The 121,896-nt window shown below is 46.4% G+C and overlaps 5 protein-coding genes and 1 long non-coding RNA gene across 6 annotated transcripts; 1 reads left to right on the top strand and 5 right to left on the bottom strand.

The window, feature by feature from the left end:
• The first annotated feature begins 438 nt into the window (after positions 1-438).
• Positions 439-100,940, top strand: LOC309804115. Its single transcript, XR_014294080.1, has 16 exons — positions 439-1,200; positions 9,550-9,847; positions 13,331-13,427; positions 21,860-22,157; positions 25,641-25,737; positions 37,935-38,031; positions 46,448-46,745; positions 50,229-50,325; positions 62,526-62,622; positions 71,046-71,343; positions 74,827-74,923; positions 83,275-83,572; positions 87,058-87,154; positions 95,503-95,800; positions 99,281-99,377; positions 100,829-100,940. It is a non-coding gene; the product is annotated as an uncharacterized lncRNA (long non-coding RNA).
• LOC309804112 (protein FAM170A-like) lies at positions 15,085-17,086 on the bottom strand. The gene has a single exon (XM_082621221.1). The coding sequence runs from the start codon at positions 16,889-16,891 to the stop codon at positions 16,199-16,201; it is 693 nt and encodes a 230-aa protein (XP_082477347.1). The 5' UTR covers positions 16,892-17,086; the 3' UTR covers positions 15,085-16,198.
• On the bottom strand, positions 27,874-29,909 carry LOC309804110 (protein FAM170A-like). Its single transcript, XM_082621219.1, has 2 exons — positions 28,518-29,909; positions 27,874-27,917 (listed from the first exon to the last, which is right to left on the bottom strand). Exons 1-2 carry the CDS (start codon positions 29,204-29,206, stop codon positions 27,893-27,895), a joined length of 714 nt encoding a protein of 237 aa, XP_082477345.1. The 5' UTR covers positions 29,207-29,909; the 3' UTR covers positions 27,874-27,892.
• Positions 39,689-42,397, bottom strand: LOC309804111 (protein FAM170A-like). The gene has a single exon (XM_082621220.1). The coding sequence runs from the start codon at positions 41,493-41,495 to the stop codon at positions 40,803-40,805; it is 693 nt and encodes a 230-aa protein (XP_082477346.1). The 5' UTR covers positions 41,496-42,397; the 3' UTR covers positions 39,689-40,802.
• LOC309804108 (protein FAM170A-like) lies at positions 52,344-54,698 on the bottom strand. The gene is made up of 2 exons (XM_082621217.1): positions 53,106-54,698; positions 52,344-52,505 (listed from the first exon to the last, which is right to left on the bottom strand). Exons 1-2 carry the CDS (start codon positions 53,792-53,794, stop codon positions 52,481-52,483), a joined length of 714 nt encoding a protein of 237 aa, XP_082477343.1. The 5' UTR covers positions 53,795-54,698; the 3' UTR covers positions 52,344-52,480.
• LOC309804109 (protein FAM170A-like) lies at positions 64,641-66,995 on the bottom strand. The gene is made up of 2 exons (XM_082621218.1): positions 65,403-66,995; positions 64,641-64,802 (listed from the first exon to the last, which is right to left on the bottom strand). Exons 1-2 carry the CDS (start codon positions 66,089-66,091, stop codon positions 64,778-64,780), a joined length of 714 nt encoding a protein of 237 aa, XP_082477344.1. The 5' UTR covers positions 66,092-66,995; the 3' UTR covers positions 64,641-64,777.
• Positions 100,941-121,896: the final 20,956 nt, after the last annotated feature.

The raw sequence follows: 121,896 nt of genomic DNA, 5'->3' as shown, positions 1-121,896 counted from the left end.
TCACAGCTTACCCTTCCCCCTCCCCATATCCTCATGTCCATTCTCTAGTAGGTCTGTGTCTTTATTCCTGTCTTACCCCTATGTTCTTCATGACATTTTGTTCCTTAAATTCCATATATATGTTAACCTGACTACTTTTGAAAACCCTTATGCACCTGGATGAAAGTAAGCCAGGGACTGCAAGCTCTAGATTTAAGGTTTCCTACCAACTTTTAAAAATAGCTTCTTGAATGCAATTGATGTAATGTCAAGTCTAGGATGTAGTCCAGATAGTAACAGAAAAAATGGAGATATGTAGAAAAATACTTAAAGTTGACAAGTATTGGTAGTGTAGTATTTTTGGGGCCAGCGTGTAGACCACAGGAAAACTTGCTGTTTCCATCCCAAAGGGAAGAGCTCTGTATTGCAACTGCCAAGGTCCCTGGGGCAGCAAGTGTGCTCACTGCCTAGTAAAGAAGCATCCTCAGTTTGATAGAATCATATGGGAGCCTTACATTTGGTTAGCAGGTTCTACCTTCTTGATGTAATGATATTTTCAGGGTGTGGGAGGGTATCAAGCTCTGAAAATACCCTTGGAGAGGTTTGCTTATTAAGTTTGGCTTTTTCAATCTCCCTACTACATCTTTACTAAACACCAGGCGGTTTCCTTCACTTTTCAGAACCATGTTGTTTTTCCCTTGTCTAATGAGCTTTGAACTACTTTTGGATGAGCTATTAAGTTTGGGAAAAAATAAACATCTCTTTAAAACAAGGAAGATAATAACAATGACACGTAGAAAAAGCTCTAAAACAGAGAATATCCTCCATTCTGGCCAGTGACTGGGGGTGGAAGGTTCGTGCTCGCTGTCCAGGACGTAGAAATAAAAGCTGAGGAGGCGCTGAGGCGTCTCCTGGATCTCTATAAGCCTCCATCATTTCTGCTGAGTAGGGTTGACAGATAAAATATAGGCTGTTTAGTTAAATATGAATGTCAGAAAAACAACGAGTACATTTTGAAGATAAGTATGCCCCAAATAGTACATAGGATCTACTTATACTAAAAGTGATGACTTATTATTCATGTGAAGTTCAAGTTTAACTGGGTATCCTGTATTTTTATTTAGTAAATCTGACAGCCCTACTGATGATCCACAATGGAGGCAGTTGAGGAGCGGTACATGCTGGCTCTCGGACAGTCAGGAATTGCTTCAGCAGATCCAGGTACAGTATGAAATTCTTTCTGGATGTAGCTCAGAAGCCATGGCCAGCCCTTGACTGCAAGTACTGCCTCGGGTTTCCCTGAGGTGGGGTAAACCTTCCTCTTAATGGCCTTTTGGTAAGTCTGGAAGACCATATCCAAGGGGAGCCCCAAAGTCAGTTTCATCCTCACAACCATGTTTCCAATTCCTGGAATTGGCTGCATGTGACTCACAAGAGATGAGGAGGTTTGTGAAAATTGGGAGTGTCATAGCGTGAACCCTTTGTAGGTAAAGTTTTGGTGTTCTGAGAGTTTTAACAGGAGCAATGTGAAAGACTCCAGGTCCCCGGGTAGATAGAAATAATCCTGTTCTACTTCTGTGTATGTGACAAGTCTCTAATAGTTCAGAGAGCAAGTATCTGGTCTTAGAAAGAGTGATCCAAGCTTGGATGTTTCTGGTGACAAGGCAAGGTCGTGAGTTTCAAGGTCACCTTTTATGGTTGAGGAGACAATAAGGTTGTCAGAAGGGCAATCATGGAGGAGACCTTGGCTTCATCCATTGTGCAGGCTTGTATATGTGGTTCTATGTAGATTGTGTTTCAGAGGTGGAGCTTGTTTACAACTATGAACATTCTCCGATGTGCTTTTTGGACCTTCATTCCCAGAGCGAGAGCAGTGCCTAGGCTCTAGAAATGCCATGGATATTCTGAGCTGTCAGTGGCATTTCCCAGGTACTGTTCCCTTGGTGCCGCTCCTTGAAAGGTCCAAAGGGATTATCATCTGTCTTGTGGCGGGTCCTAGCATTGTGAAAGGAAGCTGCTGCACCGGGCTCAGAGGATTTCGGCTGTGGTGGGAGTAGTAGTAGTAGTACGACTATAAATGGTATCACAGCATATCTATTCCAGCTGGAGAGTGGTGTTGGGGGGTAATGAAGGGGGGCTTTTATTGTACTTTTATACATTGTACCCTTGAAACTAATTCAATATTTAAAAATTAATTAATTTATTTGGGGCTGCATTGGGTCTTTGTTGCTGCTAGCGGGCGTTCTCTAGTTGCAGTGAGCAGGGGCTCCTCTTGGCTGTGGTGCACGGGCTTCTCATTGCAGTGGCTTCTCTTGTTGCGGAGCACGGGCTCTAGGCATGCAGGCTTCCGTAGTTGTGGCACGTGGGCTCGGTAGATGTGGCACACGGGCTCTAGAGCGCAGGCTCGGTAGTTGTGGCGCGCGGCCTTAGTTACTCCGTGGCACGTGGGATCTTCCCAGACCAGGGCTCGAACCCATGTCCCCTGCATTCGCAGGCATATTCTTAACCACTGCTCCACCAGGGAAGCCCAATAATTCAGTTTTTTATACAGAGAGTTTTCCTAATATTATTCCAAAATTTTAAAAATATGTAGTTGGATAACACTATGAAAAATTAACTGATATATTCTTTTATTATTTCTCTTTGCTCGCTGGATTTTTTTCCCCCTCCAGTCAGCTAGGCACTCTGAGTTCACTGCATTAGGAAGGTAAAGACTCAGCAGAAATGAGGGAGAAAAAAAGAAAATTCTCAGCTTTGGAATGTTCACAACGGAGGCCACAGTAGAACAGGTGAGAATTGTGTGAACGAAAAATAAATGTCGTCTCAAATGCAAAAAAGTATTCTCTGCACTGGGAGGCAGGAGAGGGAGGGAGGGAAGGACTGAAGGAGAGAGATCAGTGTGGCCAGGGACATGGAGACTGTGCTTGAGGACGATAGGCCCAGGAAGAGAATCAGAATCTGGAGAAGATTCAGCCTGCACGTGATCATTGCCTCCAGCCAGCACCCTCATCTCAGACCTTGGGAAATTCAGAGAGAGAGTGGGAGTAAGTCAGGAGGGCCACGGGCATAGTCTGTGTGGCAGGGGTTGTGGCCATTCCCTATTTGTGAGGAGTCGCCAGCAATTTGCAGGCCTCTTCTGGAAAATGCTGGCGGACGTCTCTAGTGCTTATGTGAAAGCTTGTTCACAAACCTTGAAAGATACAGATGTAGATGACAGATAGATGCATAGATAGAAAAATGTAATTAAATAAAACCTCCAGGAAAGGTTTGGAAAATGCCCTTTATTGCATAGGACGTTTCTATTGTCATATGATGTTAGACTGAGTGCCGGTCCCTTCATCCTCCTTCAGAGCACGGCATTCTGTCTGCTAGTATCCCGAGGGTCCTTTCTTCTCCCTGGAAGGGATAAAACAAATGAGGTAGAACAGGAAGAGACAAGCAGCACTCCAAGCTCTGCTGGTCAGGGTTACCCTCCAGCGTTGCCTTAATGCTCAGAGCCACACACACCACAGTGAGCTTGGCTCCAGATCAACTACCACGCAACGAAGGTTCTGGAACATTTCCATATCTCGGGGGACCTCATTTCCACGTGACTCTCTTTCATATTCCCCTTTGTCACAGAAGGCTAGGTACAGTGGTCCGGGTGAGATCTCAGCTCAGGCCCAAGGCTCTCAGACCTCAAAGTTCCGGTCCTGCAAGGGCCCCTGTCCTCTCTTCAGACCACTCCTGGCTCTCTCTGCCGAGAAGGAGCTGCTGGCAGTACGTCCTCTAAGAGTTGAGGCCCATCGTGCAGACCCTGAGAAAACTCCTAGGAAAAGGCTCCACATTCTTGTTGAAGTCAACAGAGCTCAATTCCTTTGGAAGTGCTGGGTGTGTCCCAAGTTGATGCACCTGCAGAGCCATTAGGTAAACCAGCACATGTGTGCGGCCCCTTCCCTTAGACTCCTCTGGGCCCTCGTGACATAGGCTCAGAAGAGTGCCAGCCTCAAGCCTTACCTCTTCCAAGGCCACACCGTCTCCAGGATCTTCTGTCCCATGAATCTCAGTTGCTGTGTGGAACTCAAAAGAGAGAAAAGACCCTGCCTGCGGGGTCTCTTCGGGCTGGGGCCTTCTAGCTTCTCTTCCTCGTCCTCCTCGTCCTCCTCGTCCTCAGAGGTGGTCTCGGGTTCCACACTGCCCTCCTCCTCAGGGGTGCTCTCGAATTCCACATTGGCCATCCACTGGGCGATGTTGAGATGAAAGAAACAGCAGCCGAAGCCCTCCAGGACGCCGCCCTTCACGTGCTGCTGGAGGATCTCCAAGGTGTGGAAGACCCGGCAGCAGGCCATGCACCTGAAGCCGGTCTCCATGGTCACCATCCAGGCCGGTGTCTTGGCCCTGGGTGTCTCCTGGAGTGCAGGTGACCCTGATGGGCTGCCTGGCTCTGCCCTTTCCTCATACTCTTTCTCCTCCCCAGTGGGCTCACTGTCAGACAGGAGGCTTTCGGTGAACACATCAGAGGGGTAAGTGCCTACTGTGCACGCATCCTCAGGAAGGGTCACTTCTTCTATCGTCAGCTGGTTTTCAGGCAACTCCAAGGGTTTCTTTGTCTTCCAGGAGACAGCTACACCCTTGTTCACTTGTACCTGCATGTAGTATATTTTCATGCCCCTTTCCTCTTTGTCTGGGTGCAGATAGTGCTTACAGGGTGAAGAGGGTGAGGAGGAGACACAGTGTGATGGGGGAGCAGTCTCCCCTTTTTCCTGAACCTGGGCTAGGGGTGCTGTAGGCTGGGCAGTGTCTCGATGTGATCTCCGGATTCCTGAAAAAGGAAATTAAAAACATAATAACATGCATGGGCCGTGCCAGAAGCTGAGGGAGCAGGTGTGGTAGACGAGAGAGGGACATTTGCATGACGTAGCTATGTCGTGAGCTTGGTGTCTGTTGGCCGTAGGACGGAGCGGTGTATCTGGTGTCATCTGTGGGCTTTTCATGTGCGTGTGGGGGGATACTGGAGCGGTGTCTGTGTGCAGGGGTGTGGAGTATGGTGGTGAGGGCTGTGGTATGTGAGCGACGCGGGTGGATGCGTGTACGACGAGGAGTGTGATTTTGGGAATATCGGTGGTGCATTACTTGTGGAATGGGGCTGTGGTGCTTGGGGTTTCTGTGTGCACTGAGAAGGGCTGTGCCTGGAGGGCGGATGTATGTGTGAGCTGTGTGGACCTGAGCTGGATGGTCCTGCTCTCAGGCTGGAGATCTATGATGTAGAACTCTGTCCTTCTCTGGAAGCAAAGGCAAAGACAAACCCTACATTTTCCTCTGAAGATGCTTAATCTGGTCCCTCTTCCCTCCACCTCAAGCCCAGACCTTTCCGGCCCCTGCTCCTTGACTTCGCCACCATGGTAGTACCAGGATTCACACACCCCCGCCCCAGACTCAGCTGGGACCCACGCCCTCGTAACAGCTCAGCCATCCTGCCCAGTCTCCTCCAGAGAGCCCTCATCACCTCTGATGACCCTGGGTTTCCTCTCAGCCTCCTTGGGATCTGTGTGCCTCCTGCCTCACAGCCAAGCACCCCCTCACCTGAGGAGCCCCGCGCCCTTACCAGCGTAGATGAGCTTGCGCAGAGAAGAAGCACAGGAGAAGTATGTAGAGGCAGAGGAGACCTCCCCTGCCCCTGGGCTGCAGCCTTTGGCCACCACAGTGGATCCAAGCTGAGGGGGATCCTCTTGTGACTTCGAGATTCCTGAGGGAGGAATGAAAGGCTCAGGGTGGGTTCATCAGTCCTCTGTCCACAAATACTTACCGAGTGTCTGGCACGTGTCAGGTGCAGTGAATACACACAGTTGAGAGTGTGGTTCCCAGTGGATACTCCAGTATTTAATTCAAATCAGTACTTACTCTGTCACTGTCTTGTTGGTAATGTAGGCCTGGGTGGTGACTGTGAGTATGTGGGAAGAGTGAGTGATGTGTATCAGTTAAGTCTGTGGTAAGTGTGGGGTTGGCATGGGGAGCACGGTGGAGATGTGTCTTATCTGTGTCTGTGGCCTTTGTGTGCATGGTTTCTGTTCACAAGTCAGGAATTCTGGGACATGTAACTTTTCCTCATTACATGGTGTGGCTTGTATTTATGGTGTGTGTTCATTCATTCATTCACCAAGATTCAGTAAGCAGCTACTCCTGTGTATCCGGCACTCTTGCATTGTTGTAGTCCCTGGTAACGCTGCACATTCTAGTAGGGGAAGACACACACTAAACAAAAATACAATAAATATATAATACCTGAGCTGGTGGTAAGTATATAAGGGTTGCCAGACTAAGCGAAGAAAAATACAGGGCACCCAGTTAAATTTCAGTTTCAGATAAACCCAGAATAATTTTTTAGTGTAAGTATTCCCATGCAGTATTTGGTCTTACTTATTTTTAGTGTAAGTATGGCCCATACAATATTTCGGACATACTGATACTGAAAACTTACTTGTTTATCTGGAATTCAAATTGAACTGGATAGCCCCTATTTTATCTGGCAACCCTGACATGGGTTAGTGAGACTGTGGTTTACTGTGCTTTGTACAAAGCGGGTCTGGCATTACTCAAGAATGTGTTACAAGTGTGGTGTGTATGACACGTGACTGGTTCTTATAGAGGTATTTAGTGATGGCTGAAGTTAGCTGTGTTTGTGCGAGAGTTGAGGAGATACATATATATATATAGTGTGTGTGTGTGTGTGTGTCCTATATATATAGTGTGTGTGTCTATATACATATCTCATCTCCAGCGTTTGGTGTTGGAGGAGAGGATTGTGATACAGGTGGGTTGTATGAGAACGTAGTACAGGAGGGATGCGTGTATATACCTCCGTGTGCTGTGTGTGGTTTAATACGGAAGTTCTATGTGGGGTGTGTGATATTTTTGCTGTATCAGAGTGTACATGGGTGTATGAGTTACTGTCTCATAAAACACCCCTAACAAGAGTTCTGTATACACTCTTACATACACCGAGTGTCACCCAGGTCCAGGCAGGGTGACAAGAACTATACCACGCAGAGTTTATATCTGATAAGCACTCTACCCCCATTCATCCTGCTCTTCTCGGCACTACCCCCTCCGCCACCCCCCCCACCACACACACACAGGAACATAGAGAAAAATATTCTGAATGGTCAGGGGCAGTCATTGCCTTCCCCAGCCTGTCCCAGCCACTGCCTGAAAATCTGCCTGCTGTCTAGACCTCCATTCCCAGGGCCCATCCTACAGTCTCCAGGGCCCTGGGCCTGGTAGGAGCTACTGGGCTCTAATCTGGGGCAGAGACCTCTAGCTGGATCTCTGTGGTGACCACCCCCTCCCAGGGCAAGCTACTCGCCTACATTTAATGCACGCAGGCACCACGTGGCCCGTGGCTCTCAGAGCTCCCCGCAGGACCCTGAGGACATTTCTCACCCTTGCCCACGCGGTCTCAGTCTCTGGAAAGCCCTTCCCTTCCCTTGGTCTCCTTTGGGAAATTGTTCCTGTTGAAGGCATAAAACCTCCTTGCTTTCAATATGACACCATCCCTAGGCAAACAATCGTCTTTCGAAGTGCATTCCACTTGTCAAGATATTTTTCAACAGGGTCTTCAACTCATGGGGCTTCTCTTTCCACTTTGGTAAAAGAGGCCAAGCAACTCATGGGTCTCTCTCAGCATCCTTGCATCCTTCACATCCCCCACCTCATGACCCCAGGGAAAGATCCAAGAGAATAAGAGAGAAATCGGGGACTGAGAAAAGCTGCACCTCTAGGTCTGTGCAAGCAGGATGCAGCCTGCTGTGAGTCCGACAAAGCTCCAGGCCCGGCTGCCCCAGGAGAGAGTCCTCAGAGCAGCGGAGCTGACCTCCCATCTCCCAGGGGGCATCTGGCCGTTCTGTGCCGTCTCACACCACAGGAATGCTCCGGATGGATACGGCAGCATCAGTGAGACAAGGTCTCTCGCTCCCTGCTTCACAGGTGACACGTTCTCAGTCCCCCTCTTCCTAGAGAAGGTTCAGTTTGGCAGAAACCCATGTGCCCCAGCCAAGTTGCCCCCCACATACCTCCTCCCTTCTCGGCAGTTTCCTGGGACTCTTCATTTTCCAGATGTTTCCTCTTTTGTCGCCGTTTCATCGTACCAACTAGAAGTCTCCCTTAGAAGATGCCTCAAGAGATGTCCAACTCCTCCTCTTCCCTACAGGTTGGCCCTTGTTGGCTCTTGGGCAATCCGTTGAAATGATTCAATACAAATAAAAATAGTCAAGTCTCCTAAATGGCTGAAAAACTTGTACCACTTAGTGAACCAGCAGTGCTGCCTAGTGCTCACCAGGGCTGTTAAGTTTCCAAGGTTGCCAGGCGCACAGCAGGATTCTGTGACCTCAATGATGACATGGGAGCATTCTGTTGACCTAGGTACAGCACAGTGTCTGCAATAGCACAGGCCCCGTTTTCAAGAACAATTCCTGTTTCCCAGCCGAACCTTTCCCATGAAAGGGAAAGGTTCATACCACATCTATTATAAATTGTATCATACCATATCTATTATAAAATGAACATTTTGATTGGAGATCTTTTAATGTCTTATATAGAGATTTAATATGAATATTTTAAATGGTCTCCAGTTTCCCTGTGGATTATTGACATTTTAAACTCTGCGCTTCAATTTTCCCTCAATACCTGTAATTTTGTCACGGCTATTTCTGTACTTAAAGATGAGGAACTATATCATTGATTTCTTCATTTTTTCCCATCTCTTTCCAAGGTACTGAATTTGATTGTATCTTACGAATGAGTGAAAAATGCTAGTCCTTGAGTCAGGACATTGGGCCCTTTACCAAGGAACTCAACCTGTCTGGGCTTCAGCTTCTGTCTGTGCGATCGAGAGGCTTGGCCTAGCTGACTTTTCAAATGCTGTGTTTCTTTGATTCACTCTCACTTACTGATCTGCTACTTAAGAAGAGGGCCTGTTCTCATAAAGTAAGAACAGGCGTTTTTTAATCCTTGGGTTGGGCGGAGTTTAAGTGGTCGTACTCAGTTTGTTAGTTATATTTACTTTTACGTATGCTTAGCTCTAAATAATTTATATGGCTCTTGTGACTCTTTTTAGATCTTCTTTTTTTCTTATTTTCTTTTACAGTTTCTAATTTATTATCGCCAGTGTAGAGGAGCCTGATTGATTTTTAAAATTTATTGATCTTGTATGTGTGTGCCTTGTTGAACCGTCTTATTAGTTCCTGCTAGTTTATCTGTGGGTTCTTTTGGGTCTCCTAGATAAATGAACATATTAAATGTAAATAATGTGTTCTTTGGATAAAGTTTATTTTCTTGCATCTCTATATATAGAAGCAATATGTTGAATTGATTTAAATATTTAAATACTTACATACCTGTTATCACAATCTAACGTTCTTGATCTTATTTTCTTTCAATCAATATTATGTTTTCGGGATTTATCCACGTGAATCCATATAGATCTAGGTCTTTGTTTTTTGACTGTTTGATATTATTTCATCACATGCGTATAGCATCATTTATTTTCCATTCAAGCATTATTGGACAATTGGATTGTTTCCCTCCCTTCTCTAGAACAAACAACGTTTCCTAGAATATCCCTGAAGGTGTCTGACAGTCGAGAAGGGCCAGGCTGCCCGAAGATTCCTACTTGCTTTTAGCCAGCTTCCAACAGGCCATCTCCAGCCAGCAATTTGAAGCACAGATGAAATGAAACCTCCCCCAAGTGTGGAGATCTTAGGAGCTTCCTAGAAGGTGGGAGGTTCATGATAGGCATCCTGCTGGGATCCCAGGGGAGTCTGAGCTGGCCTGAACCTCATCTTCCTCCCCCACCTCTCAAGAGAAATGTGGAGGAAAGAAGACTTCAAAAACTGTGAGTAGGCAGAGGGAGAGAGATTGGGGGCCGAAGCTGCAACTGAGGTCTTGGAGTGGGCTGTGAGGACGCAGAGCCTCTAGAGAGCCAGGCTCTGCCTTCTGAGCACTTCTCCCCTAAGGCTGCTCATCATTCAGGTGATAGCAGGCATATACAGCCGACTCGGCCCACACTGTCACAGAAAGCCTTATCAGAATCTCTTCTTCTTCATACACTCTTGTGTCTGTTACTTGGTTATTGCCTTTGGGACTCCACTGATGTGAACCACAGTTGCTAGGGGATGGAGGACACTAGTGACCCATCTTGCTCTGTGGCCTCAGTCCACAGCTTGAGGGTAAGGCAAGAGGCCAAATGAAGGTCAAGAAGGAAAGATGGCGTTTGAAGAGAAGACCTGAGTTAAGGGTGTCTTCTCAAGTCTTGATGAATGAAATGGTAGCTCCAGTACCTGAAGTCCTGCTTGTTCTCAAGGCTGACCACGGGGCTGGGTGCACTCAGTGAAGGAACCGTATACACTTAGTATTTCCTTGCTTGCTCACACTTGCCCTCCTCTGATACACACTCTGCAAGACTGATCTTCCCCTGAAACAACTTTCCACCTGCCACTGTCATCTCATGAACATTTGCTTCCCCTTCCTAGTGTCCCCCTAGAATGCCATTGCAGCCAATTCATAATTTGATAATCATGCTTCTTACCATAGTCTCAGCAACTTCTGATAAATTTTATTCACTTTATTCCATAGTCTTCACACATCAATAATCTTCCTTAACTTCCTAGCTGCAGGTTAACCCATTCGGAATCATTTCTTTTTCTTTCTCTTCTTTGGCAAATCCTTTCTATCTTGTAAGGTCTTTTTCTTGTCTCTCTACCATCCTGCCTTCCCGAACTTCTTTTTTTTCCGTTTAAGTAACCTTTCAATCTCCTTCCCCAACTTCCTCATAAACATTGAGAGTTTATTCCTCACACGTTAGACAGCCGTTTATGAATGGCCAGGCATAATGGACTCAGAATGAGTTGGCACCCCCGAGGTACCTGTCTTGCTGGGGAGCCACAGGTGAAGGGCTGGCTGCTGGACACATGTTTGCATGGAGTCAGGCTAAGTGGCCTCGGGGTGTTTGCTCTGCACTTGTGTGTGTTTCTCCCTAGTTGGTTTCCTTGTCCAGCCACCTGTGACCTCGCTCCATCCAGCCCAGGGAATCCTTCTCATCACAGGGGTAGGATGTTTGTCTCGTTTTCATCACATCCTTTCCCCAAAGTTTGGTTGTGAGTTGTTCCCATTCCAAAGACGTTTCCTCTTTGAAGAGAAAAGAGAAAATCTTTTCTCTCCTTTTCTCTCACTTCACTTCTGCTCTATTATCTCCTCCGTCCAGAATGGCCCCCTGACTCAAATGGGTGTAGATCCGAAGATGGCAAGAAATGCCAGCAATTCTGAAATAATAATACGGATGTATCAGGAACACTTGAAAACCTTTATCCCGCCACATTCAAAAAAATTGCACTTCCAGCGTATTCAGAGTCTCAGTGTAGAAACACAAATGATGTAGAAATTGAATGACACTCAAGGTTTTCTTTCCTCCTTTCCTGATTTATTCTAATCCTCCAAGTTAACATGATGAACTATTTGTTATGTAACCTTTCAGACATTTTCTACACATGCACACTTTTCTTTTTCTGACACAAGAGTGTGAACTAGGTCACTTTCAACATGCTGTGATTCTGTGATTCACTGTCTCCCACCGAGTCATCCACTGATAAAGTAATCTGTTTCATGGAGAAATATGTCCAATAGCTAATAGCCAATGTCTGTGGAGTGCTTACTCTGTGTCGGTTTCTTGTAACTGCTTTACAGATCTTTTGTACAACGTACCCATGGACCAGGTACAATTATAACCCCCAAGTGACAGATAAGTGCAGATAAGTACAAATAAATACAGAGGCCAAGTGACTTGCCCAAGACACTGGAGCAAATCAAAATCCATGCTTCTGTAATCATTTTGCTCTATTGCCTCTGTCTGGGAGGCTCGATGATTTGGCAACTAAAACCTTAAATATCATGTTCCATTTTTATATCTGTGACACAAGCGTGGGGCTGTGATACGGGGTAACTAACCTGACTGCTTTTTTTTTTTTTTAATCATTTATTTTTTATTTTTTATTTTTTTATTTTTTACTTTTTGCTTTATAACAAATTTAATCAGTTATACATATACATATGTTCCCATATCCCCTCCCTTTTGCGTCTCCCTCCCACCCTCCCTATCCCACCCCTCCAGGCGGTCACAAAGCACCGAGCTGATCTCCCTGTGCTATGCGGCTGCTTCCCACTAGCTATCTACCTTACGTTTGGTAGTGTATATATGTCCATGCCGCTCTTTCACTTTGTCACAGCTTACCCTTCCCCCTCCCCATATCCTCATGTCCATTCTCTAGTAGGTCTGTGTCTTTATTCCTGTCTTACCCCTATGTTCTTCATGACATTTTTTTTCTTAAATTCCATATATATGTTAACCTGACTACTTTTGAAAACCCTGATGCACCTGGATGAAAGTAAGCCAGGGACTGCAAGCTCTAGATTTAAGGTTTCCTACCAACTTTTAAAAATAGCTTCTTGAATGCAATTGATGTAATGTCAAGTCTAGGATGTAGTCCAGATAGTAACAGAAAAAATGGAGATATGTAGAAAAATACTTAAAGTTGACAAGTATTGGGAGTGTAGTATTTTTGGGGCCAGCGTGTAGACCACAGGAAAACTTGCTGTTTCCATCCCAAAGGGAAGAGCTCTGTATTGCAACTGCCAAGGTCCCTGGGGCAGCAAGTGTGCTCACTGCCTAGTAAAGAAGCATCCTCAGTTTGATAGAATCATATGGGAGCCTTACATTTGGTTAGCAGGTTCTACCTTCTTGATGTAATGATATTTTCAGGGTGTGGGAGGGTATCAAGCTCTGAAAATACCCTTGGAGAGGTTTGCTTATTAAGTTTGGCTTTTTCAATCTCCCTACTACATCTTTACTAAACACCAGGCGGTTTCCTTCACTTTTCAGAACCATGTTGTTTTTCCCTTGTCTAATGAGCTTTGAACTACTTTTGGATGAGCTATTAAGTTTGGGAAAAAATAAACATCTCTTTAAAACAAGGAAGATAATAACAATGACACGTAGAAAAAGCTCTAAAACAGAGAATATCCTCCATTCTGGCCAGTGACTGGGGGTGGAAGGTTCGTGCTCGCTGTCCAGGACGTAGAAATAAAAGCTGAGGAGGCGCTGAGGCGTCTCCTGGATCTCTATAAGCCTCCATCATTTCTGCTGAGTAGGGTTGACAGATAAAATATAGGCTGTTTAGTTAAATATGAATGTCAGAAAAACAACGAGTACATTTTGAAGATAAGTATGCCCCAAATAGTACATAGGATCTACTTATACTAAAAGTGATGACTTATTATTCATGTGAAGTTCAAGTTTAACTGGGTATCCTGTATTTTTATTTAGTAAATCTGACAGCCCTACTGATGATCCACAATGGAGGCAGTTGAGGAGCGGTACATGCTGGCTCTCGGACAGTCAGGAATTGCTTCAGCAGATCCAGGTACAGTATGAAATTCTTTCTGGATGTAGCTCAGAAGCCATGGCCAGCCCTTGACTGCAAGTACTGCCTCGGGTTTCCCTGAGGTGGGGTAAACCTTCCTCTTAATGGCCTTTTGGTAAGTCTGGAAGACCATATCCAAGGGGAGCCCCAAAGTCAGTTTCATCCTCACAACCATGTTTCCAATTCCTGGAATTGGCTGCATGTGACTCACAAGAGATGAGGAGGTTTGTGAAAATTGGGAGTGTCATAGCGTGAACCCTTTGTAGGTAAAGTTTTGGTGTTCTGAGAGTTTTAACAGGAGCAATGTGAAAGACTCCAGGTCCCCGGGTAGATAGAAATAATCCTGTTCTACTTCTGTGTATGTGACAAGTCTCTAATAGTTCAGAGAGCAAGTATCTGGTCTTAGAAAGAGTGATCCAAGCTTGGATGTTTCTGGTGACAAGGCAAGGTCGTGAGTTTCAAGGTCACCTTTTATGGTTGAGGAGACAATAAGGTTGTCAGAAGGGCAATCATGGAGGAGACCTTGGCTTCATCCATTGTGCAGGCTTGTATATGTGGTTCTATGTAGATTGTGTTTCAGAGGTGGAGCTTGTTTACAACTATGAACATTCTCCGATGTGCTTTTTGGACCTTCATTCCCAGAGCGAGAGCAGTGCCTAGGCTCTAGAAATGCCATGGATATTCTGAGCTGTCAGTGGCATTTCCCAGGTACTGTTCCCTTGGTGCCGCTCCTTGAAAGGTCCAAAGGGATTATCATCTGTCTTGTGGCGGGTCCTAGCATTGTGAAAGGAAGCTGCTGCACCGGGCTCAGAGGATTTCGGCTGTGGTGGGAGTAGTAGTAGTAGTACGACTATAAATGGTATCACAGCATATCTATTCCAGCTGGAGAGTGGTGTTGGGGGGTAATGAAGGGGGGCTTTTATTGTACTTTTATACATTGTACCCTTGAAACTAATTCAATTTTTTAAAATTAATTAATTTCTTTGGGGCTGCATTGGGTCTTTGTTGCTGCTAGCGGGCGTTCTCTAGTTGCAGTGAGCAGGGGCTACTCTTGGCTGTGGTGCACGGGCTTCTCATTGCAGTGGCTTCTCTTGTTGCGGAGCACGGGCTCTAGGCATGCAGGCTTCCGTAGTTGTGGCACGTGGGCTCGGTAGATGTGGCACACGGGCTCTAGAGCGCAGGCTCGGTAGTTGTGGCGCGCGGCCTTAGTTACTCCGTGGCACGTGGGATCTTCCCAGACCAGGGCTCGAACCCATGTCCCCTGCATTCGCAGGCATATTCTTAACCACTGCTCCACCAGGGAAGCCCAATAATTCAGTTTTTTATACAGAGAGTTTTCCTAATATTATTCCAAAATTTTAAAAATATGTAGTTGGATAACACTATGAAAAATTAACTGATATATTCTTTTATTATTTCTCTTTGCTCGCTGGATTTTTTTCCCCCTCCAGTCAGCTAGGCACTCTGAGTTCACTGCATTAGGAAGGTAAAGACTCAGCAGAAATGAGGGAGAAAAAAAGAAAATTCTCAGCTTTGGAATGTTCACAACGGAGGCCACAGTAGAACAGGTGAGAATTGTGTGAACGAAAAATAAATGTCGTCTCAAATGCAAAAAAGTATTCTCTGCACTGGGAGGCAGGAGAGGGAGGGAGGGAAGGACTGAAGGAGAGAGATCAGTGTGGCCAGGGACATGGAGACTGTGCTTGAGGACGATAGGCCCAGGAAGAGAATCAGAATCTGGAGAAGATTCAGCCTGCACGTGATCATTGCCTCCAGCCAGCACCCTCATCTCAGACCTTGGGAAATTCAGAGAGAGAGTGGGAGTAAGTCAGGAGGGCCACGGGCATAGTCTGTGTGGCAGGGGTTGTGGCCATTCCCTATTTGTGAGGAGTCGCCAGCAATTTGCAGGCCTCTTCTGGAAAATGCTGGCGGACGTCTCTAGTGCTTATGTGAAAGCTTGTTCACAAACCTTGAAAGATACAGATGTAGATGACAGATAGATGCATAGATAGAAAAATGTAATTAAATAAAACCTCCAGGAAAGGTTTGGAAAATGCCCTTTATTGCATAGGACGTTTCTATTGTCATATGATGTTAGACTGAGTGCCGGTCCCTTCATCCTCCTTCAGAGCACGGCATTCTGTCTGCTAGTATCCCGAGGGTCCTTTCTTCTCCCTGGAAGGGATAAAACAAATGAGGTAGAACAGGAAGAGACAAGCAGCACTCCAAGCTCTGCTGGTCAGGGTTACCCTCCAGCGTTGCCTTAATGCTCAGAGCCACACACACCACAGTGAGCTTGGCTCCAGATCAACTACCACGCAACGAAGGTTCTGGAACATTTCCATATCTCGGGGGACCTCATTTCCACGTGACTCTCTTTCATATTCCCCTTTGTCACAGAAGGCTAGGTACAGTGGTCCGGGTGAGATCTCAGCTCAGGCCCAAGGCTCTCAGACCTCAAAGTTCCGGTCCTGCAAGGGCCCCTGTCCTCTCTTCAGACCACTCCTGGCTCTCTCTGCCGAGAAGGAGCTGCTGGCAGTACGTCCTCTAAGAGTTGAGGCCCATCGTGCAGACCCTGAGAAAACTCCTAGGAAAAGGCTCCACATTCTTGTTGAAGTCAACAGAGCTCAATTCCTTTGGAAGTGCTGGGTGTGTCCCAAGTTGATGCACCTGCAGAGCCATTAGGTAAACCAGCACATGTGTGCGGCCCCTTCCCTTAGACTCCTCTGGGCCCTCGTGACATAGGCTCAGAAGAGTGCCAGCCTCAAGCCTTACCTCTTCCAAGGCCACACCGTCTCCAGGATCTTCTGTCCCATGAATCTCAGTTGCTGTGTGGAACTCAAAAGAGAGAAAAGACCCTGCCTGCGGGGTCTCTTCGGGCTGGGGCCTTCTAGCTTCTCTTCCTCGTCCTCCCCGTCCTCCTTGTCCTCCTCGTCCTCCTCGTCCTCCTCGTCCTCCTCGTCCTCAGAGGTGGTCTTGGGTTCCACACTGCCCTCCTCCTCAGGGGTGCTCTCAGATTCCACATTGCCCATCCACTGGGCCATGTTGAGATGAAAGACACGGCAGCTGAAGCCCTCCAGGACGCCGCCCTTCACGTGCTGCTGGAGGATCTCCAAGGTGTGGAAGACCCGGCAGCAGGCCATGCACCTGAAGCTGGTCTCCATGGTCACCATCCAGTCCGGTGTCTTGGCCCTGGGTCTCTCCTCGACTGCAGGTGACCCTGATGGGCTGCCTGGCTCTGCCCTTTCCTCATACTCTTTCTCCTCCCCAGTGGGCTCACTGTCAGACAGGAGGCTTTCGGTGGACACATCAGAAGAGGGGTCAGTGGCTACTGTGCACACGTCCTCAGGAAGGATCACTTCTTCTATCGACAGCTGCTTTTCAGGCAACTCCAAGGGTTTCTTTGTCTTCCAGGAGACAGCTACACCCTTGTTCACTTGTACCTGCATGTAGTGTATTTTCATGCCCCTTTCCTCTTTGTCTGGGTGCAGATTGTTCTTACAGGGTGAAGAGGGTGAGGAGGAGACACAGTGTGATGGGGGAGCGGTCTCTCCTTCTTCCTGATCCTGGGCTAGGGGTGCTGTAGGCTGGGCAGTGTCTCGATGTGATCTCCGGATTCCTGAAAAAGGAAATTAAAAACATAATAACATGCATGGGCCGTGCCAGAAGCTGAGGGAGCAGGTGTGGTAGACGAGAGAGGGACATTTGCATGAGGTAGCTATGTCGTGAGCTTGGTGTCTGTTGGCCGTAGGATGGAGCGGTGTATCTGGTGTCATCTGTGGGCTTTTCATGTGCGTGTGGGGGGATACTGGAGCGGTGTCTGTATACAGGGGTGTGGAGTATGGTGGTGAGGGCTGTGGTATGTGAGGGATGCGGCTGGATGTGTGTACGACGAGGAGTGTGATTTGGGGAATATCGGTGGTGCATTACTTGTGGAATGGGGCTGTGGTGCTTGGGGTTTCTGTGTGCTCTGAGAAGGGCTGTGCCTGGAGGGCGGATGTATGTGTGAGCTGTGTGGACCTGAGCTGGATGGTGCTGCTCTCAGGCTGGAGGTCTATGATGCAGAACTCTGTCCTTCTCTGGAAGCAAAGGCAAGATAAACCCTACATTTTCCTCTGAAGATGCTTAATCTGGTCCCTCTTCCCTCCACCTCAAGCCCAGACCTTTCCGGCCCCTGCTCCTTGACTTCGCCACCATGGTAGTACCAGGATTCACACACCCCCACCCCAGACTCAGCTGGGATCCACGCCCTCGTAACAGCTCAGCCATCCTGCCCTGGCTCCTCCACAGAGCCCTCATCACCTCTGATGACCCTGGGTTTCCTCTCAGCCTCCCTGGGATCTGTGTGCCTCCTGCCTCACAGCCAAGCACCCCCTCACCTGAGGAGCCCCGCGCCCTTACCAGTGTAGATGAGATTGCTTGGAGAAGAAGCACAGGAGAAGTATGTAGAGGCAGAGGAGACCTCCCCTGCCCCTGGGCTGCAGCCTTTGGCCACCACAGTGGATCCAAGCTGAGGGGGATCCTCTTGTGACTTCGAGATTCCTGAGGGAGGAATGAAAGGCTCAGGGTGGGTTCATCAGTCCTCTGTCCACAAATACTTACCGAGTGTCTGGCACATGTCAGGTGCAGTGAATACACACAGTTGAGAGTGTGGTTCCCAGTGGATACTCCAGTATTTAATTCAAATCAGTACTTACTCTGTCACTGTCTTGTTGGTAATGTAGGCCTGGGTGGTGACTGTGAGTATGTGGGAAGAGTGAGTGATGTGTATCAGTTAAGTCTGTGGTAAGTGTGGGGTTGGCATGGGGAGCACGGTGGAGATGTGTCTTATCTGTGTCTGTGGCCTTTGTGTGCATGGTTTCTGTTCACAAGTCAGGAATTCTGGGACATGTAACTTTTCCTCATTACATGGTGTGGCTTGTATTTATGGTGTGTGTTCATTCATTCATTCACCAAGATTCAGTAAGCAGCTACTCTTGTGTATCCGGCACTCTTGCATTGTTGTAGTCTCTGGTAACGCTGCACATTCTAGTAGGGGAAGACACACACTAAACAAAAATACAATAAATATATAATACCTGAGCTGGTGGTAAGTATATAAGGGTTGCCAGACTAAGCGAAGAAAAATACAGGGCACCCAGTTAAATTTCAGTTTCAGATAAACCCAGAATAATTTTTTAGTGTAAGTATTCCCATGCAGTATTTGGTCTTACTTATTTTTAGTGTAAGTATGGCCCATACAATATTTCGGACATACTGATACTGAAAACTTACTTGTTGTTTATCTGGAATTCAAATTGAACTGGATAGCCCATATTTTATCTGGCAACCCTGACATGGGTTAGTGAGACTGTGGTTTACTGTGGTTTGTACAAAGCGGGTCTGGCATTACTCAAGAATGTGTTACAAGTGTGGTGTGTATGACACGTGACTGGTTCTTTTAGAGGTATTTAGAGATGGCTGAAGTTAGCTGTGTGTGTGCGAGAGTTGAGGAGATACATATATATATAGTGTGTGTGTGTGTCCTATATATATAGTGTGTGTGTCTATATACATATCTCATCTCCAGCGTTTGGTGTTGGAGGAGAGGATTGTGATACAGGTGGGTTGTATGAGAACGTAGTACAGGAGGGATGCGTGTATATACCTCCGTGTGCTGTGTGTGGTTTAATACGGAAGTTCTATGTGGGGTGTGTGATATTTTTGCTGTATCAGAGTGTACATGGGTGTATGAGTTACTGTCTCATAAAACACCCCTAACAAGAGTTCTGTATACACTCTTACATACACCGAGTGTCACCCAGGTCCAGGGTGACAAGAACTTTACCACGCAGACTTATATCTGATAAGCACTCTACCCCCATTCATCCTGCTCTTCTCTGCACTACAACACACACACACACACACACACACACACACTCAGACACACACACACAGGAACATAGAGAAAAATATTCTGAATGGTCAGGGGCAGTCATTGCCTTCCCCTGTCTGTCATTGCCTTCCCCTGTCTGTCATTGCCTTCCCCAGCCTCTCCCAGCCACTGCCTGAAAATCTGCCTGCTGTCTAGAGCTCCATTCCCAGGGCCCATCCTACAGTCTCCTGGGCCCTGGGTCTGGTAGGAGCTACTGGGCTCTAATCTGGGGCAGAGGCCTCTAGCTGGAGCTTTGGGGTGACCACCCCTCTCCCAGGGCAAGCTACTCGCCTACATTTAATGCACGCAGGCATCACGTGGCCCGTGGCTGTCAGAGCTCCCCGCAGGACCCTGAGGACATTTCTCACCCTTGCCCACGCGGTCTCAGTCTCTGGAAAGCCCTTCCCTTCCCTTGGTCTCCTTTGGGAAATTGTTCCTGTTGAAGGAATAAAACCTCCTTGCTTTCAATATGACACCATCCCTAGACAAACAATCTTCTTTTGAACTGTATTCCACTTGTCAACATATTTTTCAACAGGGCCTTCAACTCATGGGGCTTCTCTTTCCACTTTGGTAAAAGAGGTCAAGCAACTCATGGGTCTCTCTCAGCATCCTTGCATCCTTCACATCCCCCACCTCATGACCCCAGGGAAAGATCCAAGAGAATAAGAGAGAAATCGGGGACTGAGAAAAGCTGCACCTCTAGGTCTGTGCAAGCAGGATGCAGCCTGCTGTGAGTCTGACAAAACTCCAGGCCCGGCAGCCCCAGGAGAGAGTCCTCAGAGCAGCGGAGCTGACCTCCCATCTCCCAGGGGCATCTGGCCGTTCTGTGCCGTCTCACACCACAGGGAGCCTCCGGATGGATACGGCAGCATCAGTGAGACAAGGTCTCTCGCTCCCTGCTTCACAGGTGACACGTTCTCAGTCCCCCACTTCCTAGAGAAGGTTCAGTTTGGCAGAAACCCATATGCCCCAGACAAGTTGCCCCCCACATACCTCCTCCCTTCTCGGCAGTTTCCTGGGACTCTTCATTTTCCAGATGTTTCCTCTTTTGTCGCCGTTTCATCGTACCAACTAGAAGTCTCCCTTAGAAGATGCCTCAAGAGATGTCCAACTCCTCCTCTTCCCTACAGGTTGGCCCTTGTTGGCTCTTGGGCAATCCGTTGAAATGATTCAATACAAATAAAAATAGTCAAGTCTCCTAAATGGCTGAAAAACTTGTACCACTTAGTGAACCAGCAGTGCTGCCTAGTGCTCACCAGGGCTGTTAAGTTTCCAAGGTTGCCAGGCGCACAGCAGGATTCTGTGACCTCAGTGATGACATCAGAGCATTCTGTAGACCTAGGTTGAGCACAGTGTCTGCAATAGCACAGGCCCCGTTTTCAAGAACAATTCCTTTTTCCCAGCCGAACCTTTCCCGTGAAAGGGAAAGGTTCATACCACATCTATTATAAATTGTATCATACCATATCTATTATAAAATGAACATTTTGATTGGAGATCTTTTAATGTCTTATATAGAGATTTAATATGAATATTTTAAATGGTCTCCAGTTTCCCTGTGGATTATTGACATTTTAAACTCTGCGCTTCAATTTTCCCTCAATACCTGTAATTTTGTCACGGCTATTTCTGTACTTAAAGATGAGGAACTATATCATTGATTTCTTCATTTTTTCCCATCTCTTTCCAAGGTACTGAATTTGATTGTATCTTACGAATGAGTGAAAAATGCTAGTCCTTGAGTCAGGACATTGGGCCCTTTACCAAGGAACTCAACCTGTCTGGGCTTCAGCTTCTGTCTGTGCGATCGAGAGGCTTGGCCTAGCTGACTTTTCAAATGCTGTGTTTCTTTGATTCACTCTCACTTACTGATCTGCTACTTACGAAGAGGGCCTGTTCTCATAAAGTAAGAACAGGCGTTTTTTAATCCTTGGGTTGGGCGGAGTTTAAGTGGTCGTACTCAGTTTGTTAGTTATATTTACTTTTACGTATGCTTAGCTCTAAATAATTTATATGGCTCTTGTGACTCTTTTTAGATCTTCTTTTTTTCTTATTTTCTTTTACAGTTTCTAATTTATTATCGCCAGTGTAGAGGAGCCTGATTGATTTTTAAAATTTATTGATCTTGTATGTGTGTGCCTTGTTGAACCGTCTTATTAGTTCCTGCTAGTTTATCTGTGGGTTCTTTTGGGTCTCCTAGATAAATGAACATATTAAATGTAAATAATGTGTTCTTTGGATAAAGTTTATTTTCTTGCATCTCTATATATAGAAGCAATATGTTGAATTGATTTAAATATTTAAATACTTACATACCTGTTATCACAATCTAACGTTCTTGATCTTATTTTCTTTCAATCAATATTATGTTTTCAGGATTTATCCACGTGAATCCATATAGATCTAGGTCTTTGATTTTTGACTGTTTGATATTATTTCATCACATGCGTATAGCATCATTTATTTTCCATTCAAGCATTATTGGACAATTGGATTGTTTCCCTCCCTTCTCTAGAACAAACAACGTTTCCTAGAATATCCCTGAAGGTGTCTGACAGTCGAGAAGGGCCAGGCTGCCCGAAGATTCCTACTTGCTTTTAGCCAGCTTCCAACAGGCCATCTCCAGCCAGCAATTTGAAGCACAGATGAAATGAAACCTCCCCCAAGTGTGGAGATCTTAGGAGCTTCCTAGAAGGTGGGAGGTTCATGATAGGCATCCTGCTGGGATCCCAGGGGAGTCTGAGCTGGCCTGAACCTCATCTTCCTCCCCCACCTCTCAAGAGAAATGTGGAGGAAAGAAGACTTCAAAAACTGTGAGTAGGCAGAGGGAGAGAGATTGGGGGCCGAAGCTGCAACTGAGGTCTTGGAGTGGGCTGTGAGGACGCAGAGCCTCTAGAGAGCCAGGCTCTGCCTTCTGAGCACTTCTCCCCTAAGGCTGCTCATCATTCAGGTGATAGCAGGCATATACAGCCGACTCGGCCCACACTGTCACAGAAAGCCTTATCAGAATCTCTTCTTCTTCATACACTCTTGTGTCTGTTACTTGGTTATTGCCTTTGGGACTCCACTGATGTGAACCACAGTTGCTAGGGGATGGAGGACACTAGTGACCCATCTTGCTCTGTGGCCTCAGTCCACAGCTTGAGGCTAAGGCAAGAGGCCAAATGAAGGTCAAGAAGGAAAGATGGCGTTTGAAGAGAAGACCTGAGTTAAGGGTGTCTTCTCAAGTCTTGATGAATGAAATGGTAGCTCCAGTACCTGAAGTCCTGCTTGTTCTCAAGGCTGACCACGGGGCTGGGTGCACTCAGTGAAGGAACCGTATACACTTAGTATTTCCTTGCTTGCTCACACTTGCCCTCCTCTGATACACACACTGCAAGACTGATCTTCCCCTGAAACAACTCTCCACCTGCCACTGTCATCTCATGAACATTTGCTTCCCCTTCCTAGTGTCCCCCTAGAATGCCATTGCAGCCAATTCATAATTTGATAATCATGCTTCTTACCATAGTCTCAGCAACTTCTGATAAATTTTATTCACTTTATTCCATAGTCTTCACACATCAATAATCTTCCTTAACTTCCTAGCTGCAGGTTAACCCATTCGGAATCATTTCTTTTTCTTTCTCTTCTTTGGCAAATCCTTTCTATCTTGTAAGGTCTTTTTCTTGTCTCTCTACCATCCTGCCTTCCCGAACTTCTTTTTTTTCCGTTTAAGTAACCTTTCAATCTCCTTCCCCAACTTCCTCATAAACATTGAGAGTTTATTCCTCACACGTTAGACAGCCGTTTATGAATGGCCAGGCATAATGGACTCAGAATGAGTTGGCACCCCCGAGGTACCTGTCTTGCTGGGGAGCCACAGGTGAAGGGCTGGCTGCTGGACACATGTTTGCATGGAGTCAGGCTGAGTGGCCTCGGGATGTTTGCTCTGCACTTGTGTGTGTTTCTCCCTAGTTGGTTTCCTTGTCCAGCCACCTGTGACCTCGCTCCATCCAGCCCAGGGAATCCTTCTCATCACAGGGGTAGGATGTTTGTCTCGTTTTCATCACATCCTTTCCCCAGAGTTTGGTTGTGAGTTGTTCCCATTCCAAAGACCTTTCCTCTTTGAAGAGAAAAGAGAAAATCTTTTCTCTCCTTTTCTCTCACTTCACTTCTGCTCTATTATCTCCTCCGTCCAGAATGGCCCCCTGACTCAAATGGGTGTAGATCCGAAGATGGCAAGAAATGCCAGCAATTCTGAAATAATAATACGGATGTATCAGGAACACTTGAAAACCTTTTTCCCGCCACATTCAAAAAAATTGCACTTCCAGTGTATTCAGAGTCTCAGTGTAGAAACACAAATGATGTAGAAATTGAATGACACTCAAGGTTTTCTTTCCTCCTTTCCTGATTTATTCTAATCCTCCAAGTTAACATGATGAACTATTTGTTATGTAACCTTTCAGACATTTTCTACACATGCACACTTTTCTTTTTCTGACACAAGAGTGTGAACTAGGTCACTTTCAACATGCTGTGATTCTGTGATTCACTGTCTCCCACCGAGTCATCCACTGATAAAGTAATCTGTTTCATGGAGAAATATGTCCAATAGCTAATAGCCAATGTCTGTGGAGTGCTTACTCTGTGTCGGTTTCTTGTAACTGCTTTACAGATCTTTTGTACAAGGTACCCATGGACCAGGTACAATTATAACCCCCAAGTGACAGATAAGTGCAGATAAGTACAAATAAATACAGAGGCCAAGTGACTTGCCCAAGACACTGGAGCAAATCAAAATCCATGCCTCTGTAATCATTTTGCTCTATTGCCTCTGTCTGGGAGGCTCGATGATTTGGCAACTAAAACCTTAAATATCATGTTCCATTTTTATATCTGTGACACAAGCGTGGGGCTGTGATACGGGGTAACTAACCTGACTACTTTTTTTTTTTTTTAATCATTTATTTTTTATTTTTTATTTTTTTATTTTTTACTTTTTGCTTTATAACAAATTTAATCAGTTATACATATACATATGTTCCCATATCCCCTCCCTTTTGCGTCTCCCTCCCACCCTCCCTATCCCACCCCTCCAGGCGGTCACAAAGCACCGAGCTGATCTCCCTGTGCTATGCGGCTGCTTCCCACTAGCTATCTACCTTACGTTTGGTAGTGTATATATGTCCATGCCGCTCTTTCACTTTGTCACAGCTTATCCTTCCCCCTCCCCATATCCTCATGTCCATTCTCTAGTAGGTCTGTGTCTTTATTCCTGTCTTACCCCTATGTTCTTCATGACATTTTTTTCCTTAAATTCCACATATATGTTAACCTGACTACTTTTGAAAACCCTTATGCACCTGGATGAAAGTAAGCCAGGGACTGCAAGCTCTAGATTTAAGGTTTCCTACCAACTTTTAAAAATAGCTTCTTGAATGCAATTGATGTAATGTCAAGTCTAGGATGTAGTCCAGATAGTAACAGAAAAAATGGAGATATGTAGAAAAATACTTAAAGTTGACAAGTATTGGGAGTGTAGTATTTTTGGGGCCAGCGTGTAGACCACAGGAAAACTTGCTGTTTCCATCCCAAAGGGAAGAGCTCTGTATTGCAACTGCCAAGGTCCCTGGGGCAGCAAGTGTGCTCACTGCTTAGTAAAGAAGCATCCTCAGTTTGATAGAATCATATGGGAGCCTTACATTTGGTTAGCAGGTTCTACCTTCTTGATGTAATGATATTTTCAGGGTGTGGGAGGGTATCAAGCTCTGAAAATACCCTTGGAGAGGTTTGCTTATTAAGTTTGGCTTTTTCAATCTCCCTACTACATCTTTACTAAACACCAGGCGGTTTCCTTCACTTTTCAGAACCATGTTGTTTTTCCCTTGTCTAATGAGCTTTGAACTACTTTTGGATGAGCTATTAAGTTTGGGAAAAAATAAACATCTCTTTAAAACAAGGAAGATAATAACAATGACACGTAGAAAAAGCTCTAAAACAGAGAATATCCTCCATTCTGGCCAGTGACTGGGGGTGGAAGGTTCGTGCTCACTGTCCAGGACGTAGAAATAAAAGCTGAGGAGGCGCTGAGGCGTCTCCTGGATCTCTATAAGCCTCCATCATTTCTGCTGAGTAGGGTTGACAGATAAAATATAGGCTGTTTAGTTAAATATGAATGTCAGAAAAACAACGAGTACATTTTGAAGATAAGTATGCCCCAAATAGTACATAGGATCTACTTATACTAAAAGTGATGACTTATTATTCATGTGAAGTTCAAGTTTAACTGGGTATCCTGTATTTTTATTTAGTAAATCTGACAGCCCTACTGATGATCCACAATGGAGGCAGTTGAGGAGCGGTACATGCTGGCTCTCGGACAGTCAGGAATTGCTTCAGCAGATCCAGGTACAGTATGAAATTCTTTCTGGATGTAGCTCAGAAGCCATGGCCAGCCCTTGACTGCAAGTACTGCCTCGGGTTTCCCTGAGGTGGGGTAAACCTTCCTCTTAATGGCCTTTTGGTAAGTCTGGAAGACCATATCCAAGGGGAGCCCCAAAGTCAGTTTCATCCTCACAACCATGTTTCCAATTCCTGGAATTGGCTGCATGTGACTCACAAGAGATGAGAAGGTTTGTGAAAACTGGGAGTGTCATAGCGTGAACCCTTTGTAGGTAAAGTTTTGGTGTTCTGAGAGTTTTAACAGGAGCAATGTGAAAGACTCCAGGTCCCCGGGTAGATAGAAATAATCCTGTTCTACTTCTGTGTATGTGACAAGTCTCTAATAGTTCAGAGAGCAAGTATCTGGTCTTAGAAAGAGTGATCCAAGCTTGGATGTTTCTGGTGACAAGGCAAGGTCGTGAGTTTCAAGGTCACCTTTTATGGTTGAGGAGACAATAAGGTTGTCAGAAGGGCAATCATGGAGGAGACCTTGGCTTCATCCATTGTGCAGGCTTGTATATGTGGTTCTATGTAGATTGTGTTTCAGAGGTGGAGCTTGTTTACAACTATGAACATTCTCCGATGTGCTTTTTGGACCTTCATTCCCAGAGCGAGAGCAGTGCCTAGGCTCTAGAAATGCCATGGATATTCTGAGCTGTCAGTGGCATTTCCCAGGTACTGTTCCCTTGGTGCCGCTCCTTGAAAGGTCCAAAGGGATTATCATCTGTCTTGTGGCGGGTCCTAGCATTGTGAAAGGAAGCTGCTGCACCGGGCTCAGAGGATTTCGGCTGTGGTGGGAGTAGTAGTAGTAGTACGACTATAAATGGTATCACAGCATATCTATTCCAGCTGGAGAGTGGTGTTGGGGGGTAATGAAGGGGGGCTTTTATTGTACTTTTATACATTGTACCCTTGAAACTAATTCAATTTTTTAAAATTAATTAATTTCTTTGGGGCTGCATTGGGTCTTTGTTGCTGCTAGCGGGCGTTCTCTAGTTGCAGTGAGCGGGGGCTACTCTTGGCTGTGGTGCACGGGCTTCTCATTGCAGTGGCTTCTCTTGTTGCGGAGCACGGGCTCTAGGCACGCAGGCTTCCGTAGTTGTGGCACGTGGGCTCGGTAGATGTGGCACACGGGCTCTAGAGCGCAGGCTCGGTAGTTGTGGCGCGCGGCCTTAGTTACTCCGTGGCACGTGGGATCTTCCCAGACCAGGGCTCGAACCCATGTCCCCTGCATTCGCAGGCATATTCTTAACCACTGCTCCACCAGGGAAGCCCAATAATTCAGTTTTTTATACAGAGAGTATTCCTAATATTATTCCAAAATTTTAAAAATATGTAGTTGGATAACACTATGAAAAATTAACTGATATATTCTTTTATTATTTCTCTTTGCTCGCTGGATTTTTTTCCCCCTCCAGTCAGCTAGGCACTCTGAGTTCACTGCATTAGGAAGGTAAAGACTCAGCAGAAATGAGGGAGAAAAAAAGAAAATTCTCAGCTTTGGAATGTTCACAACGGAGGCCACAGTAGAACAGGTGAGAATTCTGTACACAAAAAATAAATGTCGTCTCAAATGCAAAAAAGTATTCTCTGTACTGGGAGGCAGGAGAGGGAGGGAGGGAAGGACTGAAGGAGAGAGATCAGTGTGGCCAGGGACATGGAGACTGTGCTTGAGGACGATAGGCCCAGGAAGAGAATCAGAATCTGGAGAAGATTCAGCCTGCACGCGATCATTGCCTCCAGCCAGCACCCTCATCTCAGACCTTGGGAAATTCAGAGAGAGAGTGGGAGTAAGTCAGGAGGGCCACGCGCATAGTCTGTGTGGCAGGGGTTGTGGCCATTCCCTATTTGTGAGAAGTCCCCAGCAATTTGCAGGCCTCCTTCTGGAAAATGCTGGCGGACGTTTCTAGCGCTTATGTGAAAGCTTGTTCACAAACCTTGAAAGATACAGATGTAGACGACTGATAGATAGATGCATAGATAGAAAAATGTAATTAACTCAAACATCCAGGAAAGGTTTGGAAAATGCCCTTTATTGCATATGATGTTCCTATTGTCATATGATGTTAGACTGAGTGCCGGTCCCTTCATCCTCCTTCAGAGCATGGCATTCTGTCTGCTACTATCCCGAGGGTCCTTTCTTCTCCCTGGAAGGGATAAAACAAATGAGGTAGAACAGGAAGAGACAAGCAGCACTCCAAGCTCTGCTGGTCAGGGTTACCCTCCAGCGTTGCCTTAATGCTCAGAGCCACACACACCACAGTGAGCTTGGCTCCAGATCAACTACCACGCAACGAAGGTTCTGGAACATTTCCATATCTCGGGGGACCTCATTTCCACGTGACTCTCTTTCATATTCCCCTTTGTCACAGAAGGCTAGGTACAGTGGTCCGGGTGAGATTTCAGCTCAGGCCAAAGGCTCTCACACCTCAAAGTTCCGGTCCTGCAAGGGCCCCTGTCCTCTCTTCAGACCACTCCTGGCTCTCTCTCCCGAGAAGGAGCTGCTGGCAGTACGTCCTCTAAGAGTTGAGGTCCATCGTGCAGACCCTGAGAAAACTCCTAGGAAAAGGCTCCACATTCTTGTTGAAGCCAACAGAGCTCAATTCCTTTGGAAGTGCTGGGTGTGTCCCAAGTTGATGCACCTGCAGAGCCATTAGGTAAACCAGCACATGTGTGCGGCCCCTTCCCTTAGACTCCTCTGGGCCCTCGTGACATAGGCTCAGAAGAGTGCCAGCCTCAAGCCTTACCTCTTCCAAGGCCACACCGTCTCCAGGATCTTCTGTCCCATGAATCTCAGTTGCTGTGTGGAACTCAAAAGAGAGAAAAGACCCTGCCTGCGGGGTCTCTTCGGGCTGGGGCCTTCTAGCTTCTCTTCCTCGTCCTCCCCGTCCTCCTTGTCCTCCTCGTCCTCCTCGTCCTCCTCGTCCTCCTCGTCCTCAGAGGTGGTCTTGGGTTCCACACTGCCCTCCTCCTCAGGGGTGCTCTCAGATTCCACATTGCCCATCCACTGGGCCATGTTGAGATGAAAGACACGGCAGCTGAAGCCCTCCAGGATGCCGCCCTTCACGTGCTGCTGGAGGATCTCCAAGGTGTGGAAGACCCGGCAGCAGGCCATGCACCTGAAGCCGGTCTCCATGGTCACCATCCAGTCCGGTGTCTTGGCCCTGGGTCTCTCCTCGACTGCAGGTGACCCTGATGGGCTGCCTGGCTCTGCCCTTTCCTCATACTCTTTCTCCTCCCCAGTGGGCTCACTGTCAGACAGGAGGCTTTCGGTGGACACATCAGAAGAGGGGTCAGTGGCTACTGTGCACACGTCCTCAGGAAGGATCACTTCTTCTATCGACAGCTGCTTTTCAGGCAACTCCAAGGGTTTCTTTGTCTTCCAGGAGACAGCTACACCCTTGTTCACTTGTACCTGCATGTAGTGTATTTTCATGCCCCTTTCCTCTTTGTCTGGGTGCAGATTGTTCTTACAGGGTGAAGAGGGTGAGGAGGAGACACAGTGTGATGGGGGAGCGGTCTCTCCTTCTTCCTGATCCTGGGCTAGGGGTGCTGTAGGCTGGGCAGTGTCTCGATGTGATCTCCGGATTCCTGAAAAAGGAAATTAAAAACATAATAACATGCATGGGCCGTGCCAGAAGCTGAGGGAGCAGGTGTGGTAGACGAGAGAGGGACATTTGCATGACGTAGCTATGTCGTGAGCTTGGTGTCTGTTGGCCGTAGGATGGAGCGGTGTATCTGGTGTCATCTGTGGGCTTTTCATGTGCGTGTGGGGGGATACTGGAGCGGTGTCTGTATACAGGGGTGTGGAGTATGGTGGTGAGGGCTGTGGTATGTGAGGGATGCGGCTGGATGTGTGTACGACGAGGAGTGTGATTTTGGGAATATCGGTGGTGCATTACTTGTGGAATGGGGCTGTGGTGCTTGGGGTTTCTGTGTGCTCTGAGAAGGGCTGTGCCTGGAGAGCGGATGTATGTGTGAGCTGTGTGGACCTGAGCTGGATGGTGCTGCTCTCAGGCTGGAGGTCTATGATGCAGAACTCTGTCCTTCTCTGGAAGCAAAGGCAAGATAAACCCTACATTTTCCTCTGAAGATGCTTAATCTGGTCCCTCTTCCCTCCACCTCAAGCCCAGACCTTTCCGGCCCCTGCTCCTTGACTTCGCCACCATGGTAGTACCAGGATTCACACCCCCCCGCCCCAGACTCAGCTGGGATCCACGCCCTCGTAACAGCTCAGCCATCCTGCCCTGGCTCCTCCACAGAGCCCTCATCACCTCTGATGACCCTGGGTTTCCTCTCAGCCTCCCTGGGATCTGTGTGCCTCCTGCCTCACAGCCAAGCACCCCCTCACCTGAGGAGCCCCGCGCCCTTACCAGTGTAGATGAGATTGCTTGGAGAAGAAGCACAGGAGAAGTATGTAGAGGCAGAGGAGACCTCCCCTGCCCCTGGGCTGCAGCCTTTGGCCACCACAGTGGATCCAAGCTGAGGGGGATCCTCTTGTGACTTCGAGATTCCTGAGGGAGGAATGAAAGGCTCAGGGTGGGTTCATCAGTCCTCTGTCCACAAATACTTACCGAGTGTCTGGCACGTGTCAGGTGCAGTGAATACACACAGTTGAGAGTGTGGTTCCCAGTGGATACTCCAGTATTTAATTCAAATCAGTACTTACTCTGTCACTGTCTTGTTGGTAATGTAGGCCTGGGTGGTGACTGTGAGTATGTGGGAAGAGTGAGTGATGTGTATCAGTTAAGTCTGTGGTAAGTGTGGGGTTGGCATGGGGAGCACGGTGGAGATGTGTCTTATCTGTGTCTGTGGCCTTTGTGTGCATGGTTTCTGTTCACAAGTCAGGAATTCTGGGACATGTAACTTTTCCTCATTACATGGTGTGGCTTGTATTTATGGTGTGTGTTCATTCATTCATTCACCAAGATTCAGTAAGCAGCTACTCCTGTGTATCCGGCACTCTTGCATTGTTGTAGTCTCTGGTAACGCTGCACATTCTAGTAGGGGAAGATACACACTAAACAAAAATACAATAAATATATAATACCTGAGCTGGTGGTAAGTATATAAGGGTTGCCAGACTAAGCGAAGAAAAATACAGGGCACCCAGTTAAATTTCAGTTTCAGATAAACCCAGAATAATTTTTTAGTGTAAGTATTCCCATGCAGTATTTGGTCTTACTTATTTTTAGTGTAAGTATGGCCCATACAATATTTCGGACATACTGATACTGAAAACTTACTTGTTGTTTATCTGGAATTCAAATTGAACTGGATAGCCCATATTTTATCTGGCAACCCTGACATGGGTTAGTGAGACTGTGGTTTACTGTGGTTTGTACAAAGCGGGTCTGGCATTACTCAAGAATGTGTTACAAGTGTGGTGTGTATGACACGTGACTGGTTCTTTTAGAGGTATTTAGAGATGGCTGAAGTTAGGTGTGTGTGTGCGAGAGTTGAGGAGATACATATATATATAGTGTGTGTGTGTGTGTCCTATATATATAGTGTGTGTGTCTATATACATATCTCATCTCCAGCGTTTGGTGTTGGAGGAGAGGATTGTGATACAGGTGGGTTGTATGAGAACGTAGTACAGGAGGGATGCGTGTATATACCTCCGTGTGCTGTGTGTGGTTTAATACGGAAGTTCTATGTGGGGTGTGTGATATTTTTGCTGTATCAGAGTGTACATGGGTGTATGAGTTACTGTCTCATAAAACACCCCTAACAAGAGTTCTGTATACACTCTTACATACACCGAGTGTCACCCAGGTCCAGGGTGACAAGAACTTTACCACGCAGACTTATATCTGATAAGCACTCTACCCCCATTCATCCTGCTCTTCTCTGCACTACAACACACACACACACACACACACACACACACACACTCAGACACACACACACAGGAACATAGAGAAAAATATTCTGAATGGTCAGGGGCAGTCATTGCCTTCCCCTGTCTGTCATTGCCTTCCCCAGCCTCTCCCAGCCACTGCCTGAAAATCTGCCTGCTGTCTAGAGCTCCATTCCCAGGGCCCATCCTACAGTCTCCTGGGCCCTGGGTCTGGTAGGAGCTACTGGGCTCTAATCTGGGGCAGAGGCCTCTAGCTGGAGCTTTGGGGTGACCACCCCTCTCCCAGGGCAAGCTACTCGCCTACATTTAATGCACGCAGGCATCACGTGGCCCGTGGCTGTCAGAGCTCCCCGCAGGACCCTGAGGACATTTCTCACCCTTGCCCACGCGGTCTCAGTCTCTGGAAAGCCCTTCCCTTCCCTTGGTCTCCTTTGGGAAATTGTTCCTGTTGAAGGAATAAAACCTCCTTGCTTTCAATATGACACCATCCCTAGACAAACAATCTTCTTTTGAACTGTATTCCACTTGTCAACATATTTTTCAACAGGGCCTTCAACTCATGGGGCTTCTCTTTCCACTTTGGTAAAAGAGGTCAAGCAACTCATGGGTCTCTCTCAGCATCCTTGCATCCTTCACATCCCCCACCTCATGACCCCAGGGAAAGATCCAAGAGAATAAGAGAGAAATCGGGGACTGAGAAAAGCTGCACCTCTAGGTCTGTGCAAGCAGGATGCAGCCTGCTGTGAGTCTGACAAAACTCCAGGCCCGGCAGCCCCAGGAGAGAGTCCTCAGAGCAGCGGAGCTGACCTCCCATCTCCCAGGGGCATCTGGCCGTTCTGTGCCGTCTCACACCACAGGGAGCCTCCGGATGGATACGGCAGCATCAGTGAGACAAGGTCTCTCGCTCCCTGCTTCACAGGTGACACGTTCTCAGTCCCCCACTTCCTAGAGAAGGTTCAGTTTGGCAGAAACCCATATGCCCCAGACAAGTTGCCCCCCACATACCTCCTCCCTTCTCGGCAGTTTCCTGGGACTCTTCATTTTCCAGATGTTTCCTCTTTTGTCGCCGTTTCATCGTACCAACTAGAAGTCTCCCTTAGAAGATGCCTCAAGAGATGTCCAACTCCTCCTCTTCCCTACAGGTTGGCCCTTGTTGGCTCTTGGGCAATCCGTTGAAATGATTCAATACAAATAAAAATAGTCAAGTCTCCTAAATGGCTGAAAAACTTGTACCACTTAGTGAACCAGCAGTGCTGCCTAGTGCTCACCAGGGCTGTTAAGTTTCCAAGGTTGCCAGGCGCACAGCAGGATTCTGTGACCTCAGTGATGACATCAGAGCATTCTGTAGACCTAGGTTGAGCACAGTGTCTGCAATAGCACAGGCCCCGTTTTCAAGAACAATTCCTTTTTCCCAGCCGAACCTTTCCCGTGAAAGGGAAAGGTTCATACCACATCTATTATAAATTGTATCATACCATATCTATTATAAAATGAACATTTTGATTGGAGATCTTTTAATGTCTTATATAGAGATTTAATATGAATATTTTAAATGGTCTCCAGTTTCCCTGTGGATTATTGACATTTTAAACTCTGCGCTTCAATTTTCCCTCAATACCTGTAATTTTGTCACGGCTATTTCTGTACTTAAAGATGAGGAACTATATCATTGATTTCTTCATTTTTTCCCATCTCTTTCCAAGGTACTGAATTTGATTGTATCTTACGAATGAGTGAAAAATGCTAGTCCTTGAGTCAGGACATTGGGCCCTTTACCAAGGAACTCAACCTGTCTGGGCTTCAGCTTCTGTCTGTGCGATCGAGAGGCTTGGCCTAGCTGACTTTTCAAATGCTGTGTTTCTTTGATTCACTCTCACTTACTGATCTGCTACTTACGAAGAGGGCCTGTTCTCATAAAGTAAGAACAGGCGTTTTTTAATCCTTGGGTTGGGCGGAGTTTAAGTGGTCGTACTCAGTTTGTTAGTTATATTTACTTTTACGTATGCTTAGCTCTAAATAATTTATATGGCTCTTGTGACTCTTTTTAGATCTTCTTTTTTTCTTATTTTCTTTTACAGTTTCTAATTTATTATCGCCAGTGTAGAGGAGCCTGATTGATTTTTAAAATTTATTGATCTTGTATGTGTGTGCCTTGTTGAACCGTCTTATTAGTTCCTGCTAGTTTATCTGTGGGTTCTTTTGGGTCTCCTAGATAAATGAACATATTAAATGTAAATAATGTGTTCTTTGGATAAAGTTTATTTTCTTGCATCTCTATATATAGAAGCAATATGTTGAATTGATTTAAATATTTAAATACTTACATACCTGTTATCACAATCTAACGTTCTTGATCTTATTTTCTTTCAATCAATATTATGTTTTCGGGATTTATCCACGTGAATCCATATAGATCTAGGTCTTTGTTTTTTGACTGTTTGATATTATTTCATCACATGCGTATAGCATCATTTATTTTCCATTCAAGCATTATTGGACAATTGGATTGTTTCCCTCCCTTCTCTAGAACAAACAACGTTTCCTAGAATATCCCTGAAGGTGTCTGACAGTCGAGAAGGGCCAGGCTGCCCGAAGATTCCTACTTGCTTTTAGCCAGCTTCCAACAGGCCATCTCCAGCCAGCAATTTGAAGCACAGATGAAATGAAACCTCCCCCAAGTGTGGAGATCTTAGGAGCTTCCTAGAAGGTGGGAGGTTCATGATAGGCATCCTGCTGGGATCCCAGGGGAGTCTGAGCTGGCCTGAACCTCATCTTCCTCCCCCACCTCTCAAGAGAAATGTGGAGGAAAGAAGACTTCAAAAACTGTGAGTAGGCAGAGGGAGAGAGATTGGGGGCCGAAGCTGCAACTGAGGTCTTGGAGTGGGCTGTGAGGACGCAGAGCCTCTAGAGAGCCAGGCTCTGCCTTCTGAGCACTTCTCCCCTAAGGCTGCTCATCATTCAGGTGATAGCAGGCATATACAGCCGACTCGGCCCACACTGTCACAGAAAGCCTTATCAGAATCTCTTCTTCTTCATACACTCTTGTGTCTGTTACTTGGTTATTGCCTTCGGGACTCCACTGATGTGAACCACAGTTGCTAGGGGATGGAGGACACTAGTGACCCATCTTGCTCTGTGGCCTCAGTCCACAGCTTGAGGCTAAGGCAAGAGGCCAAATGAAGGTCAAGAAGGAAAGATGGCGTTTGAAGAGAAGACCTGAGTTAAGGGTGTCTTCTCAAGTCTTGATGAATGAAATGGTAGCTCCAGTACCTGAAGTCCTGCTTGTTCTCAAGGCTGACCACGGGGCTGGGTGCACTCAGTGAAGGAACCGTATACACTTAGTATTTCCTTGCTTGCTCACACTTGCCCTCCTCTGATACACACACTGCAAGACTGATCTTCCCCTGAAACAACTCTCCACCTGCCACTGTCATCTCATGAACATTTGCTTCCCCTTCCTAGTGTCCCCCTAGAATGCCATTGCAGCCAATTCATAATTTGATAATCATGCTTCTTACCATAGTCTCAGCAACTTCTGATAAATTTTATTCACTTTATTCCATAGTCTTCACACATCAATAATCTTCCTTAACTTCCTAGCTGCAGGTTAACCCATTCGGAATCATTTCTTTTTCTTTCTCTTCTTTGGCAAATCCTTTCTATCTTGTAAGGTCTTTTTCTTGTCTCTCTACCATCCTGCCTTCCCGAACTTCTTTTTTTTCCGTTTAAGTAACCTTTCAATCTCCTTCCCCAACTTCCTCATAAACATTGAGAGTTTATTCCTCACACGTTAGACAGCCGTTTATGAATGGCCAGGCATAATGGACTCAGAATGAGTTGGCACCCCCGAGGTACCTGTCTTGCTGGGGAGCCACAGGTGAAGGGCTGGCTGCTGGACACATGTTTGCATGGAGTCAGGCTGAGTGGCCTCGGGGTGTTTGCTCTGCACTTGTGTGTGTTTCTCCCTAGTTGGTTTCCTTGTCCAGCCACCTGTGACCTCGCTCCATCCAGCCCAGGGAATCCTTCTCATCACAGGGGTAGGATGTTTGTCTCGTTTTCATCACATCCTTTCCCCAGAGTTTGGTTGTGAGTTGTTCCCATTCCAAAGACCTTTCCTCTTTGAAGAGAAAAGAGAAAATCTTTTCTCTCCTTTTCTCTCACTTCACTTCTGCTCTATTATCTCCTCCGTCCAGAATGGCCCCCTGACTCACGTGGGTGTAGATCCGAAGATGGCAAGAAATGCCAGCAATTCTGAAATAATAATACGGATGTATCAGGAACACTTGAAAACCTTTATCCCGCCACATTCAAAAAAATTGCACTTCCAGTGTATTCAGAGTCTCAGTGTAGAAACACAAATGATGTAGAAATTGAATGACACTCAAGGTTTTCTTTCCTCCTTTCCTGATTTATTCTAATCCTCCAAGTTAACATGATGAACTATTTGTTATGTAACCTTTCAGACATTTTCTACACATGCACACTTTTCTTTTTCTGACACAAGAGTGTGAACTAGGTCACTTTCAACATGCTGTGATTCTGTGATTCACTGTCTCCCACCGAGTCATCCACTGATAAAGTAATCTGTTTCATGGAGAAATATGTCCAATAGCTAATAGCCAATGTCTGTGGAGTGCTTACTCTGTGTCGGTTTCTTGTAACTGCTTTACAGATCTTTTGTACAAGGTACCCATGGACCAGGTACAATTATAACCCCCAAGTGACAGATAAGTGCAGATAAGTACAAATAAATACAGAGGCCAAGTGACTTGCCCAAGACACTGGAGCAAATCAAAATCCATGCCTCTGTAATCATTTTGCTCTATTGCCTCTGTCTGGGAGGCTCGATGATTTGGCAACTAAAACCTTAAATATCATGTTCCATTTTTATATCTGTGACACAAGCGTGGGGCTGTGATACGGGGTAACTAACCTGACTACTTTTTTTTTTTTTAAATCATTTATTTTTTATTTTTTTATTTTTTACTTTTTGCTTTATAACAAATTTAATCAGTTATACATATACATATGTTCCCATATCCCCTCCCTTTTGCGTCTCCCTCCCACCCTCCCTATCCCACCCCTCCAGGCGGTCACAAAGCACCGAGCTGATCTCCCTGTGCTATGCGGCTGCTTCCCACTAGCTATCTACCTTACGTTTGGTAGTGTATATATGTCCATGCCGCTCTTTCACTTTGTCACAGCTTATCCTTCCCCCTCCCCATATCCTCATGTCCATTCTCTAGTAGGTCTGTGTCTTTATTCCTGTCTTACCCCTATGTTCTTCATGACATTTTTTTCCTTAAATTCCACATATATGTTAACCTGACTACTTTTGAAAACCCTTATGCACCTGGATGAAAGTAAGCCAGGGACTGCAAGCTCTAGATTTAAGGTTTCCTACCAACTTTTAAAAATAGCTTCTTGAATGCAATTGATGTAATGTCAAGTCTAGGATGTAGTCCAGATAGTAACAGAAAAAATGGAGATATGTAGAAAAATACTTAAAGTTGACAAGTATTGGGAGTGTAGTATTTTTGGGGCCAGCGTGTAGACCACAGGAAAACTTGCTGTTTCCATCCCAAAGGGAAGAGCTCTGTATTGCAACTGCCAAGGTCCCTGGGGCAGCAAGTGTGCTCACTGCCTAGTAAAGAAGCATCCTCAGTTTGATAGAATCATATGGGAGCCTTACATTTGGTTAGCAGGTTCTACCTTCTTGATGTAATGATATTTTCAGGGTGTGGGAGGGTATCAAGCTCTGAAAATACCCTTGGAGAGGTTTGCTTATTAAGTTTGGCTTTTTCAATCTCCCTACTACATCTTTACTAAACACCAGGCGGTTTCCTTCACTTTTCAGAACCATGTTGTTTTTCCCTTGTCTAATGAGCTTTGAACTACTTTTGGATGAGCTATTAAGTTTGGGAAAAAATAAACATCTCTTTAAAACAAGGAAGATAATAACAATGACACGTAGAAAAAGCTCTAAAACAGAGAATATCCTCCATTCTGGCCAGTGACTGGGGGTGGAAGGTTCGTGCTCGCTGTCCAGGACGTAGAAATAAAAGCTGAGGAGGCGCTGAGGCGTCTCCTGGATCTCTATAAGCCTCCATCATTTCTGCTGAGTAGGGTTGACAGATAAAATATAGGCTGTTTAGTTAAATATGAATGTCAGAAAAACAACGAGTACATTTTGAAGATAAGTATGCCCCAAATAGTACATAGGATCTACTTATACTAAAAGTGATGACTTATTATTCATGTGAAGTTCAAGTTTAACTGGGTATCCTGTATTTTTATTTAGTAAATCTGACAGCCCTACTGATGATCCACAATGGAGGCAGTTGAGGAGCGGTACATGCTGGCTCTCGGACAGTCAGGAATTGCTTCAGCAGATCCAGGTACAGTATGAAATTCTTTCTGGATGTAGCTCAGAAGCCATGGCCAGCCCTTGACTGCAAGTACTGCCTCGGGTTTCCCTGAGGTGGGGTAAACCTTCCTCTTAATGGCCTTTTGGTAAGTCTGGAAGACCATATCCAAGGGGAGCCCCAAAGTCAGTTTCATCCTCACAACCATGTTTCCAATTCCTGGAATTGGCTGCATGTGACTCACAAGAGATGAGGAGGTTTGTGAAAATTGGGAGTGTCATAGCGTGAACCCTTTGTAGGTAAAGTTTTGGTGTTCTGAGAGTTTTAACAGGAGCAATGTGAAAGACTCCAGGTCCCCGGGTAGATAGAAATAATCCTGTTCTACTTCTGTGTATGTGACAAGTCTCTAATAGTTCAGAGAGCAAGTATCTGGTCTTAGAAAGAGTGATCCAAGCTTGGATGTTTCTGGTGACAAGGCAAGGTCGTGAGTTTCAAGGTCACCTTTTATGGTTGAGGAGACAATAAGGTTGTCAGAAGGGCAATCATGGAGGAGACCTTGGCTTCATCCATTGTGCAGGCTTGTATATGTGGTTCTATGTAGATTGTGTTTCAGAGGTGGAGCTTGTTTACAACTATGAACATTCTCCGATGTGCTTTTTGGACCTTCATTCCCAGAGCGAGAGCAGTGCCTAGGCTCTAGAAATGCCATGGATATTCTGAGCTGTCAGTGGCATTTCCCAGGTACTGTTCCCTTGGTGCCGCTCCTTGAAAGGTCCAAAGGGATTATCATCTGTCTTGTGGCGGGTCCTAGCATTGTGAAAGGAAGCTGCTGCACCGGGCTCAGAGGATTTCGGCTGTGGTGGGAGTAGTAGTAGTAGTACGACTATAAATGGTATCACAGCATATCTATTCCAGCTGGAGAGTGGTGTTGGGGGGTAATGAAGGGGGGCTTTTATTGTACTTTTATACATTGTACCCTTGAAACTAATTCAATTTTTTAAAATTAATTAATTTCTTTGGGGCTGCATTGGGTCTTTGTTGCTGCTAGCGGGCGTTCTCTAGTTGCAGTGAGCGGGGGCTACTCTTGGCTGTGGTGCACGGGCTTCTCATTGCAGTGGCTTCTCTTGTTGCGGAGCACGGGCTCTAGGCACGCAGGCTTCCGTAGTTGTGGCACGTGGGCTCGGTAGATGTGGCACACGGGCTCTAGAGCGCAGGCTCGGTAGTTGTGGCGCGCGGCCTTAGTTACTCCGTGGCACGTGGGATCTTCCCAGACCAGGGCTCGAACCCATGTCCCCTGCATTCGCAGGCATATTCTTAACCACTGCTCCACCAGGGAAGCCCAATAATTCAGTTTTTTATACAGAGAGTATTCCTAATATTATTCCAAAATTTTAAAAATATGTAGTTGGATAACACTATGAAAAATTAACTGATATATTCTTTTATTATTTCTCTTTGCTCGCTGGATTTTTTTCCCCCTCCAGTCAGCTAGGCACTCTGAGTTCACTGCATTAGGAAGGTAAAGACTCAGCAGAAATGAGGGAGAAAAAAAGAAAATTCTCAGCTTTGGAATGTTCACAACGGAGGCCACAGTAGAACAGGTGAGAACTCTGTGAACGAAAAATAAATGTCGTCTCAAATGCAAAAAAGTATTCTCTGCACTGGGAGGCAGGAGAGGGAGGGAGGGAAGGACTGAAGGAGAGAGATCAGTGTGGCCAGGGACATGGAGACTGTGCTTGAGGACGATAGGCCCAGGAAGAGAATCAGAATCTGGAGAAGATTCAGCCTGCACGTGATCATTGCCTCCAGCCAGCACCCTCATCTCAGACCTTGGGAAATTCAGAGAGAGAGTGGGAGTAAGTCAGGAGGGCCACGGGCATAGTCTGTGTGGCAGGGGTTGTGGCCATTCCCTATTTGTGAGGAGTCGCCAGCAATTTGCAGGCCTCTTCTGGAAAATGCTGGCGGACGTCTCTAGTGCTTATGTGAAAGCTTGTTCACAAACCTTGAAAGATACAGATGTAGATGACAGATAGATGCATAGATAGAAAAATGTAATTAAATAAAACCTCCAGGAAAGGTTTGGAAAATGCCCTTTATTGCATAGGACGTTTCTATTGTCATATGATGTTAGACTGAGTGCCGGTCCCTTCATCCTCCTTCAGAGCACGGCATTCTGTCTGCTAGTATCCCGAGGGTCCTTTCTTCTCCCTGGAAGGGATAAAACAAATGAGGTAGAACAGGAAGAGACAAGCAGCACTCCAAGCTCTGCTGGTCAGGGTTACCCTCCAGCGTTGCCTTAATGCTCAGAGCCACACACACCACAGTGAGCTTGGCTCCAGATCAACTACCACGCAACGAAGGTTCTGGAACATTTCCATATCTCGGGGGACCTCATTTCCACGTGACTCTCTTTCATATTCCCCTTTGTCACAGAAGGCTAGGTACAGTGGTCCGGGTGAGATCTCAGCTCAGGCCCAAGGCTCTCAGACCTCAAAGTTCCGGTCCTGCAAGGGCCCCTGTCCTCTCTTCAGACCACTCCTGGCTCTCTCTGCCGAGAAGGAGCTGCTGGCAGTACGTCCTCTAAGAGTTGAGGCCCATCGTGCAGACCCTGAGAAAACTCCTAGGAAAAGGCTCCACATTCTTGTTGAAGTCAACAGAGCTCAATTCCTTTGGAAGTGCTGGGTGTGTCCCAAGTTGATGCACCTGCAGAGCCATTAGGTAAACCAGCACATGTGTGCGGCCCCTTCCCTTAGACTCCTCTGGGCCCTCGTGACATAGGCTCAGAAGAGTGCCAGCCTCAAGCCTTACCTCTTCCAAGGCCACACCGTCTCCAGGATCTTCTGTCCCATGAATCTCAGTTGCTGTGTGGAACTCAAAAGAGAGAAAAGACCCTGCCTGCGGGGTCTCTTCGGGCTGGGGCCTTCTAGCTTCTCTTCCTCGTCCTCCCCGTCCTCCTTGTCCTCCTCGTCCTCCTCGTCCTCCTCGTCCTCCTCGTCCTCAGAGGTGGTCTTGGGTTCCACACTGCCCTCCTCCTCAGGGGTGCTCTCAGATTCCACATTGCCCATCCACTGGGCCATGTTGAGATGAAAGACACGGCAGCTGAAGCCCTCCAGGACGCCGCCCTTCACGTGCTGCTGGAGGATCTCCAAGGTGTGGAAGACCCGGCAGCAGGCCATGCACCTGAAGCTGGTCTCCATGGTCACCATCCAGTCCGGTGTCTTGGCCCTGGGTCTCTCCTCGACTGCAGGTGACCCTGATGGGCTGCCTGGCTCTGCCCTTTCCTCATACTCTTTCTCCTCCCCAGTGGGCTCACTGTCAGACAGGAGGCTTTCGGTGGACACATCAGAAGAGGGGTCAGTGGCTACTGTGCACACGTCCTCAGGAAGGATCACTTCTTCTATCGACAGCTGCTTTTCAGGCAACTCCAAGGGTTTCTTTGTCTTCCAGGAGACAGCTACACCCTTGTTCACTTGTACCTGCATGTAGTGTATTTTCATGCCCCTTTCCTCTTTGTCTGGGTGCAGATTGTTCTTACAGGGTGAAGAGGGTGAGGAGGAGACACAGTGTGATGGGGGAGCGGTCTCTCCTTCTTCCTGATCCTGGGCTAGGGGTGCTGTAGGCTGGGCAGTGTCTCGATGTGATCTCCGGATTCCTGAAAAAGGAAATTAAAAACATAATAACATGCATGGGCCGTGCCAGAAGCTGAGGGAGCAGGTGTGGTAGACGAGAGAGGGACATTTGCATGACGTAGCTATGTCGTGAGCTTGGTGTCTGTTGGCCGTAGGATGGAGCGGTGTATCTGGTGTCATCTGTGGGCTTTTCATGTGCGTGTGGGGGGATACTGGAGCGGTGTCTGTATACAGGGGTGTGGAGTATGGTGGTGAGGGCTGTGGTATGTGAGGGATGCGGCTGGATGTGTGTACGACGAGGAGTGTGATTTGGGGAATATCGGTGGTGCATTACTTGTGGAATGGGGCTGTGGTGCTTGGGGTTTCTGTGTGCTCTGAGAAGGGCTGTGCCTGGAGGGCGGATGTATGTGTGAGCTGTGTGGACCTGAGCTGGATGGTGCTGCTCTCAGGCTGGAGGTCTATGATGCAGAACTCTGTCCTTCTCTGGAAGCAAAGGCAAGATAAACCCTACATTTTCCTCTGAAGATGCTTAATCTGGTCCCTCTTCCCTCCACCTCAAGCCCAGACCTTTCCGGCCCCTGCTCCTTGACTTCGCCACCATGGTAGTACCAGGATTCACACACCCCCACCCCAGACTCAGCTGGGATCCACGCCCTCGTAACAGCTCAGCCATCCTGCCCTGGCTCCTCCACAGAGCCCTCATCACCTCTGATGACCCTGGGTTTCCTCTCAGCCTCCCTGGGATCTGTGTGCCTCCTGCCTCACAGCCAAGCACCCCCTCACCTGAGGAGCCCCGCGCCCTTACCAGTGTAGATGAGATTGCTTGGAGAAGAAGCACAGGAGAAGTATGTAGAGGCAGAGGAGACCTCCCCTGCCCCTGGGCTGCAGCCTTTGGCCACCACAGTGGATCCAAGCTGAGGGGGATCCTCTTGTGACTTCGAGATTCCTGAGGGAGGAATGAAAGGCTCAGGGTGGGTTCATCAGTCCTCTGTCCACAAATACTTACCGAGTGTCTGGCACATGTCAGGTGCAGTGAATACACACAGTTGAGAGTGTGGTTCCCAGTGGATACTCCAGTATTTAATTCAAATCAGTACTTACTCTGTCACTGTCTTGTTGGTAATGTAGGCCTGGGTGGTGACTGTGAGTATGTGGGAAGAGTGAGTGATGTGTATCAGTTAAGTCTGTGGTAAGTGTGGGGTTGGCATGGGGAGCACGGTGGAGATGTGTCTTATCTGTGTCTGTGGCCTTTGTGTGCATGGTTTCTGTTCACAAGTCAGGAATTCTGGGACATGTAACTTTTCCTCATTACATGGTGTGGCTTGTATTTATGGTGTGTGTTCATTCATTCATTCACCAAGATTCAGTAAGCAGCTACTCTTGTGTATCCGGCACTCTTGCATTGTTGTAGTCTCTGGTAACGCTGCACATTCTAGTAGGGGAAGACACACACTAAACAAAAATACAATAAATATATAATACCTGAGCTGGTGGTAAGTATATAAGGGTTGCCAGACTAAGCGAAGAAAAATACAGGGCACCCAGTTAAATTTCAGTTTCAGATAAACCCAGAATAATTTTTTAGTGTAAGTATTCCCATGCAGTATTTGGTCTTACTTATTTTTAGTGTAAGTATGGCCCATACAATATTTCGGACATACTGATACTGAAAACTTACTTGTTGTTTATCTGGAATTCAAATTGAACTGGATAGCCCATATTTTATCTGGCAACCCTGACATGGGTTAGTGAGACTGTGGTTTACTGTGGTTTGTACAAAGCGGGTCTGGCATTACTCAAGAATGTGTTACAAGTGTGGTGTGTATGACACGTGACTGGTTCTTTTAGAGGTATTTAGAGATGGCTGAAGTTAGCTGTGTGTGTGCGAGAGTTGAGGAGATACATATATATATAGTGTGTGTGTGTGTGTCCTATATATATAGTGTGTGTGTCTATATACATATCTCATCTCCAGCGTTTGGTGTTGGAGGAGAGGATTGTGATACAGGTGGGTTGTATGAGAACGTAGTACAGGAGGGATGCGTGTATATACCTCCGTGTGCTGTGTGTGGTTTAATACGGAAGTTCTATGTGGGGTGTGTGATATTTTTGCTGTATCAGAGTGTACATGGGTGTATGAGTTACTGTCTCATAAAACACCCCTAACAAGAGTTCTGTATACACTCTTACATACACCGAGTGTCACCCAGGTCCAGGGTGACAAGAACTTTACCACGCAGACTTATATCTGATAAGCACTCTACCCCCATTCATCCTGCTCTTCTCTGCACTACAACACACACACACACACACACACACACACACACTCAGACACACACACACAGGAACATAGAGAAAAATATTCTGAATGGTCAGGGGCAGTCATTGCCTTCCCCTGTCTGTCATTGCCTTCCCCAGCCTCTCCCAGCCACTGCCTGAAAATCTGCCTGCTGTCTAGAGCTCCATTCCCAGGGCCCATCCTACAGTCTCCTGGGCCCTGGGTCTGGTAGGAGCTACTGGGCTCTAATCTGGGGCAGAGGCCTCTAGCTGGAGCTTTGGGGTGACCACCCCTCTCCCAGGGCAAGCTACTCGCCTACATTTAATGCACGCAGGCATCACGTGGCCCGTGGCTGTCAGAGCTCCCCGCAGGACCCTGAGGACATTTCTCACCCTTGCCCACGCGGTCTCAGTCTCTGGAAAGCCCTTCCCTTCCCTTGGTCTCCTTTGGGAAATTGTTCCTGTTGAAGGAATAAAACCTCCTTGCTTTCAATATGACACCATCCCTAGACAAACAATCTTCTTTTGAACTGTATTCCACTTGTCAACATATTTTTCAACAGGGCCTTCAACTCATGGGGCTTCTCTTTCCACTTTGGTAAAAGAGGTCAAGCAACTCATGGGTCTCTCTCAGCATCCTTGCATCCTTCACATCCCCCACCTCATGACCCCAGGGAAAGATCCAAGAGAATAAGAGAGAAATCGGGGACTGAGAAAAGCTGCACCTCTAGGTCTGTGCAAGCAGGATGCAGCCTGCTGTGAGTCTGACAAAACTCCAGGCCCGGCAGCCCCAGGAGAGAGTCCTCAGAGCAGCGGAGCTGACCTCCCATCTCCCAGGGGCATCTGGCCGTTCTGTGCCGTCTCACACCACAGGGAGCCTCCGGATGGATACGGCAGCATCAGTGAGACAAGGTCTCTCGCTCCCTGCTTCACAGGTGACACGTTCTCAGTCCCCCACTTCCTAGAGAAGGTTCAGTTTGGCAGAAACCCATATGCCCCAGACAAGTTGCCCCCCACATACCTCCTCCCTTCTCGGCAGTTTCCTGGGACTCTTCATTTTCCAGATGTTTCCTCTTTTGTCGCCGTTTCATCGTACCAACTAGAAGTCTCCCTTAGAAGATGCCTCAAGAGATGTCCAACTCCTCCTCTTCCCTACAGGTTGGCCCTTGTTGGCTCTTGGGCAATCCGTTGAAATGATTCAATACAAATAAAAATAGTCAAGTCTCCTAAATGGCTGAAAAACTTGTACCACTTAGTGAACCAGCAGTGCTGCCTAGTGCTCACCAGGGCTGTTAAGTTTCCAAGGTTGCCAGGCGCACAGCAGGATTCTGTGACCTCAGTGATGACATCGGAGCATTCTGTAGACCTAGGTTGAGCACAGTGTCTGCAATAGCACAGGCCCCGTTTTCAAGAACAATTCCTTTTTCCCAGCCGAACCTTTCCCGTGAAAGGGAAAGGTTCATACCACATCTATTATAAATTGTATCATACCATATCTATTATAAAATGAACATTTTGATTGGAGATCTTTTAATGTCTTATATAGAGATTTAATATGAATATTTTAAATGGTCTCCAGTTTCCCTGTGGATTATTGACATTTTAAACTCTGCGCTTCAATTTTCCCTCAATACCTGTAATTTTGTCACGGCTATTTCTGTACTTAAAGATGAGGAACTATATCATTGATTTCTTCATTTTTTCCCATCTCTTTCCAAGGTACTGAATTTGATTGTATCTTACGAATGAGTGAAAAATGCTAGTCCTTGAGTCAGGACATTGGGCCCTTTACCAAGGAACTCAACCTGTCTGGGCTTCAGCTTCTGTCTGTGCGATCGAGAGGCTTGGCCTAGCTGACTTTTCAAATGCTGTGTTTCTTTGATTCACTCTCACTTACTGATCTGCTACTTACGAAGAGGGCCTGTTCTCATAAAGTAAGAACAGGCGTTTTTTAATCCTTGGGTTGGGCGGAGTTTAAGTGGTCGTACTCAGTTTGTTAGTTATATTTACTTTTACGTATGCTTAGCTCTAAATAATTTATATGGCTCTTGTGACTCTTTTTAGATCTTCTTTTTTTCTTATTTTCTTTTACAGTTTCTAATTTATTATCGCCAGTGTAGAGGAGCCTGATTGATTTTTAAAATTTATTGATCTTGTATGTGTGTGCCTTGTTGAACCGTCTTATTAGTTCCTGCTAGTTTATCTGTGGGTTCTTTTGGGTCTCCTAGATAAATGAACATATTAAATGTAAATAATGTGTTCTTTGGATAAAGTTTATTTTCTTGCATCTCTATATATAGAAGCAATATGTTGAATTGATTTAAATATTTAAATACTTACATACCTGTTATCACAATCTAACGTTCTTGATCTTATTTTCTTTCAATCAATATTATGTTTTCAGGATTTATCCACGTGAATCCATATAGATCTAGGTCTTTGATTTTTGACTGTTTGATATTATTTCATCACATGCGTATAGCATCATTTATTTTCCATTCAAGCATTATTGGACAATTGGATTGTTTCCCTCCCTTCTCTAGAACAAACAACGTTTCCTAGAATATCCCTGAAGGTGTCTGACAGTCGAGAAGGGCCAGGCTGCCCGAAGATTCCTACTTGCTTTTAGCCAGCTTCCAACAGGCCATCTCCAGCCAGCAATTTGAAGCACAGATGAAATGAAACCTCCCCCAAGTGTGGAGATCTTAGGAGCTTCCTAGAAGGTGGGAGGTTCATGATAGGCATCCTGCTGGGATCCCAGGGGAGTCTGAGCTGGCCTGAACCTCATCTTCCTCCCCCACCTCTCAAGAGAAATGTGGAGGAAAGAAGACTTCAAAAACTGTGAGTAGGCAGAGGGAGAGAGATTGGGGGCCGAAGCTGCAACTGAGGTCTTGGAGTGGGCTGTGAGGACGCAGAGCCTCTAGAGAGCCAGGCTCTGCCTTCTGAGCACTTCTCCCCTAAGGCTGCTCATCATTCAGGTGATAGCAGGCATATACAGCCGACTCGGCCCACACTGTCACAGAAAGCCTTATCAGAATCTCTTCTTCTTCATACACTCTTGTGTCTGTTACTTGGTTATTGCCTTCGGGACTCCACTGATGTGAACCACAGTTGCTAGGGGATGGAGGACACTAGTGACCCATCTTGCTCTGTGGCCTCAGTCCACAGCTTGAGGCTAAGGCAAGAGGCCAAATGAAGGTCAAGAAGGAAAGATGGCGTTTGAAGAGAAGACCTGAGTTAAGGGTGTCTTCTCAAGTCTTGATGAATGAAATGGTAGCTCCAGTACCTGAAGTCCTGCTTGTTCTCAAGGCTGACCACGGGGCTGGGTGCACTCAGTGAAGGAACCGTATACACTTAGTATTTCCTTGCTTGCTCACACTTGCCCTCCTCTGATACACACACTGCAAGACTGATCTTCCCCTGAAACAACTCTCCACCTGCCACTGTCATCTCATGAACATTTGCTTCCCCTTCCTAGTGTCCCCCTAGAATGCCATTGCAGCCAATTCATAATTTGATAATCATGCTTCTTACCATAGTCTCAGCAACTTCTGATAAATTTTATTCACTTTATTCCATAGTCTTCACACATCAATAATCTTCCTTAACTTCCTAGCTGCAGGTTAACCCATTCGGAATCATTTCTTTTTCTTTCTCTTCTTTGGCAAATCCTTTCTATCTTGTAAGGTCTTTTTCTTGTCTCTCTACCATCCTGCCTTCCCGAACTTCTTTTTTTTCCGTTTAAGTAACCTTTCAATCTCCTTCCCCAACTTCCTCATAAACATTGAGAGTTTATTCCTCACACGTTAGACAGCCGTTTATGAATGGCCAGGCATAATGGACTCAGAATGAGTTGGCACCCCCGAGGTACCTGTCTTGCTGGGGAGCCACAGGTGAAGGGCTGGCTGCTGGACACATGTTTGCATGGAGTCAGGCTGAGTGGCCTCGGGGTGTTTGCTCTGCACTTGTGTGTGTTTCTCCCTAGTTGGTTTCCTTGTCCAGCCACCTGTGACCTCGCTCCATCCAGCCCAGGGAATCCTTCTCATCACAGGGGTAGGATGTTTGTCTCGTTTTCATCACATCCTTTCCCCAGAGTTTGGTTGTGAGTTGTTCCCATTCCAAAGACCTTTCCTCTTTGAAGAGAAAAGAGAAAATCTTTTCTCTCCTTTTCTCTCACTTCACTTCTGCTCTATTATCTCCTCCGTCCAGAATGGCCCCCTGACTCACGTGGGTGTAGATCCGAAGATGGCAAGAAATGCCAGCAATTCTGAAATAATAATACGGATGTATCAGGAACACTTGAAAACCTTTATCCCGCCACATTCAAAAAAATTGCACTTCCAGTGTATTCAGAGTCTCAGTGTAGAAACACAAATGATGTAGAAATTGAATGACACTCAAGGTTTTCTTTCCTCCTTTCCTGATTTATTCTAATCCTCCAAGTTAACATGATGAACTATTTGTTATGTAACCTTTCAGACATTTTCTACACATGCACACTTTTCTTTTTCTGACACAAGAGTGTGAACTAGGTCACTTTCAACATGCTGTGATTCTGTGATTCACTGTCTCCCACCGAGTCATCCACTGATAAAGTAATCTGTTTCATGGAGAAATATGTCCAATAGCTAATAGCCAATGTCTGTGGAGTGCTTACTCTGTGTCGGTTTCTTGTAACTGCTTTACAGATCTTTTGTACAAGGTACCCATGGACCAGGTACAATTATAACCCCCAAGTGACAGATAAGTGCAGATAAGTACAAATAAATACAGAGGCCAAGTGACTTGCCCAAGACACTGGAGCAAATCAAAATCCATGCCTCTGTAATCATTTTGCTCTATTGCCTCTGTCTGGGAGGCTCGATGATTTGGCAACTAAAACCTTAAATATCATGTTCCATTTTTATATCTGTGACACAAGCGTGGGGCTGTGATACGGGGTAACTAACCTGACTACTTTTTTTTTTTTTAAATCATTTATTTTTTATTTTTTATTTTTTTATTTTTTACTTTTTGCTTTATAACAAATTTAATCAGTTATACATATACATATGTTCCCATATCCCCTCCCTTTTGCGTCTCCCTCCCACCCTCCCTATCCCACCCCTCCAGGCGGTCACAAAGCACCGAGCTGATCTCCCTGTGCTATGCGGCTGCTTCCCACTAGCTATCTACCTTACGTTTGGTAGTGTATATATGTCCATGCCGCTCTTTCACTTTGTCACAGCTTATCCTTCCCCCTCCCCATATCCTCATGTCCATTCTCTAGTAGGTCTGTGTCTTTATTCCTGTCTTACCCCTATGTTCTTCATGACATTTTTTTCCTTAAATTCCACATATATGTTAACCTGACTACTTTTGAAAACCCTTATGCACCTGGATGAAAGTAAGCCAGGGACTGCAAGCTCTAGATTTAAGGTTTCCTACCAACTTTTAAAAATAGCTTCTTGAATGCAATTGATGTAATGTCAAGTCTAGGATGTAGTCCAGATAGTAACAGAAAAAATGGAGATATGTAGAAAAATACTTAAAGTTGACAAGTATTGGGAGTGTAGTATTTTTGGGGCCAGCGTGTAGACCACAGGAAAACTTGCTGTTTCCATCCCAAAGGGAAGAGCTCTGTATTGCAACTGCCAAGGTCCCTGGGGCAGCAAGTGTGCTCACTGCTTAGTAAAGAAGCATCCTCAGTTTGATAGAATCATATGGGAGCCTTACATTTGGTTAGCAGGTTCTACCTTCTTGATGTAATGATATTTTCAGGGTGTGGGAGGGTATCAAGCTCTGAAAATACCCTTGGAGAGGTTTGCTTATTAAGTTTGGCTTTTTCAATCTCCCTACTACATCTTTACTAAACACCAGGCGGTTTCCTTCACTTTTCAGAACCATGTTGTTTTTCCCTTGTCTAATGAGCTTTGAACTACTTTTGGATGAGCTATTAAGTTTGGGAAAAAATAAACATCTCTTTAAAACAAGGAAGATAATAACAATGACACGTAGAAAAAGCTCTAAAACAGAGAATATCCTCCATTCTGGCCAGTGACTGGGGGTGGAAGGTTCGTGCTCGCTGTCCAGGACGTAGAAATAAAAGCTGAGGAGGCGCTGAGGCGTCTCCTGGATCTCTATAAGCCTCCATCATTTCTGCTGAGTAGGGTTGACAGATAAAATATAGGCTGTTTAGTTAAATATGAATGTCAGAAAAACAACGAGTACATTTTGAAGATAAGTATGCCCCAAATAGTACATAGGATCTACTTATACTAAAAGTGATGACTTATTATTCATGTGAAGTTCAAGTTTAACTGGGTATCCTGTATTTTTATTTAGTAAATCTGACAGCCCTACTGATGATCCACAATGGAGGCAGTTGAGGAGCGGTACATGCTGGCTCTCGGACAGTCAGGAATTGCTTCAGCAGATCCAGGTACAGTATGAAATTCTTTCTGGATGTAGCTCAGAAGCCATGGCCAGCCCTTGACTGCAAGTACTGCCTCGGGTTTCCCTGAGGTGGGGTAAACCTTCCTCTTAATGGCCTTTTGGTAAGTCTGGAAGACCATATCCAAGGGGAGCCCCAAAGTCAGTTTCATCCTCACAACCATGTTTCCAATTCCTGGAATTGGCTGCATGTGACTCACAAGAGATGAGGAGGTTTGTGAAAATTGGGAGTGTCATAGCGTGAACCCTTTGTAGGTAAAGTTTTGGTGTTCTGAGAGTTTTAACAGGAGCAATGTGAAAGACTCCAGGTCCCCGGGTAGATAGAAATAATCCTGTTCTACTTCTGTGTATGTGACAAGTCTCTAATAGTTCAGAGAGCAAGTATCTGGTCTTAGAAAGAGTGATCCAAGCTTGGATGTTTCTGGTGACAAGGCAAGGTCGTGAGTTTCAAGGTCACCTTTTATGGTTGAGGAGACAATAAGGTTGTCAGAAGGGCAATCATGGAGGAGACCTTGGCTTCATCCATTGTGCAGGCTTGTATATGTGGTTCTATGTAGATTGTGTTTCAGAGGTGGAGCTTGTTTACAACTATGAACATTCTCCGATGTGCTTTTTGGACCTTCATTCCCAGAGCGAGAGCAGTGCCTAGGCTCTAGAAATGCCATGGATATTCTGAGCTGTCAGTGGCATTTCCCAGGTACTGTTCCCTTGGTGCCGCTCCTTGAAAGGTCCAAAGGGATTATCATCTGTCTTGTGGCGGGTCCTAGCATTGTGAAAGGAAGCTGCTGCACCGGGCTCAGAGGATTTCGGCTGTGGTGGGAGTAGTAGTAGTAGTACGACTATAAATGGTATCACAGCATATCTATTCCAGCTGGAGAGTGGTGTTGGGGGGTAATGAAGGGGGGCTTTTATTGTACTTTTATACATTGTACCCTTGAAACTAATTCAATTTTTTAAAATTAATTAATTTCTTTTGGGCTGCATTGGGTCTTTGTTGCTGCTAGCGGGCGTTCTCTAGTTGCAGTGAGCAGGGGCTACTCTTGGCTGTGGTGCACGGGCTTCTCATTGCAGTGGCTTCTCTTGTTGCGGAGCACGGGCTCTAGGCACGCAGGCTTCCGTAGTTGTGGCACGTGGGCTCGGTAGATGTGGCACACGGGCTCTAGAGCGCAGGCTCGGTAGTTGTGGCGCGCGGCCTTAGTTACTCCGTGGCACGTGGGATCTTCCCAGACCAGGGCTCGAACCCATGTCCCCTGCATTTGCAGGCATATTCTTAACCACTGCTCCACCAGGGAAGCCCAATAATTCAGTTTTTTATACAGAGAGTATTCCTAATATTATTCCAAAAATTTAAAAATATGTAGTTGGATAACACTATGAAAAATTAACTGATATATTCTTTTATTATTTCTCTTTGCTCGCTGGATTTTTTTCCCCCTCCAGTCAGCTAGGCACTCTGAGTTCACTGCATTAGGAAGGTAAAGACTCAGCAGAAATGAGGGAGAAAAAAAGAAAATTCTCAGCTTTGGAATGTTCACAACGGAGGCCACAGTAGAACAGGTGAGAATTGTGTGAACGAAAAATAAATGTCGTCTCAAATGCAAAAAAGTATTCTCTGCACTGGGAGGCAGGAGAGGGAGGGAGGGAAGGAATGAAGGAGAGAGATCAGTGTGGCCAGGGACATGGAGACTGTGCTTGAGGACGATAGGCCCAGGAAGAGAATCAGAATCTGGAGAAGATTCAGCCTGCACGCGATCATTGCCTCCAGCCAGCACCCTCATCTCAGACCTTGGGAAATTCAGAGAGAGAGTGGGAGTAAGTCAGGAGGGCCACGCGCATAGTCTGTGTGGCAGGGGTTGTGGCCATTCCCTATTTGTGAGAAGTCCCCAGCAATTTGCAGGCCTCCTTCTGGAAAATGCTGGCGGACGTTTCTAGCGCTTATGTGAAAGCTTGTTCACAAACCTTGAAAGATACAGATGTAGACGACTGATAGATAGATGCATAGATAGAAAAATGTAATTAACTCAAACATCCAGGAAAGGTTTGGAAAATGCCCTTTATTGCATATGATGTTCCTATTGTCATATGATGTTAGACTGAGTGCCGGTCCCTTCATCCTCCTTCAGAGCATGGCATTCTGTCTGCTACTATCCCGAGGGTCCTTTCTTCTCCCTGGAAGGGATAAAACAAATGAGGTAGAACAGGAAGAGACAAGCAGCACTCCAAGCTCTGCTGGTCAGGGTTACCCTCCAGCGTTGCCTTAATGCTCAGAGCCACACACACCACAGTGAGCTTGGCTCCAGATCAACTGCCACGCAACGAAGGTTCTGGAACATTTCCATATCTCGGGGGACCTCATTTCCACGTGACTCTCTTTCATATTCCCCTTTGTCACAGAAGGCTAGGTACAGTGGTCCGGGTGAGATTTCAGCTCAGGCCAAAGGCTCTCACACCTCAAAGTTCCGGTCCTGCAAGGGCCCCTGTCCTCTCTTCAGACCACTCCTGGCTCTCTCTCCCGAGAAGGAGCTGCTGGCAGTACGTCCTCTAAGAGTTGAGGTCCATCGTGCAGACCCTGAGAAAACTCCTAGGAAAAGGCTCCACATTCTTGTTGAAGTCAACAGAGCTCAATTCCTTTGGAAGTGCTGGGTGTGTCCCAAGTTGATGCACCTGCAGAGCCATTAGGTAAACCAGCACATGTGTGCGGCCCCTTCCCTTAGACTCCTCTGGGCCCTCGTGACATAGGCTCAGAAGAGTGCCAGCCTCAAGCCTTACCTCTTCCAAGGCCACACCGTCTCCAGGATCTTCTGTCCCATGAATCTCAGTTGCTGTGTGGAACTCAAAAGAGAGAAAAGACCCTGCCTGCGGGGTCTCTTCGGGCTGGGGCCTTCTAGCTTCTCTTCCTCGTCCTCCCCGTCCTCCTTGTCCTCCTCGTCCTCCTCGTCCTCCTCGTCCTCCTCGTCCTCAGAGGTGGTCTTGGGTTCCACACTGCCCTCCTCCTCAGGGGTGCTCTCAGATTCCACATTGCCCATCCACTGGGCCATGTTGAGATGAAAGACACGGCAGCTGAAGCCCTCCAGGACGCCGCCCTTCACGTGCTGCTGGAGGATCTCCAAGGTGTGGAATACCCGGCAGCAGGCCATGCACCTGAAGCCGGTCTCCATGGTCACCATCCAGTCCGGTGTCTTGGCCCTGGGTCTCTCCTCGACTGCAGGTGACCCTGATGGGCTGCCTGGCTCTGCCCTTTCCTCATACTCTTTCTCCTCCCCAGTGGGCTCACTGTCAGACAGGAGGCTTTCGGTGGACACATCAGAAGAGGGGTCAGTGGCTACTGTGCACACGTCCTCAGGAAGGATCACTTCTTCTATCGACAGCTGCTTTTCAGGCAACTCCAAGGGTTTCTTTGTCTTCCAGGAGACAGCTACACCCTTGTTCACTTGTACCTGCATGTAGTGTATTTTCATGCCCCTTTCCTCTTTGTCTGGGTGCAGATTGTTCTTACAGGGTGAAGAGGGTGAGGAGGAGACACAGTGTGATGGGGGAGCGGTCTCTCCTTCTTCCTGATCCTGGGCTAGGGGTGCTGTAGGCTGGGCAGTGTCTCGATGTGATCTCCGGATTCCTGAAAAAGGAAATTAAAAACATAATAACATGCATGGGCCGTGCCAGAAGCTGAGGGAGCAGGTGTGGTAGACGAGAGAGGGACATTTGCATGACGTAGCTATGTCGTGAGCTTGGTGTCTGTTGGCCGTAGGATGGAGCGGTGTATCTGGTGTCATCTGTGGGCTTTTCATGTGCGTGTGGGGGGATACTGGAGCGGTGTCTGTATACAGGGGTGTGGAGTATGGTGGTGAGGGCTGTGGTATGTGAGGGATGCGGCTGGATGTGTGTACGACGAGGAGTGTGATTTGGGGAATATCGGTGGTGCATTACTTGTGGAATGGGGCTGTGGTGCTTGGGGTTTCTGTGTGCTCTGAGAAGGGCTGTGCCTGGAGGGCGGATGTATGTGTGAGCTGTGTGGACCTGAGCTGGATGGTGCTGCTCTCAGGCTGGAGGTCTATGATGCAGAACTCTGTCCTTCTCTGGAAGCAAAGGCAAGATAAACCCTACATTTTCCTCTGAAGATGCTTAATCTGGTCCCTCTTCCCTCCACCTCAAGCCCAGACCTTTCCGGCCCCTGCTCCTTGACTTCGCCACCATGGTAGTACCAGGATTCACACACCCCCGCCCCAGACTCAGCTGGGATCCACGCCCTCGTAACAGCTCAGCCATCCTGCCCTGGCTCCTCCACAGAGCCCTCATCACCTCTGATGACCCTGGGTTTCCTCTCAGCCTCCCTGGGATCTGTGTGCCTCCTGCCTCACAGCCAAGCACCCCCTCACCTGAGGAGCCCCGCGCCCTTACCAGTGTAGATGAGATTGCTTGGAGAAGAAGCACAGGAGAAGTATGTAGAGGCAGAGGAGACCTCCCCTGCCCCTGGGCTGCAGCCTTTGGCCACCACAGTGGATCCAAGCTGAGGGGGATCCTCTTGTGACTTCGAGATTCCTGAGGGAGGAATGAAAGGCTCAGGGTGGGTTCATCAGTCCTCTGTCCACAAATACTTACCGAGTGTCTGGCACGTGTCAGGTGCAGTGAATACACACAGTTGAGAGTGTGGTTCCCAGTGGATACTCCAGTATTTAATTCAAATCAGTACTTACTCTGTCACTGTCTTGTTGGTAATGTAGGCCTGGGTGGTGACTGTGAGTATGTGGGAAGAGTGAGTGATGTGTATCAGTTAAGTCTGTGGTAAGTGTGGGGTTGGCATGGGGAGCACGGTGGAGATGTGTCTTATCTGTGTCTGTGGCCTTTGTGTGCATGGTTTCTGTTCACAAGTCAGGAATTCTGGGACATGTAACTTTTCCTCATTACATGGTGTGGCTTGTATTTATGGTGTGTGTTCATTCATTCATTCACCAAGATTCAGTAAGCAGCTACTCCTGTGTATCCGGCACTCTTGCATTGTTGTAGTCTCTGGTAACGCTGCACATTCTAGTAGGGGAAGACACACACTAAACAAAAATACAATAAATATATAATACCTGAGCTGGTGGTAAGTATATAAGGGTTGCCAGACTAAGCGAAGAAAAATACAGGGCACCCAGTTAAATTTCAGTTTCAGATAAACCCAGAATAATTTTTTAGTGTAAGTATTCCCATGCAGTATTTGGTCTTACTTATTTTTAGTGTAAGTATGGCCCATACAATATTTCGGACATACTGATACTGAAAACTTACTTGTTGTTTATCTGGAATTCAAATTGAACTGGATAGCCCATATTTTATCTGGCAACCCTGACATGGGTTAGTGAGACTGTGGTTTACTGTGGTTTGTACAAAGCGGGTCTGGCATTACTCAAGAATGTGTTACAAGTGTGGTGTGTATGACACGTGACTGGTTCTTTTAGAGGTATTTAGAGATGGCTGAAGTTAGCTGTGTGTGTGCGAGAGTTGAGGAGATATATAGCGTGTGTGTGTGTGTGTGTCCTATATATATAGTGTGTGTGTCTATATACATATCTCATCTCCAGCGTTTGGTGTTGGAGGAGAGGATTGTGATACAGGTGGGTTGTATGAGAACGTAGTACAGGAGGGATGCGTGTATATACCTCCGTGTGCTGTGTGTGGTTTAATACGGAAGTTCTATGTGGGGTGTGTGATATTTTTGCTGTATCAGAGTGTACATGGGTGTATGAGTTACTGTCTCATAAAACACCCCTAACAAGAGTTCTGTATACACTCTTACATACACCGAGTGTCACCCAGGTCCAGGCAGGGTGACAAGAACTTTACCACGCAGACTTATATCTGATAAGCACTCTACCCCCATTCATCCTGCTCTTCTCTGCACTACAACACACACACACACACACACACACACACACTCAGACACACACACACAGGAACATAGAGAAAAATATTCTGAATGGTCAGGGGCAGTCATTGCCTTCCCCTGTCTGTCATTGCCTTCCCCAGCCTCTCCCAGCCACTGCCTGAAAATCTGCCTGCTGTCTAGAGCTCCATTCCCAGGGCCCATCCTACAGTCTCCTGGGCCCTGGGTCTGGTAGGAGCTACTGGGCTCTAATCTGGGGCAGAGGCCTCTAGCTGGAGCTTTGGGGTGACCACCCCTCTCCCAGGGCAAGCTACTCGCCTACATTTAATGCACGCAGGCATCACGTGGCCCGTGGCTGTCAGAGCTCCCCGCAGGACCCTGAGGACATTTCTCACCCTTGCCCACGCGGTCTCAGTCTCTGGAAAGCCCTTCCCTTCCCTTGGTCTCCTTTGGGAAATTGTTCCTGTTGAAGGAATAAAACCTCCTTGCTTTCAATATGACACCATCCCTAGACAAACAATCTTCTTTTGAACTGTATTCCACTTGTCAACATATTTTTCAACAGGGCCTTCAACTCATGGGGCTTCTCTTTCCACTTTGGTAAAAGAGGTCAAGCAACTCATGGGTCTCTCTCAGCATCCTTGCATCCTTCACATCCCCCACCTCATGACCCCAGGGAAAGATCCAAGAGAATAAGAGAGAAATCGGGGACTGAGAAAAGCTGCACCTCTAGGTCTGTGCAAGCAGGATGCAGCCTGCTGTGAGTCTGACAAAACTCCAGGCCCGGCAGCCCCAGGAGAGAGTCCTCAGAGCAGCGGAGCTGACCTCCCATCTCCCAGGGGCATCTGGCCGTTCTGTGCCGTCTCACACCACAGGGAGCCTCCGGATGGATACGGCAGCATCAGTGAGACAAGGTCTCTCGCTCCCTGCTTCACAGGTGACACGTTCTCAGTCCCCCACTTCCTAGAGAAGGTTCAGTTTGGCAGAAACCCATATGCCCCAGACAAGTTGCCCCCCACATACCTCCTCCCTTCTCGGCAGTTTCCTGGGACTCTTCATTTTCCAGATGTTTCCTCTTTTGTCGCCGTTTCATCGTACCAACTAGAAGTCTCCCTTAGAAGATGCCTCAAGAGATGTCCAACTCCTCCTCTTCCCTACAGGTTGGCCCTTGTTGGCTCTTGGGCAATCCGTTGAAATGATTCAATACAAATAAAAATAGTCAAGTCTCCTAAATGGCTGAAAAACTTGTACCACTTAGTGAACCAGCAGTGCTGCCTAGTGCTCACCAGGGCTGTTAAGTTTCCAAGGTTGCCAGGCGCACAGCAGGATTCTGTGACCTCAGTGATGACATCGGAGCATTCTGTAGACCTAGGTTGAGCACAGTGTCTGCAATAGCACAGGCCCCGTTTTCAAGAACAATTCCTTTTTCCCAGCCGAACCTTTCCCGTGAAAGGGAAAGGTTCATACCACATCTATTATAAATTGTATCATACCATATCTATTATAAAATGAACATTTTGATTGGAGATCTTTTAATGTCTTATATAGAGATTTAATATGAATATTTTAAATGGTCTCCAGTTTCCCTGTGGATTATTGACATTTTAAACTCTGCGCTTCAATTTTCCCTCAATACCTGTAATTTTGTCACGGCTATTTCTGTACTTAAAGATGAGGAACTATATCATTGATTTCTTCATTTTTTCCCATCTCTTTCCAAGGTACTGAATTTGATTGTATCTTACGAATGAGTGAAAAATGCTAGTCCTTGAGTCAGGACATTGGGCCCTTTACCAAGGAACTCAACCTGTCTGGGCTTCAGCTTCTGTCTGTGCGATCGAGAGGCTTGGCCTAGCTGACTTTTCAAATGCTGTGTTTCTTTGATTCACTCTCACTTACTGATCTGCTACTTACGAAGAGGGCCTGTTCTCATAAAGTAAGAACAGGCGTTTTTTAATCCTTGGGTTGGGCGGAGTTTAAGTGGTCGTACTCAGTTTGTTAGTTATATTTACTTTTACGTATGCTTAGCTCTAAATAATTTATATGGCTCTTGTGACTCTTTTTAGATCTTCTTTTTTTCTTATTTTCTTTTACAGTTTCTAATTTATTATCGCCAGTGTAGAGGAGCCTGATTGATTTTTAAAATTTATTGATCTTGTATGTGTGTGCCTTGTTGAACCGTCTTATTAGTTCCTGCTAGTTTATCTGTGGGTTCTTTTGGGTCTCCTAGATAAATGAACATATTAAATGTAAATAATGTGTTCTTTGGATAAAGTTTATTTTCTTGCATCTCTATATATAGAAGCAATATGTTGAATTGATTTAAATATTTAAATACTTACATACCTGTTATCACAATCTAACGTTCTTGATCTTATTTTCTTTCAATCAATATTATGTTTTCAGGATTTATCCACGTGAATCCATATAGATCTAGGTCTTTGATTTTTGACTGTTTGATATTATTTCATCACATGCGTATAGCATCATTTATTTTCCATTCAAGCATTATTGGACAATTGGATTGTTTCCCTCCCTTCTCTAGAACAAACAACGTTTCCTAGAATATCCCTGAAGGTGTCTGACAGTCGAGAAGGGCCAGGCTGCCCGAAGATTCCTACTTGCTTTTAGCCAGCTTCCAACAGGCCATCTCCAGCCAGCAATTTGAAGCACAGATGAAATGAAACCTCCCCCAAGTGTGGAGATCTTAGGAGCTTCCTAGAAGGTGGGAGGTTCATGATAGGCATCCTGCTGGGATCCCAGGGGAGTCTGAGCTGGCCTGAACCTCATCTTCCTCCCCCACCTCTCAAGAGAAATGTGGAGGAAAGAAGACTTCAAAAACTGTGAGTAGGCAGAGGGAGAGAGATTGGGGGCCGAAGCTGCAACTGAGGTCTTGGAGTGGGCTGTGAGGACGCAGAGCCTCTAGAGAGCCAGGCTCTGCCTTCTGAGCACTTCTCCCCTAAGGCTGCTCATCATTCAGGTGATAGCAGGCATATACAGCCGACTCGGCCCACACTGTCACAGAAAGCCTTATCAGAATCTCTTCTTCTTCATACACTCTTGTGTCTGTTACTTGGTTATTGCCTTCGGGACTCCACTGATGTGAACCACAGTTGCTAGGGGATGGAGGACACTAGTGACCCATCTTGCTCTGTGGCCTCAGTCCACAGCTTGAGGGTAAGGCAAGAGGCCAAATGAAGGTCAAGAAGGAAAGATGGCGTTTGAAGAGAAGACCTGAGTTAAGGGTGTCTTCTCAAGTCTTGATGAATGAAATGGTAGCTCCAGTACCTGAAGTCCTGCTTGTTCTCAAGGCTGACCACGGGGCTGGGTGCACTCAGTGAAGGAACCGTATACACTTAGTATTTCCTTGCTTGCTCACACTTGCCCTCCTCTGATACACACTCTGCAAGACTGATCTTCCCCTGAAACAACTCTCCACCTGCCACTGTCATCTCATGAACATTTGCTTCCCCTTCCTAGTGTCCCCCTAGAATGCCATTGCAGCCAATTCATAATTTGATAATCATGCTTCTTACCATAGTCTCAGCAACTTCTGATAAATTTTATTCACTTTATTCCATAGTCTTCACACATCAATAATCTTCCTTAACTTCCTAGCTGCAGGTTAACCCATTCGGAATCATTTCTTTTTCTTTCTCTTCTTTGGCAAATCCTTTCTATCTTGTAAGGTCTTTTTCTTGTCTCTCTACCATCCTGCCTTCCCGAACTTCTTTTTTTTCCGTTTAAGTAACCTTTCAATCTCCTTCCCCAACTTCCTCATAAACATTGAGAGTTTATTCCTCACACGTTAGACAGCCGTTTATGAATGGCCAGGCATAATGGACTCAGAATGAGTTGGCACCCCCGAGGTACCTGTCTTGCTGGGGAGCCACAGGTGAAGGGCTGGCTGCTGGACACATGTTTGCATGGAGTCAGGCTGAGTGGCCTCGGGGTGTTTGCTCTGCACTTGTGTGTGTTTCTCCCTATTTGGTTTCCTTGTCCAGCCACCTGTGACCTCGCTCCATCCAGCCCAGGGAATCCTTCTCATCACAGGGGTAGGATGTTTGTGTCGTTTTCATCACATCCTTTCCCCAGAGTTTGGTTGTGAGTTGTTCCCATTCCAAAGACCTTTCCTCTTTGAAGAGAAAAGAGAAAATCTTTTCTCTCCTTTTCTCTCACTTCACTTCTGCTCTATTATCTCCTCCGTCCAGAATGGCCCCCTGACTCAAATGGGTGTAGATCCGAAGATGGCAAGAAATGCCAGCAATTCTGAAATAATAATACGGATGTATCAGGAACACTTGAAAACCTTTATCCCGCCACATTCAAAAAAATTGCACTTCCAGTGTATTCAGAGTCTCAGTGTAGAAACACAAATGATGTAGAAATTGAATGACACTCAAGGTTTTCTTTCCTCCTTTCCTGATTTATTCTAATCCTCCAAGTTAACATGATAAACTATTTGTTATGTAACCTTTCAGACATTTTCTACACATGCACACTTTTCTTTTTCTGACACAAGAGTGTGAACTAGGTCACTTTCAACATGCTGTGATTCTGTGATTCACTGTCTCCCACCGAGTCATCCACTGATAAAGTAATCTGTTTCATAGAGAAATATGTCCAATAGCTAATAGCCAATGTCTGTGGAGTGCTTACTCTGTGTCGGTTTCTTGTAACTACTTTACAGATCTTTTGTACAACGTACCCATGGACCAGGTACAATTATAACCCCCAAGTGACAGATAAGTGCAGATAAGTACAAATAAATACAGAGGCCAAGTGACTTGCCCAAGACACTGGAGCAAATCAAAATCCATGCCTCTGTAATCATTTTGCTCTATTGCCTCTGTCTGGGAGGCTCGATGATTTGGCAACTAAAACCTTAAATATCATGTTCCATTTTTATATCTGTGACACAAGCGTGGGGCTGTGATACGGGGTAACTAACCTGACTGCTTTTTTTTTTTTTAAATCATTTATTTTTTATTTTTTATTTTTTTATTTTTTACTTTTTGCTTTATAACAAATTTAATCAGTTATACATATACATATGTTCCCATATCCCCTCCCTTTTGCGTCTCCCTCCCACCCTCCCTATCCCACCCCTCCAGGCGGTCACAAAGCACCGAGCTGATCTCCCTGTGCTATGCGGCTGCTTCCCACTAGCTATCTACCTTACGTTTGGTAGTGTATATATGTCCATGCCGCTCTTTCACTTTGTCACAGCTTACCCTTCCCCCTCCCCATATCCTCATGTCCATTCTCTAGTAGGTCTGTGTCTTTATTCCTGTCTTACCCCTATGTTCTTCATGACATTTTGTTCCTTAAATTCCATATATATGTTAACCTGACTACTTTTGAAAACCCTTATGCACCTGGATGAAAGTAAGCCAGGGACTGCAAGCTCTAGATTTAAGGTTTCCTACCAACTTTTAAAAATAGCTTCTTGAATGCAATTGATGTAATGTCAAGTCTAGGATGTAGTCCAGATAGTAACAGAAAAAATGGAGATATGTAGAAAAATACTTAAAGTTGACAAGTATTGGTAGTGTAGTATTTTTGGGGCCAGCGTGTAGACCACAGGAAAACTTGCTGTTTCCATCCCAAAGGGAAGAGCTCTGTATTGCAACTGCCAAGGTCCCTGGGGCAGCAAGTGTGCTCACTGCTTAGTAAAGAAGCATCCTCAGTTTGATAGAATCATATGGGAGCCTTACATTTGGTTAGCAGGTTCTACCTTCTTGATGTAATGATATTTTCAGGGTGTGGGAGGGTATCAAGCTCTGAAAATACCCTTGGAGAGGTTTGCTTATTAAGTTTGGCTTTTTCAATCTCCCTACTACATCTTTACTAAACACCAGGCGGTTTCCTTCACTTTTCAGAACCATGTTGTTTTTCCCTTGTCTAATGAGCTTTGAACTACTTTTGGATGAGCTATTAAGTTTGGGAAAAAATAAACATCTCTTTAAAACAAGGAAGATAATAACAATGACACGTAGAAAAAGCTCTAAAACAGAGAATATCCTCCATTCTGGCCAGTGACTGGGGGTGGAAGGTTCGTGCTCGCTGTCCAGGACGTAGAAATAAAAGCTGAGGAGGCGCTGAGGCGTCTCCTGGATCTCTATAAGCCTCCATCATTTCTGCTGAGTAGGGTTGACAGATAAAATATAGGCTGTTTAGTTAAATATGAATGTCAGAAAAACAACGAGTACATTTTGAAGATAAGTATGCCCCAAATAGTACATAGGATCTACTTATACTAAAAGTGATGACTTATTATTCATGTGAAGTTCAAGTTTAACTGGGTATCCTGTATTTTTATTTAGTAAATCTGACAGCCCTACTGATGATCCACAATGGAGGCAGTTGAGGAGCGGTACATGCTGGCTCTCGGACAGTCAGGAATTGCTTCAGCAGATCCAGGTACAGTATGAAATTCTTTCTGGATGTAGCTCAGAAGCCATGGCCAGCCCTTGACTGCAAGTACTGCCTCGGGTTTCCCTGAGGTGGGGTAAACCTTCCTCTTAATGGCCTTTTGGTAAGTCTGGAAGACCATATCCAAGGGGAGCCCCAAAGTCAGTTTCATCCTCACAACCATGTTTCCAATTCCTGGAATTGGCTGCATGTGACTCACAAGAGATGAGGAGGTTTGTGAAAATTGGGAGTGTCATAGCGTGAACCCTTTGTAGGTAAAGTTTTGGTGTTCTGAGAGTTTTAACAGGAGCAATGTGAAAGACTCCAGGTCCCCGGGTAGATAGAAATAATCCTGTTCTACTTCTGTGTATGTGACAAGTCTCTAATAGTTCAGAGAGCAAGTATCTGGTCTTAGAAAGAGTGATCCAAGCTTGGATGTTTCTGGTGACAAGGCAAGGTCGTGAGTTTCAAGGTCACCTTTTATGGTTGAGGAGACAATAAGGTTGTCAGAAGGGCAATCATGGAGGAGACCTTGGCTTCATCCATTGTGCAGGCTTGTATATGTGGTTCTATGTAGATTGTGTTTCAGAGGTGGAGCTTGTTTACAACTATGAACATTCTCCGATGTGCTTTTTGGACCTTCATTCCCAGAGCGAGAGCAGTGCCTAGGCTCTAGAAATGCCATGGATATTCTGAGCTGTCAGTGGCATTTCCCAGGTACTGTTCCCTTGGTGCCGCTCCTTGAAAGGTCCAAAGGGATTATCATCTGTCTTGTGGCGGGTCCTAGCATTGTGAAAGGAAGCTGCTGCACCGGGCTCAGAGGATTTCGGCTGTGGTGGGAGTAGTAGTAGTAGTACGACTATAAATGGTATCACAGCATATCTATTCCAGCTGGAGAGTGGTGTTGGGGGGTAATGAAGGGGGGCTTTTATTGTACTTTTATACATTGTACCCTTGAAACTAATTCAATTTTTTAAAATTAATTAATTTCTTTTGGGCTGCATTGGGTCTTTGTTGCTGCTAGCGGGCGTTCTCTAGTTGCAGTGAGCAGGGGCTACTCTTGGCTGTGGTGCACGGGCTTCTCATTGCAGTGGCTTCTCTTGTTGCGGAGCACGGGCTCTAGGCACGCAGGCTTCCGTAGTTGTGGCACGTGGGCTCGGTAGATGTGGCACACGGGCTCTAGAGCGCAGGCTCGGTAGTTGTGGCGCGCGGCCTTAGTTACTCCGTGGCACGTGGGATCTTCCCAGACCAGGGCTCGAACCCATGTCCCCTGCATTTGCAGGCATATTCTTAACCACTGCTCCACCAGGGAAGCCCAATAATTCAGTTTTTTATACAGAGAGTATTCCTAATATTATTCCAAAAATTTAAAAATATGTAGTTGGATAACACTATGAAAAATTAACTGATATATTCTTTTATTATTTCTCTTTGCTCGCTGGATTTTTTTCCCCCTCCAGTCAGCTAGGCACTCTGAGTTCACTGCATTAGGAAGGTAAAGACTCAGCAGAAATGAGGGAGAAAAAAAGAAAATTCTCAGCTTTGGAATGTTCACAACGGAGGCCACAGTAGAACAGGTGAGAATTGTGTGAACGAAAAATAAATGTCGTCTCAAATGCAAAAAAGTATTCTCTGCACTGGGAGGCAGGAGAGGGAGGGAGGGAAGGAATGAAGGAGAGAGATCAGTGTGGCCAGGGACATGGAGACTGTGCTTGAGGACGATAGGCCCAGGAAGAGAATCAGAATCTGGAGAAGATTCAGCCTGCACGCGATCATTGCCTCCAGCCAGCACCCTCATCTCAGACCTTGGGAAATTCAGAGAGAGAGTGGGAGTAAGTCAGGAGGGCCACGCGCATAGTCTGTGTGGCAGGGGTTGTGGCCATTCCCTATTTGTGAGAAGTCCCCAGCAATTTGCAGGCCTCCTTCTGGAAAATGCTGGCGGACGTTTCTAGCGCTTATGTGAAAGCTTGTTCACAAACCTTGAAAGATACAGATGTAGACGACTGATAGATAGATGCATAGATAGAAAAATGTAATTAACTCAAACATCCAGGAAAGGTTTGGAAAATGCCCTTTATTGCATATGATGTTCCTATTGTCATATGATGTTAGACTGAGTGCCGGTCCCTTCATCCTCCTTCAGAGCATGGCATTCTGTCTGCTACTATCCCGAGGGTCCTTTCTTCTCCCTGGAAGGGATAAAACAAATGAGGTAGAACAGGAAGAGACAAGCAGCACTCCAAGCTCTGCTGGTCAGGGTTACCCTCCAGCGTTGCCTTAATGCTCAGAGCCACACACACCACAGTGAGCTTGGCTCCAGATCAACTGCCACGCAACGAAGGTTCTGGAACATTTCCATATCTCGGGGGACCTCATTTCCACGTGACTCTCTTTCATATTCCCCTTTGTCACAGAAGGCTAGGTACAGTGGTCCGGGTGAGATTTCAGCTCAGGCCAAAGGCTCTCACACCTCAAAGTTCCGGTCCTGCAAGGGCCCCTGTCCTCTCTTCAGACCACTCCTGGCTCTCTCTCCCGAGAAGGAGCTGCTGGCAGTACGTCCTCTAAGAGTTGAGGTCCATCGTGCAGACCCTGAGAAAACTCCTAGGAAAAGGCTCCACATTCTTGTTGAAGTCAACAGAGCTCAATTCCTTTGGAAGTGCTGGGTGTGTCCCAAGTTGATGCACCTGCAGAGCCATTAGGTAAACCAGCACATGTGTGCGGCCCCTTCCCTTAGACTCCTCTGGGCCCTCGTGACATAGGCTCAGAAGAGTGCCAGCCTCAAGCCTTACCTCTTCCAAGGCCACACCGTCTCCAGGATCTTCTGTCCCATGAATCTCAGTTGCTGTGTGGAACTCAAAAGAGAGAAAAGACCCTGCCTGCGGGGTCTCTTCGGGCTGGGGCCTTCTAGCTTCTCTTCCTCGTCCTCCCCGTCCTCCTTGTCCTCCTCGTCCTCCTCGTCCTCCTCGTCCTCCTCGTCCTCAGAGGTGGTCTTGGGTTCCACACTGCCCTCCTCCTCAGGGGTGCTCTCAGATTCCACATTGCCCATCCACTGGGCCATGTTGAGATGAAAGACACGGCAGCTGAAGCCCTCCAGGACGCCGCCCTTCACGTGCTGCTGGAGGATCTCCAAGGTGTGGAATACCCGGCAGCAGGCCATGCACCTGAAGCCGGTCTCCATGGTCACCATCCAGTCCGGTGTCTTGGCCCTGGGTCTCTCCTCGACTGCAGGTGACCCTGATGGGCTGCCTGGCTCTGCCCTTTCCTCATACTCTTTCTCCTCCCCAGTGGGCTCACTGTCAGACAGGAGGCTTTCGGTGGACACATCAGAAGAGGGGTCAGTGGCTACTGTGCACACGTCCTCAGGAAGGATCACTTCTTCTATCGACAGCTGCTTTTCAGGCAACTCCAAGGGTTTCTTTGTCTTCCAGGAGACAGCTACACCCTTGTTCACTTGTACCTGCATGTAGTGTATTTTCATGCCCCTTTCCTCTTTGTCTGGGTGCAGATTGTTCTTACAGGGTGAAGAGGGTGAGGAGGAGACACAGTGTGATGGGGGAGCGGTCTCTCCTTCTTCCTGATCCTGGGCTAGGGGTGCTGTAGGCTGGGCAGTGTCTCGATGTGATCTCCGGATTCCTGAAAAAGGAAATTAAAAACATAATAACATGCATGGGCCGTGCCAGAAGCTGAGGGAGCAGGTGTGGTAGACGAGAGAGGGACATTTGCATGACGTAGCTATGTCGTGAGCTTGGTGTCTGTTGGCCGTAGGATGGAGCGGTGTATCTGGTGTCATCTGTGGGCTTTTCATGTGCGTGTGGGGGGATACTGGAGCGGTGTCTGTATACAGGGGTGTGGAGTATGGTGGTGAGGGCTGTGGTATGTGAGGGATGCGGCTGGATGTGTGTACGACGAGGAGTGTGATTTGGGGAATATCGGTGGTGCATTACTTGTGGAATGGGGCTGTGGTGCTTGGGGTTTCTGTGTGCTCTGAGAAGGGCTGTGCCTGGAGGGCGGATGTATGTGTGAGCTGTGTGGACCTGAGCTGGATGGTGCTGCTCTCAGGCTGGAGGTCTATGATGCAGAACTCTGTCCTTCTCTGGAAGCAAAGGCAAGATAAACCCTACATTTTCCTCTGAAGATGCTTAATCTGGTCCCTCTTCCCTCCACCTCAAGCCCAGACCTTTCCGGCCCCTGCTCCTTGACTTCGCCACCATGGTAGTACCAGGATTCACACACCCCCGCCCCAGACTCAGCTGGGATCCACGCCCTCGTAACAGCTCAGCCATCCTGCCCTGGCTCCTCCACAGAGCCCTCATCACCTCTGATGACCCTGGGTTTCCTCTCAGCCTCCCTGGGATCTGTGTGCCTCCTGCCTCACAGCCAAGCACCCCCTCACCTGAGGAGCCCCGCGCCCTTACCAGTGTAGATGAGATTGCTTGGAGAAGAAGCACAGGAGAAGTATGTAGAGGCAGAGGAGACCTCCCCTGCCCCTGGGCTGCAGCCTTTGGCCACCACAGTGGATCCAAGCTGAGGGGGATCCTCTTGTGACTTCGAGATTCCTGAGGGAGGAATGAAAGGCTCAGGGTGGGTTCATCAGTCCTCTGTCCACAAATACTTACCGAGTGTCTGGCACGTGTCAGGTGCAGTGAATACACACAGTTGAGAGTGTGGTTCCCAGTGGATACTCCAGTATTTAATTCAAATCAGTACTTACTCTGTCACTGTCTTGTTGGTAATGTAGGCCTGGGTGGTGACTGTGAGTATGTGGGAAGAGTGAGTGATGTGTATCAGTTAAGTCTGTGGTAAGTGTGGGGTTGGCATGGGGAGCACGGTGGAGATGTGTCTTATCTGTGTCTGTGGCCTTTGTGTGCATGGTTTCTGTTCACAAGTCAGGAATTCTGGGACATGTAACTTTTCCTCATTACATGGTGTGGCTTGTATTTATGGTGTGTGTTCATTCATTCATTCACCAAGATTCAGTAAGCAGCTACTCCTGTGTATCCGGCACTCTTGCATTGTTGTAGTCTCTGGTAACGCTGCACATTCTAGTAGGGGAAGACACACACTAAACAAAAATACAATAAATATATAATACCTGAGCTGGTGGTAAGTATATAAGGGTTGCCAGACTAAGCGAAGAAAAATACAGGGCACCCAGTTAAATTTCAGTTTCAGATAAACCCAGAATAATTTTTTAGTGTAAGTATTCCCATGCAGTATTTGGTCTTACTTATTTTTAGTGTAAGTATGGCCCATACAATATTTCGGACATACTGATACTGAAAACTTACTTGTTGTTTATCTGGAATTCAAATTGAACTGGATAGCCCATATTTTATCTGGCAACCCTGACATGGGTTAGTGAGACTGTGGTTTACTGTGGTTTGTACAAAGCGGGTCTGGCATTACTCAAGAATGTGTTACAAGTGTGGTGTGTATGACACGTGACTGGTTCTTTTAGAGGTATTTAGAGATGGCTGAAGTTAGCTGTGTGTGTGCGAGAGTTGAGGAGATACATATATATATAGTGTGTGTGTGTGTGTCCTATATATATAGTGTGTGTGTCTATATACATATCTCATCTCCAGCGTTTGGTGTTGGAGGAGAGGATTGTGATACAGGTGGGTTGTATGAGAACGTAGTACAGGAGGGATGCGTGTATATACCTCCGTGTGCTGTGTGTGGTTTAATACGGAAGTTCTATGTGGGGTGTGTGATATTTTTGCTGTATCAGAGTGTACATGGGTGTATGAGTTACTGTCTCATAAAACACCCCTAACAAGAGTTCTGTATACACTCTTACATACACCGAGTGTCACCCAGGTCCAGGCAGGGTGACAAGAACTTTACCACGCAGACTTATATCTGATAAGCACTCTACCCCCATTCATCCTGCTCTTCTCTGCACTACAACACACACACACACACACACACACACACACTCAGACACACACACACAGGAACATAGAGAAAAATATTCTGAATGGTCAGGGGCAGTCATTGCCTTCCCCTGTCTGTCATTGCCTTCCCCAGCCTCTCCCAGCCACTGCCTGAAAATCTGCCTGCTGTCTAGAGCTCCATTCCCAGGGCCCATCCTACAGTCTCCTGGGCCCTGGGTCTGGTAGGAGCTACTGGGCTCTAATCTGGGGCAGAGGCCTCTAGCTGGAGCTTTGGGGTGACCACCCCTCTCCCAGGGCAAGCTACTCGCCTACATTTAATGCACGCAGGCATCACGTGGCCCGTGGCTGTCAGAGCTCCCCGCAGGACCCTGAGGACATTTCTCACCCTTGCCCACGCGGTCTCAGTCTCTGGAAAGCCCTTCCCTTCCCTTGGTCTCCTTTGGGAAATTGTTCCTGTTGAAGGAATAAAACCTCCTTGCTTTCAATATGACACCATCCCTAGACAAACAATCTTCTTTTGAACTGTATTCCACTTGTCAACATATTTTTCAACAGGGCCTTCAACTCATGGGGCTTCTCTTTCCACTTTGGTAAAAGAGGTCAAGCAACTCATGGGTCTCTCTCAGCATCCTTGCATCCTTCACATCCCCCACCTCATGACCCCAGGGAAAGATCCAAGAGAATAAGAGAGAAATCGGGGACTGAGAAAAGCTGCACCTCTAGGTCTGTGCAAGCAGGATGCAGCCTGCTGTGAGTCTGACAAAACTCCAGGCCCGGCAGCCCCAGGAGAGAGTCCTCAGAGCAGCGGAGCTGACCTCCCATCTCCCAGGGGCATCTGGCCGTTCTGTGCCGTCTCACACCACAGGGAGCCTCCGGATGGATACGGCAGCATCAGTGAGACAAGGTCTCTCGCTCCCTGCTTCACAGGTGACACGTTCTCAGTCCCCCACTTCCTAGAGAAGGTTCAGTTTGGCAGAAACCCATATGCCCCAGACAAGTTGCCCCCCACATACCTCCTCCCTTCTCGGCAGTTTCCTGGGACTCTTCATTTTCCAGATGTTTCCTCTTTTGTCGCCGTTTCATCGTACCAACTAGAAGTCTCCCTTAGAAGATGCCTCAAGAGATGTCCAACTCCTCCTCTTCCCTACAGGTTGGCCCTTGTTGGCTCTTGGGCAATCCGTTGAAATGATTCAATACAAATAAAAATAGTCAAGTCTCCTAAATGGCTGAAAAACTTGTACCACTTAGTGAACCAGCAGTGCTGCCTAGTGCTCACCAGGGCTGTTAAGTTTCCAAGGTTGCCAGGCGCACAGCAGGATTCTGTGACCTCAGTGATGACATCGGAGCATTCTGTAGACCTAGGTTGAGCACAGTGTCTGCAATAGCACAGGCCCCGTTTTCAAGAACAATTCCTTTTTCCCAGCCGAACCTTTCCCGTGAAAGGGAAAGGTTCATACCACATCTATTATAAATTGTATCATACCATATCTATTATAAAATGAACATTTTGATTGGAGATCTTTTAATGTCTTATATAGAGATTTAATATGAATATTTTAAATGGTCTCCAGTTTCCCTGTGGATTATTGACATTTTAAACTCTGCGCTTCAATTTTCCCTCAATACCTGTAATTTTGTCACGGCTATTTCTGTACTTAAAGATGAGGAACTATATCATTGATTTCTTCATTTTTTCCCATCTCTTTCCAAGGTACTGAATTTGATTGTATCTTACGAATGAGTGAAAAATGCTAGTCCTTGAGTCAGGACATTGGGCCCTTTACCAAGGAACTCAACCTGTCTGGGCTTCAGCTTCTGTCTGTGCGATCGAGAGGCTTGGCCTAGCTGACTTTTCAAATGCTGTGTTTCTTTGATTCACTCTCACTTACTGATCTGCTACTTACGAAGAGGGCCTGTTCTCATAAAGTAAGAACAGGCGTTTTTTAATCCTTGGGTTGGGCGGAGTTTAAGTGGTCGTACTCAGTTTGTTAGTTATATTTACTTTTACGTATGCTTAGCTCTAAATAATTTATATGGCTCTTGTGACTCTTTTTAGATCTTCTTTTTTTCTTATTTTCTTTTACAGTTTCTAATTTATTATCGCCAGTGTAGAGGAGCCTGATTGATTTTTAAAATTTATTGATCTTGTATGTGTGTGCCTTGTTGAACCGTCTTATTAGTTCCTGCTAGTTTATCTGTGGGTTCTTTTGGGTCTCCTAGATAAATGAACATATTAAATGTAAATAATGTGTTCTTTGGATAAAGTTTATTTTCTTGCATCTCTATATATAGAAGCAATATGTTGAATTGATTTAAATATTTAAATACTTACATACCTGTTATCACAATCTAACGTTCTTGATCTTATTTTCTTTCAATCAATATTATGTTTTCAGGATTTATCCACGTGAATCCATATAGATCTAGGTCTTTGATTTTTGACTGTTTGATATTATTTCATCACATGCGTATAGCATCATTTATTTTCCATTCAAGCATTATTGGACAATTGGATTGTTTCCCTCCCTTCTCTAGAACAAACAACGTTTCCTAGAATATCCCTGAAGGTGTCTGACAGTCGAGAAGGGCCAGGCTGCCCGAAGATTCCTACTTGCTTTTAGCCAGCTTCCAACAGGCCATCTCCAGCCAGCAATTTGAAGCACAGATGAAATGAAACCTCCCCCAAGTGTGGAGATCTTAGGAGCTTCCTAGAAGGTGGGAGGTTCATGATAGGCATCCTGCTGGGATCCCAGGGGAGTCTGAGCTGGCCTGAACCTCATCTTCCTCCCCCACCTCTCAAGAGAAATGTGGAGGAAAGAAGACTTCAAAAACTGTGAGTAGGCAGAGGGAGAGAGATTGGGGGCCGAAGCTGCAACTGAGGTCTTGGAGTGGGCTGTGAGGACGCAGAGCCTCTAGAGAGCCAGGCTCTGCCTTCTGAGCACTTCTCCCCTAAGGCTGCTCATCATTCAGGTGATAGCAGGCATATACAGCCGACTCGGCCCACACTGTCACAGAAAGCCTTATCAGAATCTCTTCTTCTTCATACACTCTTGTGTCTGTTACTTGGTTATTGCCTTCGGGACTCCACTGATGTGAACCACAGTTGCTAGGGGATGGAGGACACTAGTGACCCATCTTGCTCTGTGGCCTCAGTCCACAGCTTGAGGGTAAGGCAAGAGGCCAAATGAAGGTCAAGAAGGAAAGATGGCGTTTGAAGAGAAGACCTGAGTTAAGGGTGTCTTCTCAAGTCTTGATGAATGAAATGGTAGCTCCAGTACCTGAAGTCCTGCTTGTTCTCAAGGCTGACCACGGGGCTGGGTGCACTCAGTGAAGGAACCGTATACACTTAGTATTTCCTTGCTTGCTCACACTTGCCCTCCTCTGATACACACTCTGCAAGACTGATCTTCCCCTGAAACAACTCTCCACCTGCCACTGTCATCTCATGAACATTTGCTTCCCCTTCCTAGTGTCCCCCTAGAATGCCATTGCAGCCAATTCATAATTTGATAATCATGCTTCTTACCATAGTCTCAGCAACTTCTGATAAATTTTATTCACTTTATTCCATAGTCTTCACACATCAATAATCTTCCTTAACTTCCTAGCTGCAGGTTAACCCATTCGGAATCATTTCTTTTTCTTTCTCTTCTTTGGCAAATCCTTTCTATCTTGTAAGGTCTTTTTCTTGTCTCTCTACCATCCTGCCTTCCCGAACTTCTTTTTTTTCCGTTTAAGTAACCTTTCAATCTCCTTCCCCAACTTCCTCATAAACATTGAGAGTTTATTCCTCACACGTTAGACAGCCGTTTATGAATGGCCAGGCATAATGGACTCAGAATGAGTTGGCACCCCCGAGGTACCTGTCTTGCTGGGGAGCCACAGGTGAAGGGCTGGCTGCTGGACACATGTTTGCATGGAGTCAGGCTGAGTGGCCTCGGGGTGTTTGCTCTGCACTTGTGTGTGTTTCTCCCTATTTGGTTTCCTTGTCCAGCCACCTGTGACCTCGCTCCATCCAGCCCAGGGAATCCTTCTCATCACAGGGGTAGGATGTTTGTGTCGTTTTCATCACATCCTTTCCCCAGAGTTTGGTTGTGAGTTGTTCCCATTCCAAAGACCTTTCCTCTTTGAAGAGAAAAGAGAAAATCTTTTCTCTCCTTTTCTCTCACTTCACTTCTGCTCTATTATCTCCTCCGTCCAGAATGGCCCCCTGACTCAAATGGGTGTAGATCCGAAGATGGCAAGAAATGCCAGCAATTCTGAAATAATAATACGGATGTATCAGGAACACTTGAAAACCTTTATCCCGCCACATTCAAAAAAATTGCACTTCCAGTGTATTCAGAGTCTCAGTGTAGAAACACAAATGATGTAGAAATTGAATGACACTCAAGGTTTTCTTTCCTCCTTTCCTGATTTATTCTAATCCTCCAAGTTAACATGATAAACTATTTGTTATGTAACCTTTCAGACATTTTCTACACATGCACACTTTTCTTTTTCTGACACAAGAGTGTGAACTAGGTCACTTTCAACATGCTGTGATTCTGTGATTCACTGTCTCCCACCGAGTCATCCACTGATAAAGTAATCTGTTTCATAGAGAAATATGTCCAATAGCTAATAGCCAATGTCTGTGGAGTGCTTACTCTGTGTCGGTTTCTTGTAACTACTTTACAGATCTTTTGTACAACGTACCCATGGACCAGGTACAATTATAACCCCCAAGTGACAGATAAGTGCAGATAAGTACAAATAAATACAGAGGCCAAGTGACTTGCCCAAGACACTGGAGCAAATCAAAATCCATGCCTCTGTAATCATTTTGCTCTATTGCCTCTGTCTGGGAGGCTCGATGATTTGGCAACTAAAACCTTAAATATCATGTTCCATTTTTATATCTGTGACACAAGCGTGGGGCTGTGATACGGGGTAACTAACCTGACTGCTTTTTTTTTTTTTAAATCATTTATTTTTTATTTTTTATTTTTTTATTTTTTACTTTTTGCTTTATAACAAATTTAATCAGTTATACATATACATATGTTCCCATATCCCCTCCCTTTTGCGTCTCCCTCCCACCCTCCCTATCCCACCCCTCCAGGCGGTCACAAAGCACCGAGCTGATCTCCCTGTGCTATGCGGCTGCTTCCCACTAGCTATCTACCTTACGTTTGGTAGTGTATATATGTCCATGCCGCTCTTTCACTTTGTCACAGCTTACCCTTCCCCCTCCCCATATCCTCATGTCCATTCTCTAGTAGGTCTGTGTCTTTATTCCTGTCTTACCCCTATGTTCTTCATGACATTTTGTTCCTTAAATTCCATATATATGTTAACCTGACTACTTTTGAAAACCCTTATGCACCTGGATGAAAGTAAGCCAGGGACTGCAAGCTCTAGATTTAAGGTTTCCTACCAACTTTTAAAAATAGCTTCTTGAATGCAATTGATGTAATGTCAAGTCTAGGATGTAGTCCAGATAGTAACAGAAAAAATGGAGATATGTAGAAAAATACTTAAAGTTGACAAGTATTGGTAGTGTAGTATTTTTGGGGCCAGCGTGTAGACCACAGGAAAACTTGCTGTTTCCATCCCAAAGGGAAGAGCTCTGTATTGCAACTGCCAAGGTCCCTGGGGCAGCAAGTGTGCTCACTGCTTAGTAAAGAAGCATCCTCAGTTTGATAGAATCATATGGGAGCCTTACATTTGGTTAGCAGGTTCTACCTTCTTGATGTAATGATATTTTCAGGGTGTGGGAGGGTATCAAGCTCTGAAAATACCCTTGGAGAGGTTTGCTTATTAAGTTTGGCTTTTTCAATCTCCCTACTACATCTTTACTAAACACCAGGCGGTTTCCTTCACTTTTCAGAACCATGTTGTTTTTCCCTTGTCTAATGAGCTTTGAACTACTTTTGGATGAGCTATTAAGTTTGGGAAAAAATAAACATCTCTTTAAAACAAGGAAGATAATAACAATGACACGTAGAAAAAGCTCTAAAACAGAGAATATCCTCCATTCTGGCCAGTGACTGGGGGTGGAAGGTTCGTGCTCGCTGTCCAGGACGTAGAAATAAAAGCTGAGGAGGCGCTGAGGCGTCTCCTGGATCTCTATAAGCCTCCATCATTTCTGCTGAGTAGGGTTGACAGATAAAATATAGGCTGTTTAGTTAAATATGAATGTCAGAAAAACAACGAGTACATTTTGAAGATAAGTATGCCCCAAATAGTACATAGGATCTACTTATACTAAAAGTGATGACTTATTATTCATGTGAAGTTCAAGTTTAACTGGGTATCCTGTATTTTTATTTAGTAAATCTGACAGCCCTACTGATGATCCACAATGGAGGCAGTTGAGGAGCGGTACATGCTGGCTCTCGGACAGTCAGGAATTGCTTCAGCAGATCCAGGTACAGTATGAAATTCTTTCTGGATGTAGCTCAGAAGCCATGGCCAGCCCTTGACTGCAAGTACTGCCTCGGGTTTCCCTGAGGTGGGGTAAACCTTCCTCTTAATGGCCTTTTGGTAAGTCTGGAAGACCATATCCAAGGGGAGCCCCAAAGTCAGTTTCATCCTCACAACCATGTTTCCAATTCCTGGAATTGGCTGCATGTGACTCACAAGAGATGAGGAGGTTTGTGAAAATTGGGAGTGTCATAGCGTGAACCCTTTGTAGGTAAAGTTTTGGTGTTCTGAGAGTTTTAACAGGAGCAATGTGAAAGACTCCAGGTCCCCGGGTAGATAGAAATAATCCTGTTCTACTTCTGTGTATGTGACAAGTCTCTAATAGTTCAGAGAGCAAGTATCTGGTCTTAGAAAGAGTGATCCAAGCTTGGATGTTTCTGGTGACAAGGCAAGGTCGTGAGTTTCAAGGTCACCTTTTATGGTTGAGGAGACAATAAGGTTGTCAGAAGGGCAATCATGGAGGAGACCTTGGCTTCATCCATTGTGCAGGCTTGTATATGTGGTTCTATGTAGATTGTGTTTCAGAGGTGGAGCTTGTTTACAACTATGAACATTCTCCGATGTGCTTTTTGGACCTTCATTCCCAGAGCGAGAGCAGTGCCTAGGCTCTAGAAATGCCATGGATATTCTGAGCTGTCAGTGGCATTTCCCAGGTACTGTTCCCTTGGTGCCGCTCCTTGAAAGGTCCAAAGGGATTATCATCTGTCTTGTGGCGGGTCCTAGCATTGTGAAAGGAAGCTGCTGCACCGGGCTCAGAGGATTTCGGCTGTGGTGGGAGTAGTAGTAGTAGTACGACTATAAATGGTATCACAGCATATCTATTCCAGCTGGAGAGTGGTGTTGGGGGGTAATGAAGGGGGGCTTTTATTGTACTTTTATACATTGTACCCTTGAAACTAATTCAATTTTTTAAAATTAATTAATTTCTTTGGGGCTGCATTGGGTCTTTGTTGCTGCTAGCGGGCGTTCTCTAGTTGCAGTGAGCGGGGGCTACTCTTGGCTGTGGTGCACGGGCCTCTCATTGCAGTGGCTTCTCTTGTTGCGGAGCACGGGCTCTAGGCACGCAGGCTTCCGTAGTTGTGGCATGTGGGCTCGGTAGATGTGGCACACGGGCTGTAGAGCGCAGGCTCGGTAGTTGTGGCGCGCGGCCTTAGTTACTCCGTGGCACGTGGGATCTTCCCAGACCAGGGCTCGAACCCATGTCCCCTGCATTCGCAGGCATATTCTTAACCACTGCTCCACCAGGGAAGCCCAATAATTCAGTTTTTTATACAGAGAGTATTCCTAATATTATTCCAAAATTTTAAAAATATGTAGTTGGATAACACTATGAAAAATTAACTGATATATTCTTTTATTATTTCTCTTTGCTCGCTGGATTTTTTTCCCCCTCCAGTCAGCTAGGCACTCTGAGTTCACTGCATTAGGAAGGTAAAGACTCAGCAGAAATGAGGGAGAAAAAAAGAAAATTCTCAGCTTTGGAATGTTCACAACGGAGGCCACAGTAGAACAGGTGAGAACTCTGTGAACGAAAAATAAATGTCGTCTCAAATGCAAAAAAGTATTCTCTGCACTGGGAGGCAGGAGAGGGAGGGAGGGAAGGACTGAAGGAGAGAGATCAGTGTGGCCAGGGACATGGAGACTGTGCTTGAGGACGATAGGCCCAGGAAGAGAATCAGAATCTGGAGAAGATTCAGCCTGCACGTGATCATTGCCTCCAGCCAGCACCCTCATCTCAGACCTTGGGAAATTCAGAGAGAGAGTGGGAGTAAGTCAGGAGGGCCACGGGCATAGTCTGTGTGGCAGGGGTTGTGGCCATTCCCTATTTGTGAGGAGTCGCCAGCAATTTGCAGGCCTCTTCTGGAAAATGCTGGCGGACGTCTCTAGTGCTTATGTGAAAGCTTGTTCACAAACCTTGAAAGATACAGATGTAGATGACAGATAGATGCATAGATAGAAAAATGTAATTAAATAAAACCTCCAGGAAAGGTTTGGAAAATGCCCTTTATTGCATAGGACGTTTCTATTGTCATATGATGTTAGACTGAGTGCCGGTCCCTTCATCCTCCTTCAGAGCACGGCATTCTGTCTGCTAGTATCCCGAGGGTCCTTTCTTCTCCCTGGAAGGGATAAAACAAATGAGGTAGAACAGGAAGAGACAAGCAGCACTCCAAGCTCTGCTGGTCAGGGTTACCCTCCAGCGTTGCCTTAATGCTCAGAGCCACACACACCACAGTGAGCTTGGCTCCAGATCAACTACCACGCAACGAAGGTTCTGGAACATTTCCATATCTCGGGGGACCTCATTTCCACGTGACTCTCTTTCATATTCCCCTTTGTCACAGAAGGCTAGGTACAGTGGTCCGGGTGAGATCTCAGCTCAGGCCCAAGGCTCTCAGACCTCAAAGTTCCGGTCCTGCAAGGGCCCCTGTCCTCTCTTCAGACCACTCCTGGCTCTCTCTGCCGAGAAGGAGCTGCTGGCAGTACGTCCTCTAAGAGTTGAGGCCCATCGTGCAGACCCTGAGAAAACTCCTAGGAAAAGGCTCCACATTCTTGTTGAAGTCAACAGAGCTCAATTCCTTTGGAAGTGCTGGGTGTGTCCCAAGTTGATGCACCTGCAGAGCCATTAGGTAAACCAGCACATGTGTGCGGCCCCTTCCCTTAGACTCCTCTGGGCCCTCGTGACATAGGCTCAGAAGAGTGCCAGCCTCAAGCCTTACCTCTTCCAAAGCCACACCGTCTCCAGGATCTTCTGTCCCATGAAGCTCAGTTGCTGTGTGGAACTCAAAAGAGAGAAAAGACCCTGCCTGCGGGGTCTCTTCGGGCTGGGGCCTTCTAGCTTCTCTTCCTCGTCCTCCTCGTCCTCCTCGTCCTCAGAGGTGGTCTCGGGTTCCACACTGCCCTCCTCCTCAGGGGTGCTCTCGAATTCCACATTGGCCATCCACTGGGCGATGTTGAGATGAAAGAAACGGCAGCCGAAGCCCTCCAGGACGCCGCCCTTCACGTGCTGCTGGAGGATCTCCACGGTGTGGAAGACCCGGCAGCAGGCCATGCACCTGAAGCCGGTCTCCATGGTCACCATCCAGGCCGGTGTCTTGGCCCTGGGTGTCTCCTGGACTGCAGGTGACCCTGATGGGCTGCCTGGCTCTGCCCTTTCCTCATACTCTTTCTCCTCCCCAGTGGGCTCACTGTCAGACAGGAGGCTTTCGGTGAACACATCAGAGGGGTAAGTGCCTACTGTGCATGCATCCTCAGGAAGGGTCACTTCTTCTATCGTCAGCTGGTTTTCAGGCAACTCCAAGGGTTTCTTTGTCTTCCAGGAGACAGCTACACCCTTGTTCACTTGTACCTGCATGTAGTATATTTTCATGCCCCTTTCCTCTTTGTCTGGGTGCAGATAGTGCTTACAGGGTGAAGAGGGTGAGGAGGAGACACAGTGTGATGGGGGAGCAGTCTCCCCTTTTTCCTGAACCTGGGCTAGGGGTGTTTTAGGCTGGGCAGTGTCTCGATGTGATCTCCGGATTCCTGAAAAAGGAAATTAAAAACATAATAACATGCATGGGCCGTGCCAGAAGCTGAGGGAGCAGGTGTGGTAGACGAGAGAGGGACATTTGCATGACGTAGCTATGTCGTGAGCTTGGTGTCTGTTGGCCGTAGGAGGGAGCGGTGTATCTGGTGTCATCTGTGGGCTTTTCATGTGCGTGTGGGGGGATACTGGAGTGGTGTCTGTGTGCAGGGGTGTGGAGTATGGTGGTGAGGGCTGTGGTATGTGAGCGACGCGGGTGGATGCGTGTACGACGAGGAGTGTGATTTTGGGAATATCGGTGGTGCATTACTTGTGGAATGGGGCTGTGGTGCTTGGGGTTTCTGTGTGCACTGAGAAGGGCTGTGCCTGGAGGGCGGATGTATGTGTGAGCTGTGTGGACCTGAGCTGGATGGTCCTGCTCTCAGGCTGGAGATCTATGATGTAGAACTCTGTCCTTCTCTGGAAGCAAAGGCAAAGACAAACCCTACATTTTCCTCTGAAGATGCTTAATCTGGTCCCTCTTCCCTCCACCTCAAGCCCAGACCTTTCCGGCCCCTGCTCCTTGACTTCGCCACCATGGTAGTACCAGGATTCACACACCCCCGCCCCAGACTCAGCTGGGACCCACGCCCTCGTAACAGCTCAGCCATCCTGCCCAGGCTCCTCCAGAGAGCCCTCACCACCTCTGATGACCCTGGGTTTCCTCTCAGCCTCCCTGGGATCTGTGTGCCTCCTGCCTCACAGCCAAGCACCCCCTCACCTGAGGAGCCCCGCGCCCTTACCAGCGTAGATGAGCTTGCGCAGAGAAGAAGCACAGGAGAAGGATGTAGAGGCAGAGGAGACCTCCCCTGCCTCTGGGCTGCAGCCTTTGGCCACCACAGTGGATCCAAGCTGAGGGGGATCCTCTTGTGACTTCGAGATTCCTGAGGGAGGAATGAAAGGCTCAGGGTGGGTTCATCAGTCCTCTGTCCACAAATACTTACCGAGTGTCTGGCACGTGTCAGGTGCAGTGAATACACACAGTTGAGAGTGTGGTTCCCAGTGGATACTCCAGTATTTAATTCAAATCAGTACTTACTCTGTCACTGTCTTGTTGGTAATGTAGGCCTGGGTGGTGACTGTGAGTATGTGGGAAGAGTGAGTGATGTGTATCAGTTAAGTCTGTGGTAAGTGTGGGGTTGGCATGGGGAGCACGGTGGAGATGTGTCTTATCTGTGTCTGTGGCCTTTGTGTGCATGGTTTCTGTTCACAAGTCAGGAATTCTGGGACATGTAACTTTTCCTCATTACATGGTGTGGCTTGTATTTATGGTGTGTGTTCATTCATTCATTCACCAAGATTCAGTAAGCAGCTACTCCTGTGTATCCGGCACTCTTGCATTGTTGTAGTCCCTGGTAACGCTGCACATACTAGTAGGGGAAGACACACACTAAACAAAAATACAATAAATATATAATACCTGAGCTGGTGGTAAGTATATAAGGGTTGCCAGACTAAGCGAAGAAAAATACAGGGCACCCAGTTAAATTTCAGTTTCAGATAAACCCAGAATAATTTTTTAGTGTAAGTATTCCCATGCAGTATTTGGTCTTACTTATTTTTAGTGTAAGTATGGCCCATACAATATTTCGGACATACTGATACTGAAAACTTACTTGTTTATCTGGAATTCAAATTGAACTGGATAGCCCCTATTTTATCTGGCAACCCTGACATGGGTTAGTGAGACTGTGGTTTACTGTGCTTTGTACAAAGCGGGTCTGGCATTACTCAAGAATGTGTTACAAGTGTGGTGTGTATGACACGTGACTGGTTCTTATAGAGGTATTTAGTGATGGCTGAAGTTAGCTGTGTTTGTGCGAGAGTTGAGGAGATACATATATATATATAGTGTGTGTGTGTGTGTGTGTGTCCTATATATATAGTGTGTGTGTCTATATACATATCTCATCTCCAGCGTTTGGTGTTGGAGGAGAGGATTGTGATACAGGTGGGTTGTATGAGAACGTAGTACAGGAGGGATGCGTGTATATACCTCCGTGTGCTGTGTGTGGTTTAATACGGAAGTTCTATGTGGGGTGTGTGATATTTTTGCTGTATCAGAGTGTACATGGGTGTATGAGTTACTGTCTCATAAAACACCCCTAACAAGAGTTCTGTATACACTCTTACATACACCGAGTGTCAGCCAGGTCCAGGCAGGGTGACAAGAACTATACCATGCAGAGTTTATATCTGATAAGCACTCTACCCCCATTCATCCTGCTTTTCTCGGCACTACCCCCTCCGCCACCCCCCCCACCACACACACACAGGAACATAGAGAAAAATATTCTGAATGGTCAGGGGCAGTCATTGCCTTCCCCAGCCTGTCCCAGCCACTGCCTGAAAATCTGCCTTCTGTCTAGAGCTCCATTCCCAGGGCCCATCCTACAGTCTCCAGGGCCCTGGGCCTGGTAGGAGCTACTGGGCTCTAATCTGGGGCAGAGACCTCTAGCTGGATCTCTGGGGTGACCACCCCCTCCCAGGGCAAGCTACTCGCCTACATTTAATGCACGCAGGCACCACGTGGCCCGTGGCTCTCAGAGCTCCCCGCAGGACCCTGAGGACATTTCTCACCCTTGCCCACGCGGTCTCAGTCTCTGGAAAGCCCTTCCCTTCCCTTGGTCTCCTTTGGGAAATTGTTCCTGTTGAAGGAATAAAACCTCCTTGCTTTCAATATGACACCATCCCTAGGCAAACAATCGTCTTTCGAAGTGCATTCCACTTGTCAAGATATTTTTCAACAGGGTCTTCAACTCATGGGGCTTCTCTTTCCACTTTGGTAAAAGAGGCCAAGCAACTCATGGGTCTCTCTCAGCATCCTTGCATCCTTCACATCCCCCACCTCATGACCCCAGGGAAAGATCCAAGAGAATAAGAGAGAAATCGGGGACTGAGAAAAGCTGCACCTCTAGGTCTGTGCAAGCAGGATGCAGCCTGCTGTGAGTCCGACAAAGCTCCAGGCCCGGCTGCCCCAGGAGAGAGTCCTCAGAGCAGCGGAGCTGACCTCCCATCTCCCAGGGGGCATCTGGCCGTTCTGTGCCATCTCACACCACAGGAACGCTCCGGATGGATACGGCAGCATCAGTGAGACAAGGTCTCTCGCTCCCTGCTTCACAGGTGACACGTTCTCAGTCCCCCTCTTCCTAGAGAAGGTTCAGTTTGGCAGAAACCCATGTGCCCCAGCCAAGTTGCCCCCCACATACCTCCTCCCTTCTCGGCAGTTTCCTGGGACTCTTCATTTTCCAGATGTTTCCTCTTTTGTCGCCGTTTCATCGTACCAACTAGAAGTCTCCCTTAGAAGATGCCTCAAGAGATGTCCAACTCCTCCTCTTCCCTACAGGTTGGCCCTTGTTGGCTCTTGGGCAAACCGTTGAAATGATTCAATACAAATAAAAATAGTCAAGTCTCCTAAATGGCTGAAAAACTTGTACCACTTAGTGAACCAGCAGTGCTGCCTAGTGCTCACCAGGGCTGTTAAGTTTCCAAGGTTGCCAGGCGCACAGCAGGATTCTGTGACCTCAATGATGACATCGGAGCATTCTGTTGACCTAGGTACAGCACAGTCTCTGCAATAGCACAGGCCCCGTTTTCAAGAACAATTCCTGTTTCCCAGCCGAACCTTTCCCGTGAAAGGGAAAGGTTCATACCACATCTATTATAAATTGTATCATACCATATCTATTATAAAATGAACATTTTGATTGGAGATCTTTTAATGTCTTATATAGAGATTTAATATGAATATTTTAAATGGTCTCCAGTTTCCCTGTGGATTATTGACATTTTAAACTCTGCGCTTCAATTTTCCCTCATTACCTGTAATTTTGTCACGGCTATTTCTGTACTTAAAGATGAGGAACTATATCATTGATTTCTTCATTTTTTCCCATCTCTTTCCAAGGTACTGAATTTGATTGTATCTTATGAATGAGTGAAAAATGCTAGTCCTTGAGTCAGGACATTGGGCCCTTTACCAAGGAACTCAACCTGTCTGGGCTTCAGCTTCTGTCTGTGCGATCGAGAGGCTTGGCCTAGCTGACTTTTCAAATGCTGTGTTTCTTTGATTCACTCTCACTTACTGATCTGCTACTTAAGAAGAGGGCCTGTTCTCATAAAGTAAGAACAGGCGTTTTTTAATCCTTGGGTTGGGCGGAGTTTAAGTGGTCGTACTCAGTTTGTTAGTTATATTTACTTTTACGTATGCTTAGCTCTAAATAATTTATATGGCTCTTGTGACTCTTTTTAGATCTTCTTTTTTTCTTATTTTCTTTTACAGTTTCTAATTTATTATCGCCAGTGTAGAGGAGCCTGATTGATTTTTAAAATTTATTGATCTTGTATGTGTGTGCCTTGTTGAACCGTCTTATTAGTTCCTGCTAGTTTATCTGTGGGTTCTTTTGGGTCTCCTAGATAAATGAACATATTAAATGTAAATAATGTGTTCTTTGGATAAAGTTTATTTTCTTGCATCTCTATATATAGAAGCAATATGTTGAATTGATTTAAATATTTAAATACTTACATACCTGTTATCACAATCTAACGTTCTTGATCTTATTTTCTTTCAATCAATATTATGTTTTCAGGATTTATCCACGTGAATCCATATAGATCTAGGTCTTTGATTTTTGACTGTTTGATATTATTTCATCACATGCGTATAGCATCATTTATTTTCCATTCAAGCATTATTGGACAATTGGATTGTTTCCCTCCCTTCTCTAGAACAAACAACGTTTCCTAGAATATCCCTGAAGGTGTCTGACAGTCGAGAAGGGCCAGGCTGCCCGAAGATTCCTACTTGCTTTTAGCCAGCTTCCAACAGGCCATCTCCAGCCAGCAATTTGAAGCACAGATGAAATGAAACCTCCCCCAAGTGTGGAGATCTTAGGAGCTTCCTAGAAGGTGGGAGGTTCATGATAGGCATCCTGCTGGGATCCCAGGGGAGTCTGAGCTGGCCTGAACCTCATCTTCCTCCCCCACCTCTCAAGAGAAATGTGGAGGAAAGAAGACTTCAAAAACTGTGAGTAGGCAGAGGGAGAGAGATTGGGGGCCGAAGCTGCAACTGAGGTCTTGGAGTGGGCTGTGAGGACGCAGAGCCTCTAGAGAGCCAGGCTCTGCCTTCTGAGCACTTCTCCCCTAAGGCTGCTCATCATTCAGGTGATAGCAGGCATATACAGCCGACTCGGCCCACACTGTCACAGAAAGCCTTATCAGAATCTCTTCTTCTTCATACACTCTTGTGTCTGTTACTTGGTTATTGCCTTCGGGACTCCACTGATGTGAACCACAGTTGCTAGGGGATGGAGGACACTAGTGACCCATCTTGCTCTGTGGCCTCAGTCCACAGCTTGAGGGTAAGGCAAGAGGCCAAATGAAGGTCAAGAAGGAAAGATGGCGTTTGAAGAGAAGACCTGAGTTAAGGGTGTCTTCTCAAGTCTTGATGAATGAAATGGTAGCTCCAGTACCTGAAGTCCTGCTTGTTCTCAAGGCTGACCACGGGGCTGGGTGCACTCAGTGAAGGAACCGTATACACTTAGTATTTCCTTGCTTGCTCACACTTGCCCTCCTCTGATACACACACTGCAAGACTGATCTTCCCCTGAAACAACTCTCCACCTGCCACTGTCATCTCATGAACATTTGCTTCCCCTTCCTAGTGTCCCCCTAGAATGCCATTGCAGCCAATTCATAATTTGATAATCATGCTTCTTACCATAGTCTCAGCAACTTCTGATAAATTTTATTCACTTTATTCCATAGTCTTCACACATCAATAATCTTCCTTAACTTCCTAGCTGCAGGTTAACCCATTCGGAATCATTTCTTTTTCTTTCTCTTCTTTGGCAAATCCTTTCTATCTTGTAAGGTCTTTTTCTTGTCTCTCTACCATCCTGCCTTCCCGAACTTCTTTTTTTTCCGTTTAAGTAACCTTTCAATCTCCTTCCCCAACTTCCTCATAAACATTGAGAGTTTATTCCTCACACGTTAGACAGCCGTTTATGAATGGCCAGGCATAATGGACTCAGAATGAGTTGGCACCCCCGAGGTACCTGTCTTGCTGGGGAGCCACAGGTGAAGGGCTGGCTGCTGGACACATGTTTGCATGGAGTCAGGCTGAGTGGCCTCGGGGTGTTTGCTCTGCACTTGTGTGTGTTTCTCCCTAGTTGGTTTCCTTGTCCAGCCACCTGTGACCTCGCTCCATCCAGCCCAGGGAATCCTTCTCATCACAGGGGTAGGATGTTTGTCTCGTTTTCATCACATCCTTTCCCCAGAGTTTGGTTGTGAGTTGTTCCCATTCCAAAGACCTTTCCTCTTTGAAGAGAAAAGAGAAAATCTTTTCTCTCCTTTTCTCTCACTTCACTTCTGCTCTATTATCTCCTCCGTCCAGAATGGCCCCCTGACTCACGTGGGTGTAGATCCGAAGATGGCAAGAAATGCCAGCAATTCTGAAATAATAATACGGATGTATCAGGAACACTTGAAAACCTTTATCCCGCCACATTCAAAAAAATTGCACTTCCAGTGTATTCAGAGTCTCAGTGTAGAAACACAAATGATGTAGAAATTGAATGACACTCAAGGTTTTCTTTCCTCCTTTCCTGATTTATTCTAATCCTCCAAGTTAACATGATGAACTATTTGTTATGTAACCTTTCAGACATTTTCTACACATGCACACTTTTCTTTTTCTGACACAAGAGTGTGAACTAGGTCACTTTCAACATGCTGTGATTCTGTGATTCACTGTCTCCCACCGAGTCATCCACTGATAAAGTAATCTGTTTCATGGAGAAATATGTCCAATAGCTAATAGCCAATGTCTGTGGAGTGCTTACTCTGTGTCGGTTTCTTGTAACTACTTTACAGATCTTTTGTACAACGTACCCATGGACCAGGTACAATTATAACCCCCAAGTGACAGATAAGTGCAGATAAGTACAAATAAATACAGAGGCCAAGTGACTTGCCCAAGACACTGGAGCAAATCAAAATCCATGCCTCTGTAATCATTTTGCTCTATTGCCTCTGTCTGGGAGGCTCGATGATTTGGCAACTAAAACCTTAAATATCATGTTCCATTTTTATATGTCTGACACAAGCGTGGGGCTGTGATACGGGGTAACTAACCTGACTACTTTTTTTTTTTTTTAAATCATTTATTTTTTATTTTTTATTTTTTTTATTTTTTACTTTTTGCTTTATAACAAATTTAATCAGTTATACATATACATATGTTCCCATATCCCCTCCCTTTTGCGTCTCCCTCCCACCCTCCCTATCCCACCCCTCCAGGCGGTCACAAAGCACCGAGCTGATCTCCCTGTGCTATGCGGCTGCTTCCCACTAGCTATCTACCTTACGTTTGGTAGTGTATATATGTCCATGCCGCTCTTTCACTTTGTCACAGCTTACCCTTCCCCCTCCCCATATCCTCATGTCCATTCTCTAGTAGGTCTGTGTCTTTATTCCTGTCTTACCCCTATGTTCTTCATGACATTTTTTTTCTTAAATTCCATATATATGTTAACCTGACTACTTTTGAAAACCCTGATGCACCTGGATGAAAGTAAGCCAGGGACTGCAAGCTCTAGATTTAAGGTTTCCTACCAACTTTTAAAAATAGCTTCTTGAATGCAATTGATGTAATGTCAAGTCTAGGATGTAGTCCAGATAGTAACAGAAAAAATGGAGATATGTAGAAAAATACTTAAAGTTGACAAGTATTGGTAGTGTAGTATTTTTGGGGCCAGCGTGTAGACCACAGGAAAACTTGCTGTTTCCATCCCAAAGGGAAGAGCTCTGTATTGCAACTGCCAAGGTCCCTGGGGCAGCAAGTGTGCTCACTGCCTAGTAAAGAAGCATCCTCAGTTTGATAGAATCATATGGGAGCCTTACATTTGGTTAGCAGGTTCTACCTTCTTGATGTAATGATATTTTCAGGGTGTGGGAGGGTATCAAGCTCTGAAAATACCTTTGGAGAGGTTTGCTTATTAAGTTTGGCTTTTTCAATCTCCCTACTACTTCTTTACTAAACACCAGGCGGTTTCCTTCACTTTTCAGAACCATGTTGTTTTTCCCTTGTCTAATGAGCTTTGAACTACTTTTGGATGAGCTATTAAGTTTGGGAAAAAATAAACATCTCTTTAAAACAAGGAAGATAATAACAATGACACGTAGAAAAAGCTCTAAAGCAGAGAATATCCTCCATTCTGGCCAGTGACTGGGGGTGGAAGGTTCGTGCTCCCTGTCCAGGACGTAGAAATAAAAGCTGAGGAGGCGCTGAGGCGTCTCCTGGATTTCTATAAGCCTCCATCATTTCTGCTGAGTAGGGTTGACAGATAAAATATAGGCTGTTTAGTTAAATATGAATGTCAGAAAATCAACGAGTACATTTTGAAGATAAGTGTGCCCCAAATAGTACATAGGATCTACTTATACTAAAAGTGATGACTTATTATTCATGTGAAGTTCAAGTTTAACTGGGTATCCTGTATTTTTATTTAGTAAATCTGACAGCCCTACTGATGATCCACAATGGAGGCAGTTGAGGAGCGGTACATGCTGGCTCTCGGACAGTCAGGAATTGCTTCAGCAGATCCAGGTACAGTATGAAATTCTTTCTGGATGTAGCTCAGAAGCCATGGCCAGCCCTTGACTGCAAGTACTGCCTCGGGTTTCCCTGAGGTGGGGTAAACCTTCCTCTTAATGGCCTTTTGGTAAGTCTGGAAGACCATATCCAAGGGGAGCCCCAAAGTCAGTTTCATCCTCACAACCATGTTTCCAATTCCTGGAATTGGCTGCATGTGACTCACAAGAGATGAGGAGGTTTGTGAAAATTGGGAGTGTCATAGCGTGAACCCTTTGTAGGTAAAGTTTTGGTGTTCTGAGAGTTTTAACAGGAGCAATGTGAAAGACTCCAGGTCCCCGGGTAGATAGAAATAATCCTGTTCTACTTCTGTGTATGTGACAAGTCTCTAATAGTTCAGAGAGCAAGTATCTGGTCTTAGAAAGAGTGATCCAAGCTTGGATGTTTCTGGTGACAAGGCAAGGTCGTGAGTTTCAAGGTCATCTTTTATGGTTGAGGAGACAATAAGGTTGTCAGAAGGGCAATCATGGAGGAGACCTTGGCTTCATCCATTGTGCAGGCTTGTATATGTGGTTCTATGTAGATTGTGTTTCAGAGGTGGAGCTTGTTTACAACTATGAACATTCTCCGATGTGCTTTTTGGACCTTCATTCCCAGAGCGAGAGCAGTGCCTAGGCTCTAGAAATGCCATGGATATTCTGAGCTGTCAGTGGCATTTCCCAGGTACTGTTCCCTTGGTGCCGCTCCTTGAAAGGTCCAAAGGGATTATCATCTGTCTTGTGGCGGGTCCTAGCATTGTGAAAGGAAGCTGCTGCACCGGGCTCAGAGGATTTCGGCTGTGGTGGGAGTAGTAGTAGTAGTACGACTATAAATGGTATCACAGCATATCTATTCCAGCTGGAGAGTGGTGTTGGGGGGTAATGAAGGGGGGCTTTTATTGTACTTTTATACATTGTACCCTTGAAACTAATTCAATTTTTTAAAATTAATTAATTTATTTGGGGCTGCATTGGGTCTTTGTTGCTGCTAGCGGGCGTTCTCTAGTTGCAGTGAGCGGGGGCTCCTCTTGGCTGTGGTGCACGGGCTTCTCTTTGCAGTGGCTTCTCTTGTTGCAGAGCATGGGCTCTAGGCACGCAGGCTTCCGTAGTTGTGGCATGTGGGCTCGGTAGATGTGGCACACGGGCTGTAGAGCGCAGGCTCGGTAGTTGTGGCGCGCGGCCTTAGTTACTCCGTGGCACGTGGGATCTTCCCAGACCAGGGCTCGAACCCATGTCCCCTGCATTCGCAGGCATATTCTTAACCACTGCTCCACCAGGGAAGCCCAATAATTCAGTTTTTTATACAGAGAGTATTCCTAATATTATTCCAAAATTTTAAAAATATGTAGTTGGATAACACTATGAAAAATTAACTGATATATTCTTTTATTATTTCTCTTTGCTCGCTGGATTTTTTTCCCCCTCCAGTCAGCTAGGCACTCTGAGTTCACTGCATTAGGAAGGTAAAGACTCAGCAGAAATGAGGGAGAAAAAAAGAAAATTCTCAGCTTTGGAATGTTCACAACGGAGGCCACAGTAGAACAGGTGAGAACTCTGTGAACGAAAAATAAATGTCTCAAATGCAAAAAAGTATTCTCTGCACTGGGAGGCAGGAGAGGGAGGGAGGGAAGGACTGAAGGAGAGAGATCAGTGTGGCCAGGGACATGGAGACTGTGCTTGAGGACGATAGGCCCAGGAAGAGAATCAGAATCTGGAGAAGATTCAGCCTGCACGTGATCATTGCCTCCAGCCAGCACCCTCATCTCAGACCTTGGGAAATTCAGAGAGAGAGTGGGAGTAAGTCAGGAGGGCCACGGGCATAGTCTGTGTGGCAGGGGTTGTGGCCATTCCCTATTTGTGAGGAGTCGCCAGCAATTTGCAGGCCTCTTCTGGAAAATGCTGGCGGACGTCTCTAGTGCTTATGTGAAAGCTTGTTCACAAACCTTGAAAGATACAGATGTAGATGACAGATAGATGCATAGATAGAAAAATGTAATTAAATAAAACCTCCAGGAAAGGTTTGGAAAATGCCCTTTATTGCATAGGACGTTTCTATTGTCATATGATGTTAGACTGAGTGCCGGTCCCTTCATCCTCCTTCAGAGCACGGCATTCTGTCTGCTAGTATCCCGAGGGTCCTTTCTTCTCCCTGGAAGGGATAAAACAAATGAGGTAGAACAGGAAGAGACAAGCAGCACTCCAAGCTCTGCTGGTCAGGGTTACCCTCCAGCGTTGCCTTAATGCTCAGAGCCACACACACCACAGTGAGCTTGGCTCCAGATCAACTACCACGCAACGAAGGTTCTGGAACATTTCCATATCTCGGGGGACCTCATTTCCACGTGACTCTCTTTCATATTCCCCTTTGTCACAGAAGGCTAGGTACAGTGGTCCGGGTGAGATCTCAGCTCAGGCCCAAGGCTCTCAGACCTCAAAGTTCCGGTCCTGCAAGGGCCCCTGTCCTCTCTTCAGACCACTCCTGGCTCTCTCTGCCGAGAAGGAGCTGCTGGCAGTACGTCCTCTAAGAGTTGAGGCCCATCGTGCAGACCCTGAGAAAACTCCTAGGAAAAGGCTCCACATTCTTGTTGAAGTCAACAGAGCTCAATTCCTTTGGAAGTGCTGGGTGTGTCCCAAGTTGATGCACCTGCAGAGCCATTAGGTAAACCAGCACATGTGTGCGGCCCCTTCCCTTAGACTCCTCTGGGCCCTCGTGACATAGGCTCAGAAGAGTGCCAGCCTCAAGCCTTACCTCTTCCAAGGCCACACCGTCTCCAGGATCTTCTGTCCCATGAATCTCAGTTGCTGTGTGGAACTCAAAAGAGAGAAAAGACCCTGCCTGCGGGGTCTCTTCGGGCTGGGGCCTTCTAGCTTCTCTTCCTCGTCCTCCTCGTCCTCCTCGTCCTCAGAGGTGGTCTCGGGTTCCACACTGCCCTCCTCCTCAGGGGTGCTCTCGAATTCCACATTGGCCATCCACTGGGCGATGTTGAGATGAAAGAAACGGCAGCCGAAGCCCTCCAGGACGCCGCCCTTCACGTGCTGCTGGAGGATCTCCACGGTGTGGAAGACCCGGCAGCAGGCCATGCACCTGAAGCCGGTCTCCATGGTCACCATCCAGGCCGGTGTCTTGGCCCTGGGTGTCTCCTGGACTGCAGGTGACCCTGATGGGCTGCCTGGCTCTGCCCTTTCCTCATACTCTTTCTCCTCCCCAGTGGGCTCACTGTCAGACAGGAGGCTTTCGGTGAACACATCAGAGGGGTAAGTGCCTACTGTGCACGCATCCTCAGGAAGGGTCACTTCTTCTATCGTCAGCTGGTTTTCAGGCAACTCCAAGGGTTTCTTTGTCTTCCAGGAGACAGCTACACCCTTGTTCACTTGTACCTGCATGTAGTATATTTTCATGCCCCTTTCCTCTTTGTCTGGGTGCAGATAGTGCTTACAGGGTGAAGAGGGTGAGGAGGAGACACAGTGTGATGGGGGAGCAGTCTCCCCTTTTTCCTGAACCTGGGCTAGGGGTGTTTTAGGCTGGGCAGTGTCTCGATGTGATCTCCGGATTCCTGAAAAAGGAAATTAAAAACATAATAACATGCATGGGCCGTGCCAGAAGCTGAGGGAGCAGGTGTGGTAGACGAGAGAGGGACATTTGCATGAGGTAGCTATGTCGTGAGCTTGGTGTCTGTTGGCCGTAGGACGGAGCGGTGTATCTGGTGTCATCTGTGGGCTTTTCATGTGCGTGTGGGGGGATACTGGAGCGGTGTCTGTGTGCAGGGGTGTGGAGTATGGTGGTGAGGGCTGTGGTGTGTGAGCGACGCGGGTGGATGCGTGTACGACGAGGAGTGTGATTTTGGGAATATCGGTGGTGCATTACTTGTGGAATGGGGCTGTGGTGCTTGGGGTTTCTGTGTGCACTGAGAAGGGCTGTGCCTGGAGGGCGGATGTATGTGTGAGCTGTGTGGACCTGAGCTGGATGGTCCTGCTCTCAGGCTGGAGATCTATGATGTAGAACTCTGTCCTTCTCTGGAAGCAAAGGCAAAGACAAACCCTACATTTTCCTCTGAAGATGCTTAATCTGGTCCTTCTTCCCTCCACCTCAAGCCCAGACCTTTCCGGCCCCTGCTCCTTGACTTCGCCACCATGGTAGTACCAGGATTCACACACCCCCGCCCCAGACTCAGCTGGGACCCACGCCCTCGTAACAGCTCAGCCATCCTGCCCAGGCTCCTCCAGAGAGCCCTCATCACCTCTGATGACCCTGGGTTTCCTCTCAGCCTCCCTGGGATCTGTGTGCCTCCTGCCTCACAGCCAAGCACCCCCTCACCTGAGGAGCCCCGCGCCCTTACCAGCGTAGATGAGCTTGCGCAGAGAAGAAGCACAGGAGAAGGATGTAGAGGCAGAGGAGACCTCCCCTGCCTCTGGGCTGCAGCCTTTGGCCACCACAGTGGATCCAAGCTGAGGGGGATCCTCTTGTGACTTCGAGATTCCTGAGGGAGGAATGAAAGGCTCAGGGTGGGTTCATCAGTCCTCTGTCCACAAATACTTACCGAGTGTCTGGCACGTGTCAGGTGCAGTGAATACACACAGTTGAGAGTGTGGTTCCCAGTGGATACTCCAGTATTTAATTCAAATCAGTACTTACTCTGTCACTGTCTTGTTGGTAATGTAGGCCTGGGTGGTGACTGTGAGTATGTGGGAAGAGTGAGTGATGTGTATCAGTTAAGTCTGTGGTAAGTGTGGGGTTGGCATGGGGAGCACGGTGGAGATGTGTCTTATCTGTGTCTGTGGCCTTTGTGTGCATGGTTTCTGTTCACAAGTCAGGAATTCTGGGACATGTAACTTTTCCTCATTACATGGTGTGGCTTGTATTTATGGTGTGTGTTCATTCATTCATTCACCAAGATTCAGTAAGCAGCTACTCCTGTGTATCCGGCACTCTTGCATTGTTGTAGTCCCTGGTAACGCTGCACATACTAGTAGGGGAAGACACACACTAAACAAAAATACAATAAATATATAATACCTGAGCTGGTGGTAAGTATATAAGGGTTGCCAGACTAAGCGAAGAAAAATACAGGGCACCCAGTTAAATTTCAGTTTCAGATAAACCCAGAATAATTTTTTAGTGTAAGTATTCCCATGCAGTATTTGGTCTTACTTATTTTTAGTGTAAGTATGGCCCATACAATATTTCGGACATACTGATACTGAAAACTTACTTGTTTATCTGGAATTCAAATTGAACTGGATAGCCCCTATTTTATCTGGCAACCCTGACATGGGTTAGTGAGACTGTGGTTTACTGTGCTTTGTACAAAGCGGGTCTGGCATTACTCAAGAATGTGTTACAAGTGTGGTGTGTATGACACGTGACTGGTTCTTATAGAGGTATTTAGTGATGGCTGAAGTTAGCTGTGTTTGTGCGAGAGTTGAGGAGATACATATATATATATAGTGTGTGTGTGTGTGTGTGTGTCCTATATATATAGTGTGTGTGTCTATATACATATCTCATCTCCAGCGTTTGGTGTTGGAGGAGAGGATTGTGATACAGGTGGGTTGTATGAGAACGTAGTACAGGAGGGATGCGTGTATATACCTCCGTGTGCTGTGTGTGGTTTAATACGGAAGTTCTATGTGGGGTGTGTGATATTTTTGCTGTATCAGAGTGTACATGGGTGTATGAGTTACTGTCTCATAAAACACCCCTAACAAGAGTTCTGTATACACTCTTACATACACCGAGTGTCAGCCAGGTCCAGGCAGGGTGACAAGAACTATACCACGCAGAGTTTATATCTGATAAGCACTCTACCCCCATTCATCCTGCTTTTCTCGGCACTACCCCCTCCGCCACCCCCCCCACCACACACACACAGGAACATAGAGAAAAATATTCTGAATGGTCAGGGGCAGTCATTGCCTTCCCCAGCCTGTCCCAGCCACTGCCTGAAAATCTGCCTTCTGTCTAGAGCTCCATTCCCAGGGCCCATCCTACAGTCTCCAGGGCCCTGGGCCTGGTAGGAGCTACTGGGCTCTAATCTGGGGCAGAGACCTCTAGCTGGATCTCTGGGGTGACCACCCCCTCCCAGGGCAAGCTACTCGCCTACATTTAATGCACGCAGGCACCACGTGGCCCGTGGCTCTCAGAGCTCCCCGCAGGACCCTGAGGACATTTCTCACCCTTGCCCACGCGGTCTCAGTCTCTGGAAAGCCCTTCCCTTCCCTTGGTCTCCTTTGGGAAATTGTTCCTGTTGAAGGCATAAAACCTCCTTGCTTTCAATATGACACCATCCCTAGGCAAACAATCGTCTTTCGAAGTGCATTCCACTTGTCAAGATATTTTTCAACAGGGTCTTCAACTCATGGGGCTTCTCTTTCCACTTTGGTAAAAGAGGCCAAGCAACTCATGGGTCTCTCTCAGCATCCTTGCATCCTTCACATCCCCCACCTCATGACCCCAGGGAAAGATCCAAGAGAATAAGAGAGAAATCGGGGACTGAGAAAAGCTGCACCTCTAGGTCTGTGCAAGCAGGATGCAGCCTGCTGTGAGTCCGACAAAGCTCCAGGCCCGGCTGCCCCAGGAGAGAGTCCTCAGAGCAGCGGAGCTGACCTCCCATCTCCCAGGGGGCATCTGGCCGTTCTGTGCCATCTCACACCACAGGAACGCTCCGGATGGATACGGCAGCATCAGTGAGACAAGGTCTCTCGCTCCCTGCTTCACAGGTGACACGTTCTCAGTCCCCCTCTTCCTAGAGAAGGTTCAGTTTGGCAGAAACCCATGTGCCCCAGCCAAGTTGCCCCCCACATACCTCCTCCCTTCTCGGCAGTTTCCTGGGACTCTTCATTTTCCAGATGTTTCCTCTTTTGTCGCCGTTTCATCGTACCAACTAGAAGTCTCCCTTAGAAGATGCCTCAAGAGATGTCCAACTCCTCCTCTTCCCTACAGGTTGGCCCTTGTTGGCTCTTGGGCAAACCGTTGAAATGATTCAATACAAATAAAAATAGTCAAGTCTCCTAAATGGCTGAAAAACTTGTACCACTTAGTGAACCAGCAGTGCTGCCTGGTGCTCACCAGGGCTGTTAAGTTTCCAAGGTTGCCAGGCGCACAGCAGGATTCTGTGACCTCAGTGATGACATCGGAGCATTCTGTTGACCTAGGTACAGCACAGTCTCTGCAATAGCACAGGCCCCGTTTTCAAGAACAATTCCTGTTTCCCAGCCGAACCTTTCCCGTGAAAGGGAAAGGTTCATACCACATCTATTATAAATTGTATCATACCATATCTATTATAAAATGAACATTTTGATTGGAGATCTTTTAATGTCTTATATAGAGATTTAATATGAATATTTTAAATGGTCTCCAGTTTCCCTGTGGATTATTGACATTTTAAACTCTGCGCTTCAATTTTCCCTCATTACCTGTAATTTTGTCACGGCTATTTCTGTACTTAAAGATGAGGAACTATATCATTGATTTCTTCATTTTTTCCCATCTCTTTCCAAGGTACTGAATTTGATTGTATCTTATGAATGAGTGAAAAATGCTAGTCCTTGAGTCAGGACATTGGGCCCTTTACCAAGGAACTCAACCTGTCTGGGCTTCAGCTTCTGTCTGTGCGATCGAGAGGCTTGGCCTAGCTGACTTTTCAAATGCTGTGTTTCTTTGATTCACTCTCACTTACTGATCTGCTACTTAAGAAGAGGGCCTGTTCTCATAAAGTAAGAACAGGCGTTTTTTAATCCTTGGGTTGGGCGGAGTTTAAGTGGTCGTACTCAGTTTGTTAGTTATATTTACTTTTACGTATGCTTAGCTCTAAATAATTTATATGGCTCTTGTGACTCTTTTTAGATCTTCTTTTTTTCTTATTTTCTTTTACAGTTTCTAATTTATTATCGCCAGTGTAGAGGAGCCTGATTGATTTTTAAAATTTATTGATCTTGTATGTGTGTGCCTTGTTGAACCGTCTTATTAGTTCCTGCTAGTTTATCTGTGGGTTCTTTTGGGTCTCCTAGATAAATGAACATATTAAATGTAAATAATGTGTTCTTTGGATAAAGTTTATTTTCTTGCATCTCTATATATAGAAGCAATATGTTGAATTGATTTAAATATTTAAATACTTACATACCTGTTATCACAATCTAACGTTCTTGATCTTATTTTCTTTCAATCAATATTATGTTTTCAGGATTTATCCACGTGAATCCATATAGATCTAGGTCTTTGATTTTTGACTGTTTGATATTATTTCATCACATGCGTATAGCATCATTTATTTTCCATTCAAGCATTATTGGACAATTGGATTGTTTCCCTCCCTTCTCTAGAACAAACAACGTTTCCTAGAATATCCCTGAAGGTGTCTGACAGTCGAGAAGGGCCAGGCTGCCCGAAGATTCCTACTTGCTTTTAGCCAGCTTCCAACAGGCCATCTCCAGCCAGCAATTTGAAGCACAGATGAAATGAAACCTCCCCCAAGTGTGGAGATCTTAGGAGCTTCCTAGAAGGTGGGAGGTTCATGATAGGCATCCTGCTGGGATCCCAGGGGAGTCTGAGCTGGCCTGAACCTCATCTTCCTCCCCCACCTCTCAAGAGAAATGTGGAGGAAAGAAGACTTCAAAAACTGTGAGTAGGCAGAGGGAGAGAGATTGGGGGCCGAAGCTGCAACTGAGGTCTTGGAGTGGGCTGTGAGGACGCAGAGCCTCTAGAGAGCCAGGCTCTGCCTTCTGAGCACTTCTCCCCTAAGGCTGCTCATCATTCAGGTGATAGCAGGCATATACAGCCGACTCGGCCCACACTGTCACAGAAAGCCTTATCAGAATCTCTTCTTCTTCATACACTCTTGTGTCTGTTACTTGGTTATTGCCTTCGGGACTCCACTGATGTGAACCACAGTTGCTAGGGGATGGAGGACACTAGTGACCCATCTTGCTCTGTGGCCTCAGTCCACAGCTTGAGGGTAAGGCAAGAGGCCAAATGAAGGTCAAGAAGGAAAGATGGCGTTTGAAGAGAAGACCTGAGTTAAGGGTGTCTTCTCAAGTCTTGATGAATGAAATGGTAGCTCCAGTACCTGAAGTCCTGCTTGTTCTCAAGGCTGACCACGGGGCTGGGTGCACTCAGTGAAGGAACCGTATACACTTAGTATTTCCTTGCTTGCTCACACTTGCCCTCCTCTGATACACACACTGCAAGACTGATCTTCCCCTGAAACAACTCTCCACCTGCCACTGTCATCTCATGAACATTTGCTTCCCCTTCCTAGTGTCCCCCTAGAATGCCATTGCAGCCAATTCATAATTTGATAATCATGCTTCTTACCATAGTCTCAGCAACTTCTGATAAATTTTATTCACTTTATTCCATAGTCTTCACACATCAATAATCTTCCTTAACTTCCTAGCTGCAGGTTAACCCATTCGGAATCATTTCTTTTTCTTTCTCTTCTTTGGCAAATCCTTTCTATCTTGTAAGGTCTTTTTCTTGTCTCTCTACCATCCTGCCTTCCCGAACTTCTTTTTTTTCCGTTTAAGTAACCTTTCAATCTCCTTCCCCAACTTCCTCATAAACATTGAGAGTTTATTCCTCACACGTTAGACAGCCGTTTATGAATGGCCAGGCATAATGGACTCAGAATGAGTTGGCACCCCCGAGGTACCTGTCTTGCTGGGGAGCCACAGGTGAAGGGCTGGCTGCTGGACACATGTTTGCATGGAGTCAGGCTGAGTGGCCTCGGGGTGTTTGCTCTGCACTTGTGTGTGTTTCTCCCTAGTTGGTTTCCTTGTCCAGCCACCTGTGACCTCGCTCCATCCAGCCCAGGGAATCCTTCTCATCACAGGGGTAGGATGTTTGTCTCGTTTTCATCACATCCTTTCCCCAGAGTTTGGTTGTGAGTTGTTCCCATTCCAAAGACCTTTCCTCTTTGAAGAGAAAAGAGAAAATCTTTTCTCTCCTTTTCTCTCACTTCACTTCTGCTCTATTATCTCCTCCGTCCAGAATGGCCCCCTGACTCACGTGGGTGTAGATCCGAAGATGGCAAGAAATGCCAGCAATTCTGAAATAATAATACGGATGTATCAGGAACACTTGAAAACCTTTATCCCGCCACATTCAAAAAAATTGCACTTCCAGTGTATTCAGAGTCTCAGTGTAGAAACACAAATGATGTAGAAATTGAATGACACTCAAGGTTTTCTTTCCTCCTTTCCTGATTTATTCTAATCCTCCAAGTTAACATGATGAACTATTTGTTATGTAACCTTTCAGACATTTTCTACACATGCACACTTTTCTTTTTCTGACACAAGAGTGTGAACTAGGTCACTTTCAACATGCTGTGATTCTGTGATTCACTGTCTCCCACCGAGTCATCCACTGATAAAGTAATCTGTTTCATGGAGAAATATGTCCAATAGCTAATAGCCAATGTCTGTGGAGTGCTTACTCTGTGTCGGTTTCTTGTAACTACAGATCTTTTGTACAACGTACCCATGGACCAGGTACAATTATAACCCCCAAGTGACAGATAAGTGCAGATAAGTACAAATAAATACAGAGGCCAAGTGACTTGCCCAAGACACTGGAGCAAATCAAAATCCATGCCTCTGTAATCATTTTGCTCTATTGCCTCTGTCTGGGAGGCTCGATGATTTGGCAACTAAAACCTTAAATATCATGTTCCATTTTTATATGTCTGACACAAGCGTGGGGCTGTGATACGGGGTAACTAACCTGACTGCTTTTTTTTTTTTTTAAATCATTTATTTTTTATTTTTTATTTTTTTTATTTTTTACTTTTTGCTTTATAACAAATTTAATCAGTTATACATATACATATGTTCCCATATCCCCTCCCTTTTGCGTCTCCCTCCCACCCTCCCTATCCCACCCCTCCAGGCGGTCACAAAGCACCGAGCTGATCTCCCTGTGCTATGCGGCTGCTTCCCACTAGCTATCTACCTTACGTTTGGTAGTGTATATATGTCCATGCCGCTCTTTCACTTTGTCACAGCTTACCCTTCCCCCTCCCCATATCCTCATGTCCATTCTCTAGTAGGTCTGTGTCTTTATTCCTGTCTTACCCCTATGTTCTTCATGACATTTTTTTTCTTAAATTCCATATATATGTTAACCTGACTACTTTTGAAAACCCTGATGCACCTGGATGAAAGTAAGCCAGGGACTGCAAGCTCTAGATTTAAGGTTTCCTACCAACTTTTAAAAATAGCTTCTTGAATGCAATTGATGTAATGTCAAGTCTAGGATGTAGTCCAGATAGTAACAGAAAAAATGGAGATATGTAGAAAAATACTTAAAGTTGACAAGTATTGGTAGTGTAGTATTTTTGGGGCCAGCGTGTAGACCACAGGAAAACTTGCTGTTTCCATCCCAAAGGGAAGAGCTCTGTATTGCAACTGCCAAGGTCCCTGGGGCAGCAAGTGTGCTCACTGCCTAGTAAAGAAGCATCCTCAGTTTGATAGAATCATATGGGAGCCTTACATTTGGTTAGCAGGTTCTACCTTCTTGATGTAATGATATTTTCAGGGTGTGGGAGGGTATCAAGCTCTGAAAATACCTTTGGAGAGGTTTGCTTATTAAGTTTGGCTTTTTCAATCTCCCTACTACTTCTTTACTAAACACCAGGCGGTTTCCTTCACTTTTCAGAACCATGTTGTTTTTCCCTTGTCTAATGAGCTTTGAACTACTTTTGGATGAGCTATTAAGTTTGGGAAAAAATAAACATCTCTTTAAAACAAGGAAGATAATAACAATGACACGTAGAAAAAGCTCTAAAGCAGAGAATATCCTCCATTCTGGCCAGTGACTGGGGGTGGAAGGTTCGTGCTCGCTGTCCAGGACGTAGAAATAAAAGCTGAGGAGGCGCTGAGGCGTCTCCTGGATTTCTATAAGCCTCCATCATTTCTGCTGAGTAGGGTTGACAGATAAAATATAGGCTGTTTAGTTAAATATGAATGTCAGAAAATCAACGAGTACATTTTGAAGATAAGTGTGCCCCAAATAGTACATAGGATCTACTTATACTAAAAGTGATGACTTATTATTCATGTGAAGTTCAAGTTTAACTGGGTATCCTGTATTTTTATTTAGTAAATCTGACAGCCCTACTGATGATCCACAATGGAGGCAGTTGAGGAGCGGTACATGCTGGCTCTCGGACAGTCAGGAATTGCTTCAGCAGATCCAGGTACAGTATGAAATTCTTTCTGGATGTAGCTCAGAAGCCATGGCCAGCCCTTGACTGCAAGTACTGCCTCGGGTTTCCCTGAGGTGGGGTAAACCTTCCTCTTAATGGCCTTTTGGTAAGTCTGGAAGACCATATCCAAGGGGAGCCCCAAAGTCAGTTTCATCCTCACAACCATGTTTCCAATTCCTGGAATTGGCTGCATGTGACTCACAAGAGATGAGGAGGTTTGTGAAAATTGGGAGTGTCATAGCGTGAACCCTTTGTAGGTAAAGTTTTGGTGTTCTGAGAGTTTTAACAGGAGCAATGTGAAAGACTCCAGGTCCCCGGGTAGATAGAAATAATCCTGTTCTACTTCTGTGTATGTGACAAGTTTCTAATAGTTCAGAGAGCAAGTATCTGGTCTTAGAAAGAGTGATCCAAGCTTGGATGTTTCTGGTGACAAGGCAAGGTCGTGAGTTTCAAGGTCATCTTTTATGGTTGAGGAGACAATAAGGTTGTCAGAAGGGCAATCATGGAGGAGACCTTGGCTTCATCCATTGTGCAGGCTTGTATATGTGGTTCTATGTAGATTGTGTTTCAGAGGTGGAGCTTGTTTACAACTATGAACATTCTCCGATGTGCTTTTTGGACCTTCATTCCCAGAGCGAGAGCAGTGCCTAGGCTCTAGAAATGCCATGGATATTCTGAGCTGTCAGTGGCATTTCCCAGGTACTGTTCCCTTGGTGCCGCTCCTTGAAAGGTCCAAAGGGATTATCATCTGTCTTGTGGCGGGTCCTAGCATTGTGAAAGGAAGCTGCTGCACCGGGCTCAGAGGATTTCGGCTGTGGTGGGAGTAGTAGTAGTAGTACGACTATAAATGGTATCACAGCATATCTATTCCAGCTGGAGAGTGGTGTTGGGGGGTAATGAAGGGGGGCTTTTATTGTACTTTTATACATTGTACCCTTGAAACTAATTCAATTTTTTAAAATTAATTAATTTCTTTGGGGCTGCATTGGGTCTTTGTTGCTGCTAGCGGGCGTTCTCTAGTTGCAGTGAGCGGGGGCTCCTCTTGGCTGTGGTGCACGGGCTTCTCTTTGCAGTGGCTTCTCTTGTTGCGGAGCATGGGCTCTAGGCACGCAGGCTTCCGTAGTTGTGGCATGTGGGCTCGGTAGATGTGGCACACGGGCTGTAGAGCGCAGGCTCGGTAGTTGTGGCGCGCGGCCTTAGTTACTCCGTGGCACGTGGGATCTTCCCAGACCAGGGCTCGAACCCATGTCCCCTGCATTCGCAGGCATATTCTTAACCACTGCTCCACCAGGGAAGCCCAATAATTCAGTTTTTTATACAGAGAGTATTCCTAATATTATTCCAAAATTTTAAAAATGTGTAGTTGGATAACACTATGAAAAATTAACTGATATATTCTTTTATTATTTCTCTTTGCTCGCTGGATTTTTTTCCCCCTCCAGTCAGCTAGGCACTCTGAGTTCACTGCATTAGGAAGGTAAAGACTCAGCAGAAATGAGGGAGAAAAAAAGAAAATTCTCAGCTTTGGAATGTTCACAACGGAGGCCACAGTAGAACAGGTGAGAACTCTGTGAACGAAAAATAAATGTCTCAAATGCAAAAAAGTATTCTCTGCACTGGGAGGCAGGAGAGGGAGGGAGGGAAGGACTGAAGGAGAGAGATCAGTGTGGCCAGGGACATGGAGACTGTGCTTGAGGACGATAGGCCCAGGAAGAGAATCAGAATCTGGAGAAGATTCAGCCTGCACGTGATCATTGCCTCCAGCCAGCACCCTCATCTCAGACCTTGGGAAATTCAGAGAGAGAGTGGGAGTAAGTCAGGAGGGCCACGGGCATAGTCTGTGTGGCAGGGGTTGTGGCCATTCCCTATTTGTGAGGAGTCGCCAGCAATTTGCAGGCCTCTTCTGGAAAATGCTGGCGGACGTCTCTAGTGCTTATGTGAAAGCTTGTTCACAAACCTTGAAAGATACAGATGTAGATGACAGATAGATGCATAGATAGAAAAATGTAATTAAATAAAACCTCCAGGAAAGGTTTGGAAAATGCCCTTTATTGCATAGGACGTTTCTACTGTCATATGATGTTAGACTGAGTGCCGGTCCCTTCATCCTCCTTCAGAGCACGGCATTCTGTCTGCTAGTATCCCGAGGGTCCTTTCTTCTCCCTGGAAGGGATAAAACAAATGAGGTAGAACAGGAAGAGATAAGCAGCACTCCAAGCTCTGCTGGTCAGGGTTACCCTCCAGCGTTGCCTTAATGCTCAGAGCCACACACACCACAGTGAGCTTGGCTCCAGATCAACTACCACGCAACGAAGGTTCTGGAACATTTCCATATCTCGGGGGACCTCATTTCCACGTGACTCTCTTTCATATTCCCCTTTGTCACAGAAGGCTAGGTACAGTGGTCCGGGTGAGATCTCAGCTCAGGCCCAAGGCTCTCAGACCTCAAAGTTCCGGTCCTGCAAGGGCCCCTGTCCTCTCTTCAGACCACTCCTGGCTCTCTCTGCCGAGAAGGAGCTGCTGGCAGTACGTCCTCTAAGAGTTGAGGCCCATCGTGCAGACCCTGAGAAAACTCCTAGGAAAAGGCTCCACATTCTTGTTGAAGTCAACAGAGCTCAATTCCTTTGGAAGTGCTGGGTGTGTCCCAAGTTGATGCACCTGCAGAGCCATTAGGTAAACCAGCACATGTGTGCGGCCCCTTCCCTTAGACTCCTCTGGGCCCTCGTGACATAGGCTCAGAAGAGTGCCAGCCTCAAGCCTTACCTCTTCCAAGGCCACACCGTCTCCAGGATCTTCTGTCCCATGAATCTCAGTTGCTGTGTGGAACTCAAAAGAGAGAAAAGACCCTGCCTGCGGGGTCTCTTCGGGCTGGGGCCTTCTAGCTTCTCTTCCTCGTCCTCCTCGTCCTCCTCGTCCTCAGAGGTGGTCTCGGGTTCCACACTGCCCTCCTCCTCAGGGGTGCTCTCGAATTCCACATTGGCCATCCACTGGGCGATGTTGAGATGAAAGAAACGGCAGCCGAAGCCCTCCAGGACGCCGCCCTTCACGTGCTGCTGGAGGATCTCCACGGTGTGGAAGACCCGGCAGCAGGCCATGCACCTGAAGCCGGTCTCCATGGTCACCATCCAGGCCGGTGTCTTGGCCCTGGGTGTCTCCTGGACTGCAGGTGACCCTGATGGGCTGCCTGGCTCTGCCCTTTCCTCATACTCTTTCTCCTCCCCAGTGGGCTCACTGTCAGACAGGAGGCTTTCGGTGAACACATCAGAGGGGTAAGTGCCTACTGTGCATGCATCCTCAGGAAGGGTCACTTCTTCTATCGTCAGCTGGTTTTCAGGCAACTCCAAGGGTTTCTTTGTCTTCCAGGAGACAGCTACACCCTTGTTCACTTGTACCTGCATGTAGTATATTTTCATGCCCCTTTCCTCTTTGTCTGGGTGCAGATAGTGCTTACAGGGTGAAGAGGGTGAGGAGGAGACACAGTGTGATGGGGGAGCAGTCTCCCCTTTTTCCTGAACCTGGGCTAGGGGTGTTTTAGGCTGGGCAGTGTCTCGATGTGATCTCCGGATTCCTGAAAAAGGAAATTAAAAACATAATAACATGCATGGGCCGTGCCAGAAGCTGAGGGAGCAGGTGTGGTAGACGAGAGAGGGACATTTGCATGACGTAGCTATGTCGTGAGCTTGGTGTCTGTTGGCCGTAGGACGGAGCGGTGTATCTGGTGTCATCTGTGGGCTTTTCATGTGCGTGTGGGGGGATACTGGAGCGGTGTCTGTGTGCAGGGGTGTGGAGTATGGTGGTGAGGGCTGTGGTATGTGAGCGACGCGGGTGTATGCGTGTACGACGAGGAGTGTGATTTTGGGAATATCGGTGGTGCATTACTTGTGGAATGGGGCTGTGGTGCTTGGGGTTTCTGTGTGCACTGAGAAGGGCTGTGCCTGGAGGGCGGATGTATGTGTGAGCTGTGTGGACCTGAGCTGGATGGTCCTGCTCTCAGGCTGGAGATCTATGATGTAGAACTCTGTCCTTCTCTGGAAGCAAAGGCAAAGACAAACCCTACATTTTCCTCTGAAGATGCTTAATCTGGTCCCTCTTCCCTCCACCTCAAGCCCAGACCTTTCCGGCCCCTGCTCCTTGACTTCGCCACCATGGTAGTACCAGGATTCACACACCCCCGCCCCAGACTCAGCTGGGACCCACGCCCTCGTAACAGCTCAGCCATCCTGCCCAGGCTCCTCCAGAGAGCCCTCACCACCTCTGATGACCCTGGGTTTCCTCTCAGCCTCCCTGGGATCTGTGTGCCTCCTGCCTCACAGCCAAGCACCCCCTCACCTGAGGAGCCCCGCGCCCTTACCAGCGTAGATGAGCTTGCGCAGAGAAGAAGCACAGGAGAAGGATGTAGAGGCAGAGGAGACCTCCCCTGCCTCTGGGCTGCAGCCTTTGGCCACCACAGTGGATCCAAGCTGAGGGGGATCCTCTTGTGACTTCGAGATTCCTGAGGGAGGAATGAAAGGCTCAGGGTGGGTTCATCAGTCCTCTGTCCACAAATACTTACCGAGTGTCTGGCACGTGTCAGGTGCAGTGAATACACACAGTTGAGAGTGTGGTTCCCAGTGGATACTCCAGTATTTAATTCAAATCAGTACTTACTCTGTCACTGTCTTGTTGGTAATGTAGGCCTGGGTGGTGACTGTGAGTATGTGGGAAGAGTGAGTGATGTGTATCAGTTAAGTCTGTGGTAAGTGTGGGGTTGGCATGGGGAGCACGGTGGAGATGTGTCTTATCTGTGTCTGTGGCCTTTGTGTGCATGGTTTCTGTTCACAAGTCAGGAATTCTGGGACATGTAACTTTTCCTCATTACATGGTGTGGCTTGTATTTATGGTGTGTGTTCATTCATTCATTCACCAAGATTCAGTAAGCAGCTACTCCTGTGTATCCGGCACTCTTGCATTGTTGTAGTCCCTGGTAACGCTGCACATACTAGTAGGGGAAGACACACACTAAACAAAAATACAATAAATATATAATACCTGAGCTGGTGGTAAGTATATAAGGGTTGCCAGACTAAGCGAAGAAAAATACAGGGCACCCAGTTAAATTTCAGTTTCAGATAAACCCAGAATAATTTTTTAGTGTAAGTATTCCCATGCAGTATTTGGTCTTACTTATTTTTAGTGTAAGTATGGCCCATACAATATTTCGGACATACTGATACTGAAAACTTACTTGTTTATCTGGAATTCAAATTGAACTGGATAGCCCCTATTTTATCTGGCAACCCTGACATGGGTTAGTGAGACTGTGGTTTACTGTGCTTTGTACAAAGCGGGTCTGGCATTACTCAAGAATGTGTTACAAGTGTGGTGTGTATGACACGTGACTGGTTCTTATAGAGGTATTTAGTGATGGCTGAAGTTAGCTGTGTTTGTGCGAGAGTTGAGGAGATACATATATATATATAGTGTGTGTGTGTGTGTGTGTGTCCTATATATATAGTGTGTGTGTCTATATACATATCTCATCTCCAGCGTTTGGTGTTGGAGGAGAGGATTGTGATACAGGTGGGTTGTATGAGAACGTAGTACAGGAGGGATGCGTGTATATACCTCCGTGTGCTGTGTGTGGTTTAATACGGAAGTTCTATGTGGGGTGTGTGATATTTTTGCTGTATCAGAGTGTACATGGGTGTATGAGTTACTGTCTCATAAAACACCCCTAACAAGAGTTCTGTATACACTCTTACATACACCGAGTGTCAGCCAGGTCCAGGCAGGGTGACAAGAACTATACTACGCAGAGTTTATATCTGATAAGCACTCTACCCCCATTCATCCTGCTTTTCTCGGCACTACCCCCTCCGCCACCCCCCCCACCACACACACACAGGAACATAGAGAAAAATATTCTGAATGGTCAGGGGCAGTCATTGCCTTCCCCAGCCTGTCCCAGCCACTGCCTGAAAATCTGCCTTCTGTCTAGAGCTCCATTCCCAGGGCCCATCCTACAGTCTCCAGGGCCCTGGGCCTGGTAGGAGCTACTGGGCTCTAATCTGGGGCAGAGACCTCTAGCTGGATCTCTGGGGTGACCACCCCCTCCCAGGGCAAGCTACTCGCCTACATTTAATGCACGCAGGCACCACGTGGCCCGTGGCTCTCAGAGCTCCCCGCAGGACCCTGAGGACATTTCTCACCCTTGCCCACGCGGTCTCAGTCTCTGGAAAGCCCTTCCCTTCCCTTGGTCTCCTTTGGGAAATTGTTCCTGTTGAAGGCATAAAACCTCCTTGCTTTCAATATGACACCATCCCTAGGCAAACAATCGTCTTTCGAAGTGCATTCCACTTGTCAAGATATTTTTCAACAGGGTCTTCAACTCATGGGGCTTCTCTTTCCACTTTGGTAAAAGAGGCCAAGCAACTCATGGGTCTCTCTCAGCATCCTTGCATCCTTCACATCCCCCACCTCATGACCCCAGGGAAAGATCCAAGAGAATAAGAGAGAAATCGGGGACTGAGAAAAGCTGCACCTCTAGGTCTGTGCAAGCAGGATGCAGCCTGCTGTGAGTCCGACAAAGCTCCAGGCCCGGCTGCCCCAGGAGAGAGTCCTCAGAGCAGCGGAGCTGACCTCCCATCTCCCAGGGGGCATCTGGCCGTTCTGTGCCATCTCACACCACAGGAACGCTCCGGATGGATACGGCAGCATCAGTGAGACAAGGTCTCTCGCTCCCTGCTTCACAGGTGACACGTTCTCAGTCCCCCTCTTCCTAGAGAAGGTTCAGTTTGGCAGAAACCCATGTGCCCCAGCCAAGTTGCCCCCCACATACCTCCTCCCTTCTCGGCAGTTTCCTGGGACTCTTCATTTTCCAGATGTTTCCTCTTTTGTCGCCGTTTCATCGTACCAACTAGAAGTCTCCCTTAGAAGATGCCTCAAGAGATGTCCAACTCCTCCTCTTCCCTACAGGTTGGCCCTTGTTGGCTCTTGGGCAAACCGTTGAAATGATTCAATACAAATAAAAATAGTCAAGTCTCCTAAATGGCTGAAAAACTTGTACCACTTAGTGAACCAGCAGTGCTGCCTAGTGCTCACCAGGGCTGTTAAGTTTCCAAGGTTGCCAGGCGCACAGCAGGATTCTGTGACCTCAGTGATGACATCGGAGCATTCTGTTGACCTAGGTACAGCACAGTGTCTGCAATAGCACAGGCCCCGTTTTCAAGAACAATTCCTGTTTCCCAGCCGAACCTTTCCCGTGAAAGGGAAAGGTTCATACCACATCTATTATAAATTGTATCATACCATATCTATTATAAAATGAACATTTTGATTGGAGATCTTTTAATGTCTTATATAGAGATTTAATATGAATATTTTAAATGGTCTCCAGTTTCCCTGTGGATTATTGACATTTTAAACTCTGCGCTTCAATTTTCCCTCATTACCTGTAATTTTGTCACGGCTATTTCTGTACTTAAAGATGAGGAACTATATCATTGATTTCTTCATTTTTTCCCATCTCTTTCCAAGGTACTGAATTTGATTGTATCTTACGAATGAGTGAAAAATGCTAGTCCTTGAGTCAGGACATTGGGCCCTTTACCAAGGAACTCAACCTGTCTGGGCTTCAGCTTCTGTCTGTGCGATCGAGAGGCTTGGCCTAGCTGACTTTTCAAATGCTGTGTTTCTTTGATTCACTCTCACTTACTGATCTGCTACTTAAGAAGAGGGCCTGTTCTCATAAAGTAAGAACAGGCGTTTTTTAATCCTTGGGTTGGGCGGAGTTTAAGTGGTCGTACTCAGTTTGTTAGTTATATTTACTTTTACGTATGCTTAGCTCTAAATAATTTATATGGCTCTTGTGACTCTTTTTAGATCTTCTTTTTTTCTTATTTTCTTTTACAGTTTCTAATTTATTATCGCCAGTGTAGAGGAGCCTGATTGATTTTTAAAATTTATTGATCTTGTATGTGTGTGCCTTGTTGAACCGTCTTATTAGTTCCTGCTAGTTTATCTGTGGGTTCTTTTGGGTCTCCTAGATAAATGAACATATTAAATGTAAATAATGTGTTCTTTGGATAAAGTTTATTTTCTTGCATCTCTATATATAGAAGCAATATGTTGAATTGATTTAAATATTTAAATACTTACATACCTGTTATCACAATCTAACGTTCTTGATCTTATTTTCTTTCAATCAATATTATGTTTTCAGGATTTATCCACGTGAATCCATATAGATCTAGGTCTTTGATTTTTGACTGTTTGATATTATTTCATCACATGCGTATAGCATCATTTATTTTCCATTCAAGCATTATTGGACAATTGGATTGTTTCCCTCCCTTCTCTAGAACAAACAACGTTTCCTAGAATATCCCTGAAGGTGTCTGACAGTCGAGAAGGGCCAGGCTGCCCGAAGATTCCTACTTGCTTTTAGCCAGCTTCCAACAGGCCATCTCCAGCCAGCAATTTGAAGCACAGATGAAATGAAACCTCCCCCAAGTGTGGAGATCTTAGGAGCTTCCTAGAAGGTGGGAGGTTCATGATAGGCATCCTGCTGGGATCCCAGGGGAGTCTGAGCTGGCCTGAACCTCATCTTCCTCCCCCACCTCTCAAGAGAAATGTGGAGGAAAGAAGACTTCAAAAACTGTGAGTAGGCAGAGGGAGAGAGATTGGGGGCCGAAGCTGCAACTGAGGTCTTGGAGTGGGCTGTGAGGACGCAGAGCCTCTAGAGAGCCAGGCTCTGCCTTCTGAGCACTTCTCCCCTAAGGCTGCTCATCATTCAGGTGATAGCAGGCATATACAGCCGACTCGGCCCACACTGTCACAGAAAGCCTTATCAGAATCTCTTCTTCTTCATACACTCTTGTGTCTGTTACTTGGTTATTGCCTTCGGGACTCCACTGATGTGAACCACAGTTGCTAGGGGATGGAGGACACTAGTGACCCATCTTGCTCTGTGGCCTCAGTCCACAGCTTGAGGGTAAGGCAAGAGGCCAAATGAAGGTCAAGAAGGAAAGATGGCGTTTGAAGAGAAGACCTGAGTTAAGGGTGTCTTCTCAAGTCTTGATGAATGAAATGGTAGCTCCAGTACCTGAAGTCCTGCTTGTTCTCAAGGCTGACCACGGGGCTGGGTGCACTCAGTGAAGGAACCGTATACACTTAGTATTTCCTTGCTTGCTCACACTTGCCCTCCTCTGATACACACACTGCAAGACTGATCTTCCCCTGAAACAACTCTCCACCTGCCACTGTCATCTCATGAACATTTGCTTCCCCTTCCTAGTGTCCCCCTAGAATGCCATTGCAGCCAATTCATAATTTGATAATCATGCTTCTTACCATAGTCTCAGCAACTTCTGATAAATTTTATTCACTTTATTCCATAGTCTTCACACATCAATAATCTTCCTTAACTTCCTAGCTGCAGGTTAACCCATTCGGAATCATTTCTTTTTCTTTCTCTTCTTTGGCAAATCCTTTCTATCTTGTAAGGTCTTTTTCTTGTCTCTCTACCATCCTGCCTTCCCGAACTTCTTTTTTTTCCGTTTAAGTAACCTTTCAATCTCCTTCCCCAACTTCCTCATAAACATTGAGAGTTTATTCCTCACACGTTAGACAGCCGTTTATGAATGGCCAGGCATAATGGACTCAGAATGAGTTGGCACCCCCGAGGTACCTGTCTTGCTGGGGAGCCACAGGTGAAGGGCTGGCTGCTGGACACATGTTTGCATGGAGTCAGGCTGAGTGGCCTCGGGGTGTTTGCTCTGCACTTGTGTGTGTTTCTCCCTAGTTGGTTTCCTTGTCCAGCCACCTGTGACCTCGCTCCATCCAGCCCAGGGAATCCTTCTCATCACAGGGGTAGGATGTTTGTCTCGTTTTCATCACATCCTTTCCCCAGAGTTTGGTTGTGAGTTGTTCCCATTCCAAAGACCTTTCCTCTTTGAAGAGAAAAGAGAAAATCTTTTCTCTCCTTTTCTCTCACTTCACTTCTGCTCTATTATCTCCTCCGTCCAGAATGGCCCCCTGACTCAAATGGGTGTAGATCCGAAGATGGCAAGAAATGCCAGCAATTCTGAAATAATAATACGGATGTATCAGGAACACTTGAAAACCTTTATCCTGCCACATTCAAAAAAGTTGCACTTCCAGTGTATTCAGAGTCTCAGTGTAGAAACACAAATGATGTAGAAATTGAATGACACTCAAGGTTTTCTTTCCTCCTTTCCTGATTTATTCTAATCCTCCAAGTTAACATGATGAACTATTTGTTATGTAACCTTTCAGACATTTTCTACACATGCACACTTTTCTTTTTCTGACACAACAGTGTGAACTAGGTCACTTTCAACATGCTGTGATTCTGTGATTCACTGTCTCCCACCGAGTCATCCACTGATAAAGTAATCTGTTTCATGGAGAAATATGTCCAATAGCTAATAGCCAATGTCTGTGGAGTGCTTACTCTGTGTCGGTTTCTTGTAACTACTTTACAGATCTTTTGTACAACGTACCCATGGACCAGGTACAATTATAACCCCCAAGTGACAGATAAGTGCAGATAAGTACAAATAAATACAGAGGCCAAGTGACTTGCCCAAGACACTGGAGCAAATCAAAATCCATGCCTCTGTAATCATTTTGCTCTATTGCCTCTGTCTGGGAGGCTCGATGATTTGGCAACTAAAACCTTAAATATCATGTTCCATTTTTATATGTCTGACACAAGCGTGGGGCTGTGATACGGGGTAACTAACCTGACTACTTTTTTTTTTTTTTAATCATTTATTTTTTATTTTTTATTTTTTTTATTTTTTACTTTTTGCTTTATAACAAATTTAATCAGTTATACATATACATATGTTCCCATATCCCCTCCCTTTTGCGTCTCCCTCCCACCCTCCCTATCCTACCCCTCCAGGCGGTCACAAAGCACCGAGCTGATCTCCCTGTGCTATGCGGCTGCTTCCCACTAGCTATCTACCTTACGTTTGGTAGTGTATATATGTCCATGCCGCTCTTTCACTTTGTCACAGCTTACCCTTCCCCCTCCCCATATCCTCATGTCCATTCTCTAGTAGGTCTGTGTCTTTATTCCTGTCTTACCCCTATGTTCTTCATGACATTTTTTTCCTTAAATTCCATATATATGTTAACCTGACTACTTTTGAAAACCCTGATGCACCTGGATGAAAGTAAGCCAGGGACTGCAAGCTCTAGATTTAAGGTTTCCTACCAACTTTTAAAAATAGCTTCTTGAATGCAATTGATGTAATGTCAAGTCTAGGATGTAGTCCAGATAGTAACAGAAAAAATGGAGATATGTAGAAAAATACTTAAAGTTGACAAGTATTGGTAGTGTAGTATTTTTGGGGCCAGCGTGTAGACCACAGGAAAACTTGCTGTTTCCATCCCAAAGGGAAGAGCTCTGTATTGCAACTGCCAAGGTCCCTGGGGCAGCAAGTGTGCTCACTGCTTAGTAAAGAAGCATCCTCAGTTTGATAGAATCATATGGGAGCCTTACATTTGGTTAGCAGGTTCTACCTTCTTGATGTAATGATATTTTCAGGGTGTGGGAGGGTATCAAGCTCTGAAAATACCCTTGGAGAGGTTTGCTTATTAAGTTTGGCTTTTTCAATCTCCCTACTACATCTTTACTAAACACCAGGCGGTTTCCTTCACTTTTCAGAACCATGTTGATTTTCCCTTGTCTAATGAGCTTTGAACTACTTTTGGATGAGCTATTAAGTTTGGGAAAAAATAAACATCTCTTTAAAACAAGGAAGATAATAACAATGACACGTAGAAAAAGCTCTAAAGCAGAGAATATCCTCCATTCTGGCCAATGACTGGGGGTGGAAGGTTCGTGCTCGCTGTCCAGGACGTAGAAATAAAAGCTGAGGAGGCGCTGAGGCGTCTCCTGGATCTCTATAAGCCTCCATCATTTCTGCTGAGTAGGGTTGACAGATAAAATATAGGCTGTTTAGTTAAATATGAATGTCAGAAAATCAACGAGTACATTTTGAAGATAAGTGTGCCCCAAATAGTACATAGGATCTACTTATACTAAAAGTGATGACTTATTATTCATGTGAAGTTCAAGTTTAACTGGGTATCCTGTATTTTTATTTAGTAAATCTGACAGCCCTACTGATGATCCACAATGGAGGCAGTTGAGGAGCGGTACATGCTGGCGCTCGGACAGTCAGGAATTGCTTCAGCAGATCCAGGTACAGTATGAAATTCTTTCTGGATGTAGCTCAGAAGCCATGGCCAGCCCTTGACTGCAAGTACTGCCTCGGGTTTCCCTGAGGTGGGGTAAACCTTCCTCTTAATGGCCTTTTGGTAAGTCTGGAAGACCATATCCAAGGGGAGCCCCAAAGTCAGTTTCATCCTCACAACCATGTTTCCAATTCCTGGAATTGGCTGCATGTGACTCACAAGAGATGAGGAGGTTTCTGAAAATTGGGAGTGTCATAGCGTGAACCCTTTGTAGGTAAAGTTTTGGTGTTCTGAGAGTTTTAACAGGAGCAATGTGAAAGACTCCAGGTCCCCGGGTAGATAGAAATAATCCTGTTCTACTTCTGTGTATGTGACAAGTCTCTAATAGTTCAGAGAGCAAGTATCTGGTCTTAGAAAGAGTGATCCAAGCTTGGATGTTTCTGGTGACAAGGCAAGGTCGTGAGTTTCAAGTTCACCTTTTATGGTTGAGGAGACAATAAGGTTGTCAGAAGGGCAATCATGGAGGAGACCTTGGCTTCATCCATTGTGCAGGCTTGTATATGTGGTTCTATGTAGATTGTGTTTCAGAGGTGGAGCTTGTTTACAACTATGAACATTCTCCGATGTGCTTTTTGGACCTTCATTCCCAGAGCGAGAGCAGTGCCTAGGCTCTAGAAATGCCATGGATATTCTGAGCTGTCAGTGGCATTTCCCAGGTACTGTTCCCTTGGTGCTGCTCCTTGAAAGGTCCAAAGGGATTATCATCTGTCTTGTGGCGGGTCCTAGCATTGTGAAAGGAAGCTGCTGCACCGGGCTCAGAGGATTTCGGCTGTGGTGGGAGTAGTAGTAGTAGTACGACTATAAATGGTATCACAGCATATCTATTCCAGCTGGAGAGTGGTGTTGGGGGGTAATGAAGGGGGGCTTTTATTGTACTTTTATACATTGTAACCTTGAAACTAATTCAATTTTTTAAAATTAATTAATTTCTTTGGGGCTGCATTGGGTCTTTGTTGCTGCTAGCGGGCGTTCTCTAGTTGCAGTGAGCGGGGGCTACTCTTGGCTGTGGTGCACGGGCTTCTCATTGCAGTGGCTTCTCTTGTTGCGGAGCATGGGCTCTAGGCACGCAGGCTTCCGTAGTTGTGGCACGTGGGCTCGGTAGATGTGGCACACGGGCTCTAGAGCGCAGGCTCGGTAGTTGTGGCGCGCAGCCTTAGTTACTCCGTGGCACGTGGGATCTTCCCAGACCAGGGCTCGAACCCATGTCCCCTGCATTCGCAGGCATATTCTTAACCACTGCTCCACCAGGGAAGCCCAATAATTCAGTTTTTTATACAGAGAGTATTCCTAATATTATTCCAAAATTTTAAAAATATGTAGTTGGATAACACTATGAAAAATTAACTGATATATTCTTTTATTATTTCTCTTTGCTCGCTGGATTTTTTTCCCCCTCCAGTCAGCTAGGCACTCTGAGTTCACTGCATTAGGAAGGTAAAGACTCAGCAGAAATGAGGGAGAAAAAAAGAAAATTCTCAGCTTTGGAATGTTCACAACGGAGGCCACAGTAGAACAGGTGAGAGTTCTGTGAACCAAAACTAAATGTCGTCTCAAATGCAAAAAAGTATTCTCTGCACTGGGAGGCAGGAGAGGGAGGGAGGGAAGGACTGAAGGCGAGAGATCAGTGTGGCCAGGGACATGGAGACTGTGCTTGAGGACGATAGGCCCAGGAAGAGAATCAGAATCTGGAGAAGATTCAGCCTGCACGTGATCATTGCCTCCAGCCAGCACCCTCATCTCAGACCTTGGGAAATTCAGAGAGAGAGTGGGAGTAAGTCAGGAGGGCCACGGGCATAGTCTGTGTGGCAGGGGTTGTGGCCATTCCCTATTTGTGAGGAGTCGCCAGCAATTTGCAGGCCTCTTCTGGAAAATGCTGGCGGACGTCTCTAGTGCTTATGTGAAAGCTTGTTCACAAACCTTGAAAGATACAGATGTAGATGACAGATAGATGCATAGATAGAAAAATGTAATTAAATAAAACCTCCAGGAAAGGTTTGGAAAATGCCCTTTATTGCATAGGACGTTTCTATTGTCATATGATGTTAGACTGAGTGCCGGTCCCTTCATCCTCCTTCAGAGCACGGCATTCTGTCTGCTAGTATCCCGAGGGTCCTTTCTTCTCCCTGGAAGGGATAAAACAAATGAGGTAGAACAGGAAGAGACAAGCAGCACTCCAAGCTCTGCTGGTCAGGGTTACCCTCCAGCGTTGCCTTAATGCTCAGAGCCACACACACCACAGTGAGCTTGGCTCCAGATCAACTACCACGCAACGAAGGTTCTGGAACATTTCCATATCTCGGGGGACCTCATTTCCACGTGACTCTCTTTCATATTCCCCTTTGTCACAGAAGGCTAGGTACAGTGGTCCGGGTGAGATCTCAGCTCAGGCCCAAGGCTCTCAGACCTCAAAGTTCCGGTCCTGCAAGGGCCCCTGTCCTCTCTTCAGACCACTCCTGGCTCTCTCTGCCGAGAAGGAGCTGCTGGCAGTACGTCCTCTAAGAGTTGAGGCCCATTGTGCAGACCCTGAGAAAACTCCTAGGAAAAGGCTCCACATTCTTGTTGAAGTCAACAGAGCTCAATTCCTTTGGAAGTGCTGGGTGTGTCCCAAGTTGATGCACCTGCAGAGCCATTAGGTAAACCAGCACATGTGTGCGGCCCCTTCCCTTAGACTCCTCTGGGCCCTCGTGACATAGGCTCAGAAGAGTGCCAGCCTCAAGCCTTACCTCTTCCAAAGCCACACCGTCTCCAGGATCTTCTGTCCCATGAAGCTCAGTTGCTGTGTGGAACTCAAAAGAGAGAAAAGACCCTGCCTGCGGGGTCTCTTCGGGCTGGGGCCTTCTAGCTTCTCTTCCTCGTCCTCCTCGTCCTCCTCGTCCTCAGAGGTGGTCTCGGGTTCCACACTGCCCTCCTCCTCAGGGGTGCTCTCGAATTCCACATTGGCCATCCACTGGGCGATGTTGAGATGAAAGAAACGGCAGCCGAAGCCCTCCAGGACGCCGCCCTTCACGTGCTGCTGGAGGATCTCCACGGTGTGGAAGACCCGGCAGCAGGCCATGCACCTGAAGCCGGTCTCCATGGTCACCATCCAGGCCGGTGTCTTGGCCCTGGGTGTCTCCTGGACTGCAGGTGACCCTGATGGGCTGCCTGGCTCTGCCCTTTCCTCATACTCTTTCTCCTCCCCAGTGGGCTCACTGTCAGACAGGAGGCTTTCGGTGAACACATCAGAGGGGTAAGTGCCTACTGTGCACGCATCCTCAGGAAGGGTCACTTCTTCTATCGTCAGCTGCTTTTCAGGCAACTCCAAGGGTTTCTTTGTCTTCCAGGAGACAGCTACACCCCTGTTCACTTGTACCTGCATGTAGTATATTTTCATGCCCCTTTCCTCTTTGTCTGGGTGCAGATCGTTCTTACAGGGTGAAGAGGGTGAGGAGGAGACACAGTGTGATGGGGGAGCGGTGGCCCCTTCTTCCTGAACCTGGGCTAGGGGTGCTGTAGGCTGGGCAGTGTCTCGATGTGATCTCTGGATTCCTGAAAAAGGAAATTAAAAACATAATAACATGCATGGGCCGTGCCAGAAGCTGAGGGAGCAGGTGTGGTAGACGAGAGAGGGACATTTGCATGACGTAGCTATGTCGTGAGCTTGGTGTCTGTTGGCCGTAGGAGGGAGCGGTGTATCTGGTGTCATCTGTGGGCTTTTCATGTGCGTGTGGGGGGATACTGGAGCGGTGTCTGTGTACAGGGGTGTGGAGTATGGTGGTGAGGGCTGTGGTATGTGAGCGACGCGGGTGGATGCGTGTACGACGAGGAGTGTGAGTTTGGGAATATCGGTGGTGCATTACTTGTGGAATGGGGCTGTGGTGCTTGGGGTTTCTGTGTGCACTGAGAAGGGCTGTGCCTGGAGGGCGGATGTATGTGTGAGCTGTGTGGACCTGAGCTGGATGGTCCTGCTCTCAGGCTGGAGATCTATGATGTAGAACTCTGTCCTTCTCTGGAAGCAAAGGCAAAGACAAACCCTACATTTTCCTCTGAAGATGCTTAATCTGGTCCCTCTTCCCTCCACCTCAAGCCCAGACCTTTCCGGCCCCTGCTCCTTGACTTCGCCACCATGGTAGTACCAGGATTCACACACCCCCGCCCCAGACTCAGCTGGGATCCACGGCCTCGTAACAGCTCAGCCATCCTGCCCAGGCTCCTCCACAGAGCCCTCATCACCTCTGATGACCCTGGGTTTCCTCTCAGCCTCCCTGGGATCTGTGTGCCTCCTGCCTCACAGCCAAGCACCCCCTCACCTGAGGAGCCCTGCGCCCTTACCAGCGTAGATGAGCTTGCGCGGAGAAGAAGCACAGGAGAAGGATGTAGAGGCAGAGGACACCTCCCCTGCCCCTGGGCTGCAGGCTTGGGCCACCACAGTGGATCCAAGCTGAGGGGGATCCTCTTGTGACTTCGAGATTCCTGAGGGAGGAATGAAAGGCTCAGGGTGGGTTCATCAGTCCTCTCTCCACAAATACTTACCGAGTGTCTGGCACGTGTCAGGTGCAGTGAATACACACAGTTGAGAGTGTGGTTCCCAGTGGATACTCCAGTATTTAATTCAAATCAGTACTTAATCTGTCACTGTCTTGTTGGTAATGTAGGCCTGGGTGGTGACTGTGAGTATGTGGGAAGAGTGAGTGATGTGTATCAGTTAAGTCTGTGGTAAGTGTGGGGTTGGTGTGGGGAGCACAGTGCAGATGTGTCTATCTGTGTCTGTGGCCTTTGTGTGCATGGTTTCTGTTCACAAGTCAGGAATTTTGGGACATGTAACTTTTCCTCATTACATGGTGTGGCTTGTATTTATGGTGTGTGTTCATTCATTGATTCACCAAGATTCAGTAAGCAGCTACTCCTGTGTATCCGGCACTCTTGCATTGTTGTAGTCTCTGGTAACGCTGCACATTCTAGTAGGGGAAGACACACACTAAACAAAACTACAATAAATCAGCTGGTGGTAAGTATATAAGGGTTGCCAGACATAGCGAACAAAAATACAGGACACCCAGTTAAATTTCAGTTTCAGATAAACCCAGAATAATTTTTTAGTGTAAGTATTCCCATGAAGTATTTGGTCTTACTTATTTTTAGTGTAAGTATGGCCCATACAATATTTGGGACATACTGATACTGAAAACTTACTTGTTGTTTATCTGGAATTCAAATTGAACTGGATAGCCCATATTTTATCTGGCAACCCTGACATGGGTTAGAGAGACTGTGGTTTACTGTGGTTTGTACAAAGCGGGTCTGGCATTACTCAAGAATGTGTTACAAGTGTGGTGTGTATGACACGTGACTGGTTCTTTTAGAGGTATTTAGAGATGGCTGAAGTTAGCTGTGTGTGTGCGAGAATTGAGGAGATACATATATATATAGTGTGTGTGTGTGTGTGTGTGTCCTATATATATAGTGTGTGTGTCTATATACATATATCATCTCCAGCGTTTGGTGTTGGAGGAGAGGATTGTGATACAGGTGGGTTGTATGAGAACGTAGTACAGGAGGGATGCGTGTATATACCTCCATGTGCTGTGTGTGGTTTAATAAGGAAGTTCTATGTGGGGTGTGTGATATTTTTGCTGTATCAGAGTGTACATGGGTGTATGAGTTACTGTCTCATAAAACACCCCTACCAAGAGTTCTGTATACACTCTTAGGTACACCGAGTGTCAGCCAGGTCCAGGCAGGGTGACAAGAACTGTACCACGCAGACTTTATATCTGATAAGCACTCTACCCCCATTCATCCCGCTCTTCTCTGCACTCCCACACACACACACACACACACTCACACACACACACAGACACACACACACACACTCACAAACCCACACACACACAGGAACATAGCGAAAAATATTCTGAATGGTCAGGGGCAGTCATTGCCTTCCCCAGCCTGTCCCAGCCACTGCCTGAAAATCTGCCTGCTGTCTAGAGCTCCATTCCCAGGGCCCATCCTACAGTCTCCAGGGCCCTGGGCCTGGTAGGAGCTACTGGGCTCTAATCTGGGGCAGAGACCTCTAGCTGGATCTCTGGGGTGACCACCCCCTCCCAGGGCAAGCTACTCGCCTACATTTAATGCACGCAAGCACCACGTGGCCCTTGGCTCTCAGAGCTCCCCGCAGGACCCTGAGGACATTTCTCACCCTCACCTACGCGGTCTCAGTCTCTGGAAAGCCCCTCCCTTCCCTTGGTCTCCTTTGGGAAATTGTTCCTGTTGAAGGAATAAAACCTCCTTGCTTTCAATATGACACCATCCCTAGACAAACAATCTTCTTTCGAACTGCATTCCACTTGTCAAGATATTTTTCAACAGGGCCTTCAGCTCATGGGAGTTCTCTTTCCACTTTAGTAAAAGAGGCCAAGCAACTCATGGGTCTCTCTCAGCATCCTTGCATCCTTCACATCCCCCACCTCATGACCCCAGGGAAAGATCCAAGAGAATAAGAGAGAAATCGGGGACTGAGAAAAGCTGCACCTCTAGGTCTGTGCAAGCAGGATGCAGCCTGCTGTGAGTCCGACAAAGCTCCAGGCCCGGCTGCCCCAGGAGAGAGTCCTCAGAGCAGCGGAGCTGACCTCCCATCTCCCAGGGGGCATCTGGCCGTTCTGTGCCGTCTCACACCACAGGGAGCCTCCGGATGGATACGGCAGCATCAGTGAGACAAGGTCTCTCGCTCCCTGCTTCACAGGTGACACGTTCTCAGTCCCCCTCTTCCTAGAGAAGGTTCAGTTTGGCAGAAACCCATGTGCCCCAGACAAGTTGCCCCCCACATACCTCTTCCCTTCTGGGCAGTTTCCTGGGACTCTTCATTTTCCAGACGTTTCCTCTTTTGTCGCCGTTTCATCGTACCAACTAGAAGTCTCCCTTAGAAGATGCCTCAAGAGACATCCAACTCCTCCTCTTCCCTACAGGCTGGCCCTTGTTGGCTCTTGGGCAATCCGTTGAAATGATTCAATACAAATAAAAATAGTCAAGTCTCCTAAATGGCTGAAAAACTTGTACCACTTAGTGAACCAGCAGTACTGCCTAGTGCTCACCAGGGCTGTTATGTTTGCAAGGTTGCCAGGCGCACAGCGGAATTCTGTGACCTCAATGATGACATCGGAGCATTCGTTCGACCTAGGTTGAGCACAGTGTCTGCAATAGCACAGGCCCCATTTTCAAGAACAATTCCTTTTTCCCAGCCGAACATTTCCCATGAAAGGGAAAGGTTCATACCACATCTATTATAAATTGTATCATACCATATCTATTATAAAATGAACATTTTGATTGGAGATCTTTTAATGTCTTATGTAGAGATTTAATATTAATATTTTAAATGGTCTCCAGTTTCCCTGTGGATTATTGACATTTTAAACTCTGCACTTCAGTTTTCCCTCAATACGTGTAATTTTGTCACGGCTATTTCTGTACTTAAAGATGAGTAACTATATAATTGATTTCTTCATTTTTTTCCCATCTCTTTCCAAGGTACTGAATTTGATTGTATCTTACGAATGAGTGAAAAATGCTTGTCCTTGAGTCAGGACATTGGGCCCTTTACCAAGTAACTCAACCTGTCTGGGCTTCAGCTTCTGTATGTGCGATCAAGAGGCTTGGCCTAGCTGACTTTTCAAATGCTGTGTTTCTTTGATTCACTCTCACTTACTGATCTGCTCCTTAAGAAGAGGGTCTGTTCTCATAAAGTAACAACAGTCTTTTCCTAACCTTGGGTTGGGCGGAGTTTAACTGTTCATACTCAGTTTGTTAGTTATATTTACTTTTACGTATGCTTAGCTCTAAATAATTTATATGGCTCTTGTGACTCTTTTTAGATCTTCTTTTTTTCTTATTTTCTTTTACAGTTTCTAATTTGTTATCGCCAGTGTAGAAGGGCGTGATTGATTTTTAAAATGTATTGATCTTGTATGTGTGTGCCTTGTTGAACCGTCTTATTAGTTCCTGCTAGTTTATCTGTGGGTTCTTTTGGGTCTCCTAGATAAATGAACATATTAAATGTAAATAATGTGCTCTTGGGGTAAAGTTTATTTTCTTGCATCTCTATATATAGAAGCAATATGTTGAATTGATTTAAGTATTTAGATACTTACATACCTGTTATCACAATCTAACGTTCTTGATCTTATTTTCTTTCAATCAATATTATGTTTTCAGGATTTATCCACGTGAATCCATATAGATCTAGGTCTTTGATTTTTGACTGTTTGATATTATTTCATCACATGCGTATAGCATCATTTATTTTCCATTCAAGCATTATTGGACAATTGGATTGTTTCCCTCCCTTCTCTAGAACAAACAACGTTTCCTAGAATATCCCCGAAGATGTCTGACAGTCGAGAAGGGCCAGGCTGCCCGAAGATTCCTACTTGCTTTTAGCCAGCTTCCAACAGGCCATCTCCAGCCAGCAATTTGAAGCACAGATGAAATGAAACCTCCCCCAAGTGTGGAGATCTTAGGAGCTTCCTAGAAGGTGGGAGGTTCATGATAGGCATCCTGCTGGGATCCCAGGGGAGTCTGAGCTGGCCTGAACCTCATCTTCCTCCTCCACCTCTCAAGAGAAATGTGGAGGAAAGAAGACTTCAAAAACTGTGAGTAGGCAGAGGGAGAGAGATTGGGGGCCGAAGCTGTAACTGAGGTCTTGGTGTGGGCTGTGAGGACGCAGAGCCTCTAGAGAGCCAGGCTCTGCCTTCTGAGCACTTCTCCCCTAAGGCTTCTCATAATTCATGTGGTACCAGCCATATAGAGCCGACTTGGCCCTCACTGTCACAGAAAGCCTTATCAGAATCTCTTCTTCTTCATACACTCTTGTGTCTGTTACTTGGTTATTGCCTTTGGTGCTCCACTGATGTGAAACACAGTCGCCAGGGTATGGAGGACACTAGTGACCCATCTTGCTCTGTGGCCTCAGTCCACAGCTTGAGGGTAAGGCAAGAGGCCAAATGAAGGTCAAGAAGGAAAGATGGCGTTTGAAGAGAAGACCTGAGTTAAGGGTGTCTTCTCAAGTCTTGATGAATGAAATGTAGCTCCAGTACCTGAAGTCCTGCTTGTTCTCAAGGCTGACCACGGGGCTGGGTGCACTCAGTGAAGGAACCGTATACACTTAGTATTTCCTTGCTTGCTCACACTTGCCCTCCTCTGATACACACTCTGCAAGACTGATCTTCCCCTGAAACAACTTTCCACCTGCCACTGTCATCTCATGAACATTTGCTTCCCCTTCCTAGTGTCCCCCTAGAATGCCATTGCAGCCAATTCATAATTTGATAATCATGCTTCTTACCATAGTCTCAGCAACTTCTGATAAATTTTATTCACTTTATTCCATAGTCTTCACACATCAATAATCTTCCTTAACTTCCTAGCTGCAGGTTAACCCATTCGGAATCATTTCTTTTTCTTTCTCTTCTTTGGCAAATCCTTTCTATCTTGTAAGGTCTTTTTCTTGTCTCTCTACCATCCTGCCTTCCCGAACTTCTTTTTTTTCCGTTTAAGTAACCTTTCAATCTCCTTCCCCAACTTCCTCATAAACATTGAGAGTTTATTCCTCACACGTTAGACAGCCGTTTATGAATGGCCAGGCATAATGGACTCAGAATGAGTTGGCACCCCCGAGGTACCTGTCTTGCTGGGGAGCCACAGGTGAAGGGCTGGCTGCTGGACACATGTTTGCATGGAGTCAGGCTGAGTGGCCTCGGGGTGTTTGCTCTGCACTTGTGTGTGTTTCTCCCTAGTTGGTTTCCTTGTCCAGCCACCTGTGACCTCGCTCCATCCAGCCCAGGGAATCCTTCTCATCACAGGGGTAGGATGTTTGTCTCGTTTTCCATCACATCCTTTCCCCAAAGTTTGGTTGTGAGTTGTTCCCATTCCAAAGACGTTTCCTCTTTGAAGAGAAAAGAGAAAATCTTTTCTCTCCTTTTCTCTCACTTCACTTCTGCTCTATTATCTCCTCCATCCAGAATGGCCCCCTGACTCAAATGGGTGTAGATCCGAAGATGGCAAGAAATGCCAGCAATTCTGAAATAATAATACGGATGTATCAGGAACACTTGAAAACCTTTATCCCGCCACATTCAAAAAACTTGCACTTCCAGCGTATTCAGAGTCTCAGTGTAGAAACACAAATGATGTAGAAATTGAATGACACTCAAGGTTTTCTTTCCTCCTTTCCTGATTTATTCTAATCCTCCAAGTTAACATGATG

The sequence above is a fragment of the Mesoplodon mirus genome (assembly GCF_964341445.2).
Source record: "Mesoplodon mirus genome assembly, chromosome: 5".
Lineage (NCBI taxonomy): Eukaryota > Metazoa > Chordata > Mammalia > Artiodactyla > Ziphiidae > Mesoplodon > Mesoplodon mirus.
Note: the sequence above shows the minus strand (reverse complement) of the source record. Positions and strands in the feature narration are given on the sequence as shown.

What these genes read in the sequence shown, in the direction of transcription:
- LOC309804112 (XM_082621221.1), bottom strand. Translation starts at nt 16,891, where the DNA reads ATGAAAATACACTACATGCAGGTACAAGTGAACAAGGGTGTAGCTGTC.
- LOC309804110 (XM_082621219.1), bottom strand. Translation starts at nt 29,206, where the DNA reads ATGAAAATACACTACATGCAGGTACAAGTGAACAAGGGTGTAGCTGTC. An exon ending in ACGGTGTGGCCTTGGAAGAG is followed by an intron (nt 27,918 to 28,517) that starts GTAAGGCTTGAG and finishes TATCCCTTCCAG; the next exon opens with GGAGAAGAAAGGACCCTCGG.
- LOC309804111 (XM_082621220.1), bottom strand. Translation starts at nt 41,495, where the DNA reads ATGAAAATACACTACATGCAGGTACAAGTGAACAAGGGTGTAGCTGTC.
- LOC309804108 (XM_082621217.1), bottom strand. Translation starts at nt 53,794, where the DNA reads ATGAAAATACACTACATGCAGGTACAAGTGAACAAGGGTGTAGCTGTC. An exon ending in ACGGTGTGGCCTTGGAAGAG is followed by an intron (nt 52,506 to 53,105) that starts GTAAGGCTTGAG and finishes TATCCCTTCCAG; the next exon opens with GGAGAAGAAAGGACCCTCGG.
- LOC309804109 (XM_082621218.1), bottom strand. Translation starts at nt 66,091, where the DNA reads ATGAAAATACACTACATGCAGGTACAAGTGAACAAGGGTGTAGCTGTC. An exon ending in ACGGTGTGGCCTTGGAAGAG is followed by an intron (nt 64,803 to 65,402) that starts GTAAGGCTTGAG and finishes TATCCCTTCCAG; the next exon opens with GGAGAAGAAAGGACCCTCGG.